Below are 136,392 nucleotides of genomic sequence, written 5' to 3'. Positions count from 1 at the left end.
TGAAGCACCAGAGGACAGGGACACACCCCACATGATATCATGGAATGAATAAGCGTGCCTAAGGGTTAGGGGTGGGGGAGGGGGGAGAACTTGACAAAGACCCTCCCTTCTTCATTTATTTAATCAGATTCTCTTTGTTTTCTGATTAAAGAGAGAGAGAGAGAGAGAGAGAGATGTTTTAGGAGAATTGTTGTTGTTCACATCAGTGTATTCAAGCAATTGTTCAGCTTTTTTGATGGACAAGCTAGAAGCATCTGATGAGCAAAACTGTATCCTGAAATATAATATGAGAAGCCCCAGAGCATGTAATCAGATAGGTTAGGAAGCTTCTAAATTGGCTTCCTGCAGCTCTCATTTCTAGATAATGGATAAGCCAGCTGTACTTCTAACAAACTTAAAACAAAACAAAAACCTCAAGATCATCCATTAGAAACACAGCTTTTCTTTTTAATTGTTTATTTTTAATCAAAGGTTTTGTGGGGGGGGGGGAACCCTCAGGTTGTGAATATGATTCCATTTTAAAAGAGGCATTTCCTCCTCTTTCTTATACAGGAGGAAATGCCTCTTCTAAGGCCAACTGCACATGATAGTAGTAGCAGACTGTTTGCCCCATTCATGTGTAAGCAATGGGGATGTGCATTGCAAAGAAGCAAAGGGATCTGTCCCTCCACCCATGTCCCGTATGCCCACTGGTGTGTTTCAGCTCAGCAAACTGAGCAAAGCTGGATGACAAGCACTGCTGGGGTGGGGGGGACCGCCGCAGGCATCGGCACCCTCCAGTTGTGTATCCTTTTAAATCAGGGGTGCAGAACCCCAAGCCTGGGGTCCCAATCCAGCCCTCCAGGGTTCCCCAGAACACCACGGTCCTTTCCCCTAACCCCCACAGCCTTTCACCAGACCAGCAATTATTTTGTAGTTTCCCAAATGTTGTGCAGTTTTCCCCCCATTTTAAAAGGTTGAAATGCTTACTTACTGGCAGTAAGGGCTTTAAGCTCAAATAAGCTGGTACCATTGGTACCTTCACCCCGCCCACCACTGAATTCCCCCCCCAGCTTCTCTGAAATGAAATTCAGCCCTCAGACTAAAATAAATTCAACACCCCTGCTTTAAATTGTATCCCCTCTTTCTGCTCTAGATGAAAACGGGTGGCAGACCAAAGTTTGAAGATGCTGCTCTGCTGATATCACATGTAGTCTGGACCTAGATGGTGCCAGGGCCATTTCTAGTGGGAGGTAAAGTGGGCAGGCGCCTAGTTCATCAAGAGATCTAGGGTGCCAAACAACCCCCGTGCAAGCAGATGCAATGGTGGCCAGGCAAGGCTTGGCACAGAGTAAAGGAAAACACTGCACTGGCTTGCCCAGGCTGCAGCCGCATGCCATTTTAAATCACAATATTTCCCCCAGTGTGAGAGGCAATGAGCTGAACCAGTCAGCTAGCTAACTCTGTGGGGTGCACAGCCAATGAGAGCACTGGAGCACAATGGGAGTTGTTTGTGCAACAGGAGAATGTATGTCCAAAGAACTGCTTTTGTGTGTTTTGTGTGGATTCATGCACTCCTCCATATAAACAGAGAGTGAAAATGTGAAAGTGAGTGCCATGTTGCATGCTGGGAATCAGAGGTGGCTCTCAGGTTTGGACAGGTTGAAGACCAGTGGTTTAAAGGACATGTATTCTTTGTTTCAACCCAAAGTTTAAAGCACCTTGCAGTACAGTGGCACTGGTAAATGTTGCAATGTTAAAGAAATTAAAAATAGAAGATCTCAGTATCCTAAGAAACTTGTGTTTTTTTCCCCCATGAACCCATTTCATGCTGTTCAGGAACTAATAGTGTTACTGTTGGAGGAGGGAGAAAAATTGTAACTTGCCTAGGACACCAAAATACCTTGAGCTGGCCCTGGATGGTGCCTGCTGTGAATTGCACAACAAAAATGCTTTCCTGCTAACATCAAACCTTTCACAGCTGTAATCAAATTGTAGATGGCCCATTATGTTTATTATACTAAATAAAAAGTTTTGTTGCCATTGAGACTGCTCATGTAAGAACATAAGAAGAGCCATGCTGGATCAGACCAAGGGTCCATCTAGTTCAGCATTCTGTTCACACAGTGGCCAACCGGCTGCCCATGGGAAACCCACGCGGAGGTCATAAATGCAACAGCACCCTTCTGCCCATATTCCCCAGAAACTGGTGTACATACGCATACTGTCTCTGATACTGGAAGCAGCATAGACATCAGGTCTAGAAGACATTGATAGCTTTATCCTTCAGGAATTTGTCTAACCCACTTTTAAAGCCATCAACATTGGTGGCCATCACTCTTGTGGTAGCCAATTCCATAGTTTAACTATGTGCTGAGTAAAGAAGTATTTCCTTTTATCTGTCCTGAATCTCCCACCAATCAGCTTCATGGGATGACCTCAGATTCTAATATTATGAGAGAGGGAGAAAAATGTCTTCCTATCACTTTCTCCAGACTATGCAGAATTTTGTACACCTCTAACATGTCTCCCCTTACTCGCCTTTTCTCTAAGCTAAACAATCCCAGCTGTTGTAACCTTTGCTTATAGGGGAGTTGCTCCATCCCCTTGATCATTTTAGTTGCTCTTTCCTGCAGTTTTTCCAGCCCTACAATATTTTTGTTAGGTGTGGTGACCAGAGCTGTACACAGTATTCCAAGTGTGGTCGCACTATAGATTTTTATAAGGGCAGTATGACACTGGCAGTTTTATTTTCAAGTCCTTCCCTAATTATGCCTTACATGAAATTTGCCTTTTTCACAGCAGCTGCACACTGAGTTGGCATTTTCATTGAGCTGTCCACCACAACCCCGAGATCTCTTTCTTGGTCAGTCATTGCTAGCGCAGATCCCATCGACATATAAGTGCAGTTGGGATTTTTTGCCCCAACATGCATCCCTTTACACTTGCTTACATTGAAACACATTTGCCATTTTGATGCCCGTTCTCGCAGTTTGGAGCTCCTTGAAATCCCTTTTTGTTTTAACCACCCTCAATAATTTGGTGTCATCAGCAAACTTGGCCATTTCACTGCTCACTCCTAATTCCAGTTCATTTATGAGTGCGTTTATGTAAAGCATACAACACAACACAACAACCCAGGGTATGGGTTGTGGGTGGGTTGTAATTGAATCTTGAATTGTTGTTGAATCATGGGTTGTTGTGTTGTGTGAACCCAGCCATACTAACAAACCATGGTTTAACCACGAACAAGCCACAAAGAGAACCCATGATTTGTTGTTGGGTTGTGAACTCTGGCTTGTTTGTGCTCAACAAACCATTATTGTTTAGTGTGGCTGGGTTCACACCAACCCATGATTCAACAACTCACAATTCAACAACAACTCATACTCAACCCATACTCTGGATTGTCGTGTTGTGTGAACCCAGTCATGATCTAAATAGGCATGCGGAATGCAGTTAAACCTCTGTTGTATGTTTTCATTACTTCCACAAGTTGAATTTTTGTTTTGTTTTTTAAGTTTTTTTTAAGTCACAATGAACAGAATTTTTAAACCCTAAGAACTCCACCCACGCTGCTTCTGCACTAGAAAGGCTGGTATACTGTAAATGTTGAGCCAAACTATTACTTAAGGAAAGAATATCCACCCCCAAGTATACCCTCACTAGGATTACATGAAAGGGCAAACTGAACACCCTCAGATCTAGCAGAGCTCTTTGGTTGACAGCAGACAGCTGGGTAGGCATCTGATTACCAGTGAGATCTGTCCTTGAAGCCCACACAGGCTGTTTTCATATAAACAGAAGGAGCTCTGCAACTGAAGTTTGTTTACCTTAAGGTTATGTCCACTCTGGTGCCGTTCCCTTGCAATCCTTCATGCTTTGTCTCTTAATGCATTGCTTCATGTTGGCCCCCTGCAGAATGTTTCATATTCTTTGTACATTGTGCCCTGTTTACAGTACATAGAGTTCTTTCTGTTGTGATGATTGGAGGATGGCTTAATTTTGTTTTTGAAACAAATCATGCCAAATATGCACATAGTCAGCTAGGTGTCCGCTGTTATACAGTACCACCTTTACCAGTGGTGGTTGGGGAGCGGAGGAGATGGACTGAGGGATTCAAAATAGGTGGTGATATTCAAAGTCAGAAAAAAAGATAATGTTGAAAAGAACCCTTTTTGGTAAAGATTTTAGGGATTAGGGGGACATTGTTGTTGTTCAGTCGTTAAGTCATGTCCGACTCTTCGTGACCCCATGGCCTTCCTGTCCTCCGCTGTCTCCCAGAGTGTGCTCAAGTTCATATTCCTTGCATCGGTGATGCTATCTAGCCATCTCATCCTCTGCCATCCCCTTCTCCTTTTGCCTTCAATCTTTCCCAGCATCAGGGTCTTTTCCAGTGACTTTTCTCTTCGCATTAGGTGGCCAAAATATTTCAGCTTCAGTTTCAGTATCTGTCCTTCCAATGAGCAGTCAGGGTTGGTTTCCTTTAGGATTGACTGATCTGACCTCCTTGCAGTCCAGGGAACTCCTAAGGGTTTTCTCCAGCACCACAGTTTGAAAGCATCAATTCTTCGGCGCTCAGCCTTCCTTATAGTCCAGTTCTCACAGCCATACATTACTACTGGGAAAACTGTAGCTTTGATTAGACGGACCTTTGTCGGCAAGGTGATGTCTCTGCTTCTTACTATGCTGTCTAGGTTTGCCATAGCTTCCCTCCCAAGGAGCAAGCATCTTTTAATTTCATGGCTACAGTCACTGTCTGCGGTGATCTTGGAGCCCAAGAAAATAAAAGCTGTCACTGCTTCCATTTCTTCCCCTTCCATATGCCAGGAAGTGATGGGGCCAGATCCCATGATTTTAGCTTTTTTAATGTTGAGTTTCAGACCAGCTTTTGCACTCTCCACTTTCACCCTCAACCAGAGGCTCTTTAGATCCTCTTTGCTTTCTGCCATTAGGGTGGTATCATCTGTGTATCTGAGGTTGTTGATAATTCTCCCGGCAATCTTAATTCCGACCTGTGATTCATCCAACCTAGCGTTTCTCATGATGTACTCTGCATATAAGTTAAATAAGCAGGGCAACTATATGCAGCCTTGTCGTACTCCTTTCCCAATTTTGAACCAATCGGTTGTTCCATGTCTGGTTCTTACTGTTGCTTCTTGACCTTTGTAGAGGTTTCTCAGGAGACAGGTAAGGTGGTCTGGTACTCCCATCTCTATTAGGGGGACATACACACTCTCAAATTTAAAATGTAAAGTTAAAAATGCTGATGAAGAAGGAGGAGAAGGGTTGAGACAATAGCCAGCCTGAAAGGAATTTCAAAAACAAATATCCTTTGCTAGCACTACAGAACTTTGTAGCCAGGGTTACTATGCCTCTTTTGTGGGTTACTAATGTTGATGTTAACAAGCCTGATATTACACTGCAAATTAGGGGAAGAAATGTTCATAGATGCCAGTTGCACATGAACAAATAGAAAATCAGCCAGTGTCAGTGTGTCCTATGAGAATCTACAGTCTACTAAGTAACATCTTTCTTATCGTGTCCAGCTTGTTGGTGTAGTTGCTTTGGGAGCAAGAAGTCCTGGGTTCATTCTCAGACAAGGCCTTGCACTGGAGGAAAGAGGGGTCACATCTAGGGGAATGGCCTAGTTCAGTGCAAGAGTGCATGCTTTTGTATACCAAATGTCCCACGTTCAATCTCCAGGTAGCACTGGAGAAAGCTCCTGAAACTCTAGAGCTGCTTGCTGCCAGTCATGTCATAGAAGATACTGAGCTGGATGAAGGAATTATCTGACCTGGTGTAAGGCAGCTTCCTATGTTCCTATCTGCATCATCCAGACAGAGGGGTCCTAACACTAACCATTAGAAGGCATTGTGCAGCTATTCTGTCTTTTCTTCCTTAACAGATTTTCTGTGATAAGAAAAAAGATGGAAGACATGTTGGAAAAACATGGCAGGGTTACAACTTACAAGTGAAGATGATGATATCTGGACCCCTGGTAAAATTCTGTGAACAAAATAGGATGGTGATGTGATAAAAGCCTCATCTGGAAGCACCCAAGTTATACAGTTTATGTTTTTAAAAAAAAAAAAAAAGGTTAAGACAAGTCCAAGGTCCACTTCCCATGTTGTGTTTAAAGATGTGGCTGTATTCTCCAGAATCACTCCAGTGTCTCAAGGTAATGTTGTGTCAGAAGTTGAGTATACCAGTTTATCTGAAAAGAACATTAAAGATACCAAGACAGTGCCAGGAAGCTCAGTTGACATGTGGCAACAGCACACAGATGAGAAAAGATTAGAATTGCTGATGGATTCTAATTCAGCAGAATTTGTATGCTGGATTTGCACACACTCTGTTCTGGGTGTCTGCTTGATGGCTGAAACAAGGCTGAAAATGTCCCAAAGGATCTGGATTCTCCCAGAGGTTCCTAGGCCCCAGCTTCTGTCCAATGATGTTATCACATGAGAACGATGACCTAGAGCAGGGGTGGGAATATTGTGGCCCTCCAGATGTTTTGGCCTTCAGCTCCCATAATCACCATTGCCTAGAGCTGATGGGAGCTGTAGGCCAAAAACATCTGGAAGGCCATGAGTTGCCCACCCCTGGAGAGGTTCCTGGATCTGCTCTGCATCATGTCCTCCCACTTAGTTTCCACAGATTAGATTGGGAAAGTTTGCCAGTCCTGGAGAAAACAGGCAAAATCCCCATCCAACATCCAACAAAATGCAGTTGTAATGAGGGGGGTGTCTCCACAAGCAATTTACTCTGAGCTGGCTGCAGTTGGAGGTCATTAGGGATACATGATGTTGTGGCCATCCCACAGCCGCCCCGGAGCTCATCGTGGAAAAACTTGTTCTTCTAGTCCGATTGTTTTCCTTAATTCAGCTTATTTGCGCTTCTGTTGTGGAGCGCACCACCCTCCACATTTACTCCGGCATGATAGCCCTGCCCAGGGGTGTGTCTTTCACCTGGCTATAACCTCACTGACTGGGTCAAGGGGTGTTACCCCAATGTTTTCCCCACCTGTGTTTCCCCGATGTTTCTGCCATTTCACGGCTGGCTGTCAGAGTTCTGAGCTACATCATGGTATTTACTTCACCTTGTCTACCACTAAATTCTGGAGGCCATCCCCACAAAGTATAGGTGTGCTCCAAGCAGCTTGTAGCTTTTTTTAAAAAAGTAAAGCATTAAAGCAAAATAGTGCTTTTGTCCGCAATACCTACACCCCTATCTCACTATTGCGCATTTGTCCAGCAATACCTATACCCCCATCTCACTATCTCACATTTGCCAGCTATTCCTATACACCCTATCTCACTATTGTGCAGTAGTGAGATTGGGGGTATAGGAATAGCTGGCAAATGCAAGACAGTGAGATACAGGGTATAGGTATTGCTGTACAAATGCGTGATAGTGACCCACTGACATTCAAAACCCCTTTGTAGGTGTGATTGGTTTAACCACTTCCTTTCAGGATGGGTGATTTCTTCCATCTCACTATGCCTTTACCACACAATTGCTCTACCACGCAATTGCGTGATAGAGCACTTAGGTGATAGAGGCATAGAAAGATAGGGGGTATAGGTGTTGCTGGACAAATACGTGTTGGTGACAAAGTGAGACACCGCTTTTAGAGGGGAAGAAAAAGAAAAGAAATTGGAGGAATCGGGCATAGCTTGGGGAAGCAGGTGTCTCTCCCATTGTGGTCAATGAGGCTTGTTCCGTAAATATCCATGTGGCCTGTCTTTACTGTTTGCTTTGTTGAAAGGAAGTAATTAATGGTGAGGGGGGAAGAGAGAGAAAGAGATTGATTTTTGGCAATCAATTTTGATTTTTGGCATTGGAAGAGACCTCCCAGGATTTTATCGAGTAACAAAGGATCTGCAGCTGCCTTTCCTTACTGTTTGCTTTGTTGGTGTAAGGAAGTAATTAGTGCTAAACTTTGATCCATCACATTACAAGAGTATCAGCAGGAGGAGAAAAGAAAGCCTGGAATGGGGGGAGAGCCTCTCTAATTGGCTGAGCGGCCCCTGCCAGTCTGATGACATTTACTCCAATCCCCCCACCCCACTTGGAAGTATGTTCTGTGAAGTGACTTATACTGGTGTGGTGCACTCGCTCGTGGAGCCCTGCATGGACCAAAGCGCACCAAAGCCAATTCCTTGAAAAAAATCTGGGTAATCCTCCATTCAATTCTCCTTCCACTGTCATGGACAAACCCCCAAGGATATATCTATACTAGTGGATAGGGAGATTACACTGTACAGATAAAGCAACAGAGCATGTAGGAAACATGTTATACATGGTATCACGCTCTTCTAACTAGTTCATTAACTTGTTCCAAGAGCACCGGATAATATATTTTTGCTAATTGATCAACCCTTGTTAACGCTGCTTGTTATAACCTTTCTTTTTCTGTTTTGGTTCCATCTGAGACAGGCATAGGATTTATTATCCACACCACTACAATTCCAAGCTAGGTGAGCACATCTAATATGCGACATTGTGGGTTTTTTGCTGACATTTCACTGTATTGTTCTGCTGTGTACTTGTTTTATTGTGAAGCTTCTTCTTTATGGTTTTTATTGTGATTTATTTTATTTTAAGTGGTTTCTGAACAGCACTTGCTGAAGAGTTGTCTATAAATAAGTAAATACATAAAATGAAATCTAATTCTCCAAAACTTAGTTTGCCTTATAAAGCATGCAACCAAGCAAACACATCAGCTAAGCAGTATGACTTCCAAATGTGAGAGTGAGATCGATTGACCCCCAAAGCCCCAGGCAATTATGGGATATTCCCTGCTCCTTCCAGTCCACTTCTCACTTCTCTAGAAGACAGCACTTTGAGCACAGCCCTACCAGGAGATAATAACCAGCAAAAAAAAAAAAAAAAGGGGGGGGGAGAAGCTTATTATACTGAGAAGCCATTTATTTTTTCCTGCCATACCAGCTTTTAAAAAGCAGGAAATATGAGTCACTAGCCACCTGTCCCATCTAGAACAGGAAATGGAAGTGACAACTACCATTGCTTCAGCAGAAGTGGCTTCATCTACATCTGCTTTAGAACCATCTCCTGTGTTTGTGACTGGTGACGCATGAAAGGTAACTCATATTTACTGTATCAGTTTGTGTATAGGTTAGTGGTCAGTAGGTGACAGCTGCTGAGACAGGAGTGAAACCAAAGAGTTGATTGTGTTATGGGGATCATTCTAAAACCAAGGAGAACTTCTAGTCTAACGGTTATCTCTCAGTGTTAGTAGGGCTGTACCTGGAGAAGCAGGTGGATAAAGTACATGCACTGTGGTGGAAGAAACCCTTACATGGATTAAATAGCTTAGGCTGCAATCCTGTAGTACTTAACTGGGAGTAAGCCCAATTGAACTCAATGGGACTTACTTCTGAGTAGACACATAAAGGGTTGTGCTGTTAACTTCACAGGATCTGTTTGGCCTTTTACAAGTGAGATGTTATTGTGGCTTTATATGCATTTTTAAAACTTAATTTGTTGTTTTAGAAAGCCACTCTGAACAATTTTAAAAATGGGCTATTAATCAACTTGTAAATACGTTTTTAAAAGTTCTAACTGGATCAACAGCCCAGATTGCTATTTTTGTTCTGAATGATCAAAAGCCAAATTGGAATTTGTAAGAATTTATATCATATTGTCTCATTTTACACCTAGGCTGAAAGAATATTGAGACGGGGCTGGAACATTTACAGTACCTTTTAAAATAGCTATTGGGCAGCAGAAATGCATGCACCTCAACATGACAGTGTAAAAACAATACAGTATTTTGCTGCTATTGCTGCAGCAAAAATGCTGACCTCTAATGAAGTTCTTTCTTGGGCAGCTGCCTAATGCCACTTACTGGCAAGCCCATGAACCAGGTCCAATCCATTCTCCAAAAATACAAGGCCTTATGCTGACCTTATTTTACCTACAGCACACCTTTCACTCAACTCATTAGCAAAAGAGATGATAATGAATTGGATGTTCAGGCAGAGTCTAGTACTGCCTTCATCTTTTGATCCTTAATTATTCTCCTCTAGTCAACAACACATTTGGAAACACTTCCTGCATATCTTTGGACTAGAGGCAGGCAATGAATAATGGTAATCAGTCTGTGTTTTCAAGTGCTCACATATCAGAACTTTGCACCCTGTTGTGAATTAGAAATGCAAAAAAAAGCTTCAAAAGAAGAGATGTATTTGCCCCCAGCTGAGGCATCTATATACCTCAGGGGTTATCATTCTTGAAAACAAAATACAACATGTTGAAAGAAAAGGGCTGTCAAAAAGCAAACACTTCTTCTGAGAGTGGAATAAAATCTGTAATTTAAGTAGTTAGTACAAAGATATAAGATGTCATAGCCAGACAAGGAGCAACATCAAATAATGTGGTGACAAAATTTCATTTAATTAATGTGTAGGTACAAAAAGCAGATATGTTAATCTGTTGTAGTGCCATGAAACCACCATCTTGGGACCTCCACCCATTAGAACTGCTGTGGGATGTTACACTTGGTGTTTCCTGCAGCAAATCTGTCATGTCTTGACATCATATACACATATATGAGAATCTTTAAACAGTACACCCATGTACAGGTATCTAGGAAATCTGAGTGGGCCAAGGTTCCCAGATGCATGTACGTACATGGGTATTTATAAATGAGCATGTATGCTGGGAAAGACTGAAGGCAAAAGGAGAAGGGGACGGCAGAGGATGAGATGGCTAGATAGCATCACGGATGCAATGAATATGAACTTGAGCACGCTCCGGGAGAGAGCGCAGGACAGGAAGGCCTGGCATGCTATGGTCCATGGGGTCACGAAGAGTCGGACACAACTGAACGACTGAACAACAACAACAACAATGATGGCCACACGGTATGCATTTGGTGGAGGAAACATTGATGTGACACCAATACAGTAAAGTGCGGAACCACCAAATGGTGCAATCCTGTACATGTCTACTTAGAAATAAGCCCCACTGAGATCAATATTACTTATTCCCATTGATGCATAGGACTGGAGCCTTAGTAAATTAGATGAAGAAGCTATTGCAAATGGGAAGAGAGTAGATTTCTTTTTCTTTAGGCTGTAGATGTGCCAAAAATGACTGAGATACGCATAAGGAGGCACACAATGTAATAAAACATTTTTTGAGTTAATAATTTTTGTAGGCTTGTTTCCAAAGTTGCTCTACATGAATTAACACCTTTAGTTACTAACAAAATTATGTCTTGAATTAATTTAATATTAAAAGTAGCAGTTTGATATGCCGTGTTACTTCGTTGTGATATTTTTGGCAGATTTGATTGCCTCACAATCACTGCACTGTTCTTTGGCTGTGTATCTCCTCTGCTAGATTAGTCTAATCTGCATGTATCTTAGTGTATTTATAGGCAATATCATCTCCGCACAGAACCCCTTCTGTCAGATGGTAATGTCTATATTTAGCTGAACTGCATATTTAGTCCACTCTAGTCCAGTTGTTTTGATTTCAGATTCACAATAGAACATTTTTTTTCAGTAATCACCAGGTGTTGGCCCTGATTAATCATTTGTTCTAATGCTGATTCAAGTCTCCCTGTTCTAATGTTTATGAAGCCAAAACGTGCGCGCACGCACACTCACACACAAAGTTTCAGTAGGCACAGGATAATTCTAAGATTTGCAGATGCTCTAAAAAGTGTGTGTGTGTTGGGGTGGGGGACCCTAAACAACCCCATAAGAACTAGGGATGGTGGAGAAATCCGCCACAGACTCCAATGAGGCCAGATTCTTTAGAATCTGCCCCCACGGAGTCCATGGCGGAACGGACTGCTCCCCCCCGCCACCCCGTGAACTAAGGTTGGGACAGACCCTACCTGGTGCCGGCCGGTCCAGGTCTGTCCTCTTCGTTCTGCAGCTGTCCGCTGCCGGGCTGTGGACACAAATGGCATCCGGCATAGCGGACGCCATTTGCCATGATTGGCTACGTAAATATTTACGTAGCCTACCACGGCAAAGGGCAGGGATGGAAATGGCGTCCCCTATGCCGGATGCCATTTGCAGCTGCAGCCCGGCAGCAGACAGAAGTCCAGCTGCGGATGGCCCCGGCTGTGGAAATCACACGAAATCGCTGTGGAGTGGAACCAGCTGGGGAAGATTCTGGGGGGAGGGACAGATCACCTTCCCGCCCCCAGCGGACCCCAGCGTGGACTGGTAAGTGGGGTTCGTACACCCCTACTAAGTACTCAATGGCATGGAATGTTGAGGGACTAAAAAGAAAAAAACCTGAAAACTGGGTACGAGGAGGAATGAAATGGAGTAGTTTGCTGTGGCTGGAAATGGGGGAGGGAAAACAAATAGATATATGACAGCTAGAAAAAAAATCATATTGTCTGGATAGGTCACTTACTGCATATACTGAGAATCTATTTTTTTAATGTTCCCAGGGATGGAACTGAGAACTGTACATAGAAATCAGTGGAAAAATACAAGATTTTAATGTTGCTGGAACTGGGTACAAGTGTGCCTACCCAATCTTACACACATACCCCAGTGTAGAAAAAACCCAAAGGAAGGAAAACACCAAAATAAGCTAATGAAGACTGAGGATGCTCAAGGGACATATAACATCCACTGACTGTTGGCAGGTGGTTGGGAGAGGAAAACCAGCAGGGAAAGGGAATAAAATTAAGTGGCTGGAAGCCTGGACAGAAGCACTCCACACTGTAATGTTTTGTTGTAAGGCCCTACTTATGATATGAGAAAGGTATTCTGCTCTGTCTATATTGTATCTATATTTACTTTATTCAAAGACTTTACATTGTACACCATATGTGCATCTGCCTGGTTGCTGAAAAATATTGATATAACCAAGGAACAAAAATGCATCATATTAATAGACCAAATCTATAGACTTAGGTGAGCCCATGTCTGCAGAGAATGGCTATAGCAACATTACAAACATCTTATTTGTACTGCTAAAACTAAAGTGCAAACATATGGAGACAATTTCAACAACTTGAAAGAAGAACCAGTTATCACAGGTAAATGCCTCATTTTAGAATGGTCCAGTGTTGATATTTGAGTGAAGCAAAAGCTACATATATAAACTTGGGGGCAGGCGAAATTTGACCTCTGAGGAGTAAAGAGATAAATAATAGTGTTACAATGTTTTATAAACAGGTAGGAGGAAAGGAACTGGGGGAACATAAAATATTCCCAGAATGAAGACTGGAGCGATGCCGGAATAACTACATTTTGATATATTTATTGTTCTCTGTTTCTTTACAACTACCAACAAACGCTTCTATGATTTCAGAGATTATACCTCCTGTAAGATTCCTGAAAGAACCAGAATGAGCTGGGTGTGGTGCATTCATCTGATAAGAGGAAGTTATTAGTAATGACTTGTGAAATGTTTTCTTAAAAAAAGAGAGGCCTTACTAATTTTCCTGAAGCATCATCAGTAAATTGTCTCCTCTCATATACACCTGTCTGGACTGCAAGATCAGCTTCAGCAGTCCTGCTCCAGGAGCCCTTGCCAAAGGAAGTGAAGTGGGTAGCCACTAGGAAGAGAGCCTTTTCTGCTGTGGCACCCTAGTTGTGCAATAAGCTTCCAAGAGAGGTTTGTTTGGCACCTATGTTGTGCTTGTTTCGGCACCAGGTGAACACCTTTTTATTCTCCCAGGCATTTTAGTTGTTCAGTTTGTTTTTATCTGGTACTGCATTTTAAATATTTTGCTGCTAGCTTCTGTTTGATTGTTTTACTTTTATATTGTAGTTTTATGGGTTTATACTGTTATATTGTATGTTATCTATTTTGTTGTTTCGTATTTTATGGTTTTAACTGTTGTGAACCACCCAGAGAACTTCGGCTATCGGGCAGTATAAAAATATAATAAATAAATAAATAAATAAATAAATAATCTTTCAGTATTATAAATTAGTTGGAGCAAGCACCTGGACAGGTGACAGGGTGGTGGTGGTGAAAGAGCTTCTTTTCTTCTCCTCCCCCTTTCCTACAGTCCAGTTTCTGTTATACAGTTCTGGAAAGACAGGCAGCTATTTGTCTATCTGCATAACCCCGCCCCACAGCCCATCTCTTGGTTATGTCTAGTGACCAAGACACCTGGGCATTTATAAGCATGATGAAACGTGCTTCTTTGTTAACGTTACTGTGTTCAGTACCCATTTGGAAACATTCAGATTTTTTTAAACAGCCTGATTTGCCTTTTTGCTCACATGGAACCTCTGAAATATTATTATGAGAAAAATACTGTAATGTCTAATGTGGCACAACCATGAAAAAAAGAAGCAATGTTTGAGCTCCCTCTTGTGGAACTGTAGGAGCAGTTAAGAAAATAAACTCAATTACTACAGAATCCGTCATACAAAGGCTTTGAATCCAAAAGCAAACGTAATTCATATTTAGAAAGACAGATATTCAGTTAGTAATCTCTACACCAAATTTGTTTAATTCTGCCATTTGCTTGTTTAACTCACAGTCATTTGCTTAGGTCAGAGTCATTAACATTAAAATTACCTCTCCACTGAAATTGTGAGGAAAAGACACCTTTGACCGAAAGGGTTGCTGAAATTTTAAGGACTAATGAAGATGGTCTTGAGAATATACTCATGAAGTCCTTCACTGAATCAACAAGGATAAATAGCAAGAAAATAATCTCTCTTCTATCATATTTAAAATTAGCATTTTGAAGATATTTTCTGCCTGAATTTTTTTCATCATACAGCAGGACAGGGATGTTGCACTGCAACTCCCATCAGCCATCAACTTTGGCTATGGTGGCTAGGGCTGATGGGAGTTGCAGTCCAACCAGATCTGGAGGGCCACAAGTTGCCCACGCCTGCAGTAGGTGTCAACAATTGTTGCCCAAGGCCAAATCCACTACTCTCCAGTTGCCAACTAAGGGGCACTGATGTATTTGGGTAGAAACTGGCTGTTCTGACCCAAGAATTGGTCAGCAATACAATTTCAGAAGCAGAGAGGTAGGACTTTAGCCAACCATCCACCATCTCAAAGTGGCCCTCTAGTACAGGGGTGGGAAACCTGTGGCCCTTGACTTGATCTTACGTGGCCCTCAGAGCTATCTGACTCTCCTATTCCCTTCCTTCTCCATTGTTGAGTTCTGTCCACATTCTTGCCCTTGTGGCATCATCAGACTCTCCTTCTCTGGTTTAGCATTTCCTCTTCCCTGTCCGTGGCTGCCTTTACATTAAAGAAAAAACCCGCAGCCCTCCCATTGTGGAGCCTTTCTGCCTTTACAGCAGGCTCCCAGATGGTGACCACATGATTGCTGAGAGGGGAAGCTTTTAATTTTCAAGGTTCCATCGAACTCAATGAAAAAGCACCATCCAGTGGCTGTTTTAATAGTGTAACAATCCAAGTTTTTTTTGATACCTCATTCTTTCCAGATCTTTTTAACATGGAATAGCCAGGAAATACCTCTGGATGTGCTCTGGAGGTTGATGATGTCATGAAAAGGACCTGCAAACTTCCGTGAGTGAACAATCTCAATAGCAGGATAACAGCTCGGTGTGAAGAAGCCCAGTGTGTGACTGATTGAGAGAGAGACAGCACAATTTGGAGGTGGGGCTTGGGACAGCCAAAATGGAGGGGAAAAGCAGGGTGGACATCCTGAGTTGCTGTTTTTTTAAATGAAGGAAATAAAAAATGTGGATGGAAGGATGCGGAAGGGTGGGAAGCCCTCTAAGAAGGAGAAATAATCAGAAACATATCTTTATTCATTTAAACACGCATACCTCGCTTTTTGAACTGTAAAACTCCATGTCTATTGCTCATTGGATCCCCCCACACACAGAGATCTGCCTAGCAGCAGGTGACACTTCAGCCAATCAGAAAATGGAAGGAGACCCACTGAACCATCGGGAGAAAATGGATGGAAGTTCCCTTCACAAATCTGTCCAGCAAAAGGTTGCGCTTGAGTCAATACTGTATGGCAGATCAGTATTATTATTCCTATAGCCCACGGAGGGCTGAGGAAAAGAGATTACTGGCTTGCCTAAGGCTACATAGTGAGTTCACGGCAGGGTCAAGAGTTGAAACAGGGACTAGCTGATTCATAACTCATACTTCTAGCCTCTACAACAGCTTTATTGTACCATGAGCAGAAAACAGCAGTGAAGAAGGAGTGCCACACTAAGATTCTAGCAGTGCTGGTAAGAAAAAACAAGGACTAAGCACCAAAGACACAATGTCAAGTATCTTTTTGTCAACTATAAGTCAAAACAGAAGGATCTGATGCAATACAAAATTTGTCACAATGAAAAACTGAACAATTTTTCAAAGTTATGAAAATCCAAACATGTGCATTCATTATCTGACAAGTTATTTCATACCAATATATGACCATTGCTATGAAGGCCCATCTTCCAGTAACAGGACTTCCAACATAGCCCCAAATCTATCTAGAATACTAATTTAAAGATTCTAAGGTCCAGAATTAAACCTTTTCAGTCTTGCATTTTAAATATAGAATTTCCATTTGAATTTCTGATCCAAAGATTTATAGTAATTTGTTCACATGTCCACTAAAATGGCAATATCTATCTCTATTTATACCTGAGGCAAGCATATCAATATTCTATGGGCTGCAGTATGTTCCAAGCTCCTGTTGTTTTACACACAGGTGATCACAGTTCTCCTCCTCTGTATAATTATTGAAATCAGGGAATATACATTACCTGAAATCCATTCTGCCTATATCTTATGCCAGATGGTGATATCTCTCTTGTGTCCATTTCCATGCTTCATGGACACAAAAAGTCTGGCTCACAGAGTGCCAAACCTCAGTCTTCACACATCAGCCACTCCATGGGCTCCACAGCCTCATCTCGATGTCACCAAGTTCCATGCACTGTCATTGCATTCTACAAACAATTGTTTAACATCTATGTGTTGCTAAGGATATTGAGGCATTCCAGAAACATGGAGAATTTCAGCCTGAGATCCTCAGTTCAGGTCCATCCTCGGTATGTAAAGTGTTTGTCTTTAAACTTCCAAGGATTTGTGTTACATGATTTTAGTAGCGTCACATTTGGCTGTAGTAGCTAACTGGACAAACTTATTAATAATACTGATTATACTAATAAGACTAATCAATGCCCTCATGAACACATCTAGGTGTGTGTGTGTGTGTGTATGAAAGCAATTTGGTGGAATTTGGAGTAGAGAAACAGTTAAATGGGGAAAAAAATTAAGCACCCTCAACACTTTTCTTCTCAAAAATTGCACCCTTGGAAAAGAAAAGCAGCCATTTTTATTACATGTATTTGCATGTACTGTGTAGTTTGACCTTTACCAAAAATTTAAGAAATCATCAGACAGACAGCAACTTTCTCAGGAACACTTCACATATCATATATGTCAGAAAAACCATATATCAGATAGGGTTGTATCCAATGTCAGTCCTACTTAGAGTAACACCACTAAAATGAATTGGATTTAAGTTAGACTAACACTGGATACAACCCATAAACTGTTAATTGAAGTATCTATATACAGCTATGGTTGCATATTACTATATCCATCATGAGCACTAATACTAATTTCTGCAAAAGCATGTTGCCTCCTATTACATGGAGGCAACAATGATGTCATTGTTTTGCCTACCCTTTCCCAATCCAGCTAGATCTGGAAGTTAATACTTCTTCCAGTAACTTGTATCATTAATACAGTTTACCATTCCGTATTAGCACATTCAGGGCCACATAATGCAAATGAGACTTTTATTTATTCAAAGCATTTTACCGTGCTCTTCAATTGAAAAGGTTCCCAAAGAGGCACACAGATAAATAAAGAGAAGACAGTCCCTACCCTCAGGCTTACAATCTGAAAGACATGATACAAAAGGAAAAAGGAATGGGGAGGAAGAAGCAGCAAACTCAGACACTAGTCCTTAAGGTTAGTTCTTGCAATGACCAGCTGGGATGGAAACAGTTCAGGTAGCCTGATGAAATGGCTACAGCTAGGTGACAGATAGGGGAGAAGAGGCGCTAATGGTCTCTCAGCAGAGCCAATAGAATGTCTGTTCCCCTCCTCTCCCTGTGCCACAACCTGATAGAATCGCTGCTGCTAGATGACAGTTGAGACAGAGATACTCTTTAACACTCTATATCCTGTTACACTCAGTTACAGAGTGGGCAAAAACTGGCAATATTTATTTATTTATAATACTTTCTCCTCAGCCAAAAAGTTTCCTGGAGTGGCTTACATATAATCAGTAAAACCAGCCAGTCTCTGCCTGCAGGCTTTCATAAGACACAACACATTAGGAAAAAGAAATAGAGATAGAAGACGGAAAATATAGCATACAAATATAAAAAATACACAATCCACATTAGTGATTGTCTACAGAAATTGTAATCGGTGTTCCATATGAACTATAATATAAGGGTCTGACTGGGTTATGTGACATATGTACATATTACCTGCAACTGCACTGCACTTTTTTTCACACAGTCAAGGCTTAATTTGAGCCCCAGAAACTGTGAAGTGCCTCTAAGAATGTTGTTCTGCCTGCTGTCTCATTAACACCGCAATCCTATACACACCCATGTGAGAGTAAGAGTGCTTCCAGACAGTGCTTTTATCATGCAGTCACCCTGCCTCATCCATGGAATTGTATGAGGAGGGAGGCAAATGTCATCTTCCATTTGTAACCCTCCCTGAGTTTCCCCACTGCTTCTCCCATCTTTTTTTCTTTCCATAAACATTTCATTAAGAGGAAAAGACAGAATAGCTACAGAATGTCTTTTGATTGTTAGTGCTAACAGCACTCTGTCTGGAAACACCCTAAGTCCTACTCAACACAAGATGACTTTCTTCTGAGTACTTCTCCAAGCTGCCTTACTGCCTGAGTGACTCCACTTACAGAGCTTCTAGGTCAGAAGGTAGATCAGGATCTATGTGGTAGATCTTTGGGTGATTTGATCTGAAAGGGTTGCTGACTCTCAGTTGTTTAAAAACAGCTAACACAAAAAAAGGGTTTCTTCCTTTTTCTAAATTACACTGATAAATGAAGAAAGTTTAGGGGAAAATCAGAGCAGAACTGGTGATGAAAGGACTGTGAACTCAACTCTGGTACTGAAATCAAATTCCTGCACTGAACATGAGCTCAGAGTCACCCCATTCCTTAACTTTAAGTGTCTGCTTCTCCCCACAAGCACTATTTTGCACCTGACTCTGGTTAGTCGACCTCTGGTTCTAGTAAAAAATGAAGTAGATCATGGAACTCTGATGCCTGTCCACCCCTGTTCCAGGTGACTGCTTTCAGCTCCAGAAAAAGAAGTCTAGCACTGTGCTCCACCAGATATAATAAACACATCCCCCCTATTAATAGGTAGGGGTGTGTGTGTATATATATTATATTTCAGATATAGCACACACTGTTCCATAGAGTTGTAAACTGACTCTGAATTAAATAATCTATAACTAAAACACATTATTTGTGTGTGTGAACATGAACTGAAAAGGAAGCAAGAGAAGGGACAAAAAATACATCCAACCACACCTTTGCTACAGTCTTATGCATATGATTCACTTGGAAATAAGTCCCACTGAAATCAGCAGGATTTATATTACTTCTGAATAAACTGTTCGATTATTAGAACTGCATTTAATAGTGCAATCCTACACATTTACTCAGGAGTAAACCCCATCGGGTTCAATGGGATTACCTTTGTAAAGGTGCAATCATATGCACATTTACCTGGAAGTAAGCCCCATTGAACACAATAGGAATATAGAAAACTGCCTTATACTGAGTCAGATCACTGGTTCATCTAGCATGGTATTATCGACACTGATTGGAGGCAGCTCTCCAGGGTTTCGGGTAGGATGCTTTCCTAGCCCTACCTAGTGGTGCTGGGGATCGAACCTGGAACCTTCTGGCGCTGTAAGACTGTAATCTTAACAGTCAGGTGCCTTGCTTCTTAGAAGAAAGCTGCACTGGATTTAGAATGGTATAAGTAATAGGGTCAGTGACAGGAGAAGAGACACACAATACATGAGCACTAGGGACAAATTCCAAAAGTGTGGCTGTCAGAATGTTTCACCAAACGTAAGAGCCTTGTGGAACACGAAAGGGTAACAAATTTACTGCAGCATTAATGGACTAAAGCCCAATAATTAAGATTCATGGAGTGGGGTGTGTGTGTATACACACACACACACACCCCACTCCATAAATCTTAATTATTGGGTATACACACACACACAATTATATGGGGGGGGGATTGTAAACGGTGAATGTGACAATACCAAATATCAGACTATAAACCTTGTATTTTAAGGCCTCGTGACCCCACTGCTTACAATTTCCCCATCTAGGCCAGTGCGCCAGTGCTTGCCAGCTAAAGGGAACATCTCTAAGATCTCACAAGTCTCATTTTAGAACAAGAGAGTAGCCCCCGCCTTAGAATATAATTCGAAGCCGCTGCGTGTCAGAGGAATAGGAAGTACAATAGTCCTGAAGCTGGCATACCTAGGTCTCGCCTTTTCTCACAGTTTCCTGGGAGAGGGAAAAAATCCTCTCGGCCGAGCGTCGCGCAGCGCGGCAAACGAGCTGGCGCTGCCGACTCCCTCCCCTGAGGAGAAGTCTCCCCACCTCTACACTCCCCCCAAGCCGCCGCTCCCCCACCCTGTTTTCACAGCTCCCTCCCGCATCCCGTTTCTTCCTCGCGAGGTTTCCTCCAGTCTCGCGACAGTTCTTCGTCGCCATCTTAGTTGTTCTGGCGCGGCGGCAGCGGCGGTGGTAGCTGCGCGCAAGAAGGGGGAGGGAGCGCCGCGCGCGAACGGCCGTGCCTCGCGAACGGGCGGTGGGCCGGCTGGGTCGGGTCGGGTCCGGGCTGTCGGGGAGGAGAGGCCAGCTCGCGGCTCGGGCTGCGCGGCCTGCTTCGGAACCCGCGGCTGCGCCGCCGGCGGAGGGCTGTCGTGTCAGTTGCAGCTGCTGGTCCCGCCCCTTCCTTGGCTTGGGCCCTGGGCCCTCGCTGCCACCTCTTGCATTGCTGCCTGGGGAGGCGGGGCTCGGGCCACTCTGGATGGTGGCTAAAATGATCATAGAAAACTTCGACGCGCTGAAATCCTGGCTCAGCAAAACATTGGAGCCCATGTGAGTAACGGGGGGACCGATTGCACTCCATCCACTCCCCTTTCGCCCCCTGTAACGTCTTTGCTACCAGTCTGTTACGTGTGCGTATGTATTTTAATATGTTGTTTAAAATATCTATATATCGCTTCCCATTTTACAAATCGCGAAGCGGCTTTCAAGAAATTATAAAACAGCACATCTGTATAAAAGCACTCTTCTGCTGCTATATGCGGTATGGAGCCCTATCACTGGGATCATCTGCTTGCCTATAAGTAGGACCCTATATAAGCCTCACCGCCAGTTGTACAAATATTAACCCCTTTATCCATCTCCATAATGCAGGATCAGTGTAATGGGTGTGGGTGGTCTGATGTACAATCCTAAATTCTTTCTCCTTGGCATCTCATTGAATTTTTGGGAGTGTAAGGAGAAGCAGTTAGTCATGTCAGCCCCCACTTGCAGTCTGTACTGACACAGCTGGCCTGGGATACAGGTTTATTACCTTAGTGAAAACTAGGCCATACAGATTAAAGCAGCCGTCAACCCAGTGTCTTCCAGAGGTGTTGGACTACAACTCTAGCACATCTGGAAGGCACCATATTGGGGAAGCCTGGATTAAAATATTGCTGCCAGGGAGTTGGTGATATGGCACTAGACTGAAATTACAGAAGAGGATGTTTAACTCATTCTTTCCCCAGCTTTGTTTTCTTAAAGTTTCCTGTTCCCTAAATATTCGACTATTCCACACCTATAGATTTTAAAGGCATGCTCCATGTTTTCAGCTGATTGTGCCCGTATATCTTTTAGATCTAGATGCGTATGTTAACACTTAATAAAATGTGCAAATAACCGATGCTGTATATATTTTTACTGCCATCATATTGATGATTTGGGTGACATTTAGTTTTGCTAGGTTCCACAGGTTAAATCACTCTATTTTACATATACTTCTGTTTGTGTTGCTGTCACTAAACTGTATGCTTCAGAGATTACAGTCCACTGTTACTTAAAGATGGTAGTGAGCAACCAGGGAATTAAAAGTCCAGTTACAAGTCATTTTCAAAATGTCATCCACTACAGATGAGTTCTTTCCTGTTTGAGACATTGCCGAAAAATGTACCAAAGCAGATATTTAATAAAATTGTTTGGTTCACTTTTTGGTGCTTTGAGTAGTAAGGCTGATAGCAGATATTGACTGTGCAGCTTCCTTTAACTTTGGGTTTGTCTTTGATGGAACTACCATCAATTTCAAGTGACTGTAATCTGATCTGAAAGAACAAGTGTAGGAGTAGTGATATGAGGCAAAGCATGGTGTTGGTATAGTGAAAATTTCGCCGGGTTAAAGAATGGCCAATTTATGTAGTTATTGGTCACCCTTGTGATTCTTCTTTCAAAGGCCAAGTTCAGGGACCTTGGATAGAAATTGTTGTCATACACATTGCTAGAGACAGTTTGTTTGTCCTTGGATAGCCAAAATTGTAAATGCAAGAGAAGGTTTTTAACATACGAGTCCTGGAAGAGCAGATGACCAGATTCTAAACTTTGGATGCTGGATCATTACTGAAAATAAAAGGGGCATTCCTGACCTATTGTTTGTGGTCTGTGAAGTGCTATGGTGTCAGTCTTCCCAAATGTAAAAGTTACCACTGTGTTGGCAACATTCATGAATACATTCATGAACAAGGGAGAATCTGGTGATCTGAGGTGAGATATGTACACTTCTGTGCAGTTTTGCAATTCAGTATTGCTTCTGGTCATAACAAGGAAAAGGGGATACAGCTGTCATAGCATTATTATGGATTTCTCTCATCTGTGGAAAAGCAGAACTGCTTTATGGTGCCTCTCTGGCCTAACAACAGAAAAGATAGGGTATATGCAGCCACCATAGTAGTTTTCTGTTTGAGTTGACCAGGGAAATGCAGCGCTATGGTTGATAGACTTCTAGTGTTCTGACTTCTAGCTTTAACAGGTTAAGGGCGCAATCCTATGGCTGCTAGTCAGCAGCTAGACAGCCATAGGATAGGTCAGTTCCCTGAGAACCGACCTTCACCCTCTGCCATGCTGCATCATAGACAGCATCGAACAGCTCTTCACTCGGAAGAGGAGCACAGAGCAGCGAAAATGGGGCGTTGCTGGGACAGGGAACTCGGAAATGCTGGTACAACACATCCAACGTGTCGTCCGGCCACCGCTTCCCCTGCTCCGACTTCCCACGGCTAGACAGCCGAAATCGGCTGTCTAACTGCAAATGCAGGGTGGATGAAGCACAGAGGGGATGATCCCCTCTGTGCTTCTCCTGCCCTGCATTAGATAGGCGGTTGCCTTCTATCCCAGTAGGATTGCTCCCTAAAGGTTAGAAGACTGAAAGAGACATAAATAGAGCTACCATAGTACTGCACTGTTTGCCTAGCTTAGGAAGAATAACACAGTGCAGCAATGTAAGGATGGGCAGGTTCATTTTGCCCTTAAAAAAAATTATTTAAAATATTTCTTGGCCAACTTTCAGGGCAGGAGCCCTCCTAAGGCAGTGTACAACAATAAAACACATAATAAAAACTGATGCAGTACTAAAAAGAGTAAAAACACAATAAAACAGCAATAGCAGCAAACATTCTAAAAAACAACAAACCAGCATAAAATAAAACTTAGACAACTGCAGCTACAACCCAGTCTGATAAAACATGATCAAGGAAAGGGCAGAGTAAAGTAGTAAGTTTTCAGGGCCTTCTTAAAAGCCTGCAATGATGGCTTTTGGCTGATCTTTGGGGACAATTACTACTTGCCCTAGGTCAGTGGCAAATTACATGACTGCATGTGTGTCTAAATACGTTGGACCAATCTTTAGACAGTAGAGCAGCCTTCTCCAACCTGGTGCCCTCCGGATGCCTTGTGCTGCAACTCCCAGCCAGCATGGACCAGTCTACAGTAGAAAGTAGCACACACTTAAATAGGTATAACTTTTGGTACACTGAAGTAAAATGAACATAGCCCAATTAGTATGTTTACTGAGAAGTAAGTCTTGTTGTGTTTCAACTGTGCATAATAAGATTGCAGCCTAAGCCTTATGAGTTGATGGGTATTAAGCATGTAGCATATTCAAGTATATGCTTGAATATATATATTATATATATATATATATATATATATATATTTAGATGGTGGCTAAATAATAGTTATATCAAACATAGAAGTATTTTAATTGCAGTATGACACTTGCTTTCTTACTTTTTTTTCTTTCAGGAACACAGGCTTGGTCTCTGCGTGCTGCAGAAATTGGTGGTAGGAAGCCTGAGTTGATAGATTGAACTGTAATATCTCAGGCTGCACGTGGGGGATGCCATCCCTACAAGAAATATAGTTACACATTGGAGGGGAAAGGTTTGACCCAGCCTGTTTTCGTTGTGCTAGGAGTTTGTGGAGAGGGAGCAACACAGTAATTATAAATTCAAAATATAATTCCTCCCTCTGCACACACAATCTGAGGTGGCAGAGTCTGTTGCGCTATTTAATTCTCACCTCATTTTGCTGCATGTTTAGATGAGGCTTCCCCCTTTCCCCCCTTAAAAACAGTGCGGTTTTTGGCAGATGGGTAGGTGACTTACGAAAACAGTGACTTGGAATTCTTGGTTCATTCTAACTTTTGGGGGAGGTGGCTTTTTGGTGATGATTCTGTAAGAAAATTCAAGTAACTTTGCTTTCAAGAGGCTGCTGTATTAAGAGGCCACGGATCTTCTAGCAGACAGAATAGATTTCTTAATGTTAAATCAGCAAATATGGAATAGGTACTGTGAAAATAGGTTTTGATATATTATTCTGAACAAATAATCCTTTCCCTGTTTCCTTGTTAATATATGTATCCTCCAGATTGCAGGTATCCCTGGAGAAACTATCCATGCAGATTGGGCAAACACTTTCAGTGTTGTTACAAGTGTTGATTCACTGCAGTACTCCCTGGGGTTTTTAATCATATTTATGTCTCATCTGAAGTTGTTGCTTTGGTTTGGCTTTCGCAGGTTGTTCTTAGGGTTTCAGCCTATAGTGCTTTACCTCTGTTGGCACTATCCCTTTTACATAATTTTATCTTATTTGCTAATTTCAACTTAATAGGAAATGGTGGTTGAGCATTTGGATGATACAGCTACATTGTGGCAGCATAGGCTGATTAAAATGAAAAGTGTTTCTTATGTCTGTTAAAATACCCTGGGATTTTGCTGCTGTAATTCAATATAAAGGGAAATTGCTCACTACATATAATACAGTGGTTTGTATCCAACTTGCCTGCCTCAATTATTGTATTAGTTGTCCAGACTTACACTGTCTTGTGTCCAGTGGTGTCACAAGGTGTGTCTACATTTGGAGGATTGCAACAATCCAATTTTTACATCAAGTAATGTTCTGTGACAGTCATGCTCAAAGCAGCCTTAAGAGCTAGTTCAAGAAAACTGAGAATACTTGAAAGAAGCAGACATAGTTTGAAGACTGAATGTTCTTTTAAATTAAAAATTAACTAAAAATTAACTTTGTGCGATTTTATTAATATAAATATAATATAAAAGGCAATATAATCCTGCTCTAATCCAGATGAGGGGGTGTCTAGGCTACTCTGATTGCTCCCACCATTCCTATTTCCAGATTCTCTTATCTAACCAAAGTTCCTTAAACTGTAGGTGGGATGGTCACAGAAATACCCTGGTGTAGGATCCAACTGAGATCTGACTGCCCTGTTTCATCCTGGTGCACTTATTAGCTGACAGATCTGAGTCTAGAATCATAGAATCATAGAATAGTAGGGTTGGAAGGGGCCTACAAGGCCATCGAGTCCAACCCCCTGCTCAATGCAGGAATCCAAGTCAGAGCATCCCTGACAAATGGCTGTCCAGCCTCGTCTTGAAGGCCTCCAGTGTGGGAGAGCCCACCACCTCCCCAGGTAATTGGTTCCATTGCCGTATTGCTCTGACACTCAGGAAGTTTTTCCTGATGTTCAGTCGGAATCTGGCTTCCTGTAACTTGAGCCCATTATTCCGTGTCCTGCAGTCTGGGATAATCAAGAAGAGATCCTGGCCTTCTTCTCTGTGACAACCTTTCAAGTACTTGAAGAGCGCTATCATATCTCCCCTCAGTCTTCTCTTCTCAAGGCTAAACATGCCCAGTTCTTTCAGTCTCTCTTCATAGGGCTTTGTTTCCAGTCCCCTGATCATCTTTGTTGCCCTCCTTTGAACCCTCTCCAGCTTGTCTGCATCCTTCTTAAAGTGTGGTGCCCAGAACTGGACACAGTACTCCAGATGAGGCCTAACCAGTGCTGAGTAGAGGGGAACTAGTACTTCCCGGGATTTGGAAGCGATGCTTCTATGAATGCAGCCCAAAATAGCATTTGCCTTTTTTGCAGCCACATCACATTGTTGGCTCATATTCAGCTTGTGATCGACGACAATTCCAAGATCCTTCTCGCTCGTAGTGTGGTTGAGCCACGTATCCCCCATCTTGTAACTGTGCATTTGGTTTCTTTTTCCTAGGTGCAGAAATTGGCATTTGTCCCTATTAAATGCCATTCTGTTGTTTTCTGCCCAGCACTCCAGTCTATCCAGATCACTTTGAATTTTGTTTCTGTCTTCCAAAGTATTAGCTATCCCTCCCAATTTTGTGTCATCTGCAAATTTGATCAGCATTCCCTGCACCTCCTCCTCCAAGTCATTAATAAAAATATTGAAGAGCACTGGGCCCAGGACTGAGCCCTGCGGTACCCCACTCGTTACCTCTCCCCAGCTTGAGAAGGTCCCATTGATAAGCACTCTTTGAGTCCGATTCTGTAGCCAACTGTGGATCCACATGATCGTTGTTTCATCTAGCCCACTTCGAGCTAGTTTGCTCATCAGGATATCATGGGGCACTTTGTCGAAAGCTTTGCTGAAGTCGAGGTATATGATGTCTACAGCATTCCCACGGTCTACAAGGGAGGTGACTTGATCAAAAAATGAGATCAGATTTGTCTGGCAGGACTTGTTTTTGACAAATCCATGTTGGCTTCGAGTAATCACGGCATTGTTGTCAAGGTGCTTCCAGATGGATTGCTTTATGATCTGCTCCAGAATTTTCCCAGGGATTGATGTCAGACTGACTGGTCTGTAAATTACCAGTTTAAAACACTGCATTTAACTAGTTTGGACTGGTGGAAGTTTAAGTAGAGCTAAGTAACAATTCAAACTGCTGCTGGGCCTACTAACATTATTTTCGGCCTACTAATGTTGGGCCTGCTAGCGTTGTTGTTGTTTAATAGGCCTTAGCAAGAGTTAAACTGTGATCTATTTTGCATAGTGTACACATGTATTTTCTTTGCAATTATTGCATGTTTCACATTTTACTTCCGTATATGATAGTCTTCTGCATTTAATTTTCTTTATAAACCATATATTAAGACTTCACATGTGACATGATTTCAATTGTTTAACAACTTAAAAGGGTATTCACTGTTTTCCTGCTTAACTTTTAAAATATATTTTCAAACATACTGAAATTTTAGGTAGCTTTTTAGATAGAAGGGACCTGTATTAGGACCAAATGCTTTTCAAATTGTTCATAAAGACAGTGTGGTGTAGTGGTCAGAGTGTTGGACTGGAACCTCGGAGATCAGCCATGAAGCTCACTGGGTGACTTTGGGCCACTCACTGACTCTGAGTGTAACCTTCCTCACACAGTTGTTGTGAGGATGAAATGGAGGAAGAAGATGCCCATTGAAACTGCCTTGGATTACTTGCAAGAGGAAAAAGGGCAGGATATAAATGTAATAAGAACAAACATAATACTAGTGGTAGTATTAATAATAATAAATAATCTGGAACTAGGACTAAGCAGCAAGGTGGCCTAGTTTGCTGATTACACCAAATTATTTAGGGCAGCTAAAACGACAAGGGATTGCGAAGAGCTCCAAAAGGATCACTCCATAGTGGAAAAATGGACATCAACACAGCAAATGCAGTTCTATGTAAGCAAGTGTAAAATGATGCGATTTGGGGGTTGGGTGGGGGGGAATCCCAACTTCACTGGTATGCTCGTGACTGACCAAGACAGAGATCTTGGGCTTTATGGTTGACAGTTTGATGACAATGTCAACCTAGTGTGCAGCTGCTGTGAAAAAAGGCACATTCCATGTATTCCAAGGCATAATTAGGAAAGCAATCGACTTGACTGAGGGGATGCATGACACTGATGTTTCAATACACTCTTAAAGTTGTCACCTGACCCCGGATACATGACTTTCTGGTTCAAGTCAGGCAAATACTGTATGGGGACAGTAATTTCACATCTTCTCAGGGCAATTTCAGCAGATTCAAATGAAAAGTGCAAACTTCCCAGTTACACAGGATTCTTTGTATAACAGAAACAGAAGTATGCCATATTGTGCATTCAGAAATTTTCATTCATTTTTATCACAGAAGCTTCCACACTGCCAGTCACTTTTTCAAAACCACTTTTGTCAGAGAGATTGAAATTGTATGCAAGCCTATTTATTTTTGTATTGCTTTTTATTCTGCCTTTTAGCTCAAAAGTCTCCCAAGGTGACTTACAAAGATAGGAAATAAGACATCCCCTGTCCACAGACCTACATTCTAAAAGACATAACACAAAAGGAAAGGGGATTGGTAGGGAGGAGAAAACGCAGAGCTAAGATGGAGAAGCCATATGGCATAGCTGTTTCTCATTACACATTGCATGGTGCGTACAAGAACACAATGCAAAAGGAGGATCATCAAATCAAACATGCTAGAAAGGCTTTGGACAAGTCAAGTTTACAACCTAACAAACCACATGCACATTGAACTCAAATAAACAGTAAGCGAAGACAATTCCTGCCTGCAGGCTTACAATCTAAAAAGACATGACACACAAGGAAAAAAGAACTGGGAGGGATGGGGGGGGGGAATAGGATGTGATCCTAGGCACGTTTAGGCAGAAATAAGTTTTACAACTCCCAGCATTCCCCAGGCAGCCTTTCAGTAGGAATGGTGGTGCTTCTCACCCTCATCTCCCTCAGCACAGCCTGCTGGAATAGAATTTTTTGGCCACCTTTAAGGGTAGAAATTATAAGGGTAGAACTTACAGGATAAAAAATACAAAACTATACAAATGAACAATTTAAAAAAAATAATCGTTTTATTTTTGAAATAGATTATCTTTTTCTACAAGAAAATGGTGCTGATTCTAAAGTAAATATGTTCAGCATCAGGATAGCAGAAGCAAGTTCCATTTTATTTCTGCAGTCATAGTTGTGATATAATTTAAAAGTTTAAAGTATAAAACTACACATGCTCAGAGTACTGTTATTTTTAATCAGGGTTGGCGAACAATTGTACACCATGGATTGGCGTGGCAGAGGTGTGAACTTGTTCCTGTATTCCAAAAGCTGCTTTTCTGTGAGATTCTGAGAACATCACGTGTTATTTTAATTATGATCATTATCATTGATGTTATGGTTTGGGGTGTTTTTGCGTATGTGTGTGTGTGGGGGGGGGGTTGCAAAGGGTTTCTGCTAGTTTCCAAGGGATATAATCATCATTACATACAAAGGGATGCCTGTACGTTCTCCTGAGAAGTCCAGTACATACTTCTTACAAGTAAGATATGCATAATCTGGAGAGCTTCAGCTATTGGGTGGTACAGAAATGAAATGAATACATACATACATACATACATACATTTGTACTATGCTGCTTCTGAGTAGGCCTTTTCTGGTGGATGCTTTGTGGTGGATTTTTGGATGCTTTCAGAAAAAAAAAACATGGATGTTGGGAGGCTTTCAGAACTTGTTCCTCTGTCCCAAAGGCTGCTTTTGTATGTGACTCTGAGAGGATCACATCTTATTTTAATTATCAGCATTGTTATTATGCCTATGTGGACTCTTTGCTCCCATTCATCATCTTAATGTCACCTGACTCTCTGTGAAATAGGAGTTGTTGCTAGAACAGGAGAATGTGGATGTAAAGGAATACTTTTGTGTGGTTATGTGATTCCCCCCCTTGCATGTTTTGTGCCTCAGTTTTCTCCTGTGGTACGGGTCGGGGATTCAAAGACTGCTCCTCATCCACTGATCCCCTTGGCGCCGTCTCTCATGAGCTCTTGCCTCTGCCTCTCATATGACCCCTTGGCTATGCCTCTGCTGATGCCCTCTGTCCCACCATTCAGACTTCCCACCAGCCTCCACTGTATGATAGTAGTATTTAAAATTATGCATGGTTAGAGAAAGTGGATAGGGAGACACTTTTCTCCCTTTCTTATAATACTAGAACCCAGGGTCATCCCATGAAGCTGATTGGTGGGAGATTCAGGACAGGTAAAAGGAAGTACTTCTTCACACAGCGTGTGGTTAAACTATGGCATTCGCTGCCCCAAGATGTAGTGATGGCCACTAACTTGGATGGCTTTAAAGGGGCATTGGACAAATTCATGGAGGATAAGGGTATCAAAGGCTATTAGTCATGATGGCTATAGCTATCTCCAGTATCAGAGTTAGTATGCCTATTTACACCACTTGCAGGGGGACATGGGCAGGAGGGTGTTGCACTGAGGTCCTGCTTGTGAGTTCCTCGTGGGCAGCTGGTTGGCCACCGTATGAACAGAATGCTAGACCCTTCTTATCCAGCATAGCTCTTCCTATATTCATATTAGAGATAGGACCTCAGTGTTCAGAAGCACTGTACCTCTGATTGCAAAGACACACAGAGAGAAAGAGACAGACAGACAGAGCAGTGTGTTTGTATACATATACACCTTGGGGAGACATTTGCTTTTCATAAACCAAGGAAACTCAGTCATCAATAAACCTGCCAGTTTAAAAGACCAGATGATTAGTAAGACTCAGATGTTTCATAAAGCAATACAGGACCAGGACAATGTGGAGCATCTTTGTTGGTCCCAGGCACTCCATCCTCCCAATCTGGATTTGGGACTGAAAGACCCAGGAAATGTGTGGGTGGATGGAGGGTAAGTTGTGAGCAAGCACAGTTTGTGACATTGCACAACATCATGACTGATCATGGGGCACATCAGATAAGCCATGGAGTTTGGACCAATGTGAGATAGCCTTATCGTCTGGTCTTTTAAACTGGCAGGTTTTTTTTGATGATTTAATAGATAAAGATAACTTGATAAGGATTCTAACAGTTTTGTAATCCTGGCTAAAAGGTTGAATAATTTACATCAAACAACAGCTGGGTTTAAAAATAATACAAAACCATGGATTGTGCTAACACTAGTAAAAGAACCCGCACCATGGTGTGAGCTTCTAGATGTACAACAGTATAGGAAGTTAGCTTTACTTGCATGATCCTAGCCCCTGTCTTCCTGCAGTGGAGCTATGAGGAGTTCAGAACTTCTGTGAACAGCCCAGAGAGCTTCGGTTATGGGGCAGTATAGAAATGTAATTAATAATAGTAATAATAATTAGAAGCATCTGCATACGTTTTTAACTAAAAGTGTTTCTTAACCTTTAATCCACTACGATCCACCTGGTATATAACATTATCATCAAATGCCCTCCAACCCACAAGTAAAAAACAATTAGGACATAACATCAGCACTTCAGACAACACAGCGTTATTCTTATATATAGGTATATTTATGATATATACATATGATACGCAGGTCTTGCGCATACATTCAATGAAATCCTACTGCCTGATGACCATCAACCAAATTCTTAATGTTAGAGCTATCTAAAAATCTTGAATTCCCTCATTTGCCCCCCAAAGTTCTGAATGTTCCTCAAAATTTGTAGGTCACCCCCTGGGGTGGGGTACATGGCCCCTGTTATTTGCAATTTGTTACCTCCAAACTGGGACCAACTGTGGTTAGTCTTAACTATGATTTGTCCAAATAAGCCAGGATTGTAAACCATAGTTAGTTTTGAGAAACCATAATTAAGAGTAACCACAGTTTGTCCTGGTTCAGACATAACAAATGGCGGTTGAAAATGAAAGCAGTGCTTCCAGTCTCTCAACTATGCTAGGGTGGTGATGGTATACAAGCCTGAGGCTCATTCGTGTAATGCTGAACCATAATTTAGTGCAATGTCCAAATGCAGCCATTAAAACAATCCATGCTTTCACATTATATCTGAACCCAGTCCTGGGAGAATCCCACAGCATTCTTTTTAAAGACAGAAAATACCTGTTGCCGTAGTATTTATCACTCTAGAAGCCCTTGACATAGGCTACAAACACATTATTTTGGTAAAAATGCTCAGCAAAAATCTGTCTATGAAATTAATATTTAATCTTACACTAAGAAGTAAAATAATTGTCCTTTTTTGTTGATGATGAAGAGCTCTTATATTTATTTATTTAAAGTATTACTGGTTCTCTTCTTACTCTTTGTGATATACCAGGAGCTAAATATATAGTCTGTAGAAATAGTAAGTAACAGCTAGAAAGTTAATAGTAAAAACAGTGATAAAATAAATGCAGTGGTAGAACCATTCCATTGGGCCAGTTTGTGCATAACAGCAGCTCATGGTTTAAACAACCCATAGGCTGTCTGGGACAAGTGGGGGAGAGCAGGTGCAACAATAATGGGTTAACTGCTGGGCTGTTTAGCCCCTAAACCCAGCGGTCCAGATTTGCACATCACACTCAACAACCTACAAACGAGTCAATCGTAGGTTGTTGATTAAAAGCAGACATGGCAGGCACACGGGTGGCATTGAGCTCACTCTCTTCTGCTCATGGGTTGTTTAAAACCATAAGCTGTCATTATATGCAAACGAGGTCACTGAAGTGAACTGATGTTTTTTGAATAAGTTAGAGCAGCAGAAGCCACAATTCCTTTAACTATCAAAACGTTACTTTAATAGTTGGGGCAAAGGTTTAATTTTAATATGTTGCAGAAAGCCTGGCTGAGGAGTGAAATATAGGGAAATATTTAGACATGTTCAGATCTTATCAGTAAAGGCTGGATCACCCTCTGTCAGGGATAGGGAATGGGTTTAGCCTTGACCACAACGTTAGTTGAAAATACATTGCAGTACGACAAAGAGATGGAGTCCAGGAACTGGCTTTTTCAGTAGAAATTGAAACTTGGTATGCTATATATAACAGATGTCAAACACCAAAGGAAAGAGTGGAGATATAGAGCATACTGAACATGCTGTACCAGTTTGATGTAACTTTTTAAGGTATCTTCATTAATGACAGTCTTGTTTCTCTTCATTTGCAGATGTGATGCAGATCCATCAGCCCTAGCTAAGTATGTTCTTGCTTTGGTAAAGAAGGATAAAAGTGAGAAAGAACTGAAGGCATTGTGTGTTGATCAGTTGGATGTCTTTCTTCAAAAGGGTAAGCTCTTGTAAATACAAAGCAAGTTTATATGAATTCTGACTCCATTTAGGATTCACTGCATTTGATTTTTTATTACATCTTGGATTGAATGACCTCTGCATTAAGTAGAACAAAAGGTATGCAACCCAACAGTTTTATTGCATCATAGAATTATAGTAAGTACAGTACAACATCCAAACATCATTACAAATACTCTAATATTATTGTAGCAAAATACACAATGAGTTTTACTCATGGAAGCTTGGAATAACACATTTTGAGGAGTTATTACGCATATCCGGTACCCTGCAAATGTTTTGGACTAAGATTGCCATAAGATGTAGCCAAAATGGCTAGTGTCAGATTATAGGGTTGTAGTCCGAAGCTTCTGGAGGGCACCAGATTGCCTATCCCTGCCTAGAATTAAGTGTTAAAAATACCCCTTGCAAACAATTATGAATTGTGTGCTTCCCACCTCTATGCTCTGTTTGCTCCACTTTGAACTGCTCCACTTTCCCAATGTGGTGACTGAAGGGCCTATTTCAGCACTTTAGAAGGTTGTTCCAACTCGAAAACTTGATTGCTACAGCAGCTGAGTGCATGTCTTTATGGTTTCTTCCTTGTAGTTTCAGTCGTTGGTGTCTTGTTGGCGAATACAGCATGGGGCTACCCATGTTGCTTTTCCAAGCTTGAGGGTTCTGTGGAATGGTGTCAGGTATAGCACTGTGGCATCGATGGAAGGGGGTAGACAGTAGGGTACAGAGGGTTGAGCACTGTTTGCCGTTTGCTTTCTCTCCTGCATGCAGTTGCCACATACTGCAAGCATGTGAGTGGCCAGTTGCAGAACTGACACAAAATGATTAGATTCTGAGTATTACTTGCCATAGAATTGTTTCTCAGATGCTAATTTGTATACTGTTTGGACTACATTTTAGAGACACAGATATTTGTAGAAAAACTTTTTGATGCTGTGAATACAAAGAGCTATCTACCTCCACCAGAGCAGCCATCATCAGGAAGCCTGAAATCAGACTTCTTTCAGCATCAAGAAAAAGACACGAAGAAGGAAGAGGTAACTATTAGTCATGCATGTTAATTGTGCTCATTTTTTATCTTGTAATTATTGGGTTTTGTATTTTTGATCTGGTACTTTAATTTAGGATGCATTTTAATGCCCGTTTGCTAAGGTCACAGTATTTGTGATGGGTGGCTCCTTGAGGACAGACTTCATCCTTGATGGCTTCTTGATGATAGATTTCAGCTTTGGTTAAGCCCCTACCATATATGGTAGAGCAGCCTTCCACACCTCCCAGCATTCCTGATCATTGGCCATGCTGGCTGAGGCTGATGGGAGTTGTAGTCCAATATATCTTGAGGTCACTAGTTTGGGGAAGGCTGTGGTAGAGATAGGAACCTTAGAGATGAAAACCAGAGTTGTTAATACTAGGGATGTACGAAAGTGACTTACCTTTTTGCGGATTCTGTTCATGGGGGGGAGGAGGCATTCTGTCCCTCCCCCCGGAATCCTCGACGGGGCGGGGGAGGCGATCCGGTCCTCCCCCCCCGGAATCCTCGATGGCCGGCTCTGCTCCGCAGCAGCTCCGCAGAGCAGCCGGCCAGGCCAGGGCCGTCCGCAGCCGGATTTCTGGCTGCAGTGGTTGCTGGGTAAAAAAACAACAACCCAACACCGTATGCAGATGGTGGCGGCTATGGCCGCAGCCATTTGCGTTCCTTATTTTTCACAGTCTTAGTCTATGTAAATATTTATGTAGACTATTACGGCGAAAATAAAGGGGAACGCAAATAGCGTAGTGGGCGCTATTTGCCTCCCTTTTTGATTCGCCATTTTAGCCTACATAAATATTTACGTAGGCTAAAACGGCAAATCCAAAAGGGACGCAAATAACGCCCACTATGCTATTTGCGTTCCCCTTCATTTTCGCTGTAATAGTCTACATAAATATTTACGTAGACTAAGACGGCGAAAAATGAGGAATGCAATGCGTACACGTTGTTTGTTTGTTTTTAAACGGGATGTGATAGGCTATGTAAGTCTTTACATAGCCTATCACGTCTCTGTTAAAAAAAAAAAAAACCCGACAAGACTGCAAATGGCGGCAGCAGCAGCCGGTCGGAAGACCAGCCACCGAAGCCGCCGCCCGGAACATCCACCCCAGGTAAGTCTCGTCCCGGGGGGGTGGCAGGCTGTTCTGCCACAGATTTCGGGGGGCCGAATGCACTAGCATTCAGCCTCACCAAGATCCATGGCGGAATTCTCTGACATCCCTAGTTAATACCAGATCATTTGACTGAGGTTATGAGAAATAAGTTGTATGGAGAGTTAGTAGCAAGAGCAGAGTAGCGTAAAAATGTCTCAAAGACCTTGTTCATGTTACTCTTCTGACTGGAAAATTGTTATGTTTTGGCATCTTCTGTGTGAAAAGTGTGCAGTGTATGAGTTCAGTGGGGCTGTGTTTGTGAAGAGCTCAGGGTTTGGAGTAATGTTCTAAAGGCGGGACTTGCAAATGGCTCAGTTTTATTTGTTTGCTGGAAGTCATTTTTCTGGGTGCAATACTTGTGCTTGATTTTCATTTTCACTAAGGTAATTAAAGAGGAAGAGCGAGAGAAAAAGTTTTCTAGAAGGTTAAATCATAGTCCCCCTCAGTCAAGTTCACGGTACCGAGAAACCAGGTAATCACTTGCTGTTTTTACTCTTTCAGTCAATACTGGTTTCAGATTTTTCAAAGTCTTTGTTATCCTTTTTCATATATAAACGTTCTGACATTGATTTACCTCAATATGTTTGATGCGGTAATTATATCAAGACCGTTACTTCTCATTACATAGTTAGAATACGAAGGCACAAATGGGCAAGTCTCCACAAAAAATATATGGAGAGCTTTGTTAAGCAAAATCCTAATTTTGTCTTTTATTGTTTGTTTGATGAGTGCACTCATTAAGCATATTTGTCCCCTCCTATTCAATAATTTTGTTGTTAAAGTGCAAAACAAGGTGAATAATTCTGTATCAGAAATTTGCCAGCCTCTGGACATCATCTCTGCGGCATTATTAATAAGATTGTCTGAAAAAGCCCTTAGTGCTCTGTATTACAATGAAATAAATGTCAAATTTCTATTCAGACATTCAAATGGCAGATTTGTTTCCTGCATGATCCTGCATCCACAGAGAGTTTATTGTGAGGGTTTATTGTGGATAGGAGTGTCTTTTTCAAGCACCTGAACAAGCCCAAAGCCAACATTGATTTAAAAAGGGCCTATGGTAGGTGATATGTGTTGTGCTGGTTCAGTATTTACTTTTGCCCAGTATTGTGGTTGAACATATTGTATGTATTCATATTAATTTTTGTTCAATATTTCCATTGGTTTTGATGCAAATGGTTACATTTTTATCTTTTGGTATGAGTTATAGGTTCCAATTATGTTTAAAATCTAGCATTTGTTTCTGTATAATAATCCAAAATATTTAGAAGCAGGGATGAAAGAAAGAAAGAGGAACGCTCCCGCAAGAGAGAATATGATCGGAATCCTCCACGAAGAGAGTCCTATAGAGACCGTTACAACAGAAGACGGGGACGGAGCCGGAGCTACAGCAGGAGTCGCAGTAGAAGCTGGAGCAAGGAAAGATTGCGGGATCGAGATAGGGACAGGAGTAGGAGTCGAACTAGAAGTAGAACAAGGAGTAGAGGTAATGAGTGGTCTTTATTTTGTTGACTTGCAGTATTAAAATGAAGTGCCATCTCAAAACTATGAATTAGTTGGTACTCTACTAGAGTTGAACACTTTCAGATTTGGATAAAACTTGTTCATATGCTGCAGTTAGACATCATTTGATACATTCATTTGGTACTTAGTATTATGTCCTATACCAGGCATTCAAAAGTCTGAGGATACTGTTCAGTGAGGGGAGAACTATGTACGTTGTCTTGAGCTCCTTGGGGGAAAGACAGAATATAAAACTAGTAATAAATAATATAGGGCTAGGATTATGTGCTAGTATGAACACAATATGTGAATTTCAAAGAAACCATGAGGATTTCTTTTGAGATGACCATGATGATGATCTACAAATATGCCACGTGAAATTGTTCTTGAGTTATTTTAAGTGCAGTGCTATCCTGTGCTTGTTTACTTAGAAGTAAAACCTGCTATGTTCAATGGGATTTACTGCCATGTAAGTAAATAGGATTGCAGTCATAGTCTAACTTAAGGCCCGTTCAGACATTGTCTGTCCCCTTGGGAGAAATGAGGAGCAGAGTTCCAGCTTTGTGCTCTCTCCCCCATGCCTTTTTCTCACTGTGCACACTATAGGAAGAAGGGAATTATTTATTTGAATGGCTTGCCTCCCAGTTCAGTTGTCCAGAACACTGTCTGGTCCATTTTCATTGGATGAGTTTCAGTCATTGATGCTTAGCTGGATCTAGCCAACTTCTTGTATGTTCAACCCTTGCCCCTAATGGCTTATTAAATTTAGCAGGGTGGGGATATCTGGCAGGATCCAGGAGGTTGTACATGTCTCAGTGAGAAAGGGAGAGGTCCCAGATTCTTTAAAAGATGCCATAATCCTATCATCCTTGAAGAAATTTAGCCCGGACGTGGAAGTTGCCTGTAATTGTAGATGAGTGACCCTTCCTGGGCAAGGTGCTGGAGAGTGTAGTGGCTGGCCAGCTCCATTGATTCTTGGATGAGGCTGATTATCTAGATACATTTTAGTCAGACTTCATTCCTGGTTTTTGGACAGAAACTGCCTTGTTTACCCTGTGCAGTGACCTTTTCTGGAAGAGAGAAGGGGGACTGTGACCCTGTTGATTCTCCTGAACCTCTCAACAGCTTTTGATACCTTCAATTCCAGAAAGTGGTGCTGGGGGATTATTGCTTGACTCTTTGGCAGTTTTTTTTTAAGGTTCTGCATGAACCTTTTCTTTCTCCCATGCTGTTTAATTTCCAACATTTTGGATTCATTGGAGGCTCTATGGCTAGAAGCACCTTCTGTCAGCTTTGACTGATACACCAGCTATGACCATATCTGGATCAAGATAGCTTAGCCTCAGTTACCTACACCCTGATAACCTGCTGTTTATTACAATGTATTGTAATTTTAAAGTGCTCTAGAAACCGCAGTTAGTTCCAAATAGAGCCACAAGATTATTAATGGGGACTAGGCTATTTTGATCATATTATGCCAGTGCTTTAGCTGCTACATTGATCTGGTTCACACTGTCAAAATAAGTCATCGAGGCTTATTTTGATTGTGCCAACCAGCCCAATGACTTCCAGACTGTATCCAGACACAATATTAAAGCTCTGGTTTTAACTTGTAAAGTCTTTAACACCTTGGGACCAGGTTACCTGAAGGAAAGTTGTATGCCAAGTTTAATTTAACTTAATTTTAAATTGCTGTATATTGTATTTTTAATTTTGGATCTTTTACAGTTTGCTTGGTAAGCTGCACATAGAATATATGTTGATGGGCAGCCATATATATTTTAATAAAAATTACTATAATAATGCTTCTACCTGTGGTGAGGTGACTGCGGAACGACTTGCACGCACCTGAGACCCTCTACTGATCTCTCCCTGGGTGTAATCCAAAGAAATAACAGCACGACAAGTTCCTGGGTTTGGCCTTCAAATTAATGAAAGCTAGAGGTTCTTTATGCTGCCCTCTCCTGTAAAGTACTTTCATGTATGTGTTTCAGGAGTTAAGATGCTTAACCAATCATGTTTTGTAAGTGTAATTTAACATTGCCATTAGTTGTCCTGTATGATTGTTGATAGTTATACCAACTTGGATTTGGAGTTCTTTTAATTTTAGAAAAATGGGTCAGCCTGCATAATTTTGGAGAACTTGCTTATATTACCTTGTACCCTTTTCAAACATTTTCTTGCAGAAAGGGACCTGGGGAAGCCAAAATATGACTTGGACAGAACTGAGCCATTAGAAAACAACTATACTCCTGTTTCTTCTGTTACAAACATTTCATCTGGCCACTACCCTGTCCCTACGCTAAGTAGCACTATAACAGTTATTGCTCCTGCTCACCATGGAAATAATACTACTGAAAGTTGGTCAGAATTTCATGAAGAACAGTTGGACCATAATTCCTATGGGAGACCACCACTGCCCAAGAAACGTTGCAGAGACTATGATGGTAAGCCTAGAAAGTTAAACCCAGATATGTAACTATGACAGCATGTGTTGTTTTTGTGTTTGCAGTAAACCCACCATTTCTGCTTCCCCCTAACAAAATCAGAGTTCTTGTATTGGCCTGGCAGGTATTGATGAAAATAACCCTTACATATTTCAAAGGTCTTAAAAACTCTACTTAAATGATTTCATACCTTCAGTATTTTGTATTTTATTTTATGGTGTTAAACCTGAATAGAAAAAGTACAGCAAAGTTAACATGGCTCGCCTTTTTCTTTTACAATGGAAAGGTTTATCAAACTGCAATTTCATGTTCAATAAATTCATAAATAAACTGCATGGGAAGTTGTTAATTTATATTCAAAATATTGCAGTCCTTCCTGGTAATGCTTTTTTTCAACTTTTCAGAAAAGGGTTTCTGTATGAGAGGAGATATGTGTCCTTTTGATCATGGAAGTGACCCTGTAGTTGTAGAAGATGTGAACCTTCCAGGTATACTGCCTTTTCCAGCACAGCCCCCAGTTGTTGAAGGACCACCGCCTCCAGGACTTCCTCCCCCGCCACCTATTCTTACTCCTCCTCCGGTAAACCTTAGACCTCCTGTTCCACCTCCAGGCCCTTTACCACCCAGCCTTCCACCTGTTACAGGTAGGTTGTTCCTTTTTGAATTAAAAAATCACTTTTTAATATGTAGATAATGTCCTAGGGTGTGTGTGTTTTTATACTGGAGCTATGTAATATATTGTGGGGCTAATTTCTTAGTCTGTGGGTTGGCTACAAACTATTCACTGTGAATGTAAAGAAGAGTGTATTAATCATGCTTGAATTTTGTTTAATTCAGTGGAAATTCAGAACACTTAAAAATTCCTCCAGGCAAGTAACAGCAGCATGGGAAGCTAATGTTTGTGTACATATTATATTTGTATAGTGTTCCACAGTAAATCTCTGAATGGTGTGCAACACAGTATCAAATCAATAAAAACCACAATTAACAATATAGTAAACAATCATAAAACAAAATGCTTTAAAAAAATCTACCTACATAAATGCACAAGAGACAACTAAAACACAACAATAGTTGAGGTGAGATTAAAATGCTATTCAGATTAAACGTTGCTGGGAAAAATGTTTTTCACCTGCTTTCTACATGAAAATGGGGAGGAAGCAAATGTCCCCAGACAGGGAGTTCTGCAGCTGGGTTTCCATCACTGAGAAGGCTCTAGATTGCATTTCAACCTGGCCCACCTCAGAAAATGGGGACCCTTTCAAAACAGCCTGAAAAGTTCTCACTACATGGGAGGGGAATATATAGAAGGAGGTCATAGAATCATAGATTAGTAGGGTTGGAAGGGGCCTACCAGACCATCGAGTCCAACCCCCTGCTCAGTGCAGGAAGCCTGATTCCCAGGCGATCTCCCATCCAAGTAGTAACCAGGGCTGACCCTCCTTAGCTTCCGAGATCAGACAAGAGCAAGCACATCTAGGTATACAGGATCCAGACCATGTAAGCTTCATAGGTCAAGACTAGCATATTGAATTGTACTTTGAAATAAACTGACAACTTATGTATATCTTTTAGGATAAGTGTTACATGGTCCCTATTGCCTGCTTCCCTTAAAATGTTGGCAGCTGAATTTTGATTGTAATTCAGGCAGCAACGTGTAAATCATTAATAGGAGCTTCTGTTCCTGCCTCTCCCCTGCTATTCCTCACTTCACACCACTACAGAAGGATATGATAATGTTGTTCTGTGGTGAACCAACATGGTATGACTAGATTCTTTCCTAGTGACTACATACTTAATAAATGTTGGCTAAAACATATATCTGCATACTGAGGGTTGCCTTAAACTCTAATCAGTTTGAAGCAGGAAGTGAAGGATTCTACCATTAGGCTTCACTGTGTTGCTGTTGACTTCTGAAGATCCAGAACACACCCATGGTTAAGATTCAACAGGATTACATTTTGTGCTGTGTGTGATTGTTTTTTCTTCACTTTTGGTACTTTGTTATTTCTGGTTTTGACAGGACCACCACCTCCGCTTCCACCTTTGCAGCCCTCTGGTATGGATGCTCCTCCAAATTCTGCAACCAGTTCTGTTCCTACAGTTGTAACAACGGGTATTCATCACCAGCCACCCCCTGCTCCACCTTCTCTATTTACAGGTTCAGTACTGCATTTTTTAATTCATGATAAAGAAGTATTTCCTTGTTGTATTTACTTAGGTTCTGTGGATGTTTAGAATATTGTAGGACAAAATGCAGTGTTGTGTGAACAGACCTCTGTTGAAATTTTCCATAGGAGAACCATGTTTTGATCTGTCTTGTACAAGTTGTCTTAGCTATGGAGAGAGCGTTGCACAGTTGCTTCAATTGTGACTCTTGTTGTTGTTGTTCAGTCATGTCCGACTCTTCATGACCCCATGGACCATAGCATGCCAGGTTCCTGTCCTGCGCTCTCTCCCGGAGCGTGCTCAAGTTCATATTCATTACATCGGTGATGCTATCTAGCCATCTCATCCTCTGCTGTCCCCTTCTCCTTTTGCCTTTAGTCTTTCCCAGCATCAGGGTCTTTTCCAGAGAGTTTTCTCTTCGCATTAGGTGGCCAAAATATTTGAGCTTCAGCTTCAGGATCTGTCCTTCCAATGAGCACTCATGGTTGATTTCCTTTAGGATTGACTGATTTGACCTCCTTGCAGTCCAGGGGACTCATAAGAGTCTTCTCCAGCACCACAGTTCGAAAGCATCAATTCTTCGGCACCCAGCCTTCCTTACAGTCCAGCTCTCACAGCCATACATTACTACTGGGAAAACCATAGCTTTGATTAGACGGACCTTTGTCGGCAAGGTGATGTCTCTGCTTCTTACTATACTGTCTAGGTGTGCCATCGCTTTCCTCCCAAGGAGCAAGCGTCTTTTAATTTCATGGCTACAGTCACCGTCTGCGGTGATCTTGGAGCCCAAGAAAATAAAATCTGTCACAGCTTCCATTTCTTCCCCTTCTATATGCCAGGAAGTGATGGGGCCAGATGCCATGATCTTCGTTTTTTTAATGTTGAGTTTCAAACCAGCTTTTGCACTCTCCACTTTCACCCTCAACAAGAGGCTCTTTAGATCCTCTTCACTTTCTGCCATTAGGATGGTATCATCTGCATATCGGAGGTTGTTGATAATTCTCCCGGCAGTCTTAATTCCGACCTGTGATTCATCCAACCTGGCATTTCTCATGATGTACTCTGCATATAAGTTAAATAAGCAGCCTTGTTGTACTCCTTTCCCAGTTTTGCAGCCTTGTCGTACTCCTTTCCCAATTTTGAACCAATCAGTTGTTCCATGTCTGGTTCTTACTGTTGCTTCTTGACCCTCGTACAGGTTTCTCAGGAGACGGGTAAGGTGGTCTGGTATTCCCATCACTTTAAGAATTTGCCACAGTTTGTTGTGATCCACACAATCAAAGGCTTTAGCGTAGTCAATGCAGCAGAAATAGACGTTTTTCTGGAATTCTCTTGCTTTCTCCATGATCCAGCGAACGTTGGCGATTTGATCTCTAGTTCCTCTGCCTCTTCGAAACCCCGCTTGTACTTCCAGTAGTTCTCGGTTCGCATACTGCTGAAGCCTAGCTTGTCGGATTTTGAGCATCACCTTGCTGGCATGTGAAATGAGCGCAATTGTGCGGTAGTTTGAACACTCTTTGGCGTTGCCCTTCTTTGGAATTAGAATGTAAACTGACCTTTTCCAGTCTTGCGGCCACTGTTGAGTGTTCCAAATTTGTTGGCATATTGAGTGCAGCACTTTAACAGCATCATCTTTTAGGATTTTAAATAGCTCAGCTGGAATGCTGTCATCTCCGCTAGCTTTGTTGTTACTAATGCTTCCTAAGGCCCACTTGACTTCACTCTCTAGGATGTCCGGCTCAAGTTCAGTGAGCGCACTATCATGGCTATCAGGGACATTCAGATCTTTCCTGTATAGTTCTTCTGTGTATTCTTTCCACCTCTTCTTAATCTCATCTGCTTCTGTTATGTCCCTGCCTTCTTTGTCCTTTATCATGCCCGTCTTTGCACAAAAGGTTCCCTTGAGATCTCCGATTTTCTTGAAGAGATCTCTAGTCTTTCCCATTCTGTTGTTTTCCTTGATTTCTTTGCATTGTTCATTTAAGAAGGCCTTCTTGTCTCTCCTTGCTATTCTCTGGAAATCTGTATTCAGTTGGATATATCTTCCCCTTTCTCCCTTGCTTTTCACTTCCCTTCTTTCCTCAGCTACTTGTAAAGCCTCCTCAGACAGCCACTTTGCTTTCTTGCATTTCTTTTTCTTTAGGATGGATTGAGTTGCTGCCTCCTGAACAATATTACGGACCTCCGTCCATAGTTCCTCAGGCACTCTGTCTATCAGGTCTAATCCCTTAAATCTATTCCTCACCTCCACTGTATATTCATAAGGGATATGATTTAGGTCATACCTGAATGGTTTAGTGGTTTTCCCTACGTTCTTCAATTTAAGCCGAAATTTTGCAAGAAGAAGCTCATGATCTGAGCCACAGTCAGCTCCAGGTCTTGTTTTGACTGACTGTATAGAGCTTCTCCATCTTTGGCTGCAAAGGACATAATCAGTCTGATTTCGATATTGACCATCTGGTGATGTCCATGTGTAGAGTCGCCTCTTGTGCTGTTGGAAATGAGTGTTTGCTATGATCAGCATGTTCTCTTGGCAAAACTCTATTAGCTTTTGTCCTTCTTCATTTTGTACACCAAGGCCATGCTTGCCTGTTATCCCGGTGATTTCTTGACTTCCTACTTTAGCATTCCAATCGCCTATGATGAAGAGGACATCTTTTTTTGGTATTAGTTCTAGAAGGTGTTGTAGGTCTTCATAGAACCGATCAACCTCAGCTTCTTCGGCATCAGTGGTTGGGGCATAGACTTGAATTACTGTGATGTTGAATGGTTTGCCTTGGATTCGTACTGAGATCATTCTATCGTTTTTGAGATTATACCCCAGTACTGCTTTTCCCACCCTTTTGTTGACTATGAGTGCTACTCCATTTCTTCTAAGGGATTCTTGCCCACAGTAGTAGATATGATGGTCACCTGAATTAAATTCGCCCATACCTGTCCATTTTAGTTCACTGATTCCCAAGATGTCGATGTTCAGTCTTGCCATCTCATGTTTGACCACCTCCAGCTTACCTTGATTCATTGATCTGACATTCCAGGTTCCTAAACAATATTGTTCTTTACAGCATCGGACTTTCTTTTCACCACCAGACACATCCACAGCTGAGTGTCCTTTCGTCTTTGGCCCAGCCGCTTCACTCTTTCTGGCGCTACTTGGAAATACCCTCTGCTCTTCCCCAGTAGTATATTGGACACCTTCCGACCTGAGGGGCTCATCTTCCGGCGTCATCTCTTTTAACCTTGTGATACGTTCCATGGGGTTTTCTTGCCAAGAATACTGAGTGGGTTGCCATTTCCTTCTCCAGTGGACCACATTTTGTCAGAACTCTCCGCCATGACCTGTCCGTCTTGGGTGGCCCTGCACGGCATAGCTTATGGCTTCACTGAGTTATGCAAGCCCCTTCGCCACAACAAGGCAGTGATCCATGAAGGGGATGTGACTCTTAGCATATGACTATTTAGCTTGAACTTGGAATTTTTTAACCCTTTGTACATTTTAATGTAACTAGATAATAATTTCTATTTTACCAGAAACGTATGACACAGATGGCTATAATCCCGAAGCACCAAGTATAACCAGCACTTCGAGACCCATGTATAGACACAGAGTGCATGCCCAAAGACCAAATTTGATAGGACTCACATCGGGTGATATGGACATGCCACCAAGAGGTATACTAAAAGATTCCTTGATTTGTGGTTTTGAGACTCTGATTTCCTTAAATTTATTTATTTAATTTGATTTGTACCACACCATTCGACCAAAAAAATGGCACTTGAGGAAGCTTACAGGCATAATTAAAATTGATTAAAACAATAAAATACATTAAAATACAATAAAAGCATCCCAATTACAGAATAAAAAATAAAAACAGCACCCAACTCAACAGACCCACTTACAGGCCAAAAGCCTTCTTGAATAAAGCGGTCTTTATCTGCTGGTGGAAGGACAGCAGAGAGGGAGTGAACCTAGCCTCCCTTGGGAGGGAGTTCCATAGCCTGGGAGTGGCCACTAAAAAGCCCCTTTCTTGGGTTGCCCCCCAATGCACCTCTACAGGCATCGGTCTCAAAAGAAGGGTTTCTCTAGCTGGGCAGCCAGATGCGGCCCTCGGAGGCCTCGAGTGCAGCCCCCCAGCATTACCCAAGCCCCCCATTACCTCTCCTTCAAAGGCTTGCCATTCAGCTGTGCTCTGCCCTCCCCATTAAATTGCACTCCCGGGAGAAGTGGGATTGTGATGGGGAGGATGACATGCTGGGATGGCTCTCCCTGTGTGTGCCATTCTCCCCATCACAATCCTGTTCCCCCATAACTGCCTGTTTGTCTGGCTTGAGGGGCATGATTTAAATGGGTAGGAGAGTGCAGGGGGAGAATCATCTCTGCATGCCATGCTTCCCATTTAAATTGTGTTCCTGCCTCCCAGCAAATTGGCAACAGTAAAAATGGTAATCAGTTGTGAGAGTGGGGAAGATGCACAATGGCATCTCACTGTGCTGGGAGGGGAGGTTTGATCCTCTCCATCCTTTCATGCTGAGTTGGGAGGAGTTAAGTGTGTCTGTGTCTGTGTGGAGAACAAGGGGGCCTTCAACCACACCCACCCCTGGCTTACGGCCCTTGACTCATTGCATCTGAAGAAGATTGTGTGGGCTGCAGAAGGAGAACAATTCCATTCTGCTGACTGATGCCATTCCATTGGAGGACGAGTACCATTGGATCCAACTCTAAACTTATTTACTGCCATCTTGGTAAACTGGTCACTAGATGTTTGCCAAGCTCTGCTGTCTAATTAGATTGTGACCATACGTACAGTAAAACATATTGCATCGGATCGAGACTAAGTCACACTTTAGTGCCTTTGAAATCAACATGTCCCATTGATTTCAGTGGGATTAAAACATGGCTAACTTAGTCTGGATCCAACCCAGTAGCAGTACAGGACCTTTTTCAGTAGCTGCACATATGGATCTAAGAGCCTTCAGTCAGTGAAGGAACACCAGAAGGATACAACCCAATAAATATGTATTTGTAAGTTATCTTGAAGGCTCCTTTGGTGCTAAGAACAGATTTTAAAAACTCAGTAAATATACGTTGTGAAGGAATGTGCCTTTTGGGTATGCCACACCTTTTATTTGATGTAAGAAAGTACTTATCATGAAATGTTAAAGATGCCTTCCTTAGGAGCGGAGAAAATAATAAATCACCCTTTTTGTTTTTGACTGCAGTGAAGCTGACTCTAGGCTTGTCCCACTATTTCTTTGACTGCTATTCCACTTCCCTTCTCAAAAGGATAAAAGGGTCTTTATGCTCATGCACTACCATGAATTCACCTTGTAATTATTTAAGACTTTCCTTCAGTTTCTCGCTACACATGCATTGTCTCCATCAGTGAATGACAAAACATAAGGGAGTAGATGTTTTAGCTTTGTTGAAAGTAGATACGTCCAAGCCTACAGGCTCACTGTCTGATTTAAAATATGAACCAAAAGAAAAGAGTAAATGGTGCATTGGGGGAGATGAGACAGTTCTCACTTAATAATGCTTGAAAAGGAGACCTGGGCTTCTGATCACTACAGTGAAACAGCTTGTGCTTCTGGGAAAATCAGGAAAAATCAGTACTTAGGCAAACATGACCGCTCGTCCGTGTCACTATGATGCCTACAGAATCTGTCCTAAATTATTTTCCCATTTTGCTGAGGTGTCTTAGCTCTGAATAGATCTTTGCTAACAGAATCAGTCCAGAATCATTCTGGGAATCTGGCTGCTTACCTAAGGTGATATGTGTGGAGGGGTTGGACCCTGCCTGGCAGTATTTGTGAGGGAATGTATTCTTTTGATTTTTGTTTAACTGTTGGTGGGGGTGGATTTTGGGGGGATTCTGTTGTGTTTTTAGGGGTGGGTAGCCTCCCTGATAGGCGGGAGCGAGGGGGCATGTGTCCACCTGACGGAAGCAGTGTGGGGGAGTGTTGGGGGCCAGACTATAGAGAGGCTGGGTGGCAGGCACTTGTGGAGCACTAGGGGCAGGCCATGCCAGGTAAGGGGAACAAGGGAGAGATGTGTAATATCTGTTCCCTGTTCCGGGCCTGTCCAGAGCTAAAGGATGGCTGGGGGAAGCGTGACTCCATCTTCTGGCCTTCATCTGCTGCTCTGCAGTGCCAGGTCTGTTACCCAGAAAACATCTGTCATCCATGACATGATCCGGGATGAGGGTGCAGACCTGGCATATATTACGGAGAACTGGCTGGCTGAGGCCGCTGCGTCAACTCTTGCGGCCATGTGTTCTGCCAGATTTTCGTACGCACAGCAGCCAAGGGCTGGAGATCAGGGAGTGGGGTGGCTGTTATCTACCAGGAGTCCTTGGTCTTCACCAGACCCCCTCTCTGGGAGACCAAGGTTGCTGAGTGCATGTACTGGTGGTTGGGCCCAAAGGGCAGTTGGGGGATTCTGCTCATGTACTATCCACCCTGCTGCACAACTGACTCCCTGGCCGAGGTGCTTGAGGTGGTCTCTGATGTGTGTGTGCAGTCCCCTAACTTTTTGGTGTTGGGGGACTTCAGTGTACATTCAGAGGCCGTCCTCATGGGGGCACCTTGGGACTTCATGGAGACCATGGCTTCCTGGGAGCTGCACCCTATTCCAACTGGGCCCACCCATGTAGCCAGTCATACGCTAGGCCTTGTGTTTGTTTCTGGAGAAGTGGGAAGTGATCTGGAAGTCGGGCATATATCCACACACACCCCTTGTCATGGTCAGATCACTATCTGGTGACGTTGGACTTCTCAGTTCCACAGCCCCTCCACAGGGGTGGAGGACCCATTAAAATGGTCCACCCCATTATGACGCCCCCAGACGTCTTATGGATCCAAATGGATTCCTGAATGTGCTTGGGGATTCTCTGGAATACGCAAACAGCCACTCAGTTGAGACCCTGGTGGGTAGCTGGAATGCCACAATCACTGGGGCATTAGATCGTGTGGCTCTGAAACGCCCTCTCCCCCTGAACAGGGCTCGAACTGCACAATGGTTTAATCTGCAGTTACGAGCTCTGAAACAGGAGGTGAGATGGCTAGAGCGCTGGTGGCGGAAGTCTTGCTCCAAAGACGATCAGACAAGGGCTAGAGCTGTATCTTCAGCCTATCACGTGACAGCGAAGGCAGCAGAAAAGGAATATTATGCTGCCTCTATCGCGTCTGCAGAGTGCTGTCCCAGGAGGCTGTTCCAGGTGGTCCGAAGCCTGGGTGGTCTAGTTGCTCTGGAACCGCTGGAGCATTCTAAGGCCCCCTTGAGGCCTTGGCAAGGCACTTTGTGGATAAAATTGATCGGATCAGGAGTGTTATTCCGTGTGCTGTGGATACAGTTAGTGAGCGAGAGGCAGCCTGTGGCAAACCAGTTAGGTGGGATCGGTTCCAGCTTCTTCCTTCTGATGAAGTGGACAAGGTGCTTTGATCTGTAAGGCTGACCTGCTTACTTGATCCCTGCCCATCTTGGCTCATTGTGAGCTGCAGAGAGAGGCTGGGTGAGGGGCTCAGGGTGGTGGTGAACGCCTCCCTTGAGGAGGGAGTGATGCCATCAGCTCTCGAGGAGGCAGTGATAAGACCGCTTTTTAAAAAGCCCTCCTTGGATCCCCAAGTTCTGAACAACTTTTGCCCAGTCTCAAACCTGCCATTTTGGGGCAAGGTGATTGAGCGGGTGGTGGCGATGCAGTTGAAGGCACACTTGGAAGAAGCCGATTATCTAGACCCATTTCAATTGGGCTTCAGGCCCGGGCATGGGACAGAAACGGCCTTGGTCGCCTTGGTGGATGATATGAGGAGGGCTTGGATAGGGGCGAATGCGCCTTCCTTGTTCTCCTTGACCCCTCAGTAGCTTTTGATACCATTGACCACAGTATCCTCCTGGACCGTCTGGAGGGGTTGGGCATTGGAGACACCGTATTACGGTGGTTCTGGTCCTTCCTCTCCGGCACGTACCAGAGGGTAGCACTGGGAGAGGAGGTTTCAGACCCATGGCCACTCACTTGTGGGGTGCCACAGGGTTCCATCCTCTCCCCAATGCTATTTAACATCTATGTGAAGCCACTGGGGGCTATCATCAGGAGGTTTGGGGTGCAGTGTCATCAATATATGGATGACACACAGCTCTACCTCTCGTTTAAATCTTCAGTAAGGTTGGCCATAGAATTCCTGTCCAAATGTCTGGAGACAGTGAGTGGCTGGATGGGGAGGAATAAGCTGAAGCTGAACCCTGACAAGACTGAGGTACTTTTGGTGGGAGACAAGAGGAGGTTGGAGAATGTTGACCTGGTGTTGAATGGGGTACGGTTACCCTTGAAAGACTAGGTCCACAGCCTGGGGGTCATTTTAGACTCTCAGCTGTCCATGGAGGCTCAGGTGTCAGCTGTGAGCCAGACAGCGCTGTACCAATTCCATCTGATATGACGGCTGTGCCCCTTCCTTTCCGACCATCTGCTCCCATCGGTAGTACATGCCCTGGTCTCCTCTCGTCTAGACTATTGTAATGCGCTCTACGTGGGGTTACCCTTGAAGACGGTTTGGAAGATTAAGCTTGTACAGAATGCGGCGGCTCACCTGATTATAGGCAGCTGCCGGTGTCATCAGATCACTCTGGTGGTGAAGGAGTTGCACTGGTTACCAGTTGTTTTCCAGGCCAAATTCAAGGTGTTGGTTTTGACCTTTAAAACCCTATATGGTTCCGGCCCAGCCTGTCTTAAGGAGCGCCTCCAGCAACACCAGACAGGCCACTTAACAAGATCAGCCTCAGATGGCCTTCTCTCTGTCCCATCAGCCAGGACAGCTAGACTGGTGAGGACGAGGGAGAGTGCCTCCTTTGTGGTGGCCTCCTCTCTGTGGAACTCCCTCCCTAGGGAACTCTACCATGCCCCCTCTTTAATGAGCTTCCGCCACACATTAAAAACATGGTTGTTCAGGCAGGCATTTGGGGTGGGTTAGGATATTTTTAGAAATATGTTGTTTTAAAGTAGAATTTTGTTTTAAAATTGTATTGCTGTACATCACCGAGAGTGGCTGGGTGACTGGCCAGATGGGTGATTAAGAAATACAATAAATAAATAAACCTTGTTGCTTGCCTTGCCTATCCATATATGCTTGTATTATATTCACATGGCCTGTACTGCAGTAACCCATCAGTCTGCCTTTTTATGAACATTCCCTCGGTTGTACTTTTCCCACTAACATTTTAATATATATTGATGTTTCCTGCTATGAGAACAGGAACTCCTTAAACACATAGATACTTCAGGATACTGTGTAGGATCTTGTAAAATGGTCATGTTACATGCTTGAGACCGGTGATGATCCTGATCTCCTAACCTTATTTTCAATCTGCTTTTGCTTTACATTGATTTGAAGAGTTGTGGTTAAAGTGCAGGGGAAGTGCCCTGCACATTACTGAAATACTGTTCCTATTTTAATTTTCCCCTTGCTTTCTGAAGCACTCCATATTTTGCCACGCCTGTATTGTTGTAGTTCTCTGGGGCGTATGCGAGGCTAGCGGAGCTCTAGAGGTTCTGACTGCTTGTTCTTCGGAGTGATGGGGTTAGGGTTGTTTACCCATGAGGCACTTAGTAGAAACTTGCTTATACCAGTTCAGGGAGCAACAGAACATGCCTAAACTTAGGGTTCCAAAGAATTGTATGACATGATTGGGTCTGAAAAAGGGAAGGGGAAATTTATGTGCAGGAGAGTGAGGGAGAGTGGGAGAGCCTGTAAAGCACACCTGATCTCTTACCCGTGTTACATCTGCACTGTGCCTCTATGACATCCCCCCCCCCATCTATTTTCTTTTTCAAAAATATTGGAAAATATCAAAGGAATCTCTTTCAGATTTCAAGTCATAAGCCATCTGCTAAGTATCTAGAGTTGAAAAGAAATTTTGCTTTCTGGGCAATGTATTCTGTAGTTGCCCTGTGGGGTTTCTTGCACTTCCTTTTGAAGCATCTGGTTTTGGTATCTGTTGGAGACCACTGCTGAACCAAAGGGACCTTGGGTTTGAAGAAGTACAGCACTTAGTATGTTCCAAAAATGCAGTAAGTCAGCTGATGGTAATAAGGAGAGAAATTCCTACTATAAAATGCACAAACATCCTTTAAAAATTAATCAGTGTACTCTTTTCTCCCACACAGAAAAACCTCCTAATAAAAATAGCATGAGAATAGTGGTAGATTCTGAGTCCCGAAAAAGAACGATTGGTGCAGGTGATGGAGTTCCAACAAAGAAGAATTGGTTTGATAAGTGAGTAGCTGCTAGATCTATTAAACATGTAATAATGCTTGAACTGCATAACACATTTCACTTTTCCTTTTTCTATGCTTAAAGTCTCCAACTCCTTCAAGATCTTCCAATTAAAATGTCTGCTTTGGGTTTGCAGTGCCCTGCCCCCGCACTGATATTCACAATGGAGAGGTTGTTTTATTTATCTCAGGCTGTTTGATGCACAATATCTTCAACTGCCTGTGTGTGGTGGGCACTGTGATAGTCAACATTTGTCCATACTCCTTTACTAACAGATATTTGAGTTATGTTATGGATACAGCTTGAGTGGTATAGGTCTTTCAGTTGTTGCCCAATCACTATTGATTTATTTCTAGATGAGGGAGGGAATTTTCAATTCTTGAAATAATGTTAGTGATTTTCATCTTAGGAACTGTGGGTCAGTTACACATTATTAGGTGTGGTTCAGCATGGTATGAACTCACAGTAAATTAGAATATGCAAACTCTGATTGGCCCATGAGGAACCAAGCTGCTGTAACATTTAAAGTGTAAATCGTGGAGACATGAATTAAGGATACCTACAACTTATGGTAGGAAGGGCTATGTATGTACAGACCTACAACCTGAGGAAACTCATACAGTTTTTAAAAAATTAATAGACAAAAAATTAGTAAACAAAAGTTGTGATCTAAATGGGTACATATGCAGCAATTGATGACACTTCTGGAAATTACAGACTTCATCCCAAATTGAGTCTCCCACCCAGAGGTTCTAAACTGATGTTTATACTTACCTATATCTGGTGACTTGATGAAAGAGCTGTTTAAAGGGGGGGGGGGTGTTTTTTTCTTCGAAAAGAAAACTATGTCAAATCTCCGAACTGCATTTTAAGTACAGGTGAATTTTAAAAAGCAGTCTGAGGGTTATGTAGAGGCAGCTGCTGAGAGGGAATCCTTCACAGGCCAGAGGGAAATAATTCATTGGTGTGCACAGAGACTGCCCGTATGTGCCTCTGACAACTAGTGGGGAAATGTTAGTTCGGATGGCACATGCTGGCTAGTTGGTTGATGATGATCTTAAGCTTGGTGTTCATCTAGTTAGGTAGTTCTTCGATGTGAGTGTATGTTTCTTTTTTCCCAGCTCTGCTTAATTTTTTTTTAACTGAAATTTGGCTTTAGTTTTCTTATTTTATTACTCAAATTTCTATACGCTTTCTACAGAGGTGTCAAAGTGGTAAATATAAACTATATAATCCAAGCACTAAAAAAAACCCTTGTCGCTGAATTCCAGATCTTAACTGTCCCTTTGCGAAGTAACATATTACTAGCAGCTCAAGACAATCCTCAGGTCATTGTTGTATTTCAGGCAAAACTTTAATAGAACAAACAGTCCAGCTTTCCAGAAGAAGGTGCAATTTGGAAATGAAAATACCAAACTCGAATTGAGGAAAGTTCCTCCAGAGCTTAACAATATCAGCAAGCTAAATGAGCACTTCAGCAAATTTGGAAATTTAGTAAATTTGCAGGTAGGTAATATCTCTCACCACTATTGCATTATTGGAATTCCGTTATTAGAACTAACAGGAAGGAGCATTTGCAGGGCTTTCTCCCAGGTGAAGTATCAGGAGGCTACTCAAACCCAGCCTGTTGCCTTCTCTTCCCTTTATGTTTTCCCCACCTCTGATGGTGAAGCTATTCAGGGGGAGAAGTCAGACAGGCAGATTTACACACATTGAAAAATGTTATAGAAGGATGTGTTCAGACGAGTAGTAACGTGTTTTTATCCAGTTCAGGAAACTAATGTTCTGTCTTCTCTTCCACCAATATATAATAAAAATATGGTAGGTAAATAGGAGCCTTCATTCCTTGGGGGGTGGGGGTGGTATTATTGTGCCTAACACATTGTGCCCTCTTTTTTAGGGGTTTTCACTGGATAGTGCCAAAGTGATAGTTATGCCTATGACACTATCAGAAGAAAATGAAAATAAGTATGAGCCTTCATTCCTAATTTCAAAGTAATAGTGGACTTCTTTGAGAATAGTTGAATGCTTGGAAGTGGTGTTCCAAGTAGATTATTAGAACTTCTATCTCTACTCCCTCTTGCTAGTCCCACTCCAACTCCTTGAAGTCAGAGTATGCTGAAATGGTAGCACGTAAAAGCTTTTGGGGCAGGGCCAACATTATTTCTGAATGTCTAACACAGTGGTTGGGTTGGATTTTACAGCGCAACTTGCTTTCACTAGTTGTGCCATGTACATTGAAACTACTGAATAGTGTTAGCAAGCCCATATTCTCTTATTTGTGCGGTGTAGCTGATCACCCCCTCGCAGGAATCGCGATGCTTATACTTGGCTGTCCTTGAAAATCATAGGTTGCCTACCAGGGAGATCCAGAAGGTGCTCTCATCCAGTTTGCTACCCACGAGGAGGCAAAGAAAGCTATATCGAGCACAGAAGCAGTGTTAAATAATCGGTTTATAAAAGTCTATTGGCATAGAGAAGGCAGTGCTCCACCAGTGCCAGCTTCAGTGCAGAAGGTAAAGGGGTAGAAACCTGGTTCATTTTGAGAGCCCGCTTAAACTAAGAATCTACCACATCATCTTGGGTGTCAAGTGGGAGTTTTGAGTGCTGTATCTCTGTGCAGCTTATTGTCAGACAACAGTGCCACAAGAGCTGCTAACAAGTCAAGGTTAAATTTTAAGTAGTTTTTCTGACTGTGAATATTTTTATTATTTATTTCCTTTCAAATTTTTGATTTTTTAAATTTACTGTAGGGAAATTGAATGAAGCAGAGTTAATGCACCTTTTCAAAACTGAATCATTCTTGAATGATCACATTTTGGGGTACTTTAAATTGTGTGTAGAAACTAGTGATAGCCACTAGTGGCCTGTGAACCAAAGATCCTTCTTTGAGACAATCTTCCTCCCTCCCGCAACTGTGGTCTTACCCAGTTTTAATCAAAATATGGTAACATATTTGAGCACTGTTTCATTTGTAAAAGAAAAAAGAAAGAAAAGCATTTTCAAGCTTTGAGAAATAGAAATATTTTTCTCTTTAAGGCCATCTCTACATTTTGGTATACCTTTGTGTGGCAAAATGCAACTGTGGACCATAGGCAACTATCTGAGGACTATGATTGGCCTTTGAGAGTGCAGAAGTTGGCCATCCCTGTTAAACCCATGATAGCAAATCATATTCATTTCATTCATTTATTATATTTCAATACTGCCCCGTAGCTGAAGCTCTCTGGGCAGTTCACAAAGATTAAAAATGATTAAAAATACATTATACAAAGTGCAAAACCACTTACAGAAAAAACATATAAACAGACAGCACACATACAGACAACGTATATCTAAAAACAATTTTTAAACAATCAACCAAAGACAATCCAGGACCTGATTAAAACTCATTATATGCTCATTATATGACAGTATTTGAATGGTGTATGAAGGGACTCATTCTGATGATAATAATAATAATTTATAAAACGCTTTGTTACAAAGTGCTGTACATAAAAGAATAACTCTACAATTTAAAATACATAATTACAATGATTCTAGTACAACTTAACTCAAAAATACAATATTATAACAATAGTCTTAGGGCACAATCCTATCCAGATAGGCGGCCGCCTCCGAACTTGGAGGTGACCGCCTATCCAAAGCAGGGCAGGAGAAGCACAGAGGGGATCGTTTCCTCCGTGCTTCTCCTGCCCTGCATTTTTGGCTAGACAGCCAATTGCGGCTGTGTAGTTGCAGGAGGACAGAGCAGGGAAGGAGGCTGCTGTATGATACATAGGATGTGTCGTACAGGCAGTTACGCTCTCCCTGCCCCGGAATGCCCCCAGCCATGCCCCTTTACAGGTTTGACAAAAGTGGGGCACTAACCATTCAGGAAGTACAGCCAGTGGCATACACTCCCCCCCCCCCCCCCATCGTTGGTGGCTCATAAGTAATGGAACAAACCAACATCATTTCAAACTTAAGGATCACCTTTAATACCAGGATGAAAAATCCTTTGCAGTCAATGACTGCCTGAAGTCTGGAACTCATGGACATGACCCAATGCTGAGTTTCCTCCCTTGAGATGCTTTGCCAGGTCTTTACTGCAGCTGCCTTCAGCTGCTGCTTGTTTGTGGGTCTTTCTGCCTTCAGTCTTGTCTTCAGGAAGTGAAAAGCATGCTCTATTGGGTTGAGATCAGGTAACTAACTTGGCCATTGAAGAACATCCCACTTCTTTGCCTTGAGAAACTCTTGGGTAGCTTTTGCTGTATGTTTTGGGTCATTATCCATCTGCAGTATGAAGCGGCATCCTATCAGTTTGGCAGCATTCGTCTGAATCTGAGCAGAAAGTCTAGCCCTATACACTTCAGAAGTCATCCTGCTGCTTCTACCAGCAGTCAGGTCATGAATAAACACCAGTGACCCGGTTCCATTGGCAGCCATACATGCCCATGCCATAACACTGCCTCCACCATGTTTGACAGATGCTGTGGAATGCTTTGGATCATGAGCTGTTCCTTTCCTTCTCCATACTTTTCCCATCATTCTGGTACAAGTTAATCTTGGTTTCATCAGTCCAAAGAATCTTATTCCAGAACTGGGCAGGCTTTTGTAGGTATTTGCTGGCAAAGGCTAATCTGGCCTGTCTGTTCTTGAACGTTACCAGTGGTTTGCACCTTGTTGTGAAGCCTCTGTATTTACATTCATAAAGCTGTCTCTTGACTGTAGATGTTGACAATGACGTGCCTACCTCCTCAAGAGCGTTCATGACCTGGCTAGATATTGTGAAAGGTTCCTCTTTACCATGAGCAGCATTCTGCAGTCATCCACTTTAGTTGTCTTCCGTGGTCTTCCAGGCCTTTTGCTGCTGCTGAGCTTGCCAGTTAATTCCTTCTTTTTCAGGATGTTCTAAACTGTTGTGTTGGCCGCTCCCACTGTTTTTGCTATCTCTCTGATGGGTTTATTTTGTTTCCTCAGCCTAATGATGGCCTCCTGCACTCGCGTGAACACCTCTTTGGACCTCATGTTGGGAGTTCCAGTGAACAGCTACCAAATGCAAATGTAACACTCAGAACCACCTCCAGGCCTTTTATCTGCTTGATTGGTCATGGGGCACCCAGGAAACAGACCACACCTGGCCATGCAGCTGCTTGTTAGCCATTCGTTCCATTATTTATGAGCCACCAACGATGGGTGTGTGTGTCTGCCACTGGCTGTACTTCCTGAATGGGTAGTGCCCCACTTTTGTCACACCCCTTGAATTACAGCTGAAAGTCCTGACTTCATTCCCATCTGGGTGTGTTTCCTTTCAACTTCAGTGTGGTGGTGTACAGAGGCCAGCTGCCAAAACAGTTATCCTTGTTCCAATATTCCTGGCCCTGACAGCATAAATGCTCATGCTAAAATATTTGATCCTTTGCTAAATATATTTAGCTATCAAGTAAATACTCATAAGTTTACAGAGCATTGTAAAAATGGGAATACTTAAATGTCTAGCAATTACTTGGTCTTTGGGTCAAAATATTCATGTACTACTATGAAGATTTGATTTTCTTTTTAAGGTAATACAGCCCTTAGCCCAGCAACCCATTTTACCTGTTGTGAAGCAGTCGGTCAAGGAGCGATTAGGTCCAGTACCTGCCAGTAACATTGAGCCTGCTGAAGCTCAGAGTGCCAGCACAGAAGCTGTTCAGGTGGCTATAATATTTATTTCTCAAAATAAAATTGTTTTATTAATCTGTAAACCAAACTTAAATTTAACAAAAATATTTCATAAAAGGTGTGTTTGAATTTGTGGGACGAGATTACAGGTGAGTAAAAATCTTCCTTTCACAGTGCTAGGCAGACAGCTTACTTAATAAAACAATGTCTTGGGAGAACTAGAGTGTTTTTAATGCTCAAATATTAACTTATTAATATGCTAATTTGGACAAAGATGAAAGATCTTTCTTTAGGTTATACTAGTTAGGTGATGTTGAAACCCTTGGTACAAAATGTATGTTTTACCAATATTGCAAAATGTCAGTTATTTCTCAAGGAAAAACTGTATGCTTAAAATTAGAAGTTAACAAATCTTCAAGTTTTAATTTGTTTTTAAGGGAATTCTGTGTAGCATGTCATTGTGTCACACATCTTGAGTTAGTGGATATTCTTGGGGAAATTGAGGAGGAGGTATGGCTGTTTTCAGTAGCAGCTGCATACTTTCCATAATGCCTGGTTCCAACATTGTCATAAGATGACATTGTCATTTGCTCTTCATATAAAAAGGCCAAAGAGCACAGTGTGGAGAAAATATTGTATAAACTAAACTTTAACATTATAAACTAGTATAAACTAGTTTTAACATTGAGTCCTGAAAATTTTCTGCAAAGTTCTTCAGACAGCATTAAAATTGTGCATGCCCTGCCCAGAACTCCATAGATGCACAAAGTAAATTGATTAGCCACCTTTCTGAAACCCCAAGGCTGTGGTTGTAAACACTTCTTGTATTCCTATTTCCTGGGGGCAGTTAAGCACTGATAAATACACTCTTGCTCTGTTGTCATGTTGGTTCTTCCCCCAACCCTAGGCACCTGTTACCTCTTGCCCCAACCCCTTGGAGGATGTTTATGGTGCCCATCTAAGCACAATTGACCTGTTAAGTAGTCTGTTCCCTCTTGTTTGTGGGGGAGCCACCTGCTGCAGGCGGGAATTAGAATGCCCACCTTTGCTTCTGCACACATTGTGCCTTGCTGGAGCGAATATAGTGGGTAAGATCAGTCCTCTGCCTATCCCCTGCATCTTCCTCCCTTTCTCTCTCCCCCGCCCCGCCGCCACCACCACCACTGCATATAAACACATGGGAGAGTGTAACAATTCCTTCTCTGAGACCTGCTTTTGGAGCTCTCAACTAAAACATGAAATTCTTTGTTTGCCTGCCTAGGATAAGGTATGTTTGAATAAGGTATGTTTTGGTAAGCTAAAGTTTGTTTTCTTTCTTACTGTCCCTGTGCACTTTTCCTTCTGAATAAAGCAGCTCTAATGGTTTAAGATAATCAACCTCAGCGATAGGCAAGCTGGTGCCCTCCAGATGTTTCAAACTACAATTCCTATCAGCCCCAGCCAGCATGGCCAATGGTCTGATGGAATTATGGGAGTTGTAGTCCAAAATATCTTCAGGGCACCAGGTTGCTTACTGTACATTATTCCAAAGGCTGCTTCTTCATGCTATGGGCTTTTAATTGCTCCAGCACTTACTTGTAAGGAATTAAGGACTTCTGGAAAAGTATCTTGGGGGATCCACAACCCTCTTCCCTTTCTGGGTTGCCTAAGAAAGGGTGGCAGTTTTAAAAGTAATTTGACGTGGTTTGTGGCTGTTGGTAGCTGGAAAGGAGAGTAATTGCTTCTTACAGCTGGTCATTTTGTACGTACAAGCCCTTGAGCCTATCTTACATTATAGATCAGGGTGCTTAACCTCTTTCAGCCCAAAGGTTGAATTCCATTTTGGGGGCCACATTCCAGTGGTGGACAGGGGGAAAGGGTTGGGCCAAAAATACCAGCATACTTTAGCTTTAAAGTTCTTACTGTCAGTAACTGAGCCTTGGGAGAGACATTTAAACCTTTTTAGAATGGGAAAAAACTGCACAAATGCCAGGAAATCACAAAACAGTTGGTGGCTCAGGGAAAGGGAGTGGGGTTAGGGGAAGGCGATGGGGCCATCTAGGAAACCCGAGAGGGCCGGATGGGGACCCTGGGCCTGAGGTTCTGCGCCCCTGTTGTTGATGGAGAGGAGCCACCATATTTAAATAAGTGACTGGTGTGACTTGCAAAGTAAATTGCAAGGTTGCCTTAAACTATTTGTATACATTAAATGCATCTAATGGAAAAGTGTTTTGGACTGAGATGTTTTTCTAGAGTTGAAATTTTTGAAGTATTGTGTGCAGTAGCACAGTAAATTGAATATTCAGATGTACCTTCCCCCATGGGTTGACTGTCCTGTGTTCTTGTCTGTTATGTAGTGCTGGATCACTTTAGACTAGGTTTTTTGTTGCTTGGCAAGGGTAGGAAATTATGTCAAGATCCTGATTGACCATAGGGTCTTAACCTTTCCCCATCCTTATAGCCACCTTCCAGGGACAGGTGAGAGGAGAGGGTTGGAACATTAGCGATCTTGTGTGCTCTTTGTCACAACTGGCACTTTTACATTGGGCAAGGCCTTGGGCCTAGATGGGGTAAGAGAGTTTGGGACATTTGTGTACTTTAAATGGGTGGCTTCCTTAAGATACCTTGGGGACATGTTATACTCCAAGCCATCATCTAACTGGGAAAAGATAAGACATTCTTCTGTGTGCAGTAGTCAACAGCCTGCATTGACCTCTGTTTTATGCCATTTTCCTTCTCTTTTCTACTTAGCAGATGGGGCTGGCAGTTTCTTCTCCCTTGTTGCCAAATCATATGATTGTATGGTTTAAACTTGTCCGCAGCCTATTTTCATCCCAAAGACAGCCACTGCATGTTGGGCATGGGTGGCACAGAGCTTGAACCTAAGTGCAGAAGCGGTATGGCCTCTGTCAGAAGGGTGGGAGTTCATCAGTATCCTGCTGCATTCTTCTCCATCCTGGGCTCCCTCCAGCCCTTTTGCAAGTTGTGGGGCTTCTCTTCCTTGGCCTGCTGTTAACAATTATTTTAAAGCAAACTCTTCGTATGTCTGCCTCCCCTCAAGATCCTGCAAGACACCCAGCTCTTGCTGATAATGCAGAAAGGTGTGTTACCACGGTGATGTAATGACTATTCTCTATCTTGACCTCCTTGCTGCTACGATGGGCATTTGTCATGCCAGCAGGGGACCTCCTGAAACCTCCCACACCCAGCAAGGGAACAACTTCCTGACCATCGCAATAACAGCTAAACTGGGGCTTCTTGCAGTCCTATCCTGCACATGCTGCCTCTAATTTTCGCAAACTGCAGGAGGCTGTGCGAGTCCCATCCCTCCGCTCTGCCGACCAATCAGGGCAATTGTCCTCCTCTGTAGCATTTTAGTCATCCTAACTGTATTGTACTTACAGAACATCTAAAAATGCAAATACTTCAGAAAGACTGGCTTTGCATCGGTTCCTTTTAATGTGAAAAATGGCTGTGCCTGGTTTAAAAATACATTCGTACAAACACTTAAAGAAGTTCTCCTGTTTTTCCTAGAATGTAACAAAGCTATCTGTGAAGGACAGATTGGGGTTTGTACCTAAACCACCTATTCCGACTACAGAAAAGGTAGGAAAATAATAGTGCTTGCTCAGTGAGCTGTTGTGTCGCTGCAGAGTCATAAGCACACTTTTTACATGTTGTAGATGCAAAATGGCTGCATGCTGTTTTAAAATTGGTAATAAATGAATTGAACAACTAAAATGCAGTTGATAAAGTTAAAGTCTGCTGTGTTTGAGCAGGCATCTTCAGGAAACCTAAATTGTGGCCATTAGGGCAGGCATTTGTGTGACAGAGTTGTTAGCAAGGCTAGCTTGAGCTTGGGTGGAGTAGGGCCTGTGAACTGGCAGAATTATGATAAATTGACAAATGGCCTGTTTTGTGATGGTAGTGGTGGTGGTGATAAGCATTCCTTACTGAGATTTTGCCCCTTTGGAGGTCTAGGATACTCAGTGATAGTTGGACCGGCTGAGGTGTGCTGCTTTGTTCCAGAAAACCATGAATGCTCTTGGCAAGGGGTCAATTACTCTGCATTTTGCTTCTGGTGTTGCTCCAGTGCTTCTTTCATGGCCCCCTTAGATATGTGACTGCATCCAGTCCCATCTAGAATTATTTTGTTCTGCCTCATGAAACTACCTGATAGAAAGTGGAGATAGAAACTGATTACAGTGGGTACTGTATCTTAAACTGCTAATTCATCTATTGCAGAACTTTGATTGTGGGCTTAGGTTCTTTGGCTTATTGAATCAATATGAGTGAAGTGTTTTAGGGTCATTTTGGGTAGGATAAAAGTGTCCACATTCATATCCATTAGAATAAGTGTAGCAAAAAGGGTGGGGGAATTTTAACGGAGGTCTTTAATTGAGGCCTTAAATGTTTGTGAATACTCAAAATAGCTTTTGATAGCCTAGGATGCATTTCTTGTGGCTGTTAAGGGGTACCTTAACAAACTACAAAAACACTCCTCTCAACTCACAGCTTCAGTATATCAGCTCACATATAAAACCATTTGGCTTGCTTTTTTATACTTCCATATGTGATGGCGCAAACTACCAGATACAACTGGTTTTTGAATTATGGATCCTTTCATATGCAGCTTAGTGTGAGGCAAGGGTTAACTGTTTTTTCCTTTGCTGTTGAGGGGAGGTGGGGAGCAAGGACCGTGCTAGGCTTGTGAAATAGATGGATAGTGCTCTTTAAAGTCAAACTGCTGATTTTCAGCTGATTTTGAGTTAAAGCTGTTTATCTGTTGATTCTGTGCCAGGTATGTAAAAACAGTAGCCAGCACCTTTGGCTTCTCAGTATATGTTGCACATCAGAGTAGCCCACAGTAGGGAAGCTTGAGGAATTCAGGGGTCCACATGCCAGAGCGAACTCACCTGATCTGCAGCTACCTAAGTGATTTGTAGTTTGAAACATGGTCTCAAGAATCCACACCACTGTCAGATCCTATGAGGTGAACCAAGGGCTGCCTTTAAAATAATATTTTAATAGTTTTTTTCTCAACAGCTCAGACGTGATAACATACCATTCCTCATAGGGACATTGTCCTGGGGAAAAGGATGGCTGCTGTTATGTACCCATAGGGCCAGCCTTCTTTTTTTCTATAGTGTCCTTGTGAGAAATGCTATATCATCATGTACCATCCTTCCCATGCATTTTCGGTCCCATTTCAACCTGCATGGCAACTGCTGTGCTTTATAGCGGCTCCAAGTTGCTAGAAAACTTTACCTGCAGAAGCCCATTTGTCAGGCAAGCATGAAAGGGCTTTATCCTGTTGTCTACGGTTGCTCCGAAACCGTAGACTGTGCTCCCTCAAGAACTATGATTGGATCCCACTCTCTTGGCTTCTAGAAAGAGTGTGAAGACACTTCTTTTTAATTTAGCCTCTTATACTATATTTCTCCGACAGCAGTCCTCTGTCTAGCAAAGTTTCACTCTTGAAACAGAAAAGTTTAAAAACAGTTTGCAATGTGGAATGGAGAAATCTTCCATTTAAAGGGGGAAGAATAAAACTTCCACTTGACCGCTCTAAGCCTTGAGTGAGGGCCATTGTGGGGGAGGGGGGCACTTAGAGGCTAGTGATTGGGGGTGCAGGAGGTAATGTTTTTAAGCTTTTCTCTACTTGGAGCTTGCTTTCTGAGAGAAACATTAATCTCTGGGGAGCTTGTGTTTATCCATGAAAAACTTTCTAGCCTTACAGTAAATAGTTGGAAAAGAAGAGGTCTCCATTGGCTAAACTGCTATGATTACCTAAAGAGGTTTAGGCAAAAGAGTACTTGTTAAGTGTCTTGTTTGTACACTTAGCTTAAACTGAACAACATGTTCAGGTTAGAAAGTAACCTGTCCCTATGTCAGTTTTCCAGGTGACTTTGTAGAATTTTTACTTTCCCATGCTGCATGTGGCTTGGCTTTCTGGTTTAAGCTATCTCTTTTTGTTGTTTTTTGACCAAGCATATTCCGTATTGTAGATACGTGGTGCCTTCTAGGCATACAGTAGTGGCATTACCTTAGCTGGGGAATTGCGTGCTCTCTCTGCAGCCTGGGATGGCCCGCCCACATTTTCCTGGCCTCCCCCAGCTGATCAGCCATCAACTGGGGCAGGGATGATAGATTGCACCCCTCCCAGTGTTCTCCTTGCAGAAATTGCTTGGGGGAGGGGACTTTAAGCTCCCCCCCCCCCAAGATCTGGATTAGAATCGCTGGGGGTGACGTGGAGGCTTTAAACACCACCACCACCACCCCTCATGATCCCATGCCCTGATCTCAGTACGCAGGGATGGAGGTTTAAAGCTCTCCGTCCCTGCATACTGAAATGTGGAGGGTGGCAGATGGGGAGAGTGTGTGCATGCGTATGTGTACATGCACATGGCCCCCAACCCACTACTTAGCATTACACATGGCTCTTGGGGCCAAAAAGGTTGCCCATCCCTGGTCTAGATGGTTAGAAACACTTCAGCTAAAAAGCTCTGTGGCTTTCTAAATGATGCCATTTGCCAGTACTTAAAATATTCATACGAAGATAAGTGAGGGAATGGAAGATCCAAATCTCTGTAGCTGGCAGGTGATGTTGTATAGTCTGACCTTATTCACTGGCATAAAGATCATCTACAACCTGCATGTTGACACAGACTCATGTTAATAAATTCAGGTTCCCATTTCTTAGTTATAGTGTATGTAAAATGTTTTGGAAGACTGACTTTAGAGTCAGTATACATTTCCGTTTAACTTGTCATCTTGACTCTTTTACTTCAGATTTTTACATTATTGCTGTCCTCACAATCACAGCATAAAATAAAATGGTTTCCTTCTATAGGTGTTGTCTACTTCTACTGGCTTGACAAAAACAGTGTATAATCCAGCTGCTTTGAAGGCAGCTCAGAAAACGTTGCCTGTTGTTAACACTTCCGTGCTAGATTCTAGTGAAGCACAGAAGAAAAAACAGGTAAATTTAACTATGCTTCTTTTATAAAACAGCAATAGTTGAGTTAGAAAATTGCAACATCTAGTATATATTTGTTATAACTGCTTAAATTCCCAAAAGCCACTTACCTTGAGTTCTCTGGAATCTCTTGTGTTTAGTTTTAAAAATCATTTCACCAGCTGCAATTTGAGATGTTTTATTGATGTGCATTTGCAGCACAGACTAAACCTGAAACTGATTTCATGGATACATTTAGGAGGAGAAGTAATTTTCTCACTGTATCAGAGAGCGCAGGTTTTTACTTATGTACTATTGGAATAATTCTTCTGTCTTCTAGGTTATATGGCCCAGGCTGAAGACTTGTTGGATAGTACTTTGTTCATCTGTTTTTCTATGATTCACATAGAATTGTATTCACGGTTGTGGTTTTGGGTGAAGGATGCATTTCTTGATACAGCATAATGTTTCTTGCCATGATTGGGAGACAGGAGCACTTGCAGGTTTCTCTCTTCTGCCTTTTCCCATCTTGTATACAAATTCTCTTCCCTTTGATTTTTGGAGCCAGCTGTTTTTGCTAAGTATATTTATCTTCAAATCACACTTTGCAATTATGGTTAGAAGTGGTTTAGTGAAAACACTGGTGAGAATTTAATGCTGCACAAGTATTATGAAGCAAAGTGGATGGTTGGGAGTTATGTGCAGAAGGAGAGGAGGAGGGAGGGGGAAGTTCTACTATCGTGTCACTATGATTAAGGCCTCAGACTTGCCTCACTTCCAATATCAAGTAGTTATAATCCATGGCCGCAACTTTTTTTTACATATCTGGCCTTCTGAAATACTGTACCCTGCATTTCTACAGTCAGGAGACCACAGAGGGTACCCTCTAATAATATACAAAGACTGTATACTTTAAACGCATGAAGTTCCTTTCAGTGCCAATTACCACCAAGAAATACAACCATTTAAAATAGTTGTGCACTCAAGATGCAGTTTAATATTGCTTTATTTCTCTAAACATCTCAGGGCAGAACTTAGCAAACTTCCTTTGTGTCATGTCGCAGTAGTACATATTTAGTGCTGCTTTAGCTGCTGTGTAGGTTTTTGATGGTCTCTGCTTTTTTCATGACATGGTGGGTTTTTTTTTCTGATTTCTATTAATACGCTTCTTTGTTTTATATATTTGACCTTATCCCCTTCCTCCTTTATTTATCTCCCTCTTCTAAAGTTACAAAAATTCCTGAACTTTTCATCCTTTTCCTAGGAAAGATTCTCAGCCTTGAACTCTTGCTTTTTAAAAGTTTTTTGCATTTCCATATTATCCTTAGAGATGATAATATTTCCATGTCTACTTGATTTGGGTGAGGATGAAACACTGTTATACCAACATTTTCTGTTAAGGTTCTTTGTTAGTTTTACAACAGATTTGTGGTGAACCGATTGCATTCTTCATGGTATTCTTCTGAACTGTCTTTAGTAAATATGATTAAGTGATGGTGCTGTGTAATCTTATATTCGTATAAGAAGTTAGAAATGTTAGATTTTTTTATCCAAAGAAACATGGTTTATCAGGGTATAGTTAGAGGAAAGAGACTCGTTCTTGAAGTTTGCTAAGAGCAGGACCATTTCTTTTAGTGTTTGAGCAGGTGATGAGAATTTCAGATGAGGAATGTAGCTAGTAAGAAACAGGAGATGCAGCCTCTGTGGTTTATTCTCATGTCTAGTATCTTGTTATTGTGGTGAGCTTTTGCAATCGCGGCACAATAAAACTGTCATAGATCTTGATCTCCTTCATCCCTACAGCCAGAATCAAATGGGCAACATGTTCCCATTTTTGCTGACTACATCTAATTTATTTATTTATTTAGTACATTTCTAATCTGCCCAATAACTAATGTTCTGTGGCCAGATTACAACCAATGTAGGCTCCATGTTGATCCTTTCATTGGGGCTACTGTAGAAAAATATAGAGATACAAGAAAAGAAAAAGATCAGTGTTGCATATTACATAATTCCAGCTTACATTAGGTTTGCACTGGGTTACATTTAATTGTATACAAATATAGGAGATACTTCCTAAGAATTGAGCTTCTTTAATTCTAAGAAATTGATGGTGGGAATATTCCATATTTTTCAGTATTTTTGTCTGCATCTGTCAGTTCTAGAATTGATATTAAAAATTGGACAGAGATATAAAATTGTTTCATATTTTTTTTCCAAAAGATGAGCTTTCATGTTTTGATTGATATTGACAATGGTTATGTTGACCTCTTTCCTTTTCCTCTTGGTGCTACATATCTGCTGGTTTTATCTGTATGTGTAATAGCTAGCAGTAGAGAATACTTGCTATTCTGCATACACTGTTCTGCATTCAGGGAGGGCCGTAGCTCAGTGATAGAGCACATGCTTTGCATGCAGAAGAACCCAGGTTTGATCCCTAGTATCTCCAGGTAAGACAGGAAAATCTCCTGTCTCTAAACCTGGAGAGCTGCTGCCATTTAGTGTCGTCGGTACTGGACTAGATGGACCAACGGTCTGACTCAGTATAAAGCAGCTTTCTGTGTTCCTGTACTTCACATTTTACAATACAATGCTCATCAATACACTTGGAAAATTACGTTGACTTGGTTCGCACGATGGAGCAACCCGATTTGTTAACCATGGGTTGTTTGAGAGTATGCTGGCATGCTGGTTCGCATCCCCTTCTGGTGCACTCAACAGCTCAGGGATACCCTGTCCCTGGGTTGCTCTCCATGATGTGTGAACCGGGAACTCTGGGTTGTTGAGGGAGAAACTGCCCAGAATTGTTACCCATGGTTTGTTCTTTGGTTATAACTCTAGCTTGTTTTTCTCTCAAGAACCCAGATTTCTGGGTTCACGTGTCACAGAGAACAACCCAAGGACATGGCATCCCTGGGTTGTTTAGTGCACCAGAAGTGGGCAAGCATTCGGGAGCCAACACGCTCCCAAATAATCCACGGTTAACAAATTGTGCAAACTGAGTCTTTATAACTATTCTAGACTGTCAGTACATCTACATTATTTAAGGTGTGAGAATCTGGTACTTCACCCATAGCAGCTCTTGAACTATCTGGTTTACTCTCCAAGGATATTGATTTGGACTTGTATATGAACCTTTGCACTTCCCTTTTTGTAATGGATTATTTGGATCCATTTGCAAAGACCTTTCCCTTCAGATTTATGCCCAACTTTGTGTAGAAGATGCAGGATAGGGCTAATATGCACAATATAGCTCTAAAAAAATTGGGTAAAATCCAATGTAAGTTCTACTTAGAGCAGAACCATTGAAATGAGTAGGACTTAAATGAGTCAGGACTAACTTAAATCCCATTCATTTCAATGGGTCTACTCTAAGTAGGACTTGTGGTGGATTTTACCCATTGATGCCTTGTCCTTAAAATTATCTAGTACTTTCGAATACCTGTGGATCTGTTCTTAAAAAAAAAAAAAAAATGTGTGTGGGGACATTGTATACATCTGCCTTCAAAACACTAGTTTGATTCCTTACAAATGTAGTCTTTATATATTTACCAATTTAGACATTCACTGTAGAAAGTTAGCATGATATGTTTATCTCATTTCTCATAGCTGTTCAGATCAGATTTGTTTAAGCAATTAGCCATTATAACCGCAAACGAATAATCAGATAAAATAGCATTCAGTTAAAATAATTTGGTAGGGTCCTCTTATTTAATCACGTTTCTATTAGAATACAATTTAGATGTAAACAACATTGGCTTCCATTTGAAAAGGTCTGTTTTTAACAATCAAACTCATGAATGTACTAATAGACTTCTTTGATTACTCCCAGAGACCAAATACTCAGATCTCTTTGTCAGAGGGCAGTGATCCATATTAACCTATATTTGCTAGACTGTTGTTGGTCTGTTGTATTATATCTTGTTGTGTTTATTCATTGTTAACATCACTGGGGGAATGGGGGATAAGTTCCTTAGTATGCTTTTCATATCTTTGTCAGATAAAATTGCTACTTAGTTATAAGCAAGTGAGTTTGTAGTACTCTGATTTAAATGAGAATACAATATTTCGCTTTGAAGGGTTCTTATCTCCTTTTCCAAATATCTTTAGGGTATGTGACTTATCTGGCCTTAAGAGTCACGATGGTGCTGGTGGTTCAGTGTTCTATGTTGTTTTATAAGAGAAGTCTGTGAAAGTTATGGTGATATTTTTCCCTCATTCATACTTTTGAAAGTTTGGGGTGGGGGGTTCAGATGTACTTTATAGTTACAAAATTGAAGAACTGAACTGTCAGTGTTAACCTAGCCTGGCTCCAAAACAGAAATCTTCTTGTTAATAATTTTTTTAAAAATTTAAATATATGAATGCATCCAGTTACAACTATGATAAGCAAAGATTTATATTATTAACATAAAACAACTCAGTTTGCTATTCATTATTCAGAGTCAGTTAGGGGAAGTTAAACAAAGGAAGGGAAAAAGGATTTCAAAATTATTTACTGGAACAGTCTAAGAAAGCAGTCCAAATTTAATTGTGTTCTTGCTACATTTAATAATAATTTCTCTTGGGCTGCTAATACATATAAATTGGAAAGCCAATATTTTTGATGTGACATTAGCTTCCCAATATTTCAAGATAATTTTTAGCCACCGGAAAGTTCAGTTTAATCATCACATTTATATAACCTCTAGATTCAAAACCAGAGGAAATATTCTACAGACTCCTGGCTTAAACAGTACAGAATTAAGTTTCTCTTATTGTGCCAGGAGGGTGCTGCATCACAACAGTGAAGCATTGTACTGTAGATATTTTACTTTCCTCTGCTAGAGTCTTGTGGGTCCAATACAGCCTAAATTGATACAGTAATGAAATCTATCTAAAATGTAGGGCTAGCATTGGAAGATATCTTAAATTATTTTCTATTTGTTCATTTTGAATTGTCAAACCAGTGGCTATTTTTCTTCAGATAATTTGGAGATGGTACTAAATTACTGTGTTTTTGTTTAATGTGGTAATAGAATCTACACAGCATCCAGAGGAACAGATATAGCACAAGTATCTGGTCCAGAAATATTATCTGTTAAATGAAGTAACTGCATATACTGCAAATAGTGTCTTGGTTCAAGTTCATACATCTGTGCCAAGATGGTAAGAAAAGATACCATTCAGAGTGCTTGTGCCCCAGTTATCTGTTCTTTCCACAGTATTCGCTTATTCTCCATGCATATTGATGGATGCCCCAAATTGGCGAACACATGGGTAAATGAGTCAAAATTTTAACCTCGATGTTACTCAACAGCCATTTTAACAGCAAGAATAGTTGGAGGCACTCTAGTTTTTATAAGATATTGAGATGTTCATGTTTTTATGCTTCCAGGAGGCTCTAAGACTTCAGCAAGATGTGAGGAAGAAAAAGCAAGAGATCTTAGAAAAGCACATTGAAACACAAAAGGTAATGTAAATATTACTGAGATTGGATTACTACTGAAGAACAGTATTCAGATGTGATGTAAGACACAGCGCTAGTTAAATTCTGTATTGTAAAAGCAGCTATGTAGAGTTTCAGGTAAGACACAGACTTTCTTATGTTCCTGATAGTCATCAGGATCCAACTAAAGTTTGTAAAACTTGGGTTGTTGGTTTTTTTTCCTCTTGAGCTACCCAGTTGAATCTTTGCAACAAACTTTTTGATGTGGTAGAATAGGCAAGTAAAAGAAAAGGTGATGGTAGAAGTAGTGAGGGGGCAGGCTGTACCTCTGTGTCCTGGATATTGGTCAGTGTACCTCATCATAAGGAGGCTCACTAAATTTAGAGTTGTGTATAAACATCAGGCTGGATCCAGAGCTCTGTGTGTGGAGTTCTGCTCCTGGAACAGGGTTTATGGAGATCCAGAGTGGAAATCTGCTCTGGATGGTTTAGAGAACCTCCAGAATGTGTGATGTGGTGGCAGGGGGCGGGGGGCTACATGGGAAAGGTGGAATTGGCAAAACCCTCCTCCCTGAATGGAAAGACTCCTTCTGTGAATAGAAGGGCACCTTTTGTATCCAGTCCATAGAAAAATGATTCTAGATTCTCCCTTGAAGGAATTCGTGCTATTCTTAATAGTTTCTTCACTGGTCCTACTGTCATGCTAGTACTGTTCTGAGAATATTGATTTTATTAGAACAAACCAGTAGTAAATTGTCTCCCCAAGTTGGGTTATGGAGACAGGGTGCTACAAATTCAATTAAAACCCACAAAAGTCTTCCAAACTTTTTCATGTGCTGTCCTAGCCCTTCTTTTCCAGGTCTTCACTAAACAGAGGTTACAGTTTAAAAATTATATAGAAACTTTCCAAAAACAAATAGTCGGATATTCTGATGGGGAGTTCTCAGTCCCTGTTTTTGAGCACACTGAGATCAGTGGCAGTCCTGTGGTCCCTCCCAATGGAGGGATGTAAATGGTAGGGTCCCACAGGAATCTCTATCTCAGACCAAAGGTTTGCAACTTGTACATAAATGAACTGGAATTAACAGTGACCAGTAATGTGGCCAAGTTTGCTGATGACACCAATTTATTTAGGGTGATTAAAACAAAAAAGGACTGCAAAGCACTGCAAAAGGATCTCCAAACTGGGAGAATGGGCATCAAAATGGCAAATGCAGTTCAATGTAAGCAAGTGTAAGGTGATGCACATTGGAGAAAAAAATCCTAACTTTGCATATAAACTAATGGGATCTGAGCTAGCAGTGACTGACCAAGAAAGAGATCTTGGGGTGGTGGTGGCCAGTTCAATGCAAATGTCTCCTCAGTATGCAGCTGCTGTGAAAAAGGCAAATTGCATGTTAGGCATAATTGGGAAAGGACTCAAAAATAAAACTGCCAGTATCATACTGCTCTTACACAAATCTATGGTATGACCACACTTGGAATACTGTGTACAGTTCTGGTCACCGCATCTAAATAAGGATATTGTAGAATTGGAAAAATGCAGAAAAGAGCAAGTAAAGTTATCAAGGGGTTGGAGCAACTCCTCTATGAGGAAAGGTTACTACAACATCTGGGACTGTTTAGCTTAGAGAAATGGCTAGTGAGAGGAGACGTGATAGAGGTATTCAGAGTTTTTCATGGTGTGGAGAAAGTGGATAGAGAGACATGCATTGCTGCTAGGTTTTATTCTTGTTGTACTGTTAAATTGTGGTTTTAAGCTTTCATATTTATATTATTTTATGCTGTGTTTTGTGGTTTTAATTTTTGTGAATCTCCCAAAGAGTTTTGGCTGTTGGGCAGGATAAAAATGAAATGAATGAATGAATGAATAAATAACATTTTCTCCCTCTCTCATAATACTAGAAGCCGGGGTCATCCCATGAAGCTAATTGGTGGGAGATTCAGGGCAGAGAAAAGGAAATACTTCTTCACACAGCATGTAGTTATAGTATGGAATTAACTACCACAGGATGTGGTAATGGCTACCAATTGGGATGGCTTTAAAAGGGGATGGCTATCAAAGGTGTACTAGTCATGATAGCTATATGCTACCTCCAGCATCTGAGGCCATATGCCTTATGTACACCAGGTGCTGGTGAACATGAGAGAGAAGGTGCTATTACATTCATGTCCTACTTGTAGGTTTCCCACAGGCAGCTGTTTGGCTGCTTTGTGAAGAGAATGCTGGACTAGATGGAGCCTTGGTCTGATCTGGCATGGCTCCTCTTATGCTCTTACACCAGGACAGAATTGGTATCAAATCCTCCCACCCCCCCACCCCGCCCCGGTCCTCATTTCAGCTGTTTTTAGTTGACTGTGTTCGTGCCAGTTTGGATATTTTGCAAGTTTCCATATTAGGTTGTATCTGGAGGAAATTTTTATTGAATCCTCAGTGTTCAAAAATGGACTTAACATGCATGTTGATGGGGGGTGGGGGATTTACAGAAATGTTCTTTGTATATCTCGAAGATAAGAAATGGTACTCCTGCAGAAGAGTCCTGTTATTAATATGTATTATTTCAATAGATGCTGATTTCAAAGCTGGAGAAGAATAAAACAATGAAGCCAGAGGACAAGGCTGAAATCATGAAAACTCTGGAGACTTTGACTAACAGTATCACCAAGTTAAAGGATGAATTGAAAGGAGTCTCCTCCCCAGCAGGCACTCCGCTGAAAAACATGAAAACAAAGACACAGGTATTCAGATTTTGTTCTTTTCAAATCCCTTTAATCTGATTTTTCTTTAATTTTACTTAATTTTGTTATAATGTCTGAAGTTCCTAAAGTGGCTGAAACAAATGATCACAACTTGTGTCTTGCCCTTCCTCCAAGGATCCTTCACAGCAATCTCAAAAAGTAGATTATGTGGAGAGGAAAGGTCTAGCCTAAAGCCATCCAATGAGCTTTATGGAGAAACAGAGTTTGAACCCAGGCCTTCCTCATCCGGGTCCAGTGCTTTATCCCTACACCATTCACTTTCTACTGGATCATGACAAATAACTGTGTCATGCCATATCCCAAGGTGTTCTTAGTACCACCATTTTCTTTATCTATTTGTCTTTGGTGGAGAGAGAAGGGTAGTCAGCTTGTGATAATAGAAAACTGTTTCATCCTGGTTTTATGAGGGTTTTTTTTCCTCATGGTCAAAATTAGCTCTTGAACCTTAGTTTTCCTCCTCATTAAAAAAATAAGGTGAGCCCTTCTGCTCAGTTAGCAATCTTCCTTCACCTAGAGGTCTGCTAATGTCTGTGCTGAGGACTTGCCCCATTGTAATGCGCCATTGGAGTCTGGTTATTTAATGCCATGTTTTTCCATGTGAGTTAAGAACTGGATACTAAATTGTTTTAGTAACTCCTTAGATGCAAAAGGAGCTACTGGATACAGAGTTGGACTTGTATAAGAAGATGCAGGCTGGGGAAGAGGTTACTGAACTAAGAAGAAAGTACACAGAACTGCAGCTTGAAGTAAGTTTATTTCAGTTTTGATGGTCAGTGCTGCCTTTTTAACTTGATCAGAGTTATCTGCATTTGAAATTCTTTTAAAATACATTAGTGAGTCTCTTTTCTTGGAATAGAGAGGTCCTAGTTCTCTCTTCACTTTTATTATTCACTTGTTTTCTAGCAGTTCTTATCTTTAAATGTAAGTCATCTGGTATAACTTTGTGAGTGGCATATGCATTTTTTAAATATGCCCATAGATGGTGCTGTTGGTGTTTAGAACTGGTAGCCATTCACTGAACTGTCTTTTTTTCTCTCAAAGACACACTGCCTTTAAAAAAGTGTGGCATGCTAATAATGTATTAACCAAACTGAGTCCGTATTAATCCTAGAGTTACTGGATTGTATGGCAGAAGGCCATCTCATCCAAAATAGTTGCTTCGTTCCCTTTAAAACACATGACTGAATTTTGCATATTATTGCTTCCAAACTGTACCTGTGATAAAAGTCTGGAGGTGTGTATACAAACCATGTGAAAATCAAGTCGGAAGTAATGCCAACTTTATTAATGGTATTTCAAATTTCATTTCTTTGGAAGCAACCTTACCATGTCCAGACTTCATTTTGGCATTTGCTGCCCTGTTAGATGATGCAGGTACCACATATAGCTGTCATGTTGTCCCAATGAACAGGGAAATAAAAAGTAGGCAGAAGCCTCAAGGAACTCTTTTCTGCCTGCTTTGCTTCTCTGACTCTGTACAACATACATATGCTGGGGTTGATCATGAGAGTCTGTTACCCCATCATGCATATAGTCATGGCGATCACTCTTAACCGAGTAAGATTGTCTTCAGGCGTAGAGTCTTAGCAGTGGGTCCGCCGGTGGCTGTGAAGGCCAATTCTGGATCCACACAGCCTCTCACAGTGAGGACATAGGTTTCTAGGTGGAAGGCGGTCACAGTGAGGGTTTCCTTGACGTGCCTCCCGCTGAGCTCGTTTCTCCCTTTCGCCCTGTACTCGTGCTTCTTCAAAGTCCATAGCACCTTTAATATAGGCTGACCTCCAGTTGGAATGCTTTTGGGTTAGAGCTTCCCAGTTCTCAATGCTTATGTTACATTTTTTTAGATTAGCTTTAAGAACATCTTTAAATCTCTTTTGCTGTCCACCAATATTCCGTTTTCCATTCATAAGTTGGGAATAAAGTAGCTGCTTTGGAAGACGATGATCAGGCATTCGAACAACATGGCCGGTCCAGCGAAGTTGATGTTGGAGAATCATTGTTTCAACGCTGGTGGTCTTTGCTTCTTCCAGTATGCTGACATTAGTTCGTCTGTCTTCCCAAGTAATTTGCAGAATTTTTTGGAGGCAGCGTTGATGAAATATTTCAAGAAGTTGGAGGTGGCGTTTATAGATGGTCCATGTTTCACAGGCGTACAGTAAGGTCGGTAGTACAGTGACTTTGTAAACAACCATTTTGGTCTCCCTGCGAATGTCCTGATCCTCGAACACTCTACGCTTCATTCGGGAGAATACTACACTCGCAGAGCTCAGGCGATGCTGAATTTCAGTGTCTTATGTCGGCTTTTGTAGAGAGATGGCTGCCAAGATAAGAAAAGTGATTGACATTTTCCAGCATCACACCGTTAAGCTGGATTGATGGCACTACAGAGGGGTTGGTTTGTGCTTGCTGGTAAAGCACTTTTGTTTTTTTGATGTTCAGCGAGAGGCCGAGCTTTTCATATGCTTCTGCGAAGATGTCTAGGATAGTTTGGAGATCTTCCTCTGAATGTGCGCAGATTATGTTATCAGCATATTGAAGTTCTATGACAGAGGTTGTAATTACTTTACTTTTTGCTTTCAGCCTACTGAGATCAAAAAGTTTTCCATCTGTTTGATATATGATTTCTACATCAGCAGGAAGTTTCCCTTCCAACAAGGTGTAGAATCATAGCAATGAAGATAGCGAATAAAGTTGGAGCAATAACACATCCCTATTTAATGCCTGATTCCACTTTAAATGGATCACTTTGAGAGCCATTGCTATCCAAGATCGTTGTCGTCATGGAGGAGCCTCAAGATGTTCACAAATTTATTAGGGCATCCGGTTTTCAAAAGGATGGTCCAGAGAGCAGTTCGGTTTACAGTGTCGAAGGCCTTAGTCAGATCAATAAACGCCATGTACGGAGGTTGGTTTTGCTGCCTGCATTTTTCTTGGAGCTGCCGTGTGGTGAAGAACATATCCACTGTCCTCCTGGAGGGGCGGAAGCCATTTTGGGATTTAGGGAGGATGTCTTCTGAGATAGGTAAAAGGCAGTTTGCAAGGATCCTTGCCAGGATTTTGCCTGCCGTCGCTAGAAGGGAGATGCCGCGATAGTTTCCACAATCTGTTCTATCACCCTTTTTGAAGAGAGTGATAATTATGGCATCCCTGAAGTCTGCTGGGATCTCCTCCCTCATCCAGATTTTTTCAATCAGCTTGTGAAGCTGTCGTATAGCTTCAGGCCCACCTTCTTTGAAGACTTCAACAGGGATCCCATTGGGTCCACTAGCTTTGTTATTTTTCATTTGGTTGATGGCTTTACTGACTTCCTCCAAACTAGGGGATGCTGCAAGCTCATCTCTGGTTTGTTTTTGTGGGATTTGCAAGAAGACCTCATCAGCCACAATAGAGTTACGGTTAAGGGGGTTGTGGTAATGCTCTTTCCAACGCAGTGCAATAGACTCTTTGTCCTTTAGGGGTTTGGCACCATCTATTGAGCGTAGGGGGTTTGTACCATGATTTGTTGGTCCGTAGATGGCCTTCGTGGCATTAAAAAAGCCCCGTACATCATGGGCATCTGTAAAAGAGAGTCAGTGTAGTGTAGTGGTGAGAGTGACGGACTGGGAGCCGGGAGATCCGGGTTCTAGTCCCCACTTGGCCATGGAAGCTCGCTGGGTGACTTTGGGCCAGTCACAGACTCTCAGCCCAACCTACCTCACAGGGTTGTTGTTGTGAGGATACAACGGTGAGGAGGAGGATAATGTAAGCCGCCTTGAGTTCCTTGTGAGAGGGAGAAAGGCGGGGTATAAATGCAATAAATAAATAAATAAATAAATAAAATGTTGGATTTCTTGAGCTTTCTTTATTCACCAAGTGTTTTTAAGTTCTCTAGTTCTTCTTTGGACCTCAGTCTTTGCACTGGCGTGGATTTTTTTCTTAGCGGCACAGTTGATGTATTTTTGCCATATTTGGAAGGCTTTCCTTTTCTTATCAATAATATGTTCAATCTCCCTATCATTCTCATCGAACCAGTCCTGATGTTTCTTAGTTTGGTATCCGATAGTTTGTTCACAGGCTGCGATAATGGAGATCTTCAGTTTATTCCAGTGTTCCTCGACATTTTCAGGGGTTTCCATAGTTAGGTGTTCCTTAAGAGTTGTTTGAAAGCAGCCTTGCTTAATAGGATCTTGAAGGGATTGGGCGTTGATTTTACGTCATAGTTTTCTTCCTTGGAGCCTACGTTGAGGGACAATCTTAATGGCAATCGTGGAATGAATTAATCGGTGGTCTGTCCAGCAGTCGTCAGCACTTGTCATGGGCTCTGGTGAGGAGTACATTGCAGCGATCTCTGGCACGGTCAATTACATAATCTAGGAGATGCTAGTGCTTTGACCGAGGGTGCTTCCATTATGTTTTAAATTTATTTTTCTGGCGAAAGAGTGTGTTGGTAATTACAAGATTATGCTCTGCACGTTTAGTCAGAGGTAGAATTCCATTCTGGTTGCTATTGCCAACTCCTTCTTTCCCAATGGTCCCCGGCCACAAATCAAAATCACGCCCAACTCTTGCATTGAAATCACCCAGGAGGATAATTTTGTCCTCCTCAGGTATCTCTGATAAGATGGTGTCCAGCTGGGAGTAAAATTTTTCTTTGATGTCTTCATCAGCATCTAATGGTGCATAAGCATATAGTATTTCTAAATGGAACGTGTATGAACAAGCACCAAGACAAAACAGACTGTCATTCACTGCCACAGATTATGGGAAAAGATCAATGGATAAACACGGGTTTCTGGAATGTTTAAAGATCATTGAGGACAAGAGTTCCTAGGCTCTTTATTTTCAGTGTGAATGTTAGATAAAGGTCCTCCAGATGCATCAGTTACAGTGTTGTTTAAAAAGAGCTGGTGTAGTGGCTAAGGGACTAAGCTATGAATCAGGAAATCTCTGGTTCAAATCTCACCTCTGCCATGGATTCACTAGGTAGCCTTAGGCTTTCTTTCTCTCTCTTTCTCTGAGCCCCCATCTGCAATATGGGGCTAATAGTCAGGCATGTCTTAGAATTGTTGTAAGGTTAACAATAATAATAACAACAACAGCAACAACAACAATAATAATGTATGTTAAGCACTTGGGCTTGCATGACTACTAAACTTTGTTGTTACTTGCTAGGCTGCAAAGCGAGGAATTCTTTCCTCAGGGCGTGGGAGAGGACTTCACACACGAGGTCGTGGTGTCTCTCGTGGGAGAGGTAGGGGAGGACGAGGACGAGGTCGAGGAAGAGGTGTTTCTGTTCATGCTGTGGTGGATCATCGTCCTAGGGCACTTGAAATCTCTGCGTTTACAGAGAATGACCGAGAAGATCTCCTGCCTCATTTTGCGGTATGTACAACTTCCACTTCTGATCTGGGGCATGTCTTGGCAGTCTACCTCCTATGACAGTTTAGGCTGTGATCAGTGAAAATGAAATGCTTGGCCAGAGGGTTGTAGATCAGATTTATATCTTGAACTTCTAGAAGAATTCCTTAGATTGGGCAAATACTATAATACATTTCTGAAGAGATGAAAAGAGTGTGTGACAAAATGCAGGAGAGGATGGTAAATGACAGGGAAGGGCTGTTCCTTACAGCCATAACAGCAGCTTTGCTTTAATGCCTTTCTGAACTTGTCTGTCTGTGCTAAAAAGGTAAAAAGCAATCATTATTCAGAGAGACGCAACTAATAGATGCTTCTCACATTATGATTTTTCTACATGGAAGTTATCTCCCATGTAGAAGATAATTGCAGCACCCCAGGGGGTGGGGTGTTTCTAGTGTATTGGCCAGTTTACACATCACAGTGGCAAATCGTGGGTTAATGCTGCTTCCCTTGTGCTGCTTCTGTTTTCTGTAACCAACCTCTTATTGGTCTGACTTGTGAGTGTGATGTGCACACCCAGATCGATGGGTTGTGTAAGGGCTAAACAACCAAATCGTTAACTCCCACCCGACCCCAAATTGGTCTGTTTGATGCCTAGGTTTTCCTACTTGGAGTTTATTGTCAAATAGTTCTTGCTAAGAACAGCATCACATGACTTATTTTGAGAGCTGAATTGACTTGTCTTTTGATCAAAAGCTCAGATCAAGCAAAGTCAAATATAGCTAATGTATGACATTCTTAGGCTACTCTTTGGAATAAGTTTCATAATCAGAGTGGGTCTGATTTGTTAAAAACGGAATATCTCTGCTGATATTTAAATTGGCTTATTTCACTGCACATTCTTCAGTTTCCCTTTCAACCATTTTAAAAACTTTGCTGGAGTTTTTTGGGTTCTACACCTATCATAGTAATTTGGGATCATTAGGTCATATTGTCAAGCCAGGACTCTTAATAGTCTTTCCATGCCATGAGTCTAGCATTTGCATGTAAAAAAAATATTTCAACTAGTTGACGATTTTCTTCCTCTTAAAAAGCAATATGGTGAAATTGAAGACTGCCAGATAGATGACTCATCTCTCCATGCAGTGATTACTTTCAAGACAAGAGCAGAAGCGGAAGCAGTAAGTATATCCTTTATTCAAACTGGTTTTCATGGAGAGGTTGAAATTACCTTTTTTTAAGTATTATATAGGGGTTCTCTGTTCCGAGTAATTGTATTTCTAAGGATTTTTTCACTCACAGTTTTATTCTAGCTTAAATTAAATAAGTGGGATAGGGGAAGAGAAGTCCCTTCCTCATACTTTTGTATCACAATCCAAGATACTGGGGGAGAGGTGGGTAATAAGGGTCATCCGCAATGAAGAGTTTCTGGAAATGTAATTTCCCACATTTTTTTAGCTGTTTTGTGGGAGACTAGGCAGTTGGAAACATTGGCCTGTGCTCTATTTCTTATTAACGTTTAGTACACTAGAGCTTTCTTCGGCTTAGTTTTCTACCTCAGATTGTAATTGAAGATGAAAAATCAAGAGGAAATGTGCATCATAAGATTTAGCAGTTCTAAAAAGAGCTTCAGTATGGATTCCTTGTTGCATTGTTTTCCCATTTGTGAATAGCAGAATCCTAAAACTGGAATCTCTAACAAGTGGCACATTTTAATAATATTTGCTGCTTAACGGTGAAAAAAGTTTTATACAAAAAAAATCAATGACAAATGTCTTAGTATGGAAAAACCCTTATCCCAAAAATGAAACTAAAAGCATGATCGCCTGAAAAAGATTCCTTTATGTACGTAGTGAATTGAATAATCTCTTTCCTTATGTCATGTATAATAAAGGGATCATAAAAAGCTTTTTGTGTGTGCACCTTTCTCAGTTTTGAAGTTGTGTAAGTTTATTAAGCAATAGATATGGGCAATTTTTCAAACAGAGGCAGAGCAGCCTGATAAACTTGAAAGCAACAACACAAGTTCATATGTATAAATAAAAAATCTGCAAGTTAGGTTTCTAGTTGTTAGTAAATCAAATATATTTTAAATAGTAATTGGAAGTAAAAATTAATCTCTAAAGCAGTTGCAGCTTCATAAAAGCTTCCTTTGAAGGAATGGTAACTAATATTTTACTGCCTTGAATAAAAAAGGTTTACTTTTTATGGTCGTGTAGATTTGAGCTTGGGAAAAGAGGATTCCCTAGTCATCAAATGTTGCATTTTTATGTTGCAGTAATTTCTTTCAAAGATTACAAGTTGTTTCTGAACTCAGATGTCATATATAAGTATTATTTAAAATTCCAGTTTGTGACATTGCGATGAGACCATGGACAAAAAAACCCTCCTTAGCTGCATTTTAATAGGCGTGGAATCTTTTAAAATTTATCATAAATTTATATGTACAGATTTAAAATTTATACCTGGGGACTTTAATATCACACAATTCATGTTCAGATGTCATTGAACATGTAATTGTTTCCACATTTCACATTATGCTGTACTTTCAGATTGTACTATAAATCTTTTGTGACTGTGGCAGTTATTTCGGAATGTTGCTAACGCTGATTTATGCTAGTTCATGTTACTTTAATTTGAACATACTATTTCCAAAGCAGCCACTTAATGCATCTGGTACTTAAGAAGGCACGAATATCCCATAGGTTAAATTTTTTTTTACATTTCAATTACCCAGCCTTTGCAGAAAATAGAATGCTTTTCGGCAGAAGACATTATATTCACTAAGTTTAATTTTTTTATATTAAGTTATTTTATTTTCAGGGTAACTTATTTTGAGTAGTAGTAATATATGAAGATTAAAAATTATCAATATTTCAGAAGCAAAACACCAATGAGGAGATTGTTCAGTAACAATTGGTTGCTTTGTACACTATGTTACCTGCATCTTGAAATAATTCAGGACTCTAAGTTCATTTTTCTTCATTGTGCTGTGCACTCTTGATTTACAGATATATTGTTTTAAAATACCTGAAAAGGCTTTACCCATGTTTGATTTTAAACTTACATTTGACTGTGAAAACTAGTAATCTGTGATAAAATACTAAGCTACCTTACACTCTAGTGAGTACCTGTAGACACAGGGGAAGGACTTGTTCACACCTGCATTGAAAACTGGGGGCAGGATCCATTGAGCTACTTAAAGACTTGGGCATGTCAAATTGAATTTTTATTTTCTTGGAGCAGCAAACTTCAATGCCATATCAGAAACTGATTTTTATAGTCAGTTTCAAAAGTGGTTTGCCTGTGGCATGGTGAACTGCAGTTCTAGAAACACCAGTCCAGAAATTTCTTGAACACGCAGACCTGGTTCTCATGTAACTGAAGCAAATTGTGGGTTAATTAATTAACAGTTTGCTGGGGTTGCATGTTGGCACCATTTTGAATATGCAGTCTCTGATTGGAGGTTATTCTGTGACATGTGAACCTGAACACTGTGGGGCTGTTCAGATGTACTGACAGTGTTCTGTGGCAATTCGTGGGTTAATTAATTAACCCATGAATTGTTGAGATGTGCACAGTATCCAGCCACAACCTAAAAATGCTGCATTTGTCACTTGATACCATGATGTCCAAACCTGGGCACTACGATTGTTCGTGGGATTGACAACCCCAAGTTAATCCACAAATTGCCACCGAATGCTGCTGTTACTTCCAAACAAAGTTTGTGGGTTTATCTGAGTTAAACAACTCACAGTTAACCCTCAATTAGGTCTTGGGTTGTTTAACCCACAATTAACCCATAGGCCTGGCTTGCACATAACAACCCAGAGTGAGGGTTGAATGTGGGTTGTTGTTGAATTGTGCGCTGTTATGTGCAAAACCTGCACTGTGTTTAACTATGGATTTTAAACGATGAACAGCCCAGCAAGAGAACCCATGGTTTGTTGTTGGGTTGTGAACTCTGGGGTCTTCGTACAATTCATCCACAATTCAATGACTACCCATACTCAACCCACACTCTGGGTTGTCATTACGTGTGAACCAGGTCATAGAGTCTCAGTTCTCACATCACGGAATAACCTCCAACTAGGGCAATTGGAGGTTGCATATTCAAAAGGCAGAGGCATGGGCTGGGCATGCGCTGTGGCAAATTGTGGGTCAATTAACCCATGGTGTGCTGCTGTTATATGCAAATGGGGCGATAGAAATAGTTGGGACAGTTCTTTGGGCCTCATCCAGGGTCTGCAGAGGTGCTCTCACAGCTTATCTTGGGTGTAGCCCTGTTCTTTGTTCCCTTTGGGCTGTTGATTATTGAGGACATATTTTCTGTTTTAAAAGAGCATTCATAAAGATGTTATTCTGGAACCTTGATCTGGAACTGGGAATGAGCAGTCAGGAGGCCAAGTTTGCTGATGACAGCCGATTATGTAGGGTGGTTAAAACAAAAGGGATTGTGAAGAGTTCTAAAAGGATCTCTCCATACTGAGATAATGGGCATCAAAGTGGCAAATGTGGTTCAGTGTAAGCAAGTATAAAGCAATTCACGTTGGGGCAAAAAATCCCAACTTCACGTATATGTTGATGGGATCTGCGCTAGCAATGACCGACCAAGAAAGAGATCTTGAGGTTGTGGTGGACAGCTCAATGCAAATGTAGACCCACTGTGTGACCATTGTGAAAAAAGGCGAATTCCATGCTAGGCATGATCAGGTAAGGAATCGAAAATAAAACTACCAAGTTTAAAACTGCCCCTTATAGAAATAATGGTGCAACCACATTTGGAATACTGTGTACAGTTCTGGTCACTGCACCTAAAAAGGATATTGTAGGGTTGGAAAAAGTGCAGGAAAGGGCAACTAAAATGATCAAGGGGCTAGAGCAACTCCCCTATTGGGAAAGGTTATAATGTGTACAACTGTTTAGCTTAGGAAAAAAAGGCGATTAAGGGGAGACATGTTAGAGCTGTACAAAATTTTGCATAGTGTGGAGAAAGTGGATAGGGAGCTGTTTTTCTCCCTCTCTCGTAATACTAGAAGCCGGGGTCATCCCATGAAGCTGATTGGTGGGAGATTCAGGACAGATAAAAGGAAGTACTTCTTCACACAGCACATAGTTAAACTATGGAATTCGCTACGACAGGATGTAGTGAGGGCCACCAACATAGATGGCTTTAAAAGGGGATTGGACAAATTCATGGAGGATGAGGCTATCAGTGGCTACTAATCTTGATGGCTATATGCTCCAGTATCAGAGGCAGTATGCCTGTGTACACCAGATGCTGGGGAACATGAGCAGGAGGGTGCTGTTGTACTCATGTCCACAGGCAGCTAGTTGGCCACTGTGAACATTCAGAATGCTAGACTGATCCTTGGTCTGATCCAGCATGACCTATGTTCCCTTTTAGGCTGCTATCCATGGAGCTCGATTCAAAGGGCAAGACCTGAAGTTGGCTTGGAACAAGCCTGCCACAAATATGTCAGCAGTGGAAACGGAGGAGACTGAGCCAGATGATGAAGAAGTAAGTATGTGCCTCTTCTCTCCTATAAAGAGATGAAGGAATAGAAAGTTTGTTTTTTAAGGCAATTTCTGCTGCTTTGGTCTTTTCTGCCATTTGGTGATTTCACAATACTAATATGGCCTGTTGTCCATATCACAGCAATTTTGCAAGAAAACAAGGCACATGGAGAGCATTTAAATATTTATACTTGTGTCCTGTCCCTCTTTCAAGTAGTTCAGGGGTTATCACATTTTATCCTCACAACATGTCTGAGAGAGTGACTTGCCCATGGCTGTCCAGATTGCTTTATGGCTAAGCAGAGATTTGAACCTGGGTTTTCACAACACCAACCTAGTTCTCTCACTACCATGCTCACATAACTATCTTCATGCAGTACTATTGCAAGTAGTTGATAATACAGTTTTTACCCTGCAGCATTTTCATCTTTACTAAATTGGAAGCACGACCTTTCTCTTGGTCTGCTTTGACCTCACCTTCTCAAATTGTATACTTAACATTTCTTGTAGTATTGACACAGCACATGCCTATCTTTTGCAAATTCTTTCTTTTACTAGCTCATATTCTTAAAAGATTATCTATTAAGCCCTGATTCCTGTCCAACATGTATTGGCCTTTTTCTGGTTTACTTAACCAGGTTATATTAATTTACGTTCTCTTCCACTATTACTGAACTAGGCTCCTCTGTTCTTCAATAAATTCCCATACATAATGGATTCCCAATCAAAGTTCCCCCAAGCATTTTGCATTTCTTAAATGTCAGTTTTTCCTAAGATAAAAATTCACTACTGTTTCTAGCACAGACACCTAGGACTACTGAAATAGAATATTTGTAATCAACAGTTCCTAAATGTATTAGCTATAGAGTAAATTATGAGTGAGAATCTACATTGCTTTCACCATAAATTTTGTCAGAGTTGCTGTTCCAGTGTCAGGACATTTTCTATTATTTATGGTCTTCAGCTCTGACCTTTGTGTAAGTACCTCCTAGAAGATGCATATTTCATTTGTGAAAATTACTTTTATAACTTCTCACCCAGAATTGATGATCTCTGGTTCTGAACTCTAGTAGTATATGTTAATGGCAGAAAGGTTACATTTGTTTAAATAAATTCCTGAAGTTCCTTTTTGTGATTAGGGGTATTTTTGGTACAGTAGGAGGACAGCCCAAGCTTGTATGCTTGCTTCTTTATTCTATTTTGTTCAGCCCTGTACAAAAAAACCTCGTAGAACATATAGAATGTATAGATAGGTCGGTCCCTAACCCTGAAAAACCTAAAGTATAGATTTGTAAAAATGAGATTGTTAGACAGTGTGTATTCTGTGAGTATGCAGCAAGGTGACAAGTTAGGTTATAGATGCAGGTGACTATTTTGCAAAAATCAAGAGTCTGTGCATCCACCTGATTGCTATTGAGCTGTGAGCAGTATCCAAGTGGGCTGTTGCACAAGTGGGAGCCACAACCAATTCCATTCCTCAAGTGGCACCCACCTGTTGCGCAGTGGGGTTTAGTGCTTTCTCTAGGAACCGGAAACAAGCGGAAACACTCGTTTCTGGAACAGGGCAGATTGGTCAAGCTCGCATAAGGAAGCTCTCCTGACCTGTCTTGATCCAGAAACGAGCCTGTCCGCTCGGTTCAAGACTTTCTAAAGGAAACGCTAAATCCCCATTGCGCTAGCGGTGGGCTCCACTTGCAGTACAAAACCTGTGATAGGCCGCACTTGCGGTGCGGCCTGCTTGGATACTGCCTTGTGTGATTAGAAAGCATAGGACTTCAGTCCTTGTGACATTTGAGCTGGTCAGTATTACAGAATGGTTCAGTTCAAATATAATACTTTTTAGTGTTACATGAGTGAGCTTTGAGCTTGTATGTTTCCTTCCCATCCTCCAGTGTGCCAGTAAGGAGGAGATTGGAAGTTTTCACTTCCATTTTCAACTAACTGTGGTTTGTTCTGTGCGAATCTGGAATTGCGGTTAATGTTAACTATGGTTGATCTGATAATTAACCACAGTTTAAAGTTTGGTTGTTCATTCAAACTAGAGCCAAGACTAACCACAGTTTGTGTAGGCTCACACATAGCAACAAATTTTGGTTAGTTGAAAACAGAAGCAAAAGCTTTCTTATCTCCCCTTTGCTGCCATGCTGGAAGAGGAGGAGTTCACAAGCTCAGCGATTGTTGACATAATGCTAAAGTATAGTTTAGTGCTATGTCGAAGTGGAGCCACTGGCCAATTTTTCACGTAATGCTAAGTAAGGATTTAGCATTATGTGCATGAGCCTCTGCTAGAGATGTGAAGGCCCGGAAAAAAACTGGAAAAATTATGGAAAAAAATGTTTTGTTCCAAGGACTGTTTTTTCCCGAAAAATTGAACAACTTTGGATTATGAATTTTTCTTTTAGAATTTAAGACAAAGTATTTATATATTGTTACCCAACCTTTAGTCCCCCCAAAATGATTTCTAAAACCTATGTAATAAGAACACTTTTATAGAAAGAGATGTAAAATGTCTAGAAATAATGAAGCCATGGAGGAAAATGTTTTTTTAACCCTCTCTGTAAAATTCCCAGCGTAGTTATTTCTTGCATTACTTATTAAAAGTATTGATCTAAAGTATATTTTACTGATAGACCTTTATGCTCGGTTTCCCAATATGTGAGTCATTGTGCATTCTTGACAGTAAACATGCATTCTTAACAGTTTGGGTTTTCTTCTATAGATTCTCTAGCAGTCATTTAATGTAGTTCTAATATACTCAGACAATAATTACAAATTTACTGAGTTTACTTTTAAAAGTTTTAAAATATAAAGACACTTTTATGAGCAAACTAAGTCATACATAAAATAACTTTAGGAACAGAAAGGCTTCTTTATGTTCCTAAAGCAGCCCTCCCCAACCTGGTGTCCTCTGGATGTTTCGGACTACAGAGCACTTAAAAGGTAAAGAGCACTTAAAAATAAGTATTGCTTATTTTTCAATTTTTCCAAAATTTCCTATTTTTCCAGGGGGGAAAGAAGGAAAAAGGTTTTTTTCCATAGCCTCAAAATTCCCAGAAATTTTACATCTCTAGTCTCTGTACCGGGGCAAAGAGGGGAGGAGGACTCCTGGAAAGTTCATTGTCACTTCCCCAATTCCTGACATATTACATACAACTCTGGCATCATGATTTAAACAAACTTAGTCAATTTTTAAACAAGCCAAAAATAAACTCTGGATTCCTTTGTTGGCTGGTTTAGCAAACTATTATTTGATTTGATTTGTACCCCTCCTTTCTACCAAGAAAATGGCACTCAAGATGGCTTACAGTCAGAGGAACACAGTTTAAAAACACAACAATAACAGAATAAAAACAGCACCCAACCCAACAGACCAGCTTACACAGCAAAGGCTGCTTGAATAAAAATGTGTTTGCCTGCTGGCAGAAGAACAGCAGAGAGGGAACCAACCTAGCTTCCCTCAGCAGGGAGTTCCACAGCCTGGGAGCAGCCATCGATAAGGCCCTCACTTGCATTGTCACCAAGCACACCTCTGAAGGTGATGGTACCAAAAGAAAGACCTCTCCCAAAGATCTTAAAAGCCAGGCCGGCTCATATGGGAGAAGGCAGTATTTCAGGTAGCCTGGTTCCAAGACATATAGAAACTAGAGTTTATTTCAAATTACAATTCCTGGTTTGTAGGTAATGACAAGCCAGTAGTTAGAGGAAAATGAAATTAAACTTTGCCATAGTTCTCCAAGCCACCAGGGAGAGGGGAGCATGTGAGCCTGAGCCTTCCCTTGGGCTTTCAGAGGCTCTTGCGTATAACATGTGCACTGTAGCCTTCTGTCTTGCGGTCCAGTCTATAGAAGTGATTTTAGACATTAGCCTTCGTTTTCTGACTGGGAAAACAGATAGGATTTGGTCACTTATGTAATCAACCAAAGATGTTAAGAGTTAGATTACTTTTCAGATTCTTGTTAAACAGGTTGTAGCAGCATAACAGCTTGACATAAATAATTCCATCTCAACATGTATGTATATCTCTTAGTTGATACATTTTTTTCTCTATTTGTTATCTTTATAGGGAGTGAAATAAATACTTTTGATGGTAGATATTAACACTTTGTTTTTCAGAGATATTGGGCTTGTTCACACGACATGACAGCCCACCATGTGTTAGTTAACCCACAGGGAGGCTGTGGTGAGTGTGGCTGCCATTTTGGATGTGCAACTCCAGCTTGCGGTTTGTTGTGTTGTGCAACCCTTGCATAACCCACGGGGTGCTTTAGAATTATCTGAGGGTTGTTTAACCACTACATAATCCATGCCCACCATGGTCACAAAACACAACACAGTCTTAAAAGTGCTGAAATGCCACCTCCTCTTTTTGTTAGTGTAGTGCATGTTGCCAGCTCCCCAAGCAGTGTCTTATTAAGTATTTATTTCCTTTATAGTTTCAGGAAGAATCCTTGGTAGATGACTCATTGCTTCAAGATGATGATGAAGAAGATGACGACAATGAATCTCGTTCTTGGAGAAGATGATTCAGTTTATTATTGACAATGCTAGAACTGTTCCTGTGTTGCATTAGCATTTCCTAATGTACTTTTGCATATTTGTACTACAAGGAGTTTGGGTGAAAGTGATGGGTTTCAGATAAGACACAAGCAGCTGACTGATCCTGATTTTTGAGTGATTGATGTTCAAGTTGCATTTACATTTCGGTAAATGATTGCTAAAGACATCATATTAGGAACATATGCAATGTTTTTATTACTTCTACAGAAACATTACAGAATTCTTTGGGTTCTTTGTAATTTAAAGAATTGGTCACACAACCAAATGACCAACAGTTGTTATTACATAGCTAATTTTTGTTTTGTTTTATTCCAAATATGGAATGAAAATTTGCATTTAAGATCTTTGTGAATGTTTTCAGAAATGATAGATAACAGTACTAAACTGAAATCTCTCTAAAGTTATGTATTCATAATATTGCATAGTAGTATGCTTAGGCTTTACTATGTACTAGCCTTTTGTTGGATTTGTGTACGTATTTTACGTATGAGTTTTAATGATACAGTGTATGACTGCTTTGCATATATCTCCTTATCACCTTAAGATGTTTAAAAAAATAAAGAAATGGAATGGTCTTTAAAAAAAAGAGAGAAAAAAGCAATAATGAAGTACTATGGCCCATGATAACGGAGAAAAAAAAATAAAAAGAAAAAAAAGAAAGAGACCATTCCAAGTGGTGACCCCACCCCCCCATACTCAAAAAAAGAGCTGAATCACTATCACTTTTTTCAACTTCATAAACAATAAAATAATAAAGAAAACAAGGCATTGAAGCCATATCCTTAACTTACATATATACTGTGAGTTCAAAATCTTTTGAAGCACACTTTATTGTAAAAGTGGCTACCTAACTTCAGAAATGAGGCCTTGAGAGTCCTTCCTTCAAGAATGAGACAATCACTGTCATGTCCGGGGAACTGAAGAGGACTTGTTCATTGTGTGGCGAAACTCAAGCCTAAGGAAATATAGTAAAATGGGTTGAGAAACTGGTAGGTATTAATTTTCTTTATTCTTTATTAAGCGCTAAAAATGTACAAAGAATCAAAATAGAGGTCCCTGCCAAAATGGTTTATAGTTTAATAGGGCATAAGGGACAGTTAGAAGGAAGAAGAAAACATGAATATGCAGATTCAATCTGGTTCAAACGCTTAAAAAATAATGAGGTGGAATGGCCTCTGATGGAATTTATTCTAGGGAAGAACCCAGAAACAATTGGGCCCAGCCTACCTGCCCATTTCTTCCCATCTTGCAGCTGCAATTTCACAACAGATTATAATGTACCTTTCTTGTAATTGCAGCTTTCTACATCTATTTTTCCAATTTTAAATGCTACATTTAAAGAGATAATAAAACTCTTATCTCCTGCAGCCACCTCCCCGCCCCCCCATGTCTCCCTGGAGGGTTGAGGGGCTCTCCTGAACAATATGGGATGGGTTGTGGTGCGACTGCCATGGAAGAGAGGAATTGCCCAATATCCATCTTGGATCCTAAGATAAGTTAGATTTAGGAAGTTCATGGAAGGCCTGTCCCCTCTTCCCCATGCTCCTCCCACACTGTTCAAGATCCCTCCCGATCCTCCGGAGAAGCTTTTAGTGGGTGATAGTGGGATGCAACAACAGTGAGGAAACTGGAAGCATTCCTTCCATGAACTTCCTTAAATTACCTTAGGATATAAAGCACTGAGTTGTACACTAGAAGTGTTTCCTGAGCAGTTACTTGAACAGTTGTCCCCAACTTGGAGCCCTCTAGATATTCTGGACTTCAATTCCCATGAGCCTCAGCCAGCATGGTCTATGGTCAGGAATGCTGGGAGTTGTAGTGGGAGAAATGGTAGGTCAGTGGCAGAGTAAATGGTTTGCATGCAGAAGGTTCCAGGTTCAATCCATGGCATCTCCAGGTAGGGCTGGAAAAATTGCTGCCTTGAAACCCTGGAGAGCGGCTGCCAGTCAGTGTCGACAATACTGGGCTAGATGGACCACTGGCCTGACAATACAAAGCAGTTTCCTATGTCCCTATGTAGTCCAAAACATCTAAAGAGCATCAAGTTGGGGAAGGCTGTTCTAGAAAGCCAGGGCTGTGGTCTTGAAGGCACGTGATTCCACAACCTCATTGAAGGTAAATAGATATGAATATGGTTAGTGCCCTGATGGGAGACTTCCTGTGAAATACGATGTATATGTTCTTGAGTTCTCTCTAAGAAAGGTTGGGTATAGCGGTAATAATATTTCCATAACTGTGAAGTTACCAGTTTATATACCACTGTACTAACATTTCACAGGTGTGTAGTAAATTCATGCTTGCTTGCTCTGTAGAGCCTTTGCAATTTAGTTTGTACAAAATAAACTAAGAACATATTGTTCAAAAAGTTCTGAATAAGGTATTCAGTGACCTGGTTTGCATGTAACGACGACCTCAGCGACATTGTTGAGGATGAACAGGAGAGAGCAGGCACGCTGCTGGCAGCATACCCTCTTCTGCTCTTTTACTGCACAACCAATGATGGGCTCCTTCGTAGGTTGTGGAGTATGACGTGCAAACCCAGACCACTGGTTTGTTCCAGGGCTAAACAAACCAGGTTAATCCATGGTTTGTTGTTGGATTAATCACTGGGTTTAGCCCCTGGTGATGCCAAGTTTGCCAAATGATTACATGTAAATTGTACATTCCTAATCGATAAATGGTAATCTAAATTCCCTCCAAGTTTTTTGTTTCCTGATGCAATTCTTGGGTGCTTTTACAAGCTACGTTTGTTGGTTTGTGGGTGAATAGCTATGAAGTGAATGAGACTTTTGCATAAGACACTGTTGTGCCACTTCAAAAAAATATCCACATACCCTTGAAATGTCTCTTTCTATTCCTCAGGTAACCCCCAAACAGTGGTGCATTCAGCTGCAAAGGTTTTCCTGTACTTTGAGTCTCTCCTGAGCAATGATGGAAAAGTGGAGAGACCACTGGTGGTCACTGCAGTTGGCCCACATATCATCTGAGAATTGCTGAACCAGTGCAAGGTTATAAATGAAAATTTAAAACTACTACACAGATGGAACGCCATAGAATGCTTTGCCCCTCGGAAATGATGTACAAATGTGGTCTTAATTTTTAATCAGGTATGTATGGTTGCTAAATATGTCACTTTTCTGAAAGGTTCCTCAGGATTTTTTTGAAAGGAAGGTGAAAATGAAACAACTCCTGTGATTGTGTTGTATAGGCTCCATTTCTAGGGCAAGGAACATGTTCTCTACAGTGTCACATTGGAAAATTGTATCATGAGACAGAGAATCATAGCTAACTTGCCTGTTTCATTAAACGGCCTTGGACAAAGTGGCTTGGATCCTAAGAAAAGTTAACTTAAGGACGTTCATGGAACTCCTCCCCACCTGTAGCTGCCTGAACCTTTCATAAGGCCTCTCTGGAGGGTCAGGGGGCTTTCCTAAAAAAAATGTGGAATGACATAAACAAATTTCCTTCCAAAATGGTGTTGCCCAATATTTCTTGTGATGGAGCTTGTTCATTAAAATTATATATTGTAAATTTGGGAGAGATTGTGTCCAGTTGGTTGTATCCACTGTTAGACTAACTTAAGTTCCATTCATTTCAGTAGACCTGCTCTAAGTGGGACTAACGTCGGGTACAACCCCAGCACTTAATGTTTATATATACTTATTCCATATTGTTAGAGGGATGTAAACAAGGATCACATTTTAAATAGTTTCAATATTTGCTTGTTTTGAAACAGCAGTGTATCATTTGGCAGGGGGTACATACCTGTGGCTCAAATCATTCTATTCTGCTTGTATTATCCAGTCTCTACAAACTGCCAACTCCTATGCTTCACAATACTATGTTATATTAAGGAAAACCATCCCAACTTCCTTAATAGAATTAAACAAAACTGTTGATGATATTATGGGAGGGTTTTCTTACATAAAAAAATCTAAACATATTTGCCATTTTTAATATCATGCCATTATACATGGTATTACATAAGTGGATGGAGTTTTTTCTCCCTCTCTCATAATCCCAGTGCTCAGGGATATCCAATGAAACTGACTGGTAAGGAGATCCAGGACAGACAATGGGAAGTACTTCACACACTTCATGATTTAATTTATGGAATTTAATTTATGTCACACAACTACACTAGTTGAGATGGCCTTTAAAGGGGGATTAGACAAATTCATGGAGGAAAGTCTATAAATGTCTATTAGTGATGAGAGCCAAATGCAAACTTCTAAGTTCAAAGTTACTATGCATCTGGGTACCGGCACAATTGGAGAGGACTATTGCCTTTGTGACCTGCTTGTGGGCTTCCCAAAAGCATATGGGGAGGGACTGTGGGAAACAGTATTTTGGACTAGATGGGACTTCTGGTCTGATCCAGCAGGGCTGCTCTTACATATAGAATAAGCTATTTTTGTCTGTCTTTGTTCAAAACATGTTGTTCTTGGAATCTCATATGGAATTATACATCTCCAGAACAGTCAGTACTTTAGGCATTGATATCTCAAGTTGAGCAAGAAATAAGACATTGCCTGGGTTCGCACATAACACTAATTCCATGGCATGGGATGTTGAATTTTCGGTGTTCACGTTGTGCAAACCCAGCCAGGCTAACAAACCATGGTTTGTTAACCATGGACAACCCAGAAAAAGAAACCCATAGTTTGTTGTTAGGTTGTGAAGCCTGAATTGTTTAATCTATGGATTGCCGTTTCACGTGAACCCACAACCGTGGGCTGTTCATGGGTTGTTTCACGAGGCTACAGAGGCAGCAGGCAAGAGTGGTTAAAAAAAACCCAAAACAGCTGCTCTACATGGAAGAAGCAGGTGGAGGAGGGAAATAAAGAATTTAGTGACTGAGAAAGCAAAGCATGGTTGTTCGATAATCTGCCAGACAAACCCTGGGTAGGACAACAAACCCTGAATTAAATAAACCATGGGTTAGTGTTATGGGCAAACCAAGTCATTGGGTTGAATCTAGACTAACTCATACTTGGACTAGGCCCATTGAAACCAATGGGACTTAGTCTTGACTAAAGTTTCATTGATTTCAACGGGTCTGTTCTAAATATGAGTAGGTCTGGATCCAACCCATTGTCCCTGTACGTTGATGGTTTGCAAGGGACCCAAGCTTGAACCCTCCAATATTTCTACGGGCACATGGCTAAAGGTTCTACAGAAGGATGGGAGAAAGAAAGAACCCTTGTTAAATTCCTCAGTCCCAAATTAATTTTTTCTGTCAAGTTTTCAATTTAAAGAAACCGTAGCCATAATGTTATGTATACATTGCTGTTATCCAACAAATAAATGCATGGCAAGGTAGGACATTCAGTCTGATCATGTGCTTTTTCTGCATTCAGAAAGATTAATTTCCCTTTCTCTAATTGTTTTAATGGATATGAAATTTCATTAATTATTTAAAATTACGGAATAAAAACTAATTGTTAATAATCTACTTTAGTTCTTTTGATGTATATCTATAAAGACACAATTTAAATATTTGTCAAAAATAGATGACTGTATTTAAAACAATAACAACAACAATATGGGACTCTATGATTCCAAGAGAGATGGATGGATCTTTCCCAGGCTTCAAAAATCTTACTAGTTTTATCTTTTCCTAGCTTTAAGGGATTGGATTTCTTATGCATGCATGCATGATGTTCAGCCTGTACTACAATCAATGTGTTCATGCTCTGTTCCTTACCCCATTCATTTTTTTAATTATTATTCAATTTATAACCTGGTCTTCTATATGCTTATACTCAGTGGCTTACCAAAAATGCAATCAAACAATATTAGAAATAACCAGTTAAAGTAATTTAAAACGTAAAGATACACACATTATTTTAAAGCTGCAGCATAGCAATGTCAGAAAACCTGCCTGTTCTTTCTCTGTTGGTGATGGGGTAGGGAGCAGGGCCCTTTTAGCTTACCTTAGGGCTTAGGCAGATTCATATGAGAGAAGGCAGTTCTTTGGGTATCCTAGTCTCAGATTGTTCAGGTCTTTAAAAGCTAATACCAGCACTTAGGTCACAATCCTATACAGGTTTAGACAGAAAAAAGTCCTACAACTCCCAGCATTCCCAGAAAAAATTCCTGTGTTGGCTGGGGAATGCTGGGAGTTGTAGGACTTTTTTCTGTCTAAGCCTGTATAGGATTGTGACCTTAGCCGTTTTGATTTTTATTGTAACAGAAAAACAGGATGGAAATAATAAACTAGACTTAATCCAGAAATAGACAGGGAACCAGCGATACAGGATTAGAATTCTGTGGCCTGAGCCTGGGTTTCAGCAAGGATCCTGGCATTCCTGCATTGAGCAGGGGGTTGGACTCGATGGCCTTGTAGGTCCCTTCCAACCCTACTATTCTATGATTCTATGATTCAAACCATATTTTGGACTAGTTGTGGTTTCTGAACTGTCTTTAAAAGCAGTCTGATAGAGAAAGCATTGCAGAAATCTAATTTAGCAGTAACTGAGACATGATTACCGAAGGTCCGGTCCAGTTTCCCTAGGAAAGCCTGCCCGCTATAGGCAAATGAGCCAAAGGTTTTTAAAAAGCACTTTTTGAGCTTCTGTTTGGCATGATCCTAAATGCATGTTCCATTGAGCTCTTTGCAACTTCACAGTGTATTATTATATTTCTATCCCACCTTTTTTCCTCTTGCAAGAAACCCAAAGTGGCTTACACAGTCCCCCTCTCCCTTTTTATCCTCACAACAACCCTGTAAGGTAGGTCAGATAGAGAGTCAGTGACTGGCCCGAAGTCATCCAGTCAGCTTTATGGTCGAGTGGGGATTAGAACCCAGATCTCCCAAGTCCCAGTACAACACTCTAACCACTACACCACGCTGGCTCTAGTTTTGTTGCTTATTTTGTTCTAATTGACCTTCCTCACACTGTTGGTTGTTTCAACTGTCTCTAATAATGTTTTGTTGTGCTATTTCCCTCCAAAATGTTCAGGTGATCAGTTAGTCAACATGAAGAAGGTTGGCCTGTCTCTTTCCACCAAACTGTTTCTAAGGGGAAGAAAAAGGTAAATATTAAGGCAATTACAAAATAATTGGTCAGGTTTTCCAACCTCTCCGAAGGATGGCATATCTAACAATTGTATTTTCCCTGTTTATATAAAACTCTACACACTGAAAAGAAATGAATGGAGTGACCTTAACATTGAGCTCACTCTTTATATTTCTTTCTAAATAATTATTCACAAAATATGTCTCCTCCTCTCTCTACCTTCCTGCCAAACTTTCCTGTGCTTAGCAGAAACCCTGGTGTTCAAGAAATGTAGTTGTTTGCATGCCAGCTATGGAATGAAGTGGTAGCCATGGTTAGGACAAAATGGCTTCTTCTCTATTCCCAGCCTCCCACTTGGTTAATGACACAGGATTAGCATGACAAGATCCAATTTAGTTTCACTGAAAGTTGTGGGAGCTGTGCCTAAAGTGAGGACAAATGTCTACCCATCTGTGTAAAATTATTTCTAGGCTGCCTTTCAGGGAGGAACCCTTAAACACTAAAATCATGTTTCAGGTTAGACACATTGTGGCACTGCTGTTGAATCTGGAAGATGTAATTGTGAGTGTAGATTGTTCTATCTCTGTTTTGAAAAGCCCTTTGTTGAAGTTATGGAGCAACAAAATTAAATCGCTCAAAATCACCAACAGCTAAATGTGAAGTTTTTAAATCTTTGAAAACATATAAAGCCCTCTGTCAAAGATGGAATTGGCTGAAATATTTTTGAATGGTAACACTCAAGTTGATGAATCCAGTATTTGATTCATATGTTCATTTTGACATTAACAGTCCATCAGGGCCATGCTTTTCCTGAATGAAAGTTTTCATCATTTGTTAATCCACATCATCTGTTGCAAGGATGTGGAAGAATACCAAAAGGGTGGAAGAATACCTGATTTTGAGAGTAGTCATCCATTGCAGGCCTTTTTAAAGTTATAGCAAAAGGAATATCTGTCAGCCATATCTGAGAATGGAATAAACATTTTAAGCCTGATAAATACTATATGTACACTTTTTCTTTTGAAGACTAGGGGGCACTCCATCTATGTAAGTGAAGCCAAATTCATTTTCTTGCACTTATCAGCTCATCTGAAGTCAGTTTCTCTTCTTTTGGGCCTTTCTAATCCACTGAATGAAAGTTTATGCATCTTCATGCACAATATTTTTTATATTCTTATAAGGGCCACACTTGAAAACTGGTTTCATGGGAAGTTAAAAGTTCAGTTTGCTTGGCTTTGAGAGCTATTGAGAGAATGTGATTACAGGTGCTTGCATTTTGCTAACTAAATGTCCTAAACTTGTAAGTTACTATGTTTCTTCCTGGAAAATGTATAGTTGGTTATGCTGTCATGATCAGTAAGGCATTTGGAGAACTCTTACTAATTCTCAATAGTAGGAGTAACTATCTTCACATAAAGTGCATATCCTTCATTCATATAGCTGCTAAATGGAGTACAAAACACAGATGCAACACAGTAAATAGGAGGAAAATAAATCACCCAGAGAGAGATTCTATAGCTGTACAATTTTCTGTTTTGTTTTCCAGTTGCTGTTAATAGTTCTGACTTCTCTTCACATAATCTCCAGATTGTAACAATCCTGTCTTCTTAGCTAGCCAGCCAGCCATGAAAGTGTTTGACTCCTTCTTTCTGATCTTTCTGCATAAGCCATAGTAAAATGTTCTCATTGTTTATATTAAATTTATTAGAATGAGAGCCGGTATCTCACATTCCAGTATGTTACCCAGAATGATTGCCAACACGCAGATCATGGGATTATGCAAACGGTGAATCTAAAGTAAAGTTAATTGAAAATGTGAACTTTCAAGTTGCAATAAAGAATGGCACAAATTAAGTGACATTTCATGTATCTGATGAATTGGGCTCCGGCCCACAAAAGCTTAGGACATAACAATTTGTTCATCTTTAAAGTGCCCTTCTTTTTGTTGCAACATGGTCACCCCTCTTCAAATTAAAAATGGTCACTTGTATCCTTCTCGTTTTCTTCAGCATCCTGCATTTTCACTCCTTGTAATGACAGGAAAGTTGCACGTTTGCCGAAATTCAGCAATAAAGATCAGCTATATTTTCATAATGTTGTGACGGTCTTTAAACAGTTTTTAAAAATCCTCTTCAAGACCATGTAAGAAAATATTTTCTATGTGTTAAGATATTGGAAAATTTATTTCATTGTTCCTAGTGTCCTACTTGGGATAGTAATGCTTTGGACAGCTTAGTCTGAAGCTAATAGCATACTTAAACCAGCAGTCTGAGTACAGCACAGCACAGTCTGGTTAACTTAAAAAGTCACAGCCAAGCATGCTGGGTAATCATTGGAGGTGCACTCTTTCCACTTTTCTCTTCCCATTCCTTTCCTTTTCCTAATTTTTTCTGACTTTTCAGTAGCTTCTTATTATTCCTGCACATCATCCATGCTTCTGTTCACTCTAGTGTCATTTCCCCCCCCCCATTTTTTCATTTAATCTTTCCATCACCCATGTTCTTTCAGTTTTCAGAGAATAGCTTTAATAGTATTGATCCTATGAAAACTGACCATGAGTAAGGGGGCGCATGCAGGACACAAGAAGCAATTAAAAGAAAAGGTTTCTCTTTCTTTTTTCCCCCTCTTCTACATAGAAAATCAAACATGTTGAATGAAATCCTTGACTAGAAAAAACATCAAGAAATCAGATGAATCTTACCATTTACATATCAACGGGCATAACAATCCAATGGTCCTTGGGAGGGCATCCCAGGGACCATAGCATATAGTGGATTGTCCTGCCTCCCCGAGGCCGTAGATAACAGCTATAACCTCAGGGCAGGGGGGGTGCTGAGTGGGGTCTTGAGTGGGGATTTTTCTCCACCCCTCACCACCTCCCAGCTGCCATGGAAAGCTCCATGGCGGCTTCCTCAACTGAGGTAGGGCTCCATGTAAATGAGGAGGAAGGGAGTATGTCGGAGGATGAGGAGGGGAGGCGTTGTGGGTCCGCAGGATCCACCAGCCTCCCAGCTCCTATCCCTGCCCCCAGCAACGCGAGTCTACTAGATGTGTTCAAAGGGCTGTCTAGCAGGAAACCACCTGGAAGAAGGATGGATTCACGGGAGCAATTTGCATGTCATGATAAGCCACCCTGAAAATAAGCTACAGTGGGTTGTTTGTTCACTCACTAACCCACGTTACTCCCAACAGACAATCAGGTGCTCTGCAGCTTGCCATGGCTTGTTTCCCCCTTAGTACTTCTGCCAACTCCTGGCATGTATCCCATGGGCCTTTGCAGCACAATCTTAGCAGTCTACTCTGCTATTGAGTGCAAGTGTGCTCATTAGCTGAGTAGAGTATATTTTGTAGAATTTATTTTTTCCACCTTCAGGGAGACTTATACATATATATAGCATTATTTTTTTTTCACCTTCAGGGAGATTTGCACAAATTTAACTTGCTTTTTTTCTTTATCCTAACTTTCAGGGAAACTTGGCAAATTCTCTAAAGTGCAGTAACTACCACACCTTAGCGAATTCAGGCAAATCTTTCCAAAAGATTTTTTAAAATAATAATGGACAGAATCCAGTGATGCCCATCCGTTCGCGGAGCTGGCTGCCAATTCTGGTATGCATGTGGCCAGCCCCGCCTCTCCCAATCCACAAGCAGCCCCTACCACTTGCAGAACAGCAATTTAGCAGTTCCAGAGGCAAGCCCCCAAACGAACAGAAACACTTGCTTCTGGAAGGGGGCAGGTTGGCGTTGGATCCAGCCCAGAAAAGTTATATTTGCACAAATCTCTCCATATGTGTAAAAAAAATAACATTGAATCTATTTTAACAGATTTCCCTGAAGGTGGTGGCAGGGGAAAAAAGGTCTCACTGTCTAGCAAGGCAACGAAGTGGAGGAGTAAATTGACTAGTGTCATTTCAAGATGTAATACACAGGGGATATAATTGGCGAGATCACAAGGAGCAACCGTGTTTTTTTGCCGCTCTTGACAGGCAGCTCTATAGCCCCTTGCGACAAACCATACATAAGTTACTCTGCTGGGTTCGCATATCATGACAAGCCAGCCTGAAAACAAGCCACCCTGAACAACCCAACAACAACCTGTGGGTTCTCAGGGTACTTTGTGTGTGGTTAACAAACCACACTGAGGAAATGGTGCCAGGTTTGGATATCGGGACAAGCCTCCATGAAACAAACAAGGCTGACAACCCACCATGGGTTGTCGTGTTGTGCAAACCAGGTCACAGAATCACTTCCGTTGCCCCTCCTGCTCGGTTGGCAGACGCCCAACAGAGCATAGGATATTTGGAAGCCTACTATCTCAGAGGCTTCTGCCTCTTGGCTTTCTGAAAGGTAGAATTGCTCTCTTAATTAATTTTAATACATTGTCAAAATATGCATTGTTGCTAGCTCTCCTGGCCTATATAATCCTAAATATTGGCTAAATAAAGTCCAGTTCTTCTGAAATGTGCCTGTTGAATTGCTTGTTCTTTCCCATAGATGTTTGTAACTAGTAATTTTTTTTTCATAACCATCATATTCCAGATTTTCCTCTACCATAAACCAACAAATGGCAGATGAGCTGTTCTCCATGTTTTTGCTGATGGATATGCCACAGTTACCATATGAATAACTAATATCTTATGTTTTCTTCTTACATGTCTCTTAACATATACCAATAAAATAATTTCTGGGTATAATTGTATCTCCTATCCTATTATGCCCTCATATAATATTCATTCTTTTTTTTCTTCTTTTTTTACTTTATTACATTTCCAACAAATGTAGGAAAAAAGAACTTCTTTTTCCACATTTCCAGCATCCGTTGCACACATTTTGATACTGTGAATGAGCCTTGGGCTCTTGCATTCCTTCCTCAGCTTGAGTGCTGTGATGTTCTCCCTCTTTTGCGGCAAGCTATAGTTGCCCTTCCAAGTTTGTAAGGCCAGTACAAATCAGAAAGGGAAAGAAGGAATTGCAGCACAGAAGGGGAGGGGGCAATGGCAGAGTCCAAAGTTCATTCCAACCCTTTCATGTAGCACCATATCAAGGTTTGCTGTTGTATTTGAACTGAGCCTTAGTCTCCTCCTTTGTGGGGACAGTTCTTCCGGTAATCCAGCTTTCCCCAACCTGGTGCCTTCCAGATGTTTTGGACTACAGCTCCTAGGGTTCCCAACCATTGGCTATGGTGGCTGGACCTGATGGGGGTTGAAGTCAAAAACATCTGGAGGGGGACTGCTGCTATAATCAATAGTAGCTGCTGCTTCAACCATTTCTAGATCCTCCTTAACTCAGTTACAACCTCCTAATGATGAAGCGTTTAAATTGACCTTGTTGGTTCACCTGAATCTCTCACCAGCTTTCGATACTGTCGACCATGGTATTCTTCTACATCGTTTGTCTGGTTTGGGCATAGGAGGCGCGGTGCTACAGTGGTTTCAGTCCTTCCTGGATGAATGGTCTCAGAAGGTGGTGCTAGGGGTTTTCTCCACCCAGTGGTCATTTGTCTGCAGAGTACTTCAAGGCTCCATCCTGTCCCCTATATATAAAATCTGTGTTGCTGGTCTTCTATCTCTAGGTATTGCTGTAGTTCCATTTGCACAGCTAACTGCACTAAACTTGAAATTCAACCAATCCTACACATGGAGAATGATTTAACTCCTCTGAACATGAGGGACAATTCCCAGCTGATTCAGTAGGCAAGTACATGGGGTTCCACCTATTTATCCTCTCTGGCTCTCTCTTGATATTAAATGGCTGCTGTGGTGGTTGGAATCCAAGAGCAGGTGTGTCAACAGTTATAAAGTTTGCTTTGTTTATGTATTTTAAAAAATTAGTAAATGCCACTTAATTCTTGGATAATAAGAAAATCATTGTTATGCATGCATATACGCCCATCTTTGGGGAGGATAAAATGTTACTCTTAGATCTTGGAGGAAGGATGGGATATAAATAATACAAAGAAATTCCCTTTCAGGTTATAGGAAGGCTACTTACTTTGGGTCTATTCTAGAGAAAGATTTGAATTCTGTGCAAGCCTTAATTTCTGTATTAACAAAATAATAATGTGTGCATGCATCCTGTTCCTATTGATTTCAACATAAGAAGAGCCATGCTGGATCAGATCAAGGGTCCATCTAGTCCAGCATTTTGTTCACACAGTGGCCAACCAGATGTCAACCAGGAATCCACAAGCAGGATGTGAGCGCAACAGCATCCTCCCACCCACGTTCCCCAGCAACTGGTGTACATAGGCTCACTGCCTCTGGTACTGGAGGTACAGATAGCCATCAAGACTAGTAGCCATTGATAGCCTTTTCCTCCAGGAATTTGTCCAACCTGTTTTTAAAGCCATCCAAATTGGTGGCCATCACTACATCCTGTGGTAGCGACTTCCATAGTTTAAATATGCGCTGTATGAAGAAGTACTTCCTTTTATCTGTCTTGAATCTCCCCCCAATTAGCTTCATAGGATGATCCCAGGTTCTAGTATTTTGAGAGAGGGAGAAAAATGTCCCCCTATCCACATTCCCCATACCATGCATCATTTTGTAGACCCCTCTCATGTCTCCCTTTACCCTCCTTTTATGCCAAAGAAGAGCCAAAGGTTATTGAGTGAATTGGCCCCCAGGATACAGTTTGTAGATAGGCTCAATATCTCTGTCTTACCCAGCAGCATCATACTACCTTTTATTCCTTGCCCTGAAGCGTTTTTGCTCAGTTTCTCCTGTTCTTAGTCACACTTCTAGAGTCATTCTTTGATTGCTGGGATGGGGGGAATAAGGCATCAACCGTTTTACTGCTTTACTGCTTTTCAGTTTACTGCGGGGGGAAATCCTGCTCAGCAAATCACAGCACACCTGTGAGAGAGCTTCAGCTATTGGGCGGTATAGAAATTAAATTAAATAAATGAATAAATTAAATTAAATTAAATTCCAGGGTTGAGGATGATAAGGGGAAGCTCTTTGGGAAACCAACTCTCCCTGACAATTGTAGCTGTAGAAGATACTTCCTGTGGGATGATGATCTTCTGGTTGGTGGGAGAGGTGTTTAACCATTCTCATGAGACAGATTGTTACCTGAATACAGGGGAAAAAACAGGCTGGATCATTAAATGGCAGGCAGGAATGAAAAACATACACAGAGTGGGGTGAGAGATGGTTAGACTTAGAGCAAAAATTGATTAGTCATCTTAAATGAAGTGCCTGTAAAGATAGCATTCACAACAGACACCACTAATCAGTATAATATGCATATCCTGTAGCTTGTGTAGTTGAAATACTTGTTCCTTCAGTGGCTTGGCTTTTCTTTGGAAAATTGTTATATCAGTTTCCTATGTATGTGCAAAGGAAGGAAATGAGAAGGGTGAGATCAACTTGGTACAATTTGGCCAGCTTTTGCAATGTAGGAAAAATAATGGACCCAGTTTGATGGCATGCTACCTCAAGTCCTTACACATATAGGCTATTTTTCATATTTAATTTGCTAGTATTAAGACTTCTTTGTTTAAAATGGATGAGTTGCAGAAAAAAAAGACAGTGTGGTTAGTGTGCTGGGTGTAGACTTCGGAAACTCCTCTTCAAATCCTTACTCAACTATGAGGATCACTGGATAGCTCTGGACTGATAATTGCCTCTGTCTTACCTCATAGACTACAGTGATTGTGAGGCTGGAATGTGATACTTTGCTTCTTGGAGGAAGAATGAGATACAAATGTTACAAATATTCCTCTAATTATGAGAAGTCTCCTTGCTTTGGTCTCTGGTAGAACAAGATTTGAATTCTGAAGTGATTAAAAAAAAATCCATGTGTGCATATGAGACAGATTGTGATGTCTTACTGTATTTGTTATATGTTGACTATATGAATGTAATGCTTGCACTTCTGTGAATTTCTGTCCTAGAAAGGGCTCATGCAATTTCATTTATACAGAAAACTCTTTACATTGATTTCCTACATTTTTATAATAAACATTATTTTTAAAGCAGTGTATTTAGGTGGTATTTGCAACTTTTGTTGTGTCAAACTTCAGCCTTTTCCAAGCCTCCTGTGAAACCATTAAGTGTTTTGTGCTTTTCTTTCCATTTCCAGTTTCTTCTTAAATATCAAGGGGAAAACATGATTATCTTTTCCAATAACACCTTTCACTACAATGAACAGAGGTAATAACATCAGAAGAGCCCTGCTGAACCAGACCAAAGTCCTCTCTAGTCCAGCATTCTGTTCCCACAGTGGCCAACCAGATACTTATGGGAAGCCCACAAGCAAGACATGAGCGCAATCTCACTTATGTTCTCCAACAGTTGGTGTTCAGAGACATACTGCTTCTAATATTGGAGGTAATATATAGCCATCATAACTAGTAGCCACTGATGGCTTAATCCTCCATGAATCCAACTTGGTGGCTACATTTTATGGAAACGAAATTCATAGTTCTAACTCTGTGCTAAGTGAAGAAGTATTTCCTTTTTGTCTGTCCTGAATCTCTCACCATTTTGCTTCATTGGATGTCCTGGATTCTAGTACTGAGAGAGAGGTAGAAAAATGTCTACGCTACAGGTAAATCACTGCAAGACCATTGAAAGGTGTAAAAGTAAGCAAGACCTTCAATAATGGCTTTATAATTGGTAGCAGCCAGAACCCAACATTGCTGGGGTCATCCAGGGTCCATGGCAGCTTGATTGGCTGTTGGCATTGCTAAAATTCACATTTTATCTTTTTTTAAAAAAAAATTAAAGATGGACTACCCATTCTGAATCAACAAATAATGGCTACATTATTGTTGGGCTACGAATTTATTGACCTACATCTATCACCCTCAGCCAGTCTGCCCAGTGGTCAGAGATGGTGAGCATTGCAGTTCAAAATGTCTGGAGGGCACCAGGTTGGGCAAGACTGGCTTATATATTAGTAGCTTAATTTTTTCCCCAATATATTAAAAAACACTGATCCAACATTTAATTGTTTATGAAAACTTAAGGCTTGGTTCACACATAACAACAACCCATTGGGTTATCGGGGCCACACCAAAGCAAGCACACTGCTTCCTCCCACTCACCACTTCCACTTTGCATCTGCTTTCATCATCAACCTAGGAATGCCCTGTTCCTGGGTTGTTTGATGTGATGCATGAATCTAGAAGTCTGGGTTGTTGAGGGACATAGCAACCCAGAGTTCTAATTCGTGGTTTGTTGTTTGGCAGCTATACGGGTGTTTCTTTTTAGAAGATCAGCAATTTCACATTTTAAGAGCTCTACGATGGCTACCATCTGGACCCAGTGATTTCTTTATTTTAAATTTGTCAATAAGTTCTAGAGCTTATCTCCTGTCATTCCTGTTTCTCTGACTCCCTTCCTAAAAATAACAGTTCAGGCAAGGGTATCTGCTCTGCATGTTCTGCAGTGAAGACCGATGCAAAGAATTCATTTAGCTCAGAAGTAGTCAACCTGGTGCCCTCCACATGTTTTGGACTACAATTCTCATAACCCCAGTCAGCCTGGCCAGTAGTCAGGAATTATGGGAGTTGTAGTCCAAATCATCTGGAGCGCATCAGGCTGCCTACCACAATTTAGCTTCTGTGAAATCTCCTAATCCTTATTACTCCTTTAACTTTCATGTCATCCAATGGTCCATTCACCTCCCTAGCAGTTTTCGTGATTCTGGTATATTTTTGTTAATTGTCGGTGCCAACATTATTAGTAATATGCTACTCAAAATCCTTTTTTACATCCCTTATTGTCTCCTTGCATTTATTTTGTGCAAGTCTATGTTTTCCTTCTCATTTGAGCAAGACTTCCATTTTCTAAAGGAAAGCTTTTTTCTAAAAGCTTCCTTGGCACTGCTTATTTACCATGCTGGAAGACACTATCTCTCAGGCAGTCCTCTTTTGGTTTATATTACCAGAGGAAGTTTGTTGCTAACAAAAGGATAAAATATTTGAGCCTATTGTTCTCCTATCAAAATCATATCTACTTCTCTTCAGTGGAGCTGTACACACCTCTTTTTAGAATGTTTCTTTCATGGTAAAAGCTGCAGTACTTAGTAGGATCCAGTGGGCCTTTTCTGTAAAGACAGATTTAGGATGAGGCTGTTGGCCAGTTTAATTGGGCATCATAATAATTATATCCTCTGGAGTGCCCTAAGATTTACTGGCCAGTTCTTTCTATTGCTGAACCATTTGTATATACGTAGCAGGAATGTAAGCAGAAGGTGAATTGTTTGACAAGTTATAATACAATAACTCTTGCACTGGCATGTTCTTCTTTGTTTAGATTCTCTTCTTTCTTTCCTCTTCCCCCACCCCATCTTTCTCTCCCAAACACCATTCCAAAAAATGTCACACACTCATAAGGAAATGCGTAACCCAGTTATTACAATCTTCATCATGCTTTTGCTTCCTAATGGAGGACAAATGCACTTGGTTTAATGAAGTCTACACACAACCGGAATTTGCTGTCTTACTGTTTTGACATATCAGGATACAGCGTTAAAGGTTATCATGTTAGGTTCTGTGCCTCCTTTCCTGAGAAGTTTTAAATCAGTTCACAAGATATTCTCTGCTTCTTCCTTGTCACTTTTCCATCAGCAATCAGTCCATTTAATCTGAGCCACTCAGCTGTATGGCTCCAGCTCCTGTTGTGAGTGATCGGCCTGCTTGACTGCTCTCAGCTTCCCCTGTCACATCACATTTGCATAAAAGAGGACAGATAACCAAATTTGAGCACACAAATGAAAACACTAAGCGCTGAACCTGTCACAGTTGTTGTTCAACTAATTGTGAAAAATTTGATTTGCTGGCTTTTCACTGTTCATCATGCAGGCCCCCTTCTCAAATTTGCTGCAGTTTTATGCTACTGTACATGTACTTTTTAAACTGTCTGTACAAGCTACCTGCCCTAGGGATTACTTACATCTCCTACCAGCTTTTAATGTTACCTCATCTACTTGACTAAATTAGGCCACCATGGCAAACAAACACATAATTAAAAAAACCTGTAAGACAACTGCATTCGCATCCCCCTAAATTGATTTTTTTTCCGGTTGTGTGCTGGGGTGTGATTGCCATTCTCTCCCACCCCCAGCTTGTTCTGTGTGACTTTGATTATGGTGACAGAATCAAATGTTACTTTAAAAAAAGTTGCTGATTAGGTTCTATTCAGACTCAGACACAATGGCTTGGTATAGATTAATATTCTTGAATATTTTATTTCCATATAAATGTGATATACCATTTTTATGTTTCTGGTTCCCTATATCCAAAATGGCTTGTCTTTTTTTATTTTTTTAAGAAAATGTTGAAAATGTCAGATGAGTCTTTTTTACTGCCTGGTTTCATCCATTTTCTTGTATTCCTATTTCATGCACAGTATCAAAATACAAAGGACCACTGCCACTCTGCCTCTTGAGGGGATAATTCAGGGATGCCCTCCCCCAGTCAATGATCTCATACTGTCCAGACTCACATGCTCCATATCAATGAAGCCTGTGCTGCCAGAGTTTCATCATCCATATATAGTGGGTTGGGTTATTCTAGCCCCAGACTAGTGTGGAGAGAATACCAACCCTCCGAAATATAGAAACTGTCCATCCCTGCTCTAGACGAGATGTGGAGGCCCCGAAAAAAAAAAAAAACTGGAAGAAATGGGGGGGGAGGGAGGTTTTCTTTCCAAGGACCGTTTTTGTTTTTTTTCTGAAAAATTGAACAGCTTCGGATTATGAAATATTTTCTTTTAACACAAAGTATTTATATATTGTACTCCCCCCCGCCATTATTTCTAAAAACTATATAATCAGAACACTTTTATAGAAAGACTAGAGGTGTAAAATGTCTGGAAATAATGAAGCCAGTTCTAGTTGATTCAGACAATCATTACCAATTTACTGTTTACTTTTAAAACTTATATAATTATTTATTTATTTTTTTAGCAAACTTAGGGAGCAATCCTATGGCTGCTAGTCAGTGGCTAGATGGCCAAAGGATATCTTGTTTTCTGGGAACCAATCTTGGAGCCCGCACTCTGAAGTTGGTTCCAGGAGAACTGACCTTCCCCCACTTCCGTGCAGCCTGGCAGGCAGCGCAGAAAAGCCCTGTGCTCCGCGCTCGCAAGAGGAGCTGGGAGTGGCCAAAATGGGGTATTCCCAGGGGGCGTTCCGGGGCAGGGAGGGCGGAAATGCCTGTATAACATCCAATGTGTCATACGGCAGCTTCCTCCCCCACTCTGCGCTCCTGCGGCTAGACATCCGCAATCTGCTGTCTAGCCGAAAATGCCGGGCAGGAGGAGCGCGGAGGGAACAATCCCCTCCATGCTTCTCCTGCCCTGCATTGGATAGGCAGTCGCCTCCAAGTTCGAAGGTGGCCGCCTATCTGCATAGGATTGCACCCTAAGTTATATATAAAATAACTTTAGGAACAGAAAGGCTGCTTTATATTCCTAAAGCAGCCCTCCCCAACTTGGTGCCCTCCAGATGTTCTGGATTACAGTGCCCAGCTTTCCTGACCATTGGCCATGCTGCCTGAGGCTGATGGGAGTTGAATTCCAAATATCTGAAGGGCACCAGGTTGGGGAGCGCTGTCTTAAAGTAACAAAGTGACTTTAGATCTGTAAAGAGCGCTACAAAAATAAGTATTGCTTATTTTTCCTTTTCCCAAAACATTTCCATTTTGGGGGGGGGGGAGGGAGCGGGTTTTTTCCATGGCCTCAGAATTTCTAGAAATTTTACATCTCTAATCTAGACCAGCCTTCCCCAAGTGTCCAGATGTTTTGGACTACAACCCCAGGAATCCTGACAGGCTGGTGGGAGTTTGGCATCCAAAACCTTTGGAGGGCACCAGGTTGGAGAAGGCTAAACTAGTACTGAAAAAGAGGACATGGAACTAAAATGTGACATACCATTGTAAGAACTTGTACCCAGAATTTGAAATAATATGATGCCATTCTTTTGAAACTAGGCAGGACTGGCCCTGTAAACTGCTTGGATGAGAAAATGCTTAGGAGCCACACATAAGTGATCTGAGCTTATTAAATGAAGTGGTGGATAGAGGTAAAATAAAATAACTGTCAAAACCATATACATAACCCATTATACATGAAATCATAAAATCATAAAATATGCAAGAAGTGCACCTTATGTTCTGAAATATTTTGGATGTGGGGTGAATGGCTCATATGTTCACATGCATGAACCCCCCTAGTTACACAAATGTTCGCTTGCATGGTGTCAGGAAATAAGAGTTCTGAGGCACAGGCCTACTACCCATCAGACTGAAGACCTTCATGCAGGGGCAAAATAATATGCTACAACAAAAGCCAAAATAATGTGTTACAATGTAAGTGTGAAAGGTACTTCAACTTTAGCACATACCTCAATCGGGGAGTTTCACTGCTGAATCACACTGCTTGGCTTTAAATTTTGAAAAGCATAGGAGGAAATGACAGCTCTTACATATAAGAGTCTGCATTTTAATTGGCACTGAAAAATGAGTAGCAAAAAAAAACCCACCAGAGGTTAAAACTAGGCTCTATGCACCAGTGGGTTTGCCAGGTTACTGTGGGAATTGGTGTGTAGCACAAAATATCCAAACCTCACATTTTAAAAAAAGAAACATTTGTTTGCATCCTGAGTTGCTTTTCCACGAGCTCTTTGATCTAGTGGAAGCTTCCACCAGCGGAAGTTGGGAGAAGAGATTTATCCTGATTCCCCCTGTAGCCTCCCGTCTCACCAACCATGCTGCTCCAGAAAGTCCCCAGAACATGGGGGGGGGGGGTGCACAGGGGAAAGGAGAATCAGCAATAACTGTCTTCCCCCACGCTTTACTGCTCACAGCAAGAGCATCCTGTGAGCAGGATTCATATCAGGATTCAAGCCTGTTTCTGTGGCTTTAATCTGGCAGTGAGCTAGATTAAAGCCACAGTGAGCCACCCGTGGTGGAGGAACAGACATGTATCCCTTCCCTTGACATGCACTAAAAGCAACATGTGGCATGTATGCTCCATATAGAGGCCTGTATGAACAATGGGCCAAGTCACATTATTTTAGGCCTGCTCCTCTACTACATAAATGCTTCACTACCTACCTAAGGTGCCTGAATTCAGCCTTCAACAGGAAACAAAAGCCTGGAAATACTTTAAACTATGGCATGTATCTAACATTTTGTTTTATTAAAAATAATAAAAAATATCAAAGGCTTGGATATAGAGGCTTAGTTCGTGTGTGTGTGTGTGTGTGTGTGTGTGTATATATATATATATATATATATATATATATATATATATATATAATTAGTTGAGTTCTTAACATTTGATTACTCTGCAGTTGACTGGCAGCTGAATACGGGAACATAATCCACTGGAAAAACATTATATGCTAAACAAGATACAGTTCTGAGGTGATTGATCTGTGATGGCTTGCTCACAGATGCAAGTCAAATACTGGGATCCGCATGTGACCCAGCCTAGAGGAATTAGTCCATAAAGCAGGGATGGAGAATACCTGGCCATCCAGATGATGTTCACCTACAACTTCCATCATCTTTGACTACCAGATGTGCTAAATGGGGCTGATAGGAGTTGTAGTCCAACACCTGATCTCGTCTGATCTCAGAAGCTAAGCAGGGTCAGCCCTGGTTAGAACTTGGATGGGAGACCGCCTGGGAATCAGGCTTGCTGCATTGAGCACGGGGCTGGACTCAATGATCTTGTAGGCCCCTTCCAATCCTAGGATTCCATGATTCTAACATTTAGAGGGCCACAGTACCCCCCCATCCCTTCTTGCCATGTATTGTCAGAGGTGGATGTTTATTATCCCATCTCTTTTGTTAGTCTCAATGTCCTCCCTTCCACCATCAGTACCCCAGTTATTCTTGTTCTGTAGTCCTTCTCAAAAAACAACAATCACAAAACCCCTATGTTTATTCTTTTGAAATACTTCACTGTACTATATGAGTATGTTTCGTGAAAGTCAGTTGAGTTTTGGGAACTTCAGATTTTGTTATCTTCATCCTTTTTGTGTGTGCCACTTTTCCACAAGATTATCCCCAAAACAGCTTACAACATATCAATAAACAGCAATAACGATAACATTTAAAAAGCATACACACACACACACACACACACATATACATCAATAAATCTAACAATTATAAAATATAATATAATAGGAACAATTACAAATAACCATAGGTAAACACAATCAGTCCATGAATCATTGAATAAAACAATGGGCTACATCCAATGCTATGTGAGCAGACTTGAACTCATGCAATGGAATTTTCCTTTCCCTCTCCCCCCACTGCAGCCTGCAATATCCTGCCCCCCAAAGCTGCTCTGGAGGGTCCCCCAGTCCCTCCAGACTTAGATTTTAAGCAGGCACAAGGAGCTGCAGGGAGGAAGGGAGAATCCATCCCACTGGCAGACAGTATTGGTTGCAACCCAATACAAATAAACCAACCTAAAATAGGTATCCATATGACTTGGTGTCTGTGCATGAAATTTTGTTAAAACCATATTTAAATGATAGAACTTAATTAAAAGAGAGGTGGAGTAACCTACAGCTAACAGCCTACCCACTCTAAATATATTGTTCCAGAGACTGAAGAATGAGATCATTTAGGATGTACATGTGTTTGTTCCTCACCTCACATGGCATAATCTTGATTCCTAAAATGAACAAATTAAGCTTGTGAATAATTGTAATCTAAGTTTTCTTCTGGAGAGTTCTATAGTATCTTTTTTCTTGCCTGGATTATGAAATTGCTGGATGGAATGTTTGTACAGTGCTGACATAAGGTATGTGCAAAGTCTAACGATCCGTTTAATTTTTGAACAAATATTAGTGGGAAACTATTTTGTGCCATTCCCCCAGGTCCCAAACATACAGCTTCCTCTTATCCTCCTATTAGACATCTATTGACATTTGATTAACAGCAGTCCTTTCTCCCGCTCCCATTAGTACCTCTGTGTATTGTACCAGGATTTTTCTCATTTTCCCCCGTCTACCTGGACAAATAATCTCCCTCCCCATTGCTTGCTCTCTCTGTCTATTGGAACTAGCAAACTTCCCCACACATGTGCTTTAATTTGCTACTAGCCATGTGCAATTCTTTGTCTGAAATCTCTTATCCTGTAATGCGCCTGGTTTCTTGTGCAATATATGTGTGTGTGTTTGCTTGAACAGCTCCTGGTTATAATTTACTGTCATAACACTTTTAGTAGTAGCATGGTCCAAGACAAGAGTGGGAAGTCAAATGAGGTTTTTACTTTGAATTGCACCGTAAGAACTGTGTGGCCCCTAAGACAGGCACACACCTGGGGACTCAGCAGCCTGGTGGGGCCTCTGCTAATGCCAGCCCTGGGCCCCTGCTTTAAACAATGGTTCGGTCTAGAATCCTCCATTTAAATTTCCCACAATGCCTTGGGCTATGTCTATGTCTGGGGCTTTGAACCACCCAACACTGATTTAGAGTGCGCTGCCATTGCTGTCATCAGAGCCTGCTGAAGCAGAAGTAGGGATGACCATTGTCTGGCCCTTCTTAGGCTCGTTGGATTTCCCTGTAGCCCCCGGCTTGGCTTGCATTTGTGAGCCGAGCCATGGGCTTTTTCCCAAAATCCAGGAACTTCTCAGGGTTTTTTCTTAAATTGACATTTGCACAAATTTTGCCATAATTTGCCTAATATGGGCAAGCTGTGGCTGTAATGTGCTTAATTTGTGCAAATTGTGGCTGAAATTTGTGCAAATTGCATGAATTGTGGCTGCAATTTCTGTAAGTGCTGATTTAAGAAAAAGGGAAAACCCACAAAAATCCGTGAGCTGAGCTCACACTGAGTCGGGCTAGCTCGCAGGTAAGTGAGCTGACGTCCAAGGGACCAAGTTGAGGAAAGCTTTGCAAACTTCAGCCCCCAGACAGATTCCTCCAACATCCCTAAGTAGAAGAGGGCACATCAGAGGGCACATTGACAAGGGCTCCCTCAAACTCTGACAAGCAGAGTTCCACTTACAGAATGGGTCTTTCCCACTTCCTTCCTGCTGTAGCCCTTGGCGCCTCCTGACGTGCTCTTCCTAAGGGTTGGTGTGGCAGTTGGGTGTGGACACAAAGATACTGCTAGAACAGTGCTTGAAGCTGTGGGAAGGGCTGTAGCTGTAAAGGGAAATCAAAGAGGCTGTCCCTCATGGAAGTGGCTTCTGCTCTCACTGGAGCTCCATCAAATCCAAGCTTGCAATCTGAATTTTGGCAGGGAGAAAGACAACAGAGGGAGAGGAGAGGAAACTCAAGGATAGCCAAGGTTTAATGTGAGCAAATGAAGATGCTGGCAGGGTTTCAGTTACTCAGGAATGTGTACTGAGAATGCATTAGGCAACATTGGTCTATCAGCACAATTCAAGGTTTTACTTAAATACCTGCAGCAGGAAAAATTAAATAAGGCAGGCACTCGCTTGCAGAAATGTTTCTTGAGCAGCCCAGCTCTCCATCTAGCACAGTGGGAATCAAGTTACAGCATAAGGGAGCCCCTCAGCTAGGGATGTCAGAGAATTCCGCCATGGATCTCGGTGAGGCCGAATGCCTGTAAAATTAAATTTTACAGCAGGCATGTTGTTCCTCTTTCAGCCCAAGGGCCAAATTTAATTTTGGAGAAGCTCTCAGGGATCATATTTCAGTGGTAGGCGGGGCTGAAAGGGCAGGGTCAAAAATCCCAGCATATTTTAGCTTAAAGCTCCTCCTGCCAGTAAGTAGGCCTTTGTAGAGGCATTCCCACCTTTTAGAACAGGGAAAAAATTGAACAAAAGTGGGGGAACCACCAAACGATAGATTGTTGGGGAAAAGAAGTGGGGCCATCTGGGAAACCCCAGAGAGCTGGCTTGGTACCCTGGGAAGGCCAGATTTGACCCATGGGCCTAAGGTTCAACACACCTGCTTTACAAATTGCTATATCCATAGTAACATTTATATATGCTGCATTTATATATGTTTTGAGTTGCAAATCGTTGGATTCTCCAAACTCTGATAGGTAGGTAGGTAGATAGATAGATAGATAGATAGATAGATAGATAGATAGATAGATAGATATTCTTCAAACTCTGATACTTTAAAAAAAAAATTTTTTGCTGGATTTAGCCCCCAGGACTGAGTTTCTGCATTCCTGTCCTAGACCAGCCCAGTTTTTGAACACCTGTAATTATACAATTGATATTTCAAGATGAGAATCTACATCTTGCCCATGTATGTGTTTGCTGCTGGGAAGGGAGCTATAAAAGGACAATTAGCATTTCTACAGATCATTGGTTAAAATGATTTAACAAGCCCTCTCACAAAGTAATAAAGGCTCCTAGAGTAATTACATCATTTTGCTCAATATTAAGAATAATGAGATTATATGGAGCAGATGTCATTGGTCAGGCTGTTTAGGCATTCGAACCGTTCCTCAAGAACACGCTGGGAAATGTACATGTTTTTGCTTGTCTGTTCTATATAAGATTATATGAAACATATGTAACAAAAGAACAGGAAAATAACTTGTCAGGTCCAAATTGGAAGGTATTTATTAAAGGAATATAATAAGAGACAAAAGGGGAAAGCAGAGAGGTTATCTGAAAATAAACGAAGTACAAAGCTTCCCAGCCCATGCTAAACTCTTTGAGGTAAAACACTCTCAGTGTAGGTGTCTCCCAGAGAACTAACTGCAACATGCACAGCATCTTTGGGTGGTCAACAGAGTGGGTGACCAGAGGAGTCAGAAGCCAGTGTGACAAAGTGACAAAGGAGTAAAGAATGGTATTCCGTTTTTGTTGTGCTTGGCCAGGCGGGGGTGACTGCCCAACAGGTTTCACCAATCAGAGGAGTGGCACATAAACAAGAAGATCCTCTTCTCCCATGTTCCGGGCTAGGAGATGAATGATCAAATTACAAAGGAGATGGCTTTTACTATCGCTGGCAGGCTTGATGCATTGAAAGGCTTCCTGTTTTGTGGATCTGCAAGCCCCAGGAAAGACCTGTGTTATTCCAAGTAGGCTATGGATGCCAGCATCCTGGTCAAAGATGCTTGTAGCTTTAGAGAAAAAGATACTGAAGGACAGCTTGGTATCACACCCCTTCCCCCTGCAGTCCCCCAAAAATCCAGCCCTCTAGACAGCATGGGAGGTGGCATTGGGGGCTGCTGGGGAAAGGGGAATGGGTGAAACTCCCCACCCCCTCAGACCAGAAGGAGACTCCACTGGATTGGCACCACTTCCATGAATGGAAGGAGTCTTTCTGTTTGCATAATGGCAATGCAGGATCCAAGCCATTGATTTGATCCCAGTTTCACTATCCTGACTTCCCGCAAAGTTGGTTTTTAGAATGCCACACTGAGGCAGGCATGGCTGTTCCGATTTCTCCACAGATAGATAAGAGGAGTAATAGTGGGCATCTGTACTTGATAGTACAGGAGGCCATAACTTGAACAGTGACCATACATGCTTCCAGTAGCATAAACATCCCTGCCATAGAATCAATGCGTTGGAGGGGACCTCAAAGGCCATCTAGTCCAGCCATAGCCAACCAGATGTTTCCAGATCTTCTCTCCAGATGTTTTGGACCACAACGGCCAGCTTTCCTAACCAGTGGCCATGATGGCTGGGGCTGATGGGAGTTGAAGTCCAAAACACCTGGAGGGCAGATGTTGGGGTGGTTGATCTAGTTCAATCCCCTGCTGATGCTGGAAATACACTACTGCAGAACCTTGATAGGTAGCCAACTAGGCTCTGCTTAAAAACCTCTCATGAAGGAGGGTGTGCTGGTTACTGAGACAGTCTGTTCTGCTGTTGAACAGCACATAGTTCTTCCTGTTAGGTCTTGTAAATTTAACCCACTCAGGTCCTCCCCACTGGAGCAGGTCCTCCCCACTGGAGCAACAGCAAATAATTTTTCTCCATCTATGCGACAGCCCTTCAAATTATTGAAGTTGGCTATCATATTGTTTCTTAGTCGTCACTTCTCCAGGCTAAAGGTACCCAACCCCTTCAACCCTTTCTCATAGGACTTGGTCTCCAGGCCCCTCACCATTTTTGGTACTCTTGTCTGGGCATCTTCCAGTTTGTCAATATCCTTCTTAAACTGTGGTGCCCAGAATTTGATACACTATTCCAGGTGAAGCTCTGAGCAAAGCAGAGGACAGCAGTACCATTTCCTTTTGCAATCTGGACGCTATTGTTAATGCAGCCTAAAATTTCATGCGCCTTTTTGCTGCCACGTGATACGGCTGACTCATGTTTAGCTCTTAGTCTGCTAAACCCCCTAGATCAGGGGTGCAGAACCTCAGCCTGGGAGCCAAATCTACCCCCCACCCTGGGATTCCCCAGCTGGCCCCGCCCCCTTTCCTTGACCACCTATCATTTGGTGGTTCCCCAGCTTTCACGCAGTTTTTTCTCCATTCTAAAAGGTTGAAATGTCTCACCCAAAGCTTGGTTAATCGTGGCAAGAGCTTTAAGCTAAAATATGCTGGTATTTTTGGCCTCACCCCCTTTTTAGCCCACCACTGGAATGCATCCCCTGAGAAGTTCCCTAAAATGGGATTCAGCCTTCCAGCTGAAAGAGGTTCAATACCCCTGCCCTAGATCCTTTTCACTTGCACTGCTGCCAAGGGAAGGGCCTTAGCTCAACTGTAGAGCATATGCCTGGCATGCAGAAGGTCCCAGCTTCAATCCCAGATATCTCCAGATAAGGCTTCTGGGAAAGCATTTTGCCTGATACCCTGGAGTGCCACTGCCAGTCAGCCTTGTCAGTACTGAACTAGATGGTATAATGGTCTGACTTAATATAAGGCAGCTTCCTATGTTCCCCATGTTCCCGTGTCACCATTCCTGTATTTATGTATCTGTCAGGGATGCTCTGACTTGGATTCCTGCACTGAGCAGTGGGTTGGACTCGATGGTCTTATAGGCCCCTTCCAACCTTACTATTCTATGATTCTCTCTACCTAAATGCAGAACTTTGCATTTATCTATGTTGAAATTCACTTGTTTTGACCCAGTTCTCCACGATTTAGTTTCTAAAGCTGCTTTATTTGTTTTCTGTTAGCTGACTTTGAAAAAACATCTTGATACCATAAGCCACCTTTGGGGTGAGGGGTGGAGAGTGGGGGGTTTAATCCCATATTAAACCGAAATATGGGATATAATATGTTTTTAGCAAATAAAGCATGCTGGGAATTGTAGTTTGGTGAAGATACTGAGAATTCTGTTAGCCTCTTCATAGATAAGAATTACATTTCCCAGGATTCCTTGAGCAGAGGGACTGACTACTGTACTAGTCTTAAATCTGTTGTTTAGTGATAATATTCTTGGTTTATGCAATCTGAAATGGCTAACAGGACAATTTAAGGTGCATTTTGAAGTGTAGCTTTGGTTACAGTGGTTTAATGAAATGGATGGATATTCTGTGGTAAACAGCATGCTGTATCTGTTGTTTCAGTGGAATCTTCGCTGGTCAGGCTTGTTGCTGGATTTAGTTGGACTAGCTTTAAGAGTTTCTTTAAAAGCTAGCCTATTTCAATGGAGGTGGCACGTGAATAGGGATAAAGAGACCAATTAACCAATTTTTCTTGTCTGTTCCCTCATACCCAGACATGTTCTGTACAATCCCCAGTTTTGATGTATTATTTTAATTAATCCAAGTCTCTTTGATTTCTGGGGGGAGAAGAAGCAGGTTAGCAAATGTAACAATGCTCGAGAGTTTCTTTATCGTAAAAGACACATAATTTCAACCATTTAATAAGGTAGATTTATTCTGGGTAGTTTAGTTTGCCCATGCACTCAAACAGCCCTCCCCAAAGACAACATTAAAAATGTGATTAGTTAGCTGCCATCAATAACACAAAATAGAAAAACACTCTCTGAAGGGACAGCTTTGTGGAGGGCACTGCACAGTGTGTAGTAAAAATATATGGCCTAATAAGTTTACATTTGCAGGCTCATTTGTTAAAACTCTTGAATTTCTAATTTGTGTCGGAAAGATAAATGGATGGCGCCTCAGTAAAGTGTGAGATTAATACTGATAGATGGGGATTCAGTTTTTTGCTAGGCTCTTACTTCCTTGCAACCCAGTAGGCAGTTTATGGGGGGAAACCAAATGTAAATAAAAAGGACGGGCATTATTTACATTGGTCAAGACCAATTACTGGGGATATTGTTCTTTGCAACTTTATAGTATTTATGTTAATTATCCTTATCTAATTATTGTTTTACAGCATTTTGGTAATCAAACCTTTGGGAAGTGTAAAAAGGGACTGGCAGCCCTCAGGTGCTCAGCAATTTTTAAAATCTTTTTTTTTTAGCCTTCCAGTATACCTTTTGGGGGACTATAAAGCAGTACCAGACAACTGTGTTTCAACTCAGATCAAAATCTGCAATTGGAAAGGATGTGAGGGTACATTAATCAAAATGTTAAAGAAGTTACATAGACCTACAACCTTCTAGGACACTGTCACCTGCATGGTAGTAAACAATGTCCCCACATTTCAGCCAATTACTGTCTACAGTTTTTTCTGTAACAGAATTGCCTAGGATTTGAAATATCCCAGGAAATTAGATTTTTGCCTTTGGGGTGCTTTTTTGTCAGCCAATGGAAAATATAAGAAGAAGAAAATTTAAACAAGAACTGATCCAGCAAAGAGATTTAAGTGTCCATGCAGACTTTTCTTTCTGAAAACAGACAAACAAACAAAAACAGGACATAAAATATCCCAAGAAAACTATTGAACTTTGCCATTGGGGTGGGGGTTTGTCCAAGCTAATGGAAACTATTGGGATAAATAATGTTCTATGGAGTTTTTCACACAAACACTGATCCGAGGAAGCAATCATAAGCGTCCTCCTTCTGATAACAGATTTGTTTTGGGACATTTTCCTACCCTGAGATACATGGGAATTTGGTGGGAGGGGGGGAACTCCCTAAAGCATGTGTATTTTAAGGGGATTTTAAACACTGTAATTTAAAACTTAAAGAATTGTGTGTGTGTTTGTGTATTTATTTATGAAAAGTGGATGTTTACTGAGATCTCACGAACCCTTTTGCTGGCCAAGAGTAATTGTACCCATCACATTTTTGTTACACAGAGCATTTTTATTAGCATGTACATGTATGAGGTCTCTGGGCCTCTTTGCACGTAACAGTGACAAATTGTGCATTAATGAACTATGGTTAATTGTGGGTTAAACAACCCACAGTTCACCTAACATCTGGGTTTGGATGTCATATAGCAACCTCCAGTTAGCCCAATCGGGGGTTGAACATTCAACATAGCTGTGGAACATGCCTTGCACATGCTGAAGGAAATCGTGGGTTAATTAATTAACTTACCATTTGCCGCCATTACATGCAAGTAGGGTCTTTGTATTTTTTTCTTTAAAGTTGTAGTCCAAATATGCCAATGTTGTTATTTAAAAACAAAACAAAACCCTAAATATTTATGTAAATTGAATGTTTGGATTCAGTTCCACACTGATTACTTCAATGGATCAAGGCCTAATTCAACTCTGTTGAATGAATATAGACAGCAGATTTCTTTTTTCTAAAACTGTTTTTGTGTGTGTGTGATTTCTGTCCCTCCATCCATTCCCATGTAATGGGGTACTTCTCCACAAAACAGAAGAACAAAAAGCACCTTCTTTGTGGAGAAAGGGTCCATGGGAGATAGCGATGCTGAAGAAATCCACAACGGATTCAAACGGATTCTACAGAAGACCAACTTTTTCTGAATCACACAGATTCTGTGGACTTGTGGACCAGTTTTGTACTTTGGGGATGGGAGATATGCACTAATTAGCATTAGTGCTGATGTGTAATAGTGCTAATGCACATTAACCAACGAGCATTAGCATAAGTGCGCATCAGTGCTAATGCGAATTAGCTCAAGTAAAATTACATTCTGGTTTAAAAAATCCAGTTCCATCCATGAGCGGATGATGAATTGAAAGACGGCTGACAATCCGTGAAACACAGATGGGACGGATTTAACAAAATCTGTACATCCCTAATGACAGAAGAGTCTCCTTGTAAACGAAAGGACAATTTGGTCTCAGTCACTTGCCACAAGACCAAGGACCACTAAATAATTCCATCACCTCTGTACTAGCAAGAGCACAAGGAAAGAAAGATCAGCCTGATCCCAACCAGGTTTAAATGCAACTCACCTCTTCATTCTCACATTGTCATCCTCTCATCTCCATCCTCTGCTTTCCCCCCTCCAGTCCCCTTCCTTTGTGTATCTAGTATTTTTTATATTGTAAGCCTGAGGTCAGGGCTTGTATCTTTATTTTGATTTATGTACAGCATCTAGTTAATATAGATGGTCTAGAAATAATAAACTTTCCATGCATCACATCCCCCTTTGCCTAAAGCTATTAATGGTCCACTGGGTGCTGGACCTGAGTCTTAGAGATGTAGGTTCAAATTTAGCCTCATCAACAACCTTCTGCATACAGGGAGGCCGTGACTCTTGACCTCAACTCTCTCTCTGAAAAATTGGAGTAATGCATAATGCACCAAGGATATTGTGGGTGCTCTAAGAGATAGAGAAGGGGTAAGAGTGCCAGATCTACACATGCAGCAGATCTGCGATGGTTGATTCTTCTGGTGGTAAAGTGGAAGTAGAAAACAAGTGTTTGTGGGCAAAAGTTTCTAGCCCTATCTTGCTCTTCCCTGCCTTTCTCTGCCCTTTCTTTCTTTAAATGAATTGATTCCCTGCCTTTCAGAGCAAGAAATCCAGATAATCGGGCACACGTAGGACTCATACGTGGAGTTTCTGCTTGTGGAAGGTGCCTCTGCCCTGATGAATAGCAAAAATATTTTATATTGCCTGGTGTTACGGAGGTTGTTCAGTGCGTTCATTTTTGTTAGTTTAATGCTAAATTGCTTCTTCTGCATTGAACATGAACAGTTTTATCCTTATTAACATATAATGTATTTTTTAAATGAAAATACTGATTCCTCCTCTAAAATAATGGGGATCATAGCTCATAGCACATGCTTTGCATGCAAAAGGCCCCTGGTTCGATCTCTGGCATCTCAGGTTTAAAAAGGGGTTAGGTGATGGAGAAAACTCCTCCTCCTGAGACTCTGTGGAGCTGCTGCCTTTCGAAGTAGACAATACTTGGACATGTAGTCTGTGGTGGTGTAAGGCAGCTTCCTATGAAATTGTTCAAAATGGTAGTCTGTTGCTTCAATCCCCCACAAATTCTTCATACATTTAAGAAGCCTTCTGCGCACATGAATAGCCTTCCGTGCACTGTTCAGAGGTATGTGTCCAGATGCGCAGGTACCACATCTCTATCGTGATCTGATTCAGGCACTATTGAACTGGCTGGATGAGCCTTTTGATGTGGATGGGGATGCTCATCTGCATCCGGAACAACCGGTTGTTACACCTGGTTTGTTGCCTGGGGCTACAGGTGGATCAGGACCTGTGTTGGGGCTACAGGTGTTGTTGCCTGGGGCTATAGGTGGATCGGGATGCCAAGTTGACCCTTCTATAGTCTGAAGAAGCTTGATTGGGAATGGTCTTTGTGGAAGGGTAGCAGCCAAGAAACTGCTTTTGCAGAAGGGCAACAGGGTGAAAAGGCTAAGGTATGCTAAAACTCACGAAGATTGGAATGAGGATCAGTGGAAAAGAGTATTATGGAGTGATGAATCCAAGTTTGAAATTTTTGGGTCCAATTGTCGACAGTACATGTGAAGAAGAGTTGGAGAGATGGACGAATGAGTACTTGTGGGAGGGTCTGTCTTGGTTTGGGGCTGCATTTCTGCCAGTGGTGTTGGCGAACTCTGTATTGATGGGATCATGAATGCTGAAAAGTACAGACAGGTTGTAATTCATCATGCCATTCCTTCTGGAAAGTGCCTGAATGGGAATGGGTTCATTTTTCAGCATGATAACGATCCCAAGCACACTGCTAATGCAGTGAAATCATATTTAGAGACGAAAACAGCTGATAAAACACTGATAGTCATGGACTGGCCTCCACAGAGTCCAGGCCTGAATATTATAGAGGCAGTATGGGATCACCTGGACAGAGAAATAAATAAAAGACAACCTACATCTAAAGAAGAACTCTGGGAAGTGCTGAAAGAAGCCTGGTATAATATACCAGAAGATTACTTCAGAAAACTTCAGGACAGTCTCCCCAAAAGAGTTCAAGATGTGCTTAGAGCCAAGGGAGGTCACACTAAATACTGATTTTGCCTGTACATATTTCCTGTATTTTCTGTTTGTATCTTAATACAGAGACCAAAAAATAATTATGGATGGTGATTAAAACTTTGCTAAAACAACAAAGCTGGTGGTGGCCTAAGACTGTTGCATAGTACTGTAGGTTAGGCTGAGAGTCAGTGAGTGGCCCAAAGTCACCCAGTAGGCTTCATGTCCGAGTGGGACTACAACCTGGGTCTCCAGAGTCCCAGTCATACACACTAGCCACTACATCACACTGGCATTTTGTTTTATATTGTATATTGAATTTTGCTGCTCTTAACATTTTGTAAGCTGTCCTAGAATCTCTTGATGGAGGGTAGTATAAAAATTGTTAAGTAAATGTTTTAAAAAAACACCATTTTTTAAAGCCACTGAATTCTTTAGTGAAGAGGTGGGGATACAAATGTGATGAATAAGTACACAAAATTCTCTGGTGGTTAAAAATAATTTATGTTCATGTCATATGTAGAATGTTTTTAGACTTTGTAAAACAAGAATTGACTGCTACTTTTGTCCATGGCTGCTTTCTGTGGATGAAAACATTACGCTACAATCAATATGTAAGACCCTTCTCTGAAGGAGGTTTGGAGTATGGCGATAAGGGAGGGGGGCTTTTCAGTGGTGTCCCCCCCACACACACAGTTGTGGAATATTCTTCCCAGCAAGATCCGTCTAGGGCCAACATTGTCATCTTTTCAGCACCAGGTTAAGACTCCTCTCTTCCCAAGTATTTGGAGGCTGGGATTTTTAATGTATCAGTTGAAGTGATTGGTTGCCACTAATGTTTTAGTTGTTTATGGGGTTGTGGTGTTTTAGTGGAAATTGTTTTTAGCCATTTTAAATTTTGTATGTTGTACGCTGCCTTGCGTCTTTTTTTTTTAAAGAGAGAGGTGAATTTGTTTATTCATTTACCATATTTCTAGGCCACCTTTCATGGCCTCCCAAGATGGTTTACAGCCATAAAATTCATTATAATAAAAAACGGATATAATAGCCAACACTGATAAAAACAACAAACACTAGGGTAAAACATCTGGCCTAGAATAAGAACACCAATAATAATAATCCCCAATGGATGCAGGTATAGCTGTTTAGCTGGCACCTGTACCTGCTTCCCTCTCCAGTTATTTCTGAAGTTGGTATACATGTTTGTGTAGCAAGATAATACGCTTCTTTGCCTACATATAGCTATACAGCATTATTCCTGATTGATGCAGCATCTGATTTATGTGTGTTTTGGAATGCTACAATGGCAAGGGCATCCCTGATAATGGCTTGGATCCTAAGATAAGTTACTTTAAGGAAGTTTAAAGCAGGAAAGTTTCCAGTCCTCTTCTTCCCCCTGCATCTACTTGGAACCTCCGAAAAGCTTCTTTGGAGGGTCAGGGAGCCCTCCTAAACAATGTGGAATGGGACACAGAAGGCTGCTGAGTGGAGAAGGGGATGGGAAATGTTCCTGTTGTGAACTTCCTCAAGTCATCTTGGGATCGAAGTCCAATTTTGGGTGATTTTCCCCTCCCACACTCCATTCTACATTCAGGAAAGTCTCCTCTGGAGATGCTTTTTGGAGGGTGAAGATGGTTCCAGGGTGAAGGAGGAGACAGGAACCTTTCCTTCTGTGGACTTCCTTTGGTTAACTTATCTTAGGATCCAAGCCATTGCAACTTGGGAGAATCTTCCATGCAAGTTGGCTCAGTCAAAGTCTCCCCATATGAAAAGGAAGTATACAGGCACCATGTAGATTTTACCATCTTAAAAATAGCCACCCATAAATTGTACAAAGGAAAATAGATCAGAAACTGATTGTCGCTAAAAATAAGGGTGTCATATTAGAAATAATAATGCCATCTAAACTAGCAACAGGACTGTGGAGTCTTACGAATGAATAAACGACATTCCATTTTAAACTTTACATTTGGAGACCCTGTAGGGATCAAATGCATTCTTTAGTTTGACTTAAAGACTTAGTATTAATGAATCTTTTATTTGAGAGATAATGGTTACTAATTAAAGACTTTTACTTTAGGCTGCCTCCAAAAATATTTCGCCTTATCATCTCAAGAAACAATTACTTCCAGTAAGCATGTAGTACAGTAAGTTAGTACAAAGGCAATGTTGCTCTCTAATTCACCCCAAAACTTTTGAGAAGGTATAAATTGTGCTTTGTTTCTTGCTTAGTAATTACTTTAAGCCCATCCATATTTCAGCAGAACACCATAGCACATGTGTAAAGTCAAGACATATGGAATGTAATGGGAATTTCTGGGCCCAACTAAACAAGATCGCAGGAGAACAGTGAGTAGATCCCACTTTTTTAAGGGTAGACTAGATGCAGCTGTGTGAGCCCTTGATTCATCAGGGATGGGGTGCTTCAGGAAGGAGATTTAACCTTTTCTCCCTGCATTGTTTTTCTGATCTGAATCATCACCTATGGAGCTATTTGCAGGGTACAAATACAAATACTGTGTGAATGTTGTGCATTTCCTCCCACAGGGCAAATAGCAGCTCTGGGATTGGGGGCACGGGGTTGGGTTTGGATTAGAAAGGTGACATAGTGGAAAACATCAAATTCCCTTCCGTACACACACGGGGATAGGTGAGAATTTTGTTTCACTTCAATTTTGATACGAATTTACCAAAACTGGTGAAGTTCTCTGTATTTGGAAAGACAAGAACTAGTGATTTACAAAAATCAGATGTGGGAGAAACTGAAACTGACAGATTTGTCTATCCAGGCCCACGGCTTTGAAATGCTTTAGTCATAACAGACTGGCTTTGAATCTCTGTGTATTCGACCACGTTAATGCTTCATTATGCTTACTGCCTCTTTTTTCTCACACGTTCTTAATCTTTAACAACTATATGGCAGGCAAGTACATCATGGTTCTCTCCATGCTGGGAGTAGCTGTAAATATTGAATTTGGCTGGTGCAGATGGGTGAGAATTTAGTTTCAGTTCATTTTCAATAAGAATTTACCAAAATTTGCAAATTTCTTCAAGTTCAGAGTGGAAAGATCTTGAGATTTAAAAATGTCAAATGCAGGAGAAAGCGAAACTGACAGATTCACCTGACCCTATGCGCACACATACATACAAAGAGAGCTATGTCCTTGAAGGGCCATGGCTCAATGGCAGAGCATCTATTTTTTATGTAGAAGGTGGCTTAGTGGTTAAGACGCTGAACTGCAGACTGGAAGGTCGGCAGGTCAGCAGTTCGAGACCCGAGTGCTGCGTGACGGAGTGAGCTCCCGTCTTCAGTCCCAGCTCCTGCCAACCTAGCAGTTGGAAAGCAAGAAATTGCAAGTAGATAAATAGGTACCGCCTCGGCGGGAAAGGTAACAGCGTTCCGTGCACCTCGGTGTTCAGTCATGCCGGCCACATGACCACGGAAGCGTCTTCGGACAGCGCTGGCTCTTCGGCTTAGAAATGAAGATGAGCACCACACCCTAGAGTCGGACACGACTGGTTGGAGACACCTTTACCTTTTTTTACTTTCCCAGGTTCAATCCCTGGCATCTCTAGATAGGGCTGAGAAAACTGCCTGAAACCTTGGAGAGCCATTACAAGTCAGTGCTGACAATATTGGGCTAGATGGACCAATGGTCTGGTGCAGTACAGGGCTGCTTTCTATGTTCCTATGAATCAACCTCCTGCCTCCATGGCTGCATTTGTCCTTTTTAAAGAAAAAGTGGTAGATCTGATCACAGATCTACTTCATTTGTATTGAGATTGGCCCTAAGTTCTTCTTTGATAAACTGTTCCCATAATCTAGACCAGCCTTCCCCCAGATGTTTTGGACATCTGAAGACAAAAGTGCTGGACCAAATGAACTCTGGTGAACTCCAGCATAGGTTATATTCTTGAGGCCTACCTCAGTTGTGGAAGGTGTGGCAGCTGTGTATATATACTACCCATGGTCCAAGCATTGCCTTCAGCAAAACGGCCAATGCCAAAGCTTGGGCCTTATAGAATAAATTCTATAAAGCTGGAAGTTTTTTTCTCAGTCATGCTACTGCACTGTGTTTTCTCTTTGGGGAGCTATCTGCAGGTACAGTAAAGCATTATGCAAAAGACCAAGAGTTCATTAGTGGCATTATCTAATTATCACTTGATGAATTTTGTGAGACTGCAGTGGGTGTTTTTTTGTTTTTAGAACTCATTTGTGGTGCATAAAACTTGGGTTTAAAAGCCTTTTATCCAACCTCCAAATGGTGAGAAACTGAAGAGCAATCTCTACTGTGTAAAACCATGGGGTTGGATCCAGACAAACAGTGCTGTCCTACACATGCCGACTGAGAAGTCAGTTCCATTAAGTTCAGTGGGTCTTACTCTCAGGCAAGTCTGTATAGGATTGCAGCTTTGCTAGATCAATGATCTTCAACCGGTGGGTCAGGACCCACTACTGCAGGGGTCTCCGATGTGGCACCCATAGGTGCCATGGCACCTGCGGGGACCTCCAATGGCGCCTACACAACTCTTCACTCCTTGCCTCCTTCAAAAACACACAAATTAACTAAAAAATGAAAAAGTAAGGCAAAGGGATTGGGGTGGGGGAAGAAAGAGTAAGGCGAGAGGCTAAGGGGGTAGAGAAACAGCAAGATAAAAGGCTGAATGGGAGAGAAAGAGCAGGGCCAGGAGCAGGGAGGAAGAAGAAGGCTAGGGATAGGGAAGGGAGAAAAATAATGAGGAAAGGGGTTGGGTGGAGAGAAATAATGAGGCTAGAGGACAGTGTGGTGTAGTGGCTAGAGTGTTGGACTGGGAGTCGGGAGATCCGGGTTCTAGTCCCCACTTGGCCATGGAAGCTCACTGGGTGACTTTGGGCCAGTCACTGCCTCTCAGCCCAACCTGCCTCACAGGGTTGTTGTTGTGAGGACAAAATGGAGAGGAGGAAGATTAAGTACACTGCCTTGGGTTCCTTAAAGAGGAAAAAAGGCAGGATATAAATGTAATAGATAGATAGATAATAAAGGCTGGAAGTGGGGAGAGAGGGAGAGAGAGAGAGAGCACAAAGGAGAAAGGTCTGTGTGGATGGAAGAAGATTTAGTGGGCCAGGAAGCAACTCTTTCCATTTCCCCCCTCCCCCCTAGCCTCTAGCCTTGCTATTTCTTCCCCCCACCTCTTGACTAGCCAGGCCCCCACAGCAGCCATTGGGTGTCTAGCCATATCCTCCAAGGGAGCCATTTTGTGGTGGTGCCCACAGCAGATTCTCAAATTCCCAAATGTACACACAGGTGGAAAAAGCTTGGAGGCCTCTGCACTACTGGGTCACAGCTTGACTGAAGGTGGGTCGCAACAGCAGTGCTACCACCATACGCATAGATGATAAATTCAGAAGTGAGTTCCCAAATGTGTGTCCGGGTCAACGGACTGAAAACGTTGAAGGCTCCTGAGCTAGGTAGCTGGAGGGCATGCTTTCTATGGTTGCTTTCTTAACCACACAGCTCTCCTGTATCAGCGGCTGCTATAGCAGCAGAGTGCAGGGGAGGAGACTTCCTTTACCAGTTGTCTAGCTGGTGGCTTGCTTCTGCTTCTCATCTCTAGCAGCACTGCTAGGGAAGTGGAGTAGAAAGGGCGAGGATTCTGTGCTTGTGTTTTTGTCTTTGAAAGAGAGCAGAGAAGAGAGAGGACCCTGCACCGCTAAAAACTGATGAGGCGTATAGGGATGCCTGGGATCAGAGGGAAGGGGAAATTCTTAAGGAATTTAGCATCCATATAACTCTCCCCTTGGAGAAGTGAAGTGTGGTGCAGTGCTACTGTGAGAGAAAGCGAAAGTGCAGAGGACGAGACTTCTGAGGGAAAACTGAGCATGTCAAGGTACTGGGACGAGGATTCCAGATGGATGATCTGGGACATGCAAACAGTGCCAACCCCATTCTTCCCCTTTGCCTCCTCTCTGGAGAGGAGAGTGCAAACTTATTTTATTTATTTATTTGTTTGTTTGTTTCATTTTTATACTGCCCAGTTGCCAAAGCTCTCTGGGTAGTTTGCAACAATTAAAACCATAAAGTACAAGACAGTAAAATACAGATGATAAAATACAATATAAAAGTTTAAAACTACAATATAAAAATAAATACAATAACCAAGCAGAAGCTAACAGCAGTGTAGAAATTTTAAATACAATAACAGATATAAAACAAACTGAAAAACTAAAATGCGTGAGAGAATAGAAAGGTTTTCACCAGGTGCTGAAATGAGCACGACGTAGGCGCCAGGCGAACCCCTGTGAACTTGCGCTGGGCTGATAACAGGTTTGTTTGTGGTTTTTTGCTGGCTGTTTTATGGCTTCCTAAAATGTCAATAGTGGCTGTCAAACTAGTTTCAGAATAATTCAACATGTGAATACTCACATTTGCACAAGGCAGAAGACAACATACCCTCTGTATAGGATAAATCTCCAGGATATCCCCTTCCCATCCCCCAAGATCTTTTATATGTTGCCTGTTTCTGATTCCTTGACTGGGATTATGGCATAGGGGACACAGGAAGCTGCCTTACACCTGGTCAGACTATCTGTTCAGCTAGCCAAGCATTGTCTCCTCTACCCTTTTGGGAATGGATGGAGCTGGTAAAGTTCATGCTTTGCATGCAAAAGGTCACAGCTTCAATCCCTGACTTCCGGATAGAGCTGGGAAAGATCCTTGTCCGAACCTTCTGGAGAGCCACTGCCACTTCATGTAAATCAGGAGTGGGCAACTTTGGGAGGTCCAGGGGCCATTTTTGCCCTCCAGCCCCCCGCCTCCCACCATTGGCCTCAGGTTACAGGGCACCACACAGTTTGCGGGGGGGGGGGGAGAGAGCAAAACCACTCCATAGTGCTACAGAGCGCTACTATGGATAAATTTAGCTTATTTATAAGTGAAATTTAACCTTTGGGAATTCCATAGTGGCTACAGAGTGCCAAACAGTCCAAATTTAGCTTGCACACATTTAGCTTTCACCATTTTGGTGCTCTGTAGCCACTGCAGACGCTACCTTTTTTGCCAGTTTTTGAGGGGAGGCAGCAGGGGCTGCACAGGCGGGCAGCTGGGGCTGCATGCAGCTCAGGGGCTCTACATTGCCCACCCTCAGTAAACAACACTGAGCTTGATGGACCAATGGTCTGAATTGGTATAAGACAGCTTCCTCTGCTTCTATTGCTGGCAGCAGCGCTCCAGGACCTCTCCAGGTCTTTCCCATCACCTGCTACTAGGGCTGTGCAGGGACCCTGCAACCCACTCTGGAGGCCGATCCGGAGCTTCTGAATTCGCCCTGACCCACCTTGGGCCAATCCGGAGTCAGGCCAACTCACTTCCGAAGTGCAATCCGGACAGCCAAAGTGCCCGCCCAGCTGCATGAGCCCCCTTGCTTCTCCTTACCTGGACCCATGGGGAGCGCCTGCAGCTGGTGCTGTCTTACCTGGACCCATGAGGAGCGCCTGCAGCTGGTGCTGTCTTACCTGGACCCATGGGGAGCGCCTGCAGCTGGTGCTGTCTTACCTGGACCCATGGGGAGCGCCTGCAGCTGGTGCTGTCTTGCAGGGAGTTGCAATTTTCTTTTAAAAAGGTGACTCTTCTTCTTCTGGTAAGTAAATGGTGTGTAGATTGCAGCCGTAAAGGATCCATCTCCGAAATATTAAAGGCATAAATGGCCCATTTACACCTGTAATATTGCATAGATGGCCCCTTCATGGTTACAATCTACACACCATTTATTTACCAGAAGAAGAGTCGCCATGGCAGCGCCCTCCAAGATGGTAACAGCTACAGGTGCTCCTCGCAGGTCGAGGTAAAGAGCAGGGGGCTTGCATGGCTGGGTGGGTGGCTGGCCAGAGCAGCCCTAAGCAGCCCGAAATGCTTTGGGAGTGGTCCAACCTGCTTTGGGCTGCTCCCAACCCACTCTGTAACCAGACCGCTTCAGCCCACATCACCCCGATCTGCTTCGGGGTTCAGGCTGAAGCAGTGCACAGCCCTACCTGTTACCAGATCCTATTTTTAAGACTGGAAATGCCAGGAATTGATCCTGGGACCTTCTTTTTTTTAATCACGGAATTTTATTTTATTTTGAAATAAGGTTAACAAAATAAAGACAACAAAAAGAAGAATGTCCATAATAATAAATCAAAATCACTAAAGAAACAAAGGAATTCACTAATTATACATCTTAGTCTGTAACTGATATGCAAAGCATTTGCTCTACCACTGAGATATGGGCCCTCCCTTTAATTAGACATTACAGAGTGAATGCTGCTGAAAAGAGAAGGCCCCGTGTCCTCCCCTTTTTTGTTTGTAACATCTAGTGGCACAAAATGTGTGATGTGATGCTATCACACTCAGAATTTCCTCAACTGCAGGGGGCAGGTAAGGCGTGATAACATCAAATCTTCTGTCTTGTTTTACTACGCATTACCAGGAAGGGAGGAGGAGGAGGAAGAGGAGGAGGAGATGACAACATGGTACTTCTGCTTTTGATGGGAGCCACACATTCTCTGTAGATTTAGTTACTGTTTGAGTTTGCTGAGATTACAGGTGCTTCCAGGCATGGCTTTTATTGTGTTATTGCCTTGCCTTATTGCCTTGGAATTTTATAGGAGTCCAAACGTCATCGTCTTCCACTTGTAAGTCTCCTGTGTTTTCCCACTGCTTCTGTCTTTTTTCGGACTGCAGAAAATCCATAAAGAAGAAAAAGATGGAATGCTTCAGGGGTAGGCAACCTGGAGCCCTCCAGATGTTTTGGACTATAGCTCCCATAAACGCCAGCCAGCAGGCCAGTGGTGAAGGATGATGGGAGTTGTAGTCCAAAACATCTGGAGGGCACCAGGTTGCCCACCCCTGAAATAGCTACACAATACCTTCTAATTGGTAGGACTAGGAACCCTCCATCTGGAAACACCCTAGAGACTCAGTTTGCATGTTGCAACAGGTATGTTGTGAACAAAGCGGGAATGAGTGAGTGTGCTGACTCCCGGCCAGCCACCTGCTCCCACTGAGCTAAACAACCCAAGGATGCTCTGTCCATGGATGGTTGTCCATGACATCTGAACCTTGTGGGTTGTTGGGGGAGGAACAACCCACACTCAGTGGAGCCACCAGCCTCTGGTTCTGACTGAAACCCAGAGCGGATTCACCATCCCACGGACATTGGAGCCGCCACACTCCACTGCCCACACTTGTAAATTTGGAACAAACCATTCATTCCAAGTGTGGGTTGTTCCTTCTGCAACAACCCACAATTTCAGGCTTGGACATCACGGACAACAATCCAGGGATGAAGTATCACTGGGCTGTTTAGCTCTGCAGGAGCAAGTTGGTGACCAGGAGCCAGCATGCTTGCTCCTACCCATTCATGGCTACCGAGAGTTTTTTAAACTCTGGGTAACCATGACATGGGAACCTGTCTGTTTCATGTGAGTTATTTAGCTTTTAACTGAACTTCTTATTTTTCCCAGGGGGTGGGGGAGAGAGGAAAAGTCACCTACAATATTATCCTGTAGAAAAGCCATCCTTTATAGATATTTAAACAGATAAAGCAGGAGAGAAGACAGGAACCATATGTAACCCAAACGCAGTGGATGTAAAAACTTTATTATCCCATTGTCTCTGTGTGTGTGTGTGTGTGTGTGTGTTGATTTTCTTTTGTTTTTGTTTTGAGCTGGCTGTTTGAATATCTTTTGCCAGCAGCAATTTGCCAGCAGTTTTTAACTTTTTCTTTTGTTATACACAGTTTAATCAAGAGCTGTAAAAACCTCCCAATTAAGCTTTCTGAATAAAATATAAACATTTAAAAGCAGCTCTCTTCGAGCACTACTGAAACAATGCACACAGGAGACCACGGCGATGGCCTTGCTTGCCTTCAAAAGTGCTTCCTAGCTCACTCTGTAGGGTTATGCAGAGGAAGTGGGGCCAAGGAAAGATATTAAAAAGAGCCACTACAGACTCTCTTTACAAATGCTGTTACATTATTTCCACTGCCGCCGCTCCCCTGCAATTTCCGGGCTGATGTCTCCGCAGTCTTTCTGAGTCCTCCATACCCCAAGTCGGTGCTTGCTTGTGCAGGTCCGCCACAACGTTTCCAAGGGCCAGCGTCAGCTACCCTAAAAAGACCATTGTCATGGTAAAACAAATGCACAGACACACACAGCCCATATGATTATCAAAACATTGCAGAGAACAAACGTTCTTTATTACTCAGAAGCAACTGTTGCAGATAGATCTCCAGATGTTTGGGGTTTCAACTCCCAGAAGTCCCTGCCAGCATGGCCAATGCTCAGGAATGCTGGGAGCTGACGTCCAAAACATCTGGAAATCTACCTTCTGCCCACCCTTGCTGTACAGAATAAGCAGGAGAAAGGACGAAAGACATATTACATTTTCTAATCAAAATACAGTCTTTCTCCTGACTCCTTTGGTTCTCAGTTGTATCTTGCAAAGGGATATGAATCTCAGTAGCTGTGGGACAAACTGGGGTACCAGTTAAATTCGGCGTGGGCAGGAGAGTGCTGTTGCGCTCATGCCCTGCTTGTGGGTTCCTGGTCGACAGCTGGTTCACCATTGCATGAACAGAATGCTGGACTAGATGGGCCCTTGGTCTGATCCTGCAGGACTCTTCTTCTGTTCTTATGAGAGAATTCTTAGCAGGGTTCAAAGGCCTCATCTTGGGCATATTCAGGATCAAGCTTTAACCACCCTCCCCATGCTTTGGGTGTTTCACGAACGTGAAGGGTTAGCTTTTAAAAGAAGATGAGCCTGGGAATTGGGGGAATCTGTATTCATTTACCTGATGTCTTCTTAGAAGATAGAGGTACTGGCTAGAGCTGCTCCAAGCTGGGGATCATGAAGCAGCTGTCTGTCCAATATAATTTATTGTACATTTTGAAGCCCTGCTTGGTAATCCTACATCAGCCAAGCAGTGTACAAAAGCATGATCCACCTAGGCACTCTTGCATTTTTGCTGTCTTTATGCTATTCCCATCTCCTCTATACTAAACTACTTTTATTTTAATAAAATGATCCGCTGAGATCATTTGGTTCTCCGCTTCCTTCAAAAAAGAAAAAGAAAAAGGCCATTATGGCCAAATTAACAAGAATCTTAGAATCCCTGCTAACTTAGAATCCTGGCTAAGGAAAACAGGATGGTCCCAGACCTTGAAGCAGCTTTTTTCCAAGGGTTGTGTTTGGCTTGGGGGGGATGTCTGGAATGTCTTCTGGTGACACCTATGAACTATTAGACTTTGCCATTAAGTACAATATTGTGGCAGGTCAGCAGTTCGAGACCTGGGTGCTGCGTGACGGAGTGAGCTCCTGTCTTCAGTCCCAGCTCCTGCCAACCTAGCAGTTCGAAAGCAAGAAATTGCAAGTAGATAAATAGGTACCGCCTCGGCGGGAAAGGTAACAGCGTTCCGTGCACCTCGTTGTTCAGTCATGCTGGCCACATGACCACGGAAGCGTCTTCGGACAGTGCTGGCTCTTCGGCTTAGAAACGGGGATGAGCACCGCACCATAGAGTCGGACACGACTGGTTGGGGACACCTTTACCTTTACAATATTGTGCATGCTTGGACTGAGGACTTTGTTCCCATGCAAATGCAACAGGAAGTTTAAAAGGACTAGAAAAGGGGTGGGAAACCCTCCCATCGCTCTTTCCTCAGCTTCCTCAAATTAACCTAGTTTCAAAGTTCAGCAAGTAATAGCCCTATGCAGGAGTTCGCCTGTCCATGTGTAGGGCTAAAGTGGGGAGCAGGATGTGGGTGTGCATATAAGCCCTGCCCCAATGTTCCCGTGCACCCAGGTGCCAGTTAGACTTCCATGTGTTGAGCATGAAGGCCTGAAAAGCACTTTGTGAACACATTAAGCTAGATGAGCTTATAGAGCTCCCATGATTGTGAACCCTGCCTTACCAGAGTTTCCAACCATGCAAGCCCTGCAGCTGTGTTCAGCTGAATGCACTTACAGAGCCCTTTTCAGATCTTTGCTCTCAACCACCAGTGGTTGAATATAGGGACATTGAGAAGGGGGCTTGCATACACACCCATGTCCCCCTCCCTACTTTAGCCCTACACGTGAGCAGACAAATGCCTGCATAGCACTAAAGTCTAAAGAAGTTTCTGACCTATCATTTGTGGGGCTATACAATTTGGCAATATTATATTACTTTTTTCCAGCCTCTTTATCCAGTAATGGTGAACTGGTGTACCCACTTTGCCCCAAGGCCGGTTATTCAGCCCCTGGTGACCCTACCAAATCTTCATCAAGACGTGATAATAGGTTTGCCTAGAATTTCATTTGTAAGGGAAAGCAAAACACTCTAAAGAATGGAGAGGTTTCACATTTCAAATTCATCTCTGTCTCATTTTGTATGTGGTGACCTGGGTGTGCCTGAGCAATTGAACATCCATAACTGTGAAGCTTTTACTGCCACACAACACCAGCTTCTTATGGAGCCCAGCTACATGCTCCATAGGGGCGTCTTCTTGTCTGGGCCCCAGCCCCCTGTATGGAGCAGCCTTCCTCAACCTGATTCCCTCCAGATGTTTTGCGCTACAACTCCCAGAATTCCTTACCATTGGCCATGCTGGCTGGGGCTGATAGAGTTGAAGTCCAAAACATCTGGAGAGCACCAGATTGGGGTACTCTGGTGTGGAGCACAGAGTCATCTCCAGCACTACAGAAGTTGGCCATTCATGCTCAAATCTCCTTATATTTTGATCCACCCCTCCTATTCTATGTGAGTTTTTTCCTGCTATGCATACTTTTCCTTCCACCTAACAGTCTCCACTCTATGCTTTAACGCTCTCACTTCGTGGCTGCCTGTCACTGAGTCAAAGCATGCAGCTCCTGCCCAAACTCATAACAGTAACTGGCAGGTGCCAGTCGAAGTGGACTCTGTCTGGTGTGCTGTAGATGCCGAGCTTGGCTGGTTGTACTATGTGAAGCTGGCAGGGTAATAACCCCTCCCTTCTTTTCTTCATTTTATGCTGCCATTAAAACTATCCATGACCAAATCAGAAATTGCACAGCTGTTTCAATAGCAGCAAAACTGCTTAGAACCGGGAGCCCCAAGTGTAGGGAAAGAGGCCTTGGTGAATTGAACACTCTCTGAACTAACTTGTTTGTGGAAGCCCATGTATAATTAAAACGCTGCTTGTTAGTGAATAGAGCCATAGTTATATATTCACAATGTACATTTTTGTTGTTGTTGTTGATGCTGCTGCAGTTCCTAGCTTACATCTTTTGGAGCTACTGCACAATGATGTGGTGTTATCAAACTCCAGCTATTGTAGCACATGAATATAATTATGGTTGAAAACACTTGGAGTCCCTCCTAAATTTAACTTGGCTTTTCCCAAATATTATTTCATAGGACATAATTTAGCTGATCTAGATACAATGATCTTCCAAATGGAAATCCAAGTTATATCACTCTGCCTTGCAGGAACGACCCTCTCTCTAAACCAGCCATCTTTATGCCTAATTACACCACTCCAAACTGAATTGGAGAACTCCCTCCCACCACCTCAAATAAGTTACATATTTTAAAAAATAATGGTTTGCACATAATGCTAAACCATAATTTATTTAACCCATGGTTAATCCATGGTTTGTTGCTCTACCCAGAGTTTGGCAGATGATTGAACAAACTGTGGGTTGTTTTCTCAATGTCTGGGTTATTTGTTTCGCTCCTCCTTCACCTGCACTCTCCCTGTATCCCAAATGCCTTTGCAGCACTGTTGTACTGGCATGAAGAGCAGCTAGATGTTTTTTACCATCTTGCCCACCACTTCTGTAGTCTGGTGAAACAACCCATGAAAAACCCACAGTTCTGGATTCATGTAACAACAACCTATGGTTCAAACAACCCAGAGTACACAACCCAACAACAAACCATAGATTATCCTTCTGAGTTGTTCATTGTTAACAAACCATGGTTTCTTAGCATGGCTGGATTTGCCATTGCAACAACCCAGTATTCAACAACCCATAGGTTAATGTTATGTGCGGATCAGGTCAATGCTTATATCTGGCATTTCCTAGAACAATCGGAATAAGATTTATTTAATGAACGATTTACTTAGTATCTAATTAACGTTTGCATCATGAATAACATATTCAGATTGCTGTAGCAAACTGAATAAGGATTCAATAAAATCAGCAACTAAAATACCAAGTTTTTTGTCTTTTTAAATCTAAAGGGGAAAAATCTATTTGGGGACAATTTAAAAATAAATATAACTGAAAACACCTTTATCAAACAATAGTCTGATCCCTCCCACCCTCAACTCATACCATTATAATACACAAATGCGGAAACAGGATATGCAGAGAATGTGTGTGTGTGTGTGTGTGTGTATATATATATATATATATATATAATGGAAAGGTCATACATCTCAAACATTTATACATGTAAAAAAGGAACACACACAGATCTCTAGGTTTATAAACTCTGCACACTGAAATAAAAACCTTATCTAAAATCACTTTAGGAATATAAGAATTGCTGTGCTGTATCAGACCAAATGCCCGCCTAATTCAGCATTCTGTTCACACAGTGGCCAAGGAGATGGCTGTGGGAAACCCATAAGCAGGGCATGAGCACAACAGCACTTACTCTGTGTTCGTATTACAGATTCATATGAGAATAAACCTGCTTTTCCAGATCTTGATTAGCCTAATGGCTTGGATGCCATAAAAGTGATCCTAATGCATAATGTTATGCTATGCTGTACCAAGGTATTTTTGTGTGTGGAGAAATATAGGGTTGGATCCATATTTAGTTATACTTGAGTAGACCCATTGAAATCAATGGAACCTAAATTAGTCATGACTAAAATAAAGCCCTTTGATGAATGTGACAGAATCTGGATCCAACCCATAACCTTTAACATGTACATAACATATAAATTGTGTTTTGGCTGGATTGTATCCTATATTTGAAACTGTCCTTGGGTGGATACAGTCAAATATTGACTAAAGTGACCATGGT

At 41.7% G+C, this 136,392-nt stretch overlaps 1 protein-coding gene across 7 annotated transcripts; it reads left to right on the top strand.

The window, feature by feature from the left end:
• Positions 1–20,744: 20,744 nt before the first annotated feature.
• On the top strand, positions 20,745–103,199 carry RBM26 (RNA binding motif protein 26). 7 transcript variants are annotated; one of them, XM_084844719.1, is made up of 26 exons: positions 20,745–21,127; positions 33,311–33,429; positions 34,347–34,483; positions 36,014–36,102; positions 36,899–37,116; positions 39,320–39,580; positions 39,985–40,224; positions 41,604–41,741; positions 45,281–45,421; positions 51,907–52,015; positions 53,362–53,521; positions 54,367–54,531; positions 56,978–57,061; positions 57,562–57,693; positions 61,175–61,246; positions 64,494–64,622; positions 69,976–70,050; positions 72,594–72,764; positions 73,427–73,531; positions 77,937–78,146; positions 79,217–79,303; positions 83,530–83,643; positions 88,073–89,185; positions 91,059–91,303; positions 95,162–95,234; positions 100,791–103,199. In XM_084844719.1, exons 1-23 carry the CDS (start codon positions 21,057–21,059, stop codon positions 88,160–88,162), a joined length of 3,117 nt encoding a protein of 1,038 aa, XP_084700845.1. In that variant the 5' UTR covers positions 20,745–21,056; the 3' UTR covers positions 88,163–89,185; positions 91,059–91,303; positions 95,162–95,234; positions 100,791–103,199. The 7 variants fall into 7 exon arrangements, with proteins under 7 accessions (XP_084700845.1, XP_084700844.1, XP_084700847.1 ...); XM_084844718.1 differs by having other exon boundaries at positions 53,344–53,521; XM_084844721.1 differs by lacking the exon at positions 56,978–57,061.
• Positions 103,200–136,392: the final 33,193 nt, after the last annotated feature.

The sequence above is a fragment of the Heloderma suspectum genome, chromosome 3 (genome assembly GCF_057233095.1).
Source record: "Heloderma suspectum isolate Gila_16-S chromosome 3, 16-S_ref, whole genome shotgun sequence".
NCBI classification, from domain to species: Eukaryota; Metazoa; Chordata; class Lepidosauria; order Squamata; family Helodermatidae; genus Heloderma; species Heloderma suspectum.
This window is presented reverse-complemented; position numbering and strand designations above follow the sequence as displayed.

What these genes read in the sequence shown, in the direction of transcription:
- RBM26 (XM_084844718.1), top strand. Translation starts at nt 21,057, where the DNA reads ATGGTGGCTAAAATGATCATAGAAAACTTCGACGCGCTGAAATCCTGG. An exon ending in CAGCCTTCCACCTGTTACAG is followed by an intron (nt 40,225 to 41,603) that starts GTAGGTTGTTCC and finishes TGGTTTTGACAG; the next exon opens with GACCACCACCTCCGCTTCCA. An exon ending in TATGGACATGCCACCAAGAG is followed by an intron (nt 45,422 to 51,906) that starts GTATACTAAAAG and finishes TCTCCCACACAG; the next exon opens with AAAAACCTCCTAATAAAAAT.